This window comes from Rhinatrema bivittatum, chromosome 3 (assembly GCF_901001135.1).
Source record: "Rhinatrema bivittatum chromosome 3, aRhiBiv1.1, whole genome shotgun sequence".
In the NCBI taxonomy this organism is placed as follows: domain Eukaryota; kingdom Metazoa; phylum Chordata; class Amphibia; order Gymnophiona; family Rhinatrematidae; genus Rhinatrema; species Rhinatrema bivittatum.
The window spans coordinates 502,903,925-503,034,940 of NC_042617.1; the positions used below are offsets into that span (position 1 = coordinate 502,903,925).

At 44.0% G+C, this 131,016-nt stretch overlaps 1 protein-coding gene and 1 non-coding gene across 4 annotated transcripts; one reads left to right on the top strand and one right to left on the bottom strand.

Annotated features, from left to right (window-relative positions):
• Positions 1–12,673: 12,673 nt before the first annotated feature.
• On the top strand, positions 12,674–12,746 carry TRNAR-CCU. Its single transcript has one exon. It is a non-coding gene; the product is annotated as a tRNA-Arg (tRNA).
• Positions 12,747–65,858: 53,112 nt separating this feature from the next.
• On the bottom strand, positions 65,859–120,950 carry LOC115088152 (L-threonine 3-dehydrogenase, mitochondrial-like). 3 transcript variants are annotated; one of them, XM_029596147.1, is made up of 9 exons: positions 120,820–120,950; positions 89,399–89,601; positions 78,874–78,916; positions 75,794–75,864; positions 73,729–73,878; positions 73,415–73,587; positions 73,001–73,091; positions 68,482–68,751; positions 65,859–67,622 (listed from the first exon to the last, which is right to left on the bottom strand). In XM_029596147.1, exons 2-9 carry the CDS (start codon positions 89,580–89,582, stop codon positions 67,483–67,485), a joined length of 1,122 nt encoding a protein of 373 aa, XP_029452007.1. In that variant the 5' UTR covers positions 89,583–89,601; positions 120,820–120,950; the 3' UTR covers positions 65,859–67,482. The 3 variants fall into 3 exon arrangements, with proteins under 3 accessions (XP_029452007.1, XP_029452006.1, XP_029452005.1); XM_029596146.1 differs by lacking the exon at positions 120,820–120,950 and adding an exon at positions 92,967–93,062; XM_029596145.1 differs by lacking the exon at positions 120,820–120,950 and adding an exon at positions 91,091–91,113.
• Between the last annotated feature and the right edge of the window lie 10,066 nt (positions 120,951–131,016).

Sequence of the window (131,016 nt, forward strand, 5' to 3'; positions counted from 1 at the left end):
GTATACCTGTATAACATGGGAAAAAGAATAAAGGCACGAGAGAGATCCCTTACGGGCTTGAAAACACGTCATAAGAGCAGAATAGTTAACATTACTGATTTTCCCGGACAGGCCCCGCACCAAGTCATTCACCAGTGCCCGAACAGATCCATATAACAAAAAGTGCTGGGGAGTGAAAGCAAATAAAGTTATACATTTATCAAAAGTATAACAAGTCCCAGTGGTCATGTCCAGCAGCTCACCTAGGAGCCAATGAGGACTCAGATTAAAGGAATGGTTCACAGGGAGTAAAGATTTAGCCACCAATGACCCGTCACGCAGTGAGTATTGAGGGGATACACCCGGTGATAAACCCAGCATCTTACGTAGGATACCCCATACCGTCCTCACAGTTTGGGTCAAGAGAAATCGTCTAGGCAAGCGTAAAAAAGCTTCAGCTGAAAGGTGAAGTACCAGTCTAGGTTCTAACGGGAGACACACCATGCGTATCAGAACAGGGTCAGTATATTCAGCAGTATCAAACAACCAGTCCCCCAAAAAGCGCCAATTTGCAGCCAAGGAGTAAAAATAAAAATTTGGGAGCCCATATCCACCCTCGACCTTAGGTCCCATCAAGGTAGCCATGGACAGGCGCGCCCTTTTATCCTGCCACAGAAAACTACGTATCTCTCGATAGAGGCCACGACGGTCTTGTGCGCGTAGCAGGAAGGGCAGCATCAACAATTTATACAATAGCTGGGGCGCCAGTACCATCTTGAGAATGGCTATGCGACCTTGTAACGATAGGGGCAAAGCTTTCCAACTTCTCAATTTATTGATCATTTTCTGAATCGTAGTTGGAATATTGAGCACATACCACTGTCGAGGATCCGGGTGAATATTGATGCCCAGGTACTTGATCGTGGAAACGGCCCACTTAACTGGAAACCGGTCCCAAGAAGCTTTCAAGGAGCCGGACAAGTCCAGCGCCTCAGTCTTATCGAGATTCAGTTTAAAACCCGATAGCCCTTGATACTCTTGAAAAATAGCCAAGGCAGCTGGAAGAGCCGTTGTCGCCTTGGACAACAACAGCAAAATATCATCTGCAAATAACAGTGTAAGGTAGGACTGGGTCCCCACGGGGATGCCAGTAATTATAGGATCAGCCTTCAGTTTGCAGATGAGGGGTTCAACCGTTAAGATAAACAAAAGTGGGGATAGGGGACACCCTTGGCGGGTACCCCTATGCAAACCAAATTCCCCTGAAAGGTCCCCATTCACCAAGATCCTCGCTGTTGGGTTAGAATATAGAAGGTTAATATATTCAAAGATCCTACCCACAATCCCCACTTTAGTCAAAACTTGGCGCAGAAAAGGCCAGGCCACCCGATCAAACGCCTTCTCTGCATCGCATGTGACCAGGAGCGGTTCATCGATCAAGCCCTGAGAGCTAAGTTCCAGAGCAGTCATTACTTTATGTATATTCACCGTGGACCGTCTCCCCATCACAAAGCCCACCTGATCTGGAGAAATCAGAAAAGGCATTAGAGGTTTCAATCTATTAGCCAATATTTTAGCGTAAATTTTGATATCCAAATTGAGTAATGAAATGGGCCTATATGAAGACGGAAGTAGGGGGTCCCTTCCCGCCTTGGGCAAAACTACAATAGTGGCTGCCCTCATGGTGGGGGGCATTTCTTGCTGGTCAGCCATTTTTTCATATACGAGTTGCAGCACGGGGGCCACTTCCTCCTGCAGATGTTTATAAAACGTGGAATTCATGCCATCAGGGCCAGGTGCTTTTTGATTAGGGAGCAATTGAATCGCCTCCACGACCTCAGCTACTGCAATCGGTCGCTGAAGACCAAGAATTTGTGCTTCCGAGAGACATGGCATGCCAATCCGCTGTAAAAAGTCAGTTATGTCGCCTTCCTGAACCTGATCCGCCGAATAGAGTGTCTGATAATAGTCAGAAAAGACTGCCGCTATATCTGTGGATTTGGTTAACACGTCTCCCTGGGTATTACGAATATTTGCTATATGTTTGGAAGTTTCCTGCGCTTTCAACAGTCGTGCCAACAATTTGCCGGCCTTATTGCCATACCGGTAAAAGTTAAATTGTCTGTGCCGGAGCACATGGGCTGCTCTTGTATGTAGCAAGCCATTCAAAGCAACCTGAGTCTCCCGGAACTGGGAAGTCACCTTGGGGTCTGATGTATGATGAAGCCCACGCTTCAAGACCCGAAGTCTTTTTTCCAGGGATATGATCTCTCTGTCCCGCTGCTTTTTCTGGAAACTAACATAGCTAATGATCTCTCCCCTTAATACCATTTTAGCTGTCTCCCACAAAAGAATTGGTTGATCTATATGCTGCTGATTGAAGGAAAAAAAATCCTTCCATTTCCCTTTTAAAAAGGCAGGAAAACCAGGATCAGTGGCCAGCGAAGCTGGCAATCTCCACTGTGTTGGAGCGGCCCCACCACCAGGGGAAAAAACCCCAGATACAGGACAGTGGTCCGAGATCACCAGTGCTTCTATGGATGCTTTAGTAAATTTGGGAAAGAGGGATTCGGAGACAAGCAAGTAATCTATCCGGGACTTAGTAGGGTGGGCTTTTGCAATATGTGTAAAGTCCCGGTCTCCAGGGTTAAGTACTCGCCACAGATCCACCAGTGCTAAGTGACGGCACAGAAATCGGGGCCCTTTCCGCTCACTCGCTTGCTGTCCCCCCCTAGCAGGCATTCTGTCCAGGTCAGGGTCCATTACAAAATTGAAATCCCCTCCCAGAACCATTGGGCAGTCCCCCATTTTGCTAAGCAGGGACAAAAGTTGGGTGTAAAAGGTGTGATCGTAAGCATTTGGGGCATAAATGGAAGCCAATAAAACCTTAGTGCCCATGAGAAACCCCTTCACAATCACATAACGCCCCTGAGGGTCCACCACGGATTCCAACAGTTGGAAAGAAGTATTCTGATGAAACAATATTGCCACACCCCTACTTTTAGAGGAGCCGGACGCATAGTACAGTTGGGACACCCATTTTTTCTTTAGTTTAAGAATCTCAGTGGGAAGCATATGTGTCTCCTGTAGAAATACAATTTTGGCCTGTAATTTGGTTAACCTAGCAAAGACCTTTTCCCGCTTGACAGGAGTCCCCATGCCAGCCACGTTCCAAGTAATCATGTTTAACGCCATACATACAACACAGAGAGATATACTTGGCCGGCTGCTGCATGAGCACTAAGTAGTGCGCACCCAGAACCACGAGCCCAGGAGTCATACATCAGGAGCCAGCAAACCAGATATGCACTATGAGTTGATCGGCTAACCCACAGCCATCCAAAGAACAATGCTGAAATTTCCCCACATACCAGAGATTCTTCCCACCCCACAGCCCTACCTTCCCCCCCCCCCCCCAAAAAAGCTCCTTGGGAGTGCAACATATCTCCCCCATAGGCACCATTTCGACCTACGTATTCCCCTATACCCCATTACCAATGCTACTACCCCAAAGGGGGTTAGAGACCACGGGGAGGAAAAAAAATGTGTTCGGCCACCCCCCCGCCCCACAAATACAATAACACTTCAAGTATAGTGCGCCACCATCCCATAATCCCGATGATCTGGCATAATATCTGCAGAGCATCCTTATATAGGCCATAACTGAGAACAAAACAATGTAAAAAGAACACGAAGAAAACTTTAAAATAGAAATAGGTTAACCATAAGCGAACACTGTGCTATACAGCAGTCTGTAGTCCATAATGCCTCCCAAAGACCCGATGTTGACACGAAATCATCCCGCTCGGCCAGAGAAAAGCGATGTAGGGATCCCCTCCCGACTGCAGGAGTATTCACGGTGGCGGGGCAGATTCACTTCTTGGGAGGTCCCGCACAAAGGCTCGCGCTTCCATCGCCGAATCAAAGAATTTCATTTGGCCTTGGTGAGTAATCCGGAGTCGGGCTGGAAACATGAGGGCAAACCGCATGTCCCGGTTGACCAACTCAGAGCACACCTCATGGAAGGCTTTCCGCTGCAAAGAGACTCGGGGCGAAAAATCTTGAAACACAAGAATCTTTGTAGATTCATACCGGAATTCACGAGCTTTCCGATAGTGTTGCAGGACCAGATTCCGATGTGCAAAGTGTAGAAATCGAGCGATAATGACACGAGGTCTCGTCGCCATGTCCCCCTCGGCCCTCCGGCCCAGCCTATGCGCCCGCTCGAACAAGCCCCCGGAGGGAGAAGCCAAGGAGGGCACCACGCCGAGCAACCACGCCTCCAAAACCCGCGGGAGCTCAGCTTCAGGTAGGGACTCCGGGAACCCCACAAAACGAATGTTGTTCCGCCTCGATCGATTTTCTAGTTCATCAATTTTCTCTTCGTTGGCCTTGGCTTGCTTAGTTAGCTCATCTACTCGCTTTTCCAGAGCTCCCACGTCGTCCTCCACAAGGCTCATGCGGCCCTCAATGCGCTCCGTGCGAGAGTCAAACTCATTCAGTGAGGCACGAACGTCAGCTATTTGTTCAGATAGCTGATGGAGCCTGACATCCAGTGCCTGTACCACCGCCTGCGAGATCTTTTCTTCCAGCGATTCGCCCTCAGGGTGGAGATCTGATTCCTGAGCGGCGGCCATTTTGAGATCAGGGGCCTTCGACTTCTCCTTCTCTTTTCGGATGGATCGGGTCGCCATGCGATGCCCCGGAAAAGGTATTAGGAAAGCAAAGCTCCAGAAGAGTGCCTAGTAGTACTAGGACTGCCAGCAGGTTGAACAGTACGCTGGATGGGGAAGGATGTGGCGAGGGGGTAGCCGGAGCTCGGAGGGTAGCGTCCTACCGAGCCCACCACATCACGTGATCTCCATCCAATCCTTTTTTAAACACAGCTATACTAACTGCACTAACCACATCCTCTGGCACAAATTCCAGAGTTTAGTTGTCCGTTGAGTGAAAAAGAACTCTCTCCGATTAGTTTTAAATGTGCCACATGCTAACTACATGGAGTGTCCCCTAGTCTTTCTATTATCTGAAAGCGTAAATAACCGATTCACATCTACCCGTTCTAGACCTCTCATGATTTTAAACACTTCTATCATATCCCCCGTCAGCCGTCTCTTCTCCAAGCTGAAAAGTCCTAACCTCTTTAGTCTTTCCTCATAGGGGAGCTGTTCCATTCCCCTTCTCATTTTGGTAGCCCTTCTCTATACCTTCTCCTTCGCAATTATATCTTTTTTGAGATGCGGCAAACAGAATTGTATACAGTATTCAAGGTGTGGTCTCACCATGGAGCAATACAGAGGCATTATGACATTTTCCGTTTTATTCACCATTCCCTTTCTAATAATTCCCAACATTCTGTTTGCTTTTTTGACTGCCGCAGCACATTGAACTGACGATTTCAATGTGCTATCCACTATGACGCCTAGATCTCTTTCTTGGCTAGTAGCAGCTAATATGGAACCTAACATTGTGTAACTATGGCATGGGTTATTTTTCCCTATATGCATCACCTTGCACTTATCCACATTAAATTTCATCTGCCATTTTGATGCCCAATTTTCCAGTCTCACAAGGTCTTCCTGCAATTTATCACAATCTGCTTGTGATTTAACTATTCTGAACAATTTTGTATCATGTGCAAATTTGATTACCTCACTCGTCGTATTTCTTTCCAGATCATTTATAAATATATTGAAAAGTAAGGGTCCCAATACAGATCCCTGAGGCACTCCACTGCCCACCCCCTTCCACTGAGAAAATTGTCCATTTAATCCTACTCTCTGTTTCCTGTCTTTTAGCCAGTTTGTAATCCACGAAAGGACATCGCCACCTATCCCATGACTTTTTACTTTTCCTAGAAGCCTCTCATGAGGAACTTTGTCAAACACCTTCTGAAAATCCAAGTACACTACATCTACCCGTTCACTTTTATCCACATGTTTATTAACTCCTTCAAAAATGTGAAGCAGATTTGTGAGGCAAGACTTGCCTTGGGTAAAGCCATGCTGACTTTGTTCCATTAAACAATGTCTTTCTATATGTTCTGTGATGTTTATGTTTAGAACACTTTCCACTATTTTTCCTGGCACTGAAGTCAGGCTAACCAGTCTACAGTTTCCCGGATCGCCCCTGGAGCCCTTTTTAAATATTGGGGTTACATTAGCTATCCTCCAGTCTTCAGGTACAATGGATGATTTTAATGATAGGTTACAAATTTTTACTAATAGGTCTGAAATTTCATTTTTTAGTTCCTTCAGAACTCTGGGGTGTATACCATCCGGTCTAGGTTATTTACTACTCTTCAGTTGTCAATCAGGTCTACCACATCTTCTAGGGTCACTGTGATTTGGTTCAGTCCATGAAAACCTTCTCCAGTACGGGTACCTCCCCAACATCCTCTTTAGTAAACACCGAAGCAAAGAAATCATTTAATCTTTCCGCGATGGCCTTATCTTCTCTAAGTGCCCCTTTAAACCCTCGATCATCTTTCGGTCCAACGGACTCCCTCACAGGCTTTCTGCTTTGGGTATATTTTTAAAAGTTTTTACTGTGAGTTTTTGCCTCTACGGTCAGCTTCTTTTCAAATTCTCTCTTAGCCTGTCTTATCAATGTCTTACATTTAACTTGCCAATGTTTATGCATTATCCTATTTTCTTTTGTTGGATCCCTCTTCCAATTTTTGAATAAGATCTTTTGGCTAAAATAGCTTCTTTCACCTCCCCTTTTAACCATGCCGGTAATCGTTTTGCCTTCTTTCCACCTTTCTTAATGTGTGGAATACATCTGGACTGTGCTTCTAGGATGGTATTTTTTTTAACAATGACCATGCCTCTTGCACACTTTTTACTTTTGTAGCTGCTTCTTTCAGTTTTTTCCTAACAATTTTTCTCATTTTATTAAAGTTTCCCTTTTGAAAGTTTAGCACAAGAGCCGTGGATTTGCTTACTGTCCCCCTTCCAGTCATTAATTCAAATTTGATCATATTATGATCACTATTGCCAAGCGGCCCCACCACCATTACCTCTCTCACCAAATTCTGTGCTCCACTGAGAATTAGATCAAAAATTGCTCCCTCTCTCGTCGGTTCCTGAACCAATTGCTCCATAAAGCTATCATTTATTCCATCCAGGAACGTTATCTCTCTAGCGGGACCCGATGATACACTTACCCAGTCAATATTGGGGTAATTGAAGTCTCCCATTATTACCTCACTACCAATTTGGTTAGCTTCCCTAATTTCTCTTAGCATTTCATTGTCAGTCTCACCATCTTGACCAGGTGGACAGTAGTATCCTTCTATCACTATAGTCTTCCCTGACACACAAGAGATTTCTACCCATAAAGATTCAATTGTGCATTTAGTCTCATGCAGGATGTTTATCCTGTTGGACTCTATGCCATCCCGGACATAAAGCACCACACCGCCTCCCGGGTGCTCCTCTCTGTCATTGCGATATAATTTGTACCCCGGTATAGCACTGTCCCATTGGTTGTCCTCCTTCCACTATGTCTCTGAGATGCCAATTAAGTCTATGTCATCATTTACTGCTATACATTCTAATTCTCCCATCTTACTTCTTAGACTTCTGGCATTAACATACAAACATTTCAAAGTCTTTTTTTTTGTTTGTATTAACATTCTGCTTTTCAGTTGACAGGGATAAATTGGAATCTTTTAGTTCAGGTGAGTTTTTAATTATAGGCACTTGGACTACTTTTCTTATTATTAGAATCTCTCTGTTGGGATGCCCTAACTCTAATGCTTCATTAGTATCCTTTGAAGATACCTCCCTCTGAACCATGCATTGCTGAGTGACTGTCGGCTTTCCCTTTTGATTTAGTTTAAAAACTGCTCTGTCTCCTTTTTAAAGATTAGCACCAGCAGCCTGGTTCTACCCTGGTTAAGGTGGAGCCCATCCCTTCAGAAAAGACTCCACCTTCCCTAAAAGGTTCCCCAGTTCCTTTCAAACCTGAATCCTTCTTCCTTGCATCATCGTCTCATCCACACATTGAGACTCCAGAGCTCTGCCTGCCTCTGGGGTCCTGTGCGAGGACAGGGAGCATTACAGAGAATGCTACCCTGGAATTTCAGAATTTCAGCTTTCTACCTAAGAGCCTAAATTTGGCTTCCAGATCCTCCTCACACATTTTCCTATTTCTTTGGTGCCCATATATATATCACGACAGCCGGCTCCTCCCCAGCACTGTCTAAAATCCTATCTAGGTGACAGGTTGTCCTCATGCCCACCAGCCACTCAGCTGTCTACATTCCTAATAATCAAATCACCAACTATGACAGCTGACCTAACCCTTCCCTCCTGGGCAGTAGCCCTGGGAGACATATCCTCAGTGCGAAAAGACAATGCACCATCAGGTTGATGCGCTCCAATCATGAGACCTTCCTCTTCCAAGGCAGCACCAGGGCTGCCAGTCTGAAGTTGGGACTTGGATACTATGTCCCTGAAGGTCTCAGGGACATATACCTCTCTGTCTGCCTCAGCTCTTCCAGGTCTGCCACTCTAGCCTCTAGAGATCAGAGAGGCAGGAGCTCTTTGCACCAGATGCACACAGACAACTTCTCATCAATTGGTAAGAAATCATACATGTGACCAGGGCCGGTGCAAGGGTATTAGGCACCCTAGGCAAACTTTACAGTCTGGCGCCCCCTCCCCTTACACAATTTTAAATTATGCATTTATAACATATTTTACATGAAAAATGACATTCTGAGGTAAACGTAATATACAAGTTGTTGTGATAATTTCATGCACTGTTGTGATACCAACAAGAAAACTTTGCATCTTGGAATTCATATGGCATCATACCTATTGTGATATATTTCGACATGGTCCTCCCGTATCAACACAATACTATCTGCCAACACTGAAAGAATAACAACACCACACACACAGAAGCACCATTCCTTTCTCACATACACACACACACAGAAGCACCATTCCTTTCTCACATACACACACACACAGAAGTACCATTCCTTTCTCACATACACACACACACAGAAGTACCATTCCTTTCTCACATACACATACACACACACACACACACACACACACACACAGAAGCACCATTCCTTTCTCACATACACACACACACAGAAGCACCATTCCTTTCTCACATACACACACACACAGAAGCACCATTCCTTTCTCACATACACATACACACACACACACACACACACACACAGAAGCACCATTCCTTTCTCACATACACACCATATACACACACACAGAAGCACCATTCCTTTCTCACATACACACCACATACACACAAACAGAAAGAAGATTGGCGCATCCGGTCTAGCTGATCACGTGGCCGAAGAAAGGAAGATCGGCGCAGCCGGAGACCAGGCACCGAGACTTAGGGGGCGCCGCGGCAGGCAGCAGAATTTTGAAAGGGCAAAAAGTGCCCTTTCAAAATTCTGCCAGCCCCCGACTTGCCCTGCCTCCCCCCAGTGCCACCCTCCCGTCGCCCCCCCTGGTGGTCCAGCGGAGGTCCGGGAGCGATCTGCCGCTCCTGGGACCTCGGCTGCCACTAACCAAAATGGCGCCGGTGGCCTTCAGCCCCTACCATGTGACAGGGGCTACCGGTGCCATTGGTTAGTGGCAGCTGAGGCCCCGGGAGCGGCAGATTGCTCCCGGGCCCTCCGCTGGACCACCAGGGGGTGTCGGGAGGGTGGCACTTGGGGGGAGGCAGGGAAAGTCGGGGGCTGGCAGAATTATGAAAGGGCACTTTTTGCCCTTTCAAAATTCTGCTGCCTGCCGCGGCGCCCCCTAAGTCTCGGTGCCTGGTCTCCGGCTGCGCCGATCTTCCTTTCTTCGGCCACGTGATCAGCTAGACCGGATGCGCCAATCTTCTTTCTGTTTGTGTGTATGTGGTGTGTATGTGAGAAAGGAATGGTGCTTCTGTGTGTGTGTATATGGTGTGTATGTGAGAAAGGAATGGTTCTTCTGTGTGTGTGTGTGTGTGTGTGTTTGTATGTGAGAAAGGAATGGTGCTTCTGTGTGTGTGTGTGTGTGTGTGTGTGTATGTGTATGTGAGAAAGGAATGGTTCTTCTGTGTGTGTGTGTGTGTGTTTGTATGTGAGAAAGGAATGGTGCTTCTGTGTATGTGTATGTGATGTGTATGTGAGAAAGGAATGGTGCTTCTGTGTGTGTGTGTTTGTGTATATGTGGTATGTATGTGAGAAAGGAATGGTGCTTCTGTGTGTGTGTGTTTGTGTATATGTGGTATGTATGTGAGAAAGGAATGGTGCTTCTGTGTGTGTGTGTGTATATATGTGGTATGTATGTGAGAAAGGAATGGGGCTTCTGTGTGTGAGACAGGGCCCTATACCACCAGCTTCCAGGCTGGCCTCCAGCCTGTGGCATGGAGTCTTCCTATCCAGAGTCCTGTCGCCATGCAGGCCACCAAAGAAACAGAGACCCGACACTGCGTGTCCATGACCTATGGCAGTAGCTATTTAAGCGCACACCATCCTTACACAGCAGGGTGTTTTGACCGATGACTATGGGAATAAAAAATATGAAATCTTATCCTAGATGGGATCAAAAAAAAAAAAAAGGGGTACTATAATGGGGGAAACGAGGTACATATCCCTTCTAGTAGGAAGACACAGTTTTTAACAAACTTGGTCATGCAGCCTATTTGATCAAACTTTTTCTTTTAATATCTAGGTGTGTATTACAGGTATTAACAACCTTTATGTTGGGATTCTGCCAGTTTAAAAAAATGAAATGTGATAATCCATATACCTTCACTCTGAACCCCCACCAGTTCACCCAGACCTGCCATCAAAAAACTCCAGACAAAACACACCTCCAATTTCAGTTGTTCAAGTCAATTGGCAGCTGAAAAAGTATTCAGGTAAGCTCAGTAGTATGCACGTGTATACCACTTACAAAATAACATCTTGTGCACATAATTATGAACTCCACTCCAAAATGCTCTTCCCTCACCCCATTAAAATTTACACGCAATGCTGCAACTACACTTTTACTTGCAGGATATATAAAATATCATATATGCACGTAAATGCTACTTATATGCTGTTTCCCCATTGGCAATCCCTTGCCCAACTCTTTGAAAATTTGCCTGTATATGTATTTTTTCCAAGTACACAATCAAAGCATATTCAAAAGAAATGTAATAGTACAACCTCCAAAATATCCAGAGAAAAAAAGAAGAAAAAATACAAACTGATACCAGTGTCTTATAGACCACAATTACTAGAAAGACCAAGAAAAGAAAAATAAACTTATGAGGCAAACAAAAGGAATACATTGCATTGTTATCTAGATAAGGTGGTCAAACAAAAAATGCCCCTATATCCTAAATTACTGGCTATAAATCTTTAATCTCCACCCTAGAGCAGATATAGTTCAGGTAGTAGGGACACATGCAGAGATAACCAAAGCTTTATCTTAATGAAACACTTTTAAATGATAAGATTCAAGTGAAAATGCGTTTATCCCTTTGATATTTAATCGGGCATTTACAAGGAAATACTGTTCCTCAGCTGCAACTGCCACAGGATGCTGTATAAAAAAACTGATTTTGTTCATATTGGCATAGCTTTGAAAATATTGGAGCAGATACATATTTTCAAACATAAATAAGCTTCTTCTCCAACAACATTTTAAGCGTATGATTCCCTATCAACCTTGTGAGAAAAAGACACTGGTAATGAATCAGGAAAAGCATCAGTTTCAAAGAAAGTCTGTGAATCTGAGAAATATTGAGACTGTCCAAAACTTCATTTAACCTGCAGTTCCTCCAACTGACCAACTTGTGCTTTCTCTTCCCCGCTCTGTTAATTTTCTTCTGAGGCAGGTAGATCTTAGAAATTCCATTAGAGGCCCTTCCTCCAACTGTTAAGACTTCTAAAAGATATTTTTTTAAACAATCCATAGAAGAAAAGGTAGAAATCTTTTGAAAGTTCAATAATCCTGTATTAATTATTCTATAATCGATCCCAAGGTTCTCCACTTTGGTTTAAGAATAAAAATTCTTTAAAAAGTGAGCCATGGGGCCTCTCCAGCCTCAGGAACAGCAAGAGGAAGAGTTGCAGGCCTGACCAGATTAGAAGCAGAAAGGGTAAAAGCTGCAGGCTCATCCAGAGTTAGGAGCAGCAGTAAGAAGAGCTGTGAGACCTGCCCACATCCTCAGGAGAAGCTGGAGAAAAGCCATGGGATCTGTCTGTGGCCTCAGGAACAGCAGGAGGAAGAGCCGTGGGGCCTGTATGTGGCCAGGAATAGGAAGAAGAGCAGTGTTGCGGTCATCACAACCAGAAGAATGAGAAAGCTTCCCATCAGCCATTCGAGATGAAGGAGGAGTCTGCCTCTTCATGTGCCTCTAGAGCAGTGGTTCTCAACCCTGTCCTGGGGACCCCCCCAGCCAGTCCGGTTTTCAGGATATCCACAATGAATATGCATGAGAGAAAATTTGCATACACTGCCTCTATAACATGCAAATGTTCTCTCATGCATATTCATTGTGGATATCCTGAAAACCCGACTGGCTGGGGGGGTCCCCAGGACAGGGTTGAGAACCACTGCTCTAGAGGGAAGAAAAGTGAGTGAGAAAGAGTGTGTGTGTATATGAGAGAGCAAGAGAGCATTTGTGGATGGCCCGTGCCATTTTCAAAGAATAAGAATAAGACGCTGGTCATCTGGCCCCAGTGGCCTAATGGATAAGGCACTGGCCTCCTAAGCCAGGGATTGTGGGTTCAAGTCCCACCTGGGGTGGCCCTAAAAGACCATGTTTTGGATTACAACATTTCCACAGCTTTACCTGCTATCAGAAGAAACACTTTAGAGTCAGAAGGATAATCCTGATGCCTTTGTAGAACACACATAGCCATGGTAGTGATGTGGTGTATGAGAGAGAAGTCAAACCAGTGAAGAGTAGAAATAACTTAAGCAACAGCTGAGAATTCATTGGTGCAAACTGTAGCTTCCCACTGCTTTCCTGACCATGAGGAGCAAAGTAGGGAAGCAATTTTATGCAGTAGATGCATGGAAGTGGCTCCCAGGGTAGTTGGTTGAGAAAAATAGGTTAAATGATTTCCAAAAAGTATTGGACTGGGACAGAATGTCATTGGAGAAGGGAAGGTGGGAAAAATGGCAACAGGTGGGTGGCAATAAAGAACACCTAGAATCCTGCCATTTTTGCTACACTAGACTAACAAGGCTATACCCCCAGCGACGGTGGGAGAATTTCATAACCTAAAAAATTATAGGAAAGGGATTTTCACCTACTCTGTTTTTATAAACCACACTTTTAGTATTAGTATCCCTAAGTTTCTTAGGATATATTGATTTAGGTGAAGAATTGGCAGAGAGCCTTGATCTCTTTCTCTCCCATGAAATTCAATGCTTTTATGCTTCTCAGAGTTTGGAAGGTCTTTCGTCATTTTGCACTGTAGGAAGCCCTACCATATATTGCAAAGTGAAGAGCAGTTTGACTTGACAAGAGGAGTCTCTGGGCACTCTAATCTGTATGTTGAATCTTCATTCACACTGTCTTTATTCTCCTGGCTGACTCTGCAGCAAACTTCCAGCTTCTATAATAGTACACGTGAACAGCATTCTGACCCACAGTACTAGTATATTTCAACTTTTCACATCCTCTACTTCACCGTACCTTACCATGTTTCCCTGAGTCAAGCTCGTCCTTCATGTCTCAGTTAAGCTTATATCTGGTATCTTTGAATAGAGAAGCAGATAAACTACTTTGCTTTTCTGCCACACAGTCTCTAGCACTTTAGGAAATGCTTTTCAGAAACATGCACACTGTATTTCGTAAGTTTACTAAGCAGCGCATTACTGATAGACCTGGATAGAGTCAAAGTCCCCAGTGGTGCAGAAATAGAATCAGAACAACCAGCAAGTGGCACGGTGGTGCCCCGCACACATCCCCTGGGAGTTAAAGAGGGTATAGGTGCTTGTGTGACCCCAGTGGCCTAATAGACAAGGTACTGGTTTTCTAACCTTTGGGACTATGACTTTAGGTCCCACCTGGGTTGGGTTTTTCCTTGTAGGCAACCCTTGTTTTCAGCCACTCAATGACTTGCAGGTCATTGATTGTATCCAAGGAAACAATAATAGTGCAGGTCTACAAATATAAACCTAACACTAATATTTATTTATTTATTTATTTGCTTTTATATACCGACATTCGTTGGTGTACATCACATCGGTTCACATATCAACATTTGGAATAGTATGACGGGGGTCGTACTATTTTACATTTAACAAGAATTGTTTGGAACTAAGTATACAATGTAACAAAGGTTTAACACTAGAAATAGAGCCTTCTCCATTGCAGGACCAAAAGCATGGAACTCTTTACCAGATTATCTAAGCACAATCAAGGACACCAAATCTTTCAAAAAAGAACTTAAAACTTGGTTATTTAGACAATCCCTCCTAGACGGAGTTGGTTAATCTATTCTCTTTTACTCACTCTCACTACCCCTTCAAACCTTATTTATTTTTTTCCCTTCCCTCTCTATCCATTCCTCTCCTACCCTCCCTTATCTAAATTTGTGTCCTACATCTTCTTTTTCCTCCTCTGTTTCCCCAGAACCCTTCCATTCTCTACTTCATCTCTCCTATGAATATTCTCATTAACATTTCTCTAGTGCGATTATTTCCATTTATGCTATGTCCTTTTATGTCTAACTCTACATGCTCTCTCATCATATAGCCGATGTGTAGATTGGAATCTACTATCACCCTTTTCCCACTTTTGCTATTTGCCAAAATGTAATTTTTTGACAAAAATGTAACTTGTTACCTGTTAACTGTTTTTTAATATGCGTTTCTCGAATGTGTTTTGTGTATTAAGTTGTTTATACTGTAAACCGGAGTGAAGGCTGCCTGCTATACTTCGGTATAAAAAAGAATATAAATAAATAATGAGTTGAGCTGAGAGTGATTAACTTAGAAAAGATTTGGACTAGGGGGGAAAATTTCAGAGGAATACTTAATGTAATTCAGAAAAAAATACATTTTTTTTTAGAGTTCACATCTCTTTCCCTTTGCCACAACTTTGTATGATTCCAATCCCTTAAACCCCTTAGAGCCTTAAGGGTAGATTTTAAAAACATGTGTTTGCGCCTCCATCACCGTGAGCTACCCGGCGTGCGCACATCGACGCTCAATTTTATAACATGCGTGCGCCGGCTCGTGCATGTTATAAAATCTGTGTTGTCGCTCACTTGGGGGGGGGGGGGGGGAGGGTAGATTTGGCCAGTTTAAGTGTGGCAATGAGATTGGGCCTCCCCCAATTCCCTCCCAGTCTGCTCCAAATAAGGAGCGAACTGGGAGGGAACTTTCCTATCCCCCTATCTACCCTCCCTTCCTCTTCCCCGACCCCTTTTCTGGGCCTACCTTTTATAAAAACCAGAAACTCTCCTTTTGCTATGTTGTTTGACACCTAGGAATAAACTGTGTAAAACTAAAAGCAACATCTTCTGCTAGCAAGTCCAACTAAATGGGCTGATTTTAAAAGCCTTATGCTCATAAATCCAGATGATTTACGCACATAGGGGGGGGGTTACGCGCACCGGGCCTATTTTATAAAGGCCTGGCGATGCACATAAAGGCCCGGGACGCATCTAAGTCCCGGGACTTTACAAAAGGGGCGGTTTGGGGGCAGGGTGTGGGTGGGGCCAGAGGCCTCCGGCACAGCAGTCATTTGCTGCTGTGTCGGAGGATCACGTGCCAGCAGGCTGCCGGTGTGATCAATTTGCACGATCAACTTGCTGAAGCAGGCGCAAAAGGTAAGTTAAAAGATTTGGGGGGGATTAGGATAGGGCTAGGGGGCGGGAGAGTTAGGGGAAGGGGTGGGAAGGTTAGTTTAGGGAGAAGGGAACGGGGGAAGGCTGCAGGCATTGGTGCGTGTAAGTTGCACTAGTGTGCACCCCCTTGTGTGCGCTGACCCCCGATTTTATAACATGCTTGCGCGCGCATGTTATAAAATTGGGCGTACTTGTGTGTGTGCCGGGTAGTGTGCGCACATGTACGCCCGCGCGTATGAATGAAATCTACCCCAATATGAATCACTGTCTGGGACAACACATTACAAGGCAAGTCAATGGCACAAAACAAGTAAGAATTTAAAATGCTGTATATTTTATATTGGTCAAAATAAAACAATATTCATCACAGTTTTTGAGTAATTAAAAATGTAAAACAGAAAATGTATTACTCAAAGATGAAGAGTTTTAAACTTTTTGAGCAGAATTCCCCTAGACTCTACAATATAAATGGGCTCTGACCGACGGCCCGCAAATGCGCAGTAGAGAGCAGCTCTACCGCGCATGTGCGGGCAAGAGAGCACGTCGGTCAGAGCGGAGCAACATGGCGCTGGGAGGAAATGGAGCAGTGTGAGGGCTGCCTTGGAAGTGGCAGGGAGGAGCAGCGGCGGCGGTATCCAAGTTTCGGGCGGGCCAGTAACGAGCCTGGTGCTGAGGCACGCACAAGAGAGAGAGACCCCCTGAGACCTCCCATGGAGCAGCGGCAGTGGTATCCAAGCATCGGGCGGGCCAGCAACGAGCCCAGTGGTGACGCGCGAGAGATACTCCTGGAGATCTCCTGTCTGCGCCGTCCAGGGAAGGGGTTCTGGATGAGGTGAGAGAGGAAGGAAAGGGAAAATGAGAGGGGATGGAAGAAGGGGATGTGAGTGCGTAAGTGGTAAGGGTAAGATGTTCTGGAGAACATAAAAAGAGGCAGTGGAGGAGGGCTGAGGAAGAGGGGATGGAAGGAAGAGGATGTGAGTAAGTGGGAAGGGTAAAGTTGTGGAGAAGAGAAAAAGAGGGAGTGGAGGAGGGCTGAGGGAGAGGGGAAGGAAAGGAAAGGGAAGGTGAGAGGGGATGGAAGGAAAAGGGAAGAGGATGCGAGTATGTAAGTGGGAAGGGTAAGACGTTCTGGAGAAGAGAAAAAGAGGGAGTGGAGGAGGGCTCAGGGAGAGGGAAGGGGTTGTGGATGAGGGTGAGAGGGGAAGGAAAGAGAAGATGAGAGGGGGATGGAAGGAAAAGGGAAGAGGATATGAGTGAGTAAGTGGGAAGGGTAAGAAATTGTGGAAAACAGAGCGGTTCTAACGGTGCTCTAACCATGCGGCTCTAACCATTCCAGAACGATGGAATCTCACCCGTTTTAATGGGCTTAATGGCTTGTTACACAATAAGAGTGTCCTTTCCACCCTCTCTCATTAGTCCCCCTTTCACTCTGCCCTCAGGCCCAATTCCTCCGCTCTCCACTATCTCTCCCCTCCCTGTCCAAACTCAACCCCTTCAACTCTATCTCCATCCCACAGCCCTCCACTCCCATAGTTTGACTCCTCTCCCATACAGCCCCTCACACAGGCTCCCTCTGTCCCTCTCTATCACACTTATACACACACTTTCACACAAGCTCCCTCTCTCTCTCTCGCACAACATACCCCCTCACACAGGCTCCCTCTGACCTTCTCACACACTCACCCTCACACAGGCTCCCTCTCTCTCTCTCGCACAACATACCCCCTCAACCAGGCTCCCTCTGACCTTCTCACACACTCACCCTCACACAGGCTCCCTCTCTCTCTTGCACACATACCCATGCACCCTCAAACAGGTCCCCCTCTCTCTCTCTCACACACACACACACCTCTTCACAAAGGCTCACTCTCTCACACACAAACAGGCACCTTCACTCCCACACTTACATACCCCCTCACTTACATATATAGGCTCTTAATCTCTTACTCACATGCACAATCCCACACACAGGCTTCCTCTCTCTCTCTCACACACATAGGCTCACAGGCTCTCTCATTCTGCTGTAGGAGGGATGGGCTTAGCCTGAAGCTATCCTGGCCTCTCTCTATGGTGGTGAGTGAAATGGGCTCCCCTCATGAACCCAGGGCTTCTCTGATCTGACCATAAGCAGGATGGGCTTAGCTCGTGGCCCGTCAGGACTGTTCAGACTCTGGCCATGAGCGGGATAGGCTCCTCTCAGCCCGCTAGGTCTTTCCAATCTTTGGCCATGGGTAGGATGGACTCCTTTGTGGCCTGCTAGTCCTATCTGATCTTTGGTCATGAGCAGGATAGACTCCACTTATGGCCTGCCAGGCCTCTCCAATCCTCAGTCATGAGTGGTAAGGGCTTTGCTTGTAGCCCACTGGGCCTCTCTGATCCTTGACCGCTAGCTGGATGGGTTCTGCTTACTGCCTGCCAGGTCTCTCCAATCACTGGGCCTCTCCAGTCTTTGGTCAAGAGCAGGATGGGCTCCACTTATGGCTCACTGGACCTCTCTGATCTTTGGCTCCAAATTCTGCGCAAAATATTAAAATTCTGCGCAGGAGGGGAATTCTGAGCAGAATTTCCCCAGGAGTAATATCTAAAATGAACGTGCATGAGATAGACAACAAAACTGGTAAAGGGGATAAAACACTTCCCCTATGATGAGAAGCTGCAAAGGTTAGGGCTCTTTTGTGTGGAAGACTATTGATAGGGGGCATTATAGTAGTTTATAAAATCATGAGTGGGGTGGAATGGGTAAATAAGAGGTTGTTTACCTTTTCAAATAATACAAAAATAATGGGACACTCCATGAAACCAGCAACCAGCAGATTTAAAACAATCTTAGAAAGTACTTTTTCACTCAGAGCATTATCAAGCTGTGGAATCTGTTGCCAAAGTACATTGGGCAAGGTGACTAGTATATCAGGGTTTAAAAGAGATTAGGACAAATTCCTGGAGGAAAAGTCCATAACACATTATTAGCCAGGTAGACTAGGGAAAACCATTGTTATCCCTGAAAGTGAGTAGCAAGAAATAGATCGTTTTTTGGGATCTTTCAGGAATGGTTATTGTTGGAGACAGGATGCTGGGCTCAATGGACTTGGTCAGACCCAACACAGAATTCTTATGTACACTGGATATGGAGTGTACTGTATTTTAAACATTCTTTTTTTCAGTTATTCTTTGAACTTAAATAGTGCTATCTGCAAAGGAAACCTCATAAATCATTTTTTTCAAACACTGGAAAGAAGCAGGAAGAAGATCTCGTAGGAGGTACTAGGCAACTGATGAGAGAGAAACTGTGACAGGACTAAGAAAAAACACAGTTACCCTGAAATCCTTCCCGGTGTCTGGTGCTCAAGGCTTGTATGGTCTATTTTTACAATCGCTTTCAACTTACCACTGAGATTCAAGGCTAGGAGAGAAAGTTCAGTTTGTTGTGAGCTGAATAGTTCAGGCAATTCCTTGTAAGGTTTTTCAACCATGCTTTCAACATATAAAGGAGCAAATACTCTATTTTGCAATAGATCCACGGAGAAAGCTGTGTCTAAGCCAGGCAGAGTATATGCATTTTGTATTCATCCTGGTTGTTTTCAGCGAGTCAATAGATTTGGGGTAATCAATGATGTGGTTGATCAGACTTGCTCAGTTATTAAATAGTCATGTATGGAAATGTTTATAATATGGTTAAATGCTGGAATTGCTTTTACACACACACACACACATATATACACACCTTTCTCTCCTGCTCTCTATTCCCGGTCCCATCTGTGATACTTTCAGGATTAAGAAAAATAATAAATGCTAATAATTTAAGTTTCTTAGACTGGGACTCTCTCTCTCTTTCTCTGCCAAGCTAAAGCTCTTGCATATTTTAAAGTTTTATTCTTGAGAGCTGTTGGAGTAGTAGAAAGAAACATGGGGTGAAGCATATTTAGAAACATCCTGCTCTGCCATAGTCTACCAGTATAACACTTTAAAACAGAGTCAACCTCACTGCAGACCTTACAGCATCTCCCAGGCATGCTACAGTATTCCATGACTTTCTACATCCTGCTGGCTATTACTGCTTAACTCTACAATAGTTCAGCCTATGGAAATGCAGCATCTCCTGGCCAGTAGCTAGGATGCTGACAATGAGTTAGTGTTACAAAATGGAGAGAAATGAGAAACTAGGATCTGTACTGGGAAACTCTTGACTACTCAATTGCCAGTATATCTGAGGATCCAAGTTGTAGTCACAACATCATCAATCAGATCATTTCCAAAATACGGCCAGTTCTACCTCTGAACTCTAGGGCAGAGCTTTCCAAACTGTGTGTCGGGACACGTTAGTGTGTCGCCTGCAGTGTGCAGGTGTGTCGCGCAAGCCCGGTCAACTCTGATGCGAGTTTGAGCTTTTTTTTTTTCTAGAGATTCACTTTTTTTTTTTTGTTTATGGGTTGCTTATTATTGGGTGATTTTTGCTGTCAATCGCGTTTTTTTGGGGGGCTTGGTGGGTGGAACGAGCCCAGCCATCCTTGCATTGGCTGCTGCTGCCGATGAGGCCTGACCATGAGGAGTACTGACTGCAAGCAGCAGTGTCTGGTGATCATGGAAGGGAGTGAAGCACTTAACTGGCAACAATCAAAAAGACGAGGTACATGAGTGTGGGGGCCAGACATGTGCTGGGGGGAGAGAGATGAGTGAGTGGGGGGCAAACGTGCTGGGGGGACAGACATGTGCTTGAGGGGGAGAGATATGAGTGTGTGGGGGCCAGACATGTGCTGGGGGGAGGAGAGAGATGAGTGTGTGGGGGACAGACAATTTGTTTTATTGTTTCTCATAAATTATAACAATAACATGAATCTTGGAATATATATTTTTAATATAAATTTAAGGTTTTCATGAGATAGGTTGTGTTGTGAAACATTTTATTTATGTATATATTTAAGGAAACATACATAAATTGTCGAAATATGTTTCGTTCGTTTAACCTTTAACCTCTGGTTTACTAGTAGACTGAATTACCGTGTCGTGAAATTATGTTTGTCTAAAAAGTGTGTCACCAACATGAAAAGTTTGGAAAGCTCTGCTCTAGGGGATAGATATTCAAAAGCTATTTAGATGGATGATGGGAAAGTTACCCATTTAAATGGCTTAGCCGCATGTTTAAAAGGCTTATCTGGTTAAATTCTAGCTGGGTAAGTTGGGAGCATTTCTGGGGTAGGAGGAACAGACAGGATTGTTCATCAAAATGCATTAGGGCATTAATGCCATAACACATATGTTATTTTTTGCATTGTGTGATGTGTATGCAAATTCAGTCAAAGGGGAGGAGTTTATGAAATGAGGGATATCACTGGAAATAACTACACCTTTTCTCCTGGCATTAAGCTGTGCCTGAAATGGGTGTGGAAGAGAGAGAGGGAGAAAAAGAAGGGGGAGGGGGGGGGAGAGAGAGAGAGAGAGCCTCTAGGGTGGCACACATATTAGTCATCTATACCACTAGCTTGATAGCACCCAGGTAGAGCGTGCATCAAGCTAGGGTGAGTACATTGTAGAAATCTCATCTTTATGTATATTTCCTCATTCCAAATCACATCAAATATTCACTGATGTGTACTGTGCTGCTCGTACGTCTGACTGTGCATGTAAAACTGCCCCCTAAACCGCCACTAAAACTTCCCCTCGTGTTACTAGATGACCCTCCTATAGTGGTATAATTAGATGACTAATTTGTGTACCATCCCAGAGGCTCTCTCTCTCTCCCCCTCTCTCGCTATCTCTACTTCTACTCCACTCTCCCTCTCCCCTCTCTCATCTCCTTTCTCCCTGCCTGAAATAGGATTCACAATATTTATCACAAATCCCATTTCAGGCATATCACACAACTTAACATCAGGAAAAAAAGTGTAGTTATTTCCAGCATTAACATGTAACGCTATCCCACTAAAACATTAAACATCCCTCATTTTCATAAACCCCACCCAAATTCCTCCCCTTTTACTAAATTTTTATAATTTGCATATACATCATGTGATGCAGAAAATAATACATTATAGGGCGGATTTTCAGAGCCCTGCTCGCCTAAATCCGGGCGGATTTAGGCGAGCAGGGCCCTGCGCGCCGGTGCGCCTATGTTCAATAGGCCTACCGGCGCACGCAGACCCCGGGACTCGCATAAGTCCTGGGGTTTGGCGAGGGGGGCGTGTCGGCAGCATTTTGGGGGCGGGCCTGGGGGCGTGGTTACGGCCCGAGGCGGTCCGGGGGCGTGGCCACGCCCTCCGTACCTGCCCCCAGGTTGCGTTCCGGCGCGCTAGCGGCCCGCTGGCGCACGGGGATTTACGTCTCCCTCCGGGAGGCGTAAATCCCCCAACAAAGGTAAGGGGGGGTTTAGACAGGGCTGGGCGGGTGGGTTAGGTAGGGGAAGGTGAGGGGAGGGCAAAAGAAAGTTCCCTCCGAGGCTGCTCCGATTTCGGAGCGGCCTCGGAGGGAATGGGGGTAGGCTGCGCGGCTCGGCGCGCGCCGGCTGTACAGAATCGATAGCCTTGCGCGCGCCGATCCAGGATTTTAGCGGCTACGCGCGTATCTACTAAAATCCCGCGTACTTTTGCTGGCACCTGATGCGCCAGCAAAAGTACGCCAATTCCCGCGGTTTGAAAATCTACCCCTATGGCATTATCGCAGGCGTTAACTCCCTAACATATTTTGATGATTGACCTTGTTAACTAGCTGCTCAGCAGCTGAATATTAACGCATAGATGTATTCATCAACTTGAGTCACCCACATTTTCTCTGTCCTCTAAAGGCTGAAAAGTGTGAACAAATTTCAGGTTTTGAAGAATTGGAATCTTCATAAAAGGAAATAGTCATGAGAAATTCAGCTGAAAAAATAAAGATATTCAGACAGTTGTACTTATTTCTATTGTGCTACAAGATGTATGTAGCACTATCAGCTGGGTCTGAAAAAGATATTCGGGACTCACAGGTAAAAGAAGCCACTATAGACAATCCATTAACTCTCTTTGGAGCACTGATCTATGAGACATTTCTGTGACCTCAGTTGCCTCAGGAAACCTTACCAATGCTGCTATTGGAGTATTTTCAGCTACAGGAGATCAGCCTGAGCTCTGAGGTGTCACTCATTCTCAGCACTGGAAGTCCAGTATAATCAGGAAATTTTCCAGGCACCACTATCTTCCTCTCCTGCTTGCTCCAGCTGGTTCCAGCTCCAGGACTCACAGCAATCTGGCCCCCCACTTCTTGCTCCAGTTCCAGGACTCACTGTATTCCGGCCTTGTTCCACTCCAGCTTGTTCCAGCTCTTGGGTCCATCTCAGCATGTTACCAAGGCCTAGCTTCACTAAACCCTCCCCATATCATGAATATTCTTACAACAGGGAGCATAACAGCAAATTCATTGTTAAATATCAGAGTAATGCATAGATTTGCTTTGACCTGAACAATTGAAATTGTTTTTGTCTGATGACCTTGCTGGGATTAGATCTGATCTCTCCTGTTGGGTGACAATGTCAGTTCATTTGTAAATTATAAATGGGGTAATGTTGCCTGGTTTTTCTTTTTATTATTTTCTTTCTTTTTTTTTTTTTTTTTTTTAATGTTTTTCCTGTTATGAATCCTTCTTATTCAAAATTTGGAATTTATCACCATGTATTGCATTTTCTCTATGCTATTTTTCCTGAATTTGATTCATATATGGTAGGACAATACTGACATTTGTATTGAATGTTCTTTCCTTTTCAAAAATATTGAATGAATACATTAAATGTAAAATACTCTCTATAATCTTCCCTTAAACATGCCTACACACAACTATTTACCCACATACATAATCACCTTGTATCCATCTCTTGCAATCCTTAGCTCCTGCTGCAGGCAGGTACATCACCGTTCTGCAGGTACCAATACTTAAGCCAGAGAAATCTGAACAATTTTAAAACTTTTTTATTCTTGGGGAAAAAAATAGGACTACGTGCAGGAATCAACCCATTTCCTTTATGCAATAAGCAATACTCCAAAACTGTTGACACCCTTAATAACTAGTAAAAGTTTTCATATGGAAAAGATGCTTTAAAAGGACCACTGAGACTTGCATTCCAATTTCCCGTCTGGACCTAAGAACAATATCTTTAGATATTCAGATTAGAATATAAACATATTCCTTGGTCTTGGACCCTATGAATTATTTCAGATAGAATGCTAGAGAAATTGAATGTTCTCTACAACCCCCCCCCAAAAAAATCAGATTTTTGTTCATTCAGGACACGTGAAACTTTGGAAACAGCTCTATGAAGGAAAGGCAAAGGCAGCAGTATTCAACAAAATCACTTCTTCCACCTTCTAGCTTGTATATGAATGATTCCCTTTGTGAAGCCTCGCTTTGAAGTTAATTGTACAAGCTCAAGGACTGCAGTGGTGACATCTCCCGTTGGGATAACTGATGACTCTGCAGTCTTATCTGCTTTAAGCATGCCTTTCATTTAGCAAGGCACAGTAATGCTGGAAAAAGAAAAGCTAGTATTCTGCATAAAAAAAACCCCATGATTTTCTTTTATTAAGTACTTATAACATCTTCCAAGTCACTGAAGAAATTTAGAAGCCAAAAACCTGGATAAAGGATATGCAGCTAAAGTTAGCCAGATAAGTTATCAGGAATATTCAGCAGGCTAATCATTATGCTGTATGCTATAACCTGGAGTGTGAAGAGAGGAGATTGAACTGGGAAGAAGTACATTCTGCTCATCTGGAGAAAGGTATGAGATATGGGACTTTAAGTTAAAACCCCTTAATTGGATTCAAGAACCCTATCCCCTTAAATTTGAAAGAGAACTCTACAACTACCTCTAAACTTAGAAAGGATCTATAACACCGGAACAAATGTACTTAGGATATAAAGTCACATATTTATTGGAAGAAACCAGCAGTGTAAATGGACTGTATGGAAAAAGGAATGGTAAAAGACCATTTTTTATTAATTTTCAATTATTCATCGGTAAATTTATGTTGGAAACCATAATCATCTTGATTGATTATTACTGCTATATACAAAAAGATCATGATGTGTAAATATGAATTTAACAATGCTCAGGGCCTTGGAGATGGTCCTCTTTCTCTACCCACCCATCCCCACCCCACCCCGGGAATCTCGAATTTGAGGGTGGCCCATGGACTCCTCAGTAAGGATCTCAGCCCAGGGAGTTACACACATTTGATATTCTGCCTTTTACCAAGAAAGGCCTCAAGGCGGATTATAATAGTTTAAATCAGGCAATTGCATTTGAAACAAAAAACATAGGAAAGTGATGGCAGAAAACAAATACTATATGACATATCTAGTAATGCCCATACACACCACTAACTCAGCTTTACAATCCCACCATGCCCTCAAAGATCCCGTTTATCCCATGCTTTCCTAAATTCAGATACTATCCTTGTCTCTACCACCTCCAGGGGGGAGGCTGTTCCATGCATCAAAAATAGTTACTTAGATTACTTCTGAATATAACCCTTTTCACCCACATCTCATGATCCCTTACCCTAGAGCCTCCTTTCTGTTGAAAGAGGCTTGCCTCCTCTGCATGGAAACCTTGAAGGTATTTAAATGTATCTATCAAATCTTTGCTATGTCGCCTTTCATCTAGGGTATATATGTTTATTTATTTATTTAAAAACTTTTCTATACCGTCGCTAAGTTATATACCATCGCAACGGTTTACAAATAGGCACATAGACTAAGGTAAGTAAATGTAGGATATCTTACATTCTAACAGGTGCCAATAAAGTTTGGTTACAATTTCATAAATAAAATTATTATTTGAGTAATGTTGGTCAAGTCCAGGTATATTATTGAGTTACTATCGCTTTGAAATATTACTTCTTAAAAGTAGGATTGATTAAATTCATTCTCATCTGCATTACCCTGTACTTTCATTCTCTACCCTCCACACTCTTTAGTGAAGGCTTTTTTAAAGAGCCATGTTTTTAGATTTTTCTTAAAAGTTTTGAGATTATTCTGTAATCTGAGTTCGGGTGGCATCGTGTTCCATAGTATGGGCCCAGCCAATGATAAAGCCCTTTCTCTCACTTGGGTTAATTTTGCTGACTTTACTGAAGGGATTGTTAGTAGTGCTTTGTTTGCTGAGCGGAGGTTTCTTTGTGGAACGTGTACTCGTAAGGCTGTGTTTAGCCAGTCTGCTTCTTTATCATATATTAGTTTGTGTATGGTGCATAAGGCTTTGTATTTTATCCTGTATTCGATGGGTAACCAATGTAAGTCTGCTAGAGTTTCGGTTATATGGTCCCTCCTCTTTTTTTCCCGTTAGTATTCTGGCTGCAGTATTTTGAAGTATCTGGAGTGGTCTTATCGATGTGCTTGGGAGTCCTAGTAAGAGTGCGTTGCAGTAGTCAGTGCTAGAAAAGATAAGTGTTGCAATACTGTTCTGAAGTGGGCAGGTGTGAGTAATGGTTTTAATTTTCTGAGGACCATAAGTTTTGCGTAGCCTTCTCTTACTTTTATAGATATGTGTTGCTTCAGGTTGATTTCTGGGTCCATTATTACTCCCAGATTCCTTACTTTTTCGGCTAGCTCAATTTTTTGGTTATTTCTTAGGGTTATCGGTGTTTGAATGATTTTAGTATGTTTTCTCTCAAGGTGAAGGAATTCAGTTTTGTCAGTGTTGATAACCAGTTCCATCTGGTTTAGTAGTTGTTTAATTATGTCTAGGTACATGTTAGCTAGACTTAATGTTTTTTCAATTGTGTCATCTATTGGTAGAATTAATTGAATGTCGTCTGCTTAAATGTAATGTATTATCCCTAGGCCTGCCAGCAGATGACATAAGGGTAGCATATATATGTTAAAGAGGGTAGCAGACAGCGCTGAACCCTGAGGTACTCCTGTTTCAAGTTTAAATTTTTCTGATAATGTGTTTTTTATCTGGACTTGAAAGAACCTGTTGTTTAGGTAGGATCTGAACCAGTGTATTGTTTTGTCACATAATCCAATTTCTTCAAGTCTTTAGTAGTATTTTGTGGTTTACTGTATCAAAGGCTGCAGATAAGTCGAGCATTATAAGGATATAATGTTTACTGTTATCAAAACCTCTTAGTATGTTGTCTGTTAGTGAGAGAAGTAATGTCTCAGTGCTGTAGTGTTTTTGGAAGCCGTGTTGTGAAGGGTATAGTATGTTATTATTGTCTAGATGTTCAGCTAGCTGTTTCTGTACTGTTTTCTATATTAATTTAGCTAATAATGGAAGGTTTGAGACTGGGCGGTAGTTAATGAGGATTAATGGGTCACTGTTTTTCTTTTTGATGATTGGCTTAATGATTGCCCCTTTTAGTTTATCTGGCATTAATCCTTCAGTTAGGGATAGGTTTATGAAATTAGTTAGTGTTGGGGTTACTACATTGGTAATCTTTTTTATCTCAGTTTAGATCATTTAGTCTATCCCCATATACTTTAAAATGAAGACTACTGATCATTAGGGATATGCAGTGGTAAAAAAAAAAAAAGGGGTAGATTTTCAAAGGGTTACACACGTAATATATGCGCGTAACCCCCGAAAACCTACCCTTGCGTGCGCCGAGCCTATTTTGTATAGGCTCAGTGGCGCGCACAAGCCCTGGGACGCGCGTATGTCCCAGGGCTTTGAAAAAGGGGCGGTCCGGAGTCCTCCGGCACAGCGGCCGTGCTGGCGTGCACAAGATAAGCCTGCAAGCAGGTGTAAAAAAGAAAATAAGGTTGGGGGGGATTTAGGTAGGGCTGGGGGGTGGGGTGGGACGGAAAGAAAAGTTCCCTCCAAGGCCACTCCAATTTTGGAGCGGCCTTGGAGGGAACGGGGAAAGCCATCGGGGCTCCCCTCGGGTTCGGCGCGTGCAAGGTGCACAAGTGTGCACCCTCTTGCACGCGCCGACCCCGGATTTTATAACATGCGCGTGCATGTTATAAAATCGGGTATACATTTGTGCGTGCTGGGTAGCACACACAAATGTACCTCGCCCGCGTAAGATTTAAAATCTGGCCCAAATGTGTTTACTTTTTCGGTTTGTTTTTGGGAGGTTTTTTCCACATGAATTTGTTTGTTCAATGTTTGATTCATTTCTTTTGTTTAAAAAAAATAAATCAAACATAAAGAAAAAAGAACAAAAAAAAGGAAACAGTACCTCCTGACCTCACCACCCATCCTTCCCACCTGGAAAAATGCCAGGGCCAGGATAGCCCCCATCCCCACTTACCTGGTCTGGTGAGAACTGATTGCTGAGGCTTAGACCCAGGCCAAAATCTTGGCCTTGCATAGGCCGAGGCCACAGTAGGTCACCGCAAGCTTGGCCTAGGCTCTATGAAAGAACAAGTCTTGGAGGCCTGGTTCCAAGGCCTTGACAAAGGTGCGATATCGGAACCTAAGATGGATGCCAAGGCATCAGCCTCAGCCTTGGCTGGAGCCTGGGCCTGACACTAGGACATGGTCAGCCTAGGCAGGAACCCGAGCCAAGTCTGAAGGCTGGGTCTCAATGCCTGGGCCTTGGCCTAGGCCAGGGCCCAACCTGGAGGTCATGTTCCAATGCCAAGGCCTCGACCTGGATTCAGGCTGATGCTGGGGTCTGACCCGGAGGCTGAGTCTTGACACCTGGGCCTGAGCCTAGGCCAGGGCCCAGGCCCAATCCAGAGGCTTGACCTTGATGTCTGGTTCTCATGAACTGCTGTACATCAAAATGGTGCCATCTACTGGGGAGGATGCACCAGAGTTAATTAACTCCAGTGCAACTCCTGTGGATGGCGCCAGTTCAAGACAAAGAAGAAGAAAGAAGACACATCAAGAGGAGCTCTGAGGCCCATGATATGGGCCTTGGCCTGATCCTTGACCGAGGTCCAGGGGTCGGGACCCAGTCTCTGGATTGGGCCCCAGTATCAGGCCTGTGCTTGGACCCTCTCCTAGGCCTAGGCCCAGGTATTGAGACTCAGCCTCTGGGCTGGGCCACGGCATTGGGCCTGAGCCAAGGTCCAGTTATCAGGACCCAGCTTTGGGCCCTGGTCTTGGTTGAGGCCCAGGTGTTAGGCCCTGGCTTCCAGATCGGGTCCCAGCATTGGACCTGGGCCTGTGTTGAGGCATCAGGACCTGGCCTCTGGGCTGGGCCAAAGTGTCAGGCCTGAGTCTGGGCCCTGGCCTATGCCAAGGCCCAGGCATTGGGACCCAACTCTAGAGTGGGCTACAGTGTTGGACCCTGGCTTGGGTTGAGGCCCAGGCATCAGGACTTGGCCTCCAGCTTGGGTCCCAGCATCAGGGCTGGGCCTGTGTTGAGGCCAAAGGTCATGTACAATTCCATACCTTGGCCTCCAAACTCTCTTGGAATGAAGAGGTGCAGATAGCTATATTCTGGCAAGGTGTATTTGACCAAGAGTCAAGGATGAATTGGACGGCCATGACACCCCTGCCAAACTGCACAACTTTGTATCCCTTTGTGTGAAAACTGACTCAAGAGAGGTCCCAAGAATGGGAATCCCCCAAATATAGTGCCTGCTTGGCATCCAGTTTCCAAAGGCTTATGATGTCCACTGTCCGGCTCCTGTCACAGTCCACTTCTAAGGAGGAACACATGTAGTTAAGGCAATCCATGTTATCGGAAGAGGAGAAACACCAGCGAAGGTTGCACAACCTCTGTTTATACTGAGCAGGCAAGGACTAAAAATGTTCCCATGCCTAGGGTTGACATGAGAGGCAATCCTAGGCACTGCTCACCCTCCTCCCCCATGTAAATTGTATTGACTATTCAATTGGACTTTGGAAGTAAAGAACTCTTCTCAGAATCCTTTTTGGATTTCGGTGCCACTGGCAACTTCATGAAGCCCTGGTAAAAAAAATTTAATATACTTCTTGTACCTTTGAAAAACACTGTCTGCATTTCTTCAATCTACTGAGAACGATTGCCAGGAACCATTCATTACACTACAGAACCTATGATGTTATGAGTGGGACTCCTGCATGAAGAAAGTGTCAGAAGATTATTTTAGGCAGTTAGGTAGATTTCTGGAAGACATTGTATGTGAAAGACGTGGTTAGCTATGGATCAAAAAAGGCCCCAATAATTGATAAATGTGGATCAATATATGTACATAGCACATAGCTTAGCATAAGGAAGGCCTGAAACTATAGCATGCTGTCATTTGTTTTTCTTACTAGACTGCATAATTCTAATGAGCTAATAGATAAGCCAGTATACTCTGTTCTTTCTACATTTGTTATACTAAGAGATAAGACTGGTAAAGGCCTGTGTTTGAACCTTCTGGGAGTCAAGCACTGTCTGAGAATCTTTAATTGCCATAGTTTAATAAGATCCAGATGGCTAATGTAAAAGCTATGTGTGCAAATCAAAACATCTAATTTGCAGACATTGGATTAAAGCCAAAGAGAATGAGATATTAAAAGCTGCAAGTGATAACATTCTCTAGATGAGCCACGACCCGAGCCCGTAGCTTGTGCATGAAATCTACAGGCTTAGTCTTCCATTTCACAAAATACATTGACTCATAGATAGGAAGGCCTATGAGGGAAGTATTATTTATATAAATATTTTCTTAGTCCTATCGTTTGTTACTGCAGTAACTAATTGTCTTGATTAATCTATATAATGCTTACTGCAGCTGTGTGCTTATTGATAATATTTGCTTTTTGATATTGTTTTTGTTGTTTATACAATTTTCGACCAATTATTCATCATATTTAGTAAACTAAATTTTGCTTTTACCAGATTATGTCTAGTGTATTCTATGATTTAATATATAACCACTCAGCCTAACCTTTTACAGAAGGCATTTAAATTTTGTGCTTTGGAAAGCTGTCAACCCAGTTCTGCTTAGTGTACCCTAGTTACAGTGACATTGTCCTCTCATGGAATGGTGAAATTGAGATATCCTCTCCTAGAGTACTCATTGTGTTTATATCTGAATTGTTTGACCAGCTTCAATCCTCACCAAGTTGGATCTTCAGGGGGCATACAATATCATATGCATACAAGAAAGTTAAGAATGTAAAACCTCCTGTAAAAAATAAGGTGGCCTGTGCAATGCCCTGGCAGTCTTCTAGAATTTTGTCAATGACATATTCAGAGACTTGTTGTATATCTGAGTTATAGTATATCTAGATGACATTTTGATTTTCTCATTCGACCTTCAGTCACACCATTCTCATGTTAAGGTCATGTTCCTGCGGCTCAGAAGTCGCTCTATGTATGCTAAGTTGGAAAAGTGTGTTTTTGAACAGTCAGAACTTCCATTCCTGGGTTATGCTTTTTCTGCACAGGATCTTTGAATGGATCCTTCCAAGCTATCAGCAATTATGAATTGGCCCTAGTCAGTGGGCCTCAAGGCAATCCAGCACTTTCTAGGGTTCACTAATTATTACAGTCAGTTCTTCCACCATTACTCTACTCTTATTCCTCCTATCACCACCCTTCTAAAAGAAGGGATAATACCAAGGACTGATCACATGAAGCAATCCAAACCTTTGTCCCCCTAAAATCTGCCTTCCTTTCTGCACCAATGCTACAAAGAACTGGCACCACACAACCTTTTTTTTTTTTTTTTTTAATTCTATGCCTCCTCTGTCAGCATAGGTATCATTCCCTCACAGTGTGCCCATAGTGGCAAATTGTTACCCTGGCCTTCTATTCTAAATAGTTCTCAGCAGAAAGAAACTACAACATTGGCACTTGAGAGCTGTTCACCATTAAACTAGCTTTGGAAGAGTGGCATCACCTATTAGAGGACGCCTTACATCCATTCACCATTTTCATGGTCCATAACAATCTGGTATACCTCCAAACTACCAGAAGACTTAACCTGCAACAAGCTAGATGGTCCTGATTTTTGCCAAGTTTAACTTCTGCCTAACCTACCGGATGTCTGGAAAAAATCTTAAAGCTGACAGCCTATCCAGATCTTTTGACCCTGCTGATATCTCCACTGATCCTCAGTATCTCCTCGTCCTGGCCAAAATTATCACAATCACCCCTGTGGTACCAACTGGAACCCTCTAGGAAAGACTTTGTACCCAAACCTTATGGGCCCAGAGTTCTAAACTGGCTGGTCACCAGAGCATCCGCAAAACCATAGACCTCATCTTCTGCAAATATTGGTGGCCCAGTTTAGCCCAGGATGTACATGATTTTGTATCCTCCTGTACTAATTGTGTGTGTAATAAGATCTCTCCTCAATGACCACTGGGCCTACTCCATCCTTTACCAACCCCAGAAACCCTGGACTCATATCTATGGATTTCATTACTGTTCTACCCTCCTCCTCTGGACACACTTCTCTGAGTAATCATTGATTGATTCTCCAAGATGGCCCATTTTGTTCCTCTTGCAACCCAATCTATAGCCATAAGCCTCTCCAACCATTTCTTCCAACATATATTCTGGTTACATGGCTTCCAGAACATGTCGTCAGCGACCAAGGAGTACAATTCACATCAAGATTCTGGCATGTCCTCTATAAAAAATTGGCCATGACATTAGACTTCTCATCAGCTTACCATCTCCAATCTAATGGTCAAATGGAGAAGGTTAACCAGATCTTCGAGAACTTCCTTATAGCCTACATGTCAGTCAGGCAGGATAAGTGGATACAACTGCTCCTATGGGCCGGGTTTTGTTACAATAATCAAGTCAGTGAATCCTCTGAGTTCTCTCCATTTTATATCATGTACCACAGATATCCTAAAATACCTATAACTCCTCTAGTTGTCCACAGAGACTCGAGTGGCAGATCTTCTCTCTTCCAATATTCAAGAGATTTAGGAGAATACTCAGATTCTCTTCAGGAAAGCAGTAGACCATTATAAAAGGTGTGCTGACAGGAAGCATAGACTGGCCCCTCAATTTGTTCCTGGAGATAAGGTTTGGTTCAGCACTAGAAACATCTGACTTAAGGTACCCTCCTTCAAATTTTCTCCTAGATTTATCAGATATTATCAAATTGTAAGAAACTTAACCCAGTGACTTCCAAAGTCAAAATTCCCCCTTCCCTTTGTATTCCTAACTCCTTTTGTGTCTCCCTACTTAAACCACTAGTTTTCAGCAGATACTCGAAGAAAACCCTTTCTCCCACCTCGGTCTCATTTGCCCCTGATGCAGAGTTTGAGATCAATGAAATCATCAACACCAAGATAGTAAGAAACAAAACTTTATTACTTGGTCAATGGAAGGGCTATGGCCCTGAGGAAAGGTAGTGCAAACCAGTGGAAAATCTCAATGCCACATTGCTGATCAAGAGATTTCATTGCCTTTTTCCCCAGAAGCCTACCAGGCCTCATTGTGAACACTTCCACCGGCATCAAATGGAGAGAGGGACATGCTGAGGACATCCCTCCCCCCCATGAAATGAGGAGCGAGCATCCGCACACTGCCTGCCCACTGACTCCTCAGATCCACTGTGGCGAAACTGAAGGCAGAGGGAAGGCCTACCTGGCCTTGCTGTGAACACCTCCACTGGTACCAGCATCAGGGTGTGGCGAGAGGGACACACTGAGGATGCCCCTCCCCCCACAAAACGAGGAGATGAGGAGTGAGCTCAGCACCATAGAGACCAGTCCGCCCACCAGTCAGATCCACCGCGATGACTTCAAAGGCACTTGCACCATGAGGCGCATGCACGAAGGAGTGCAACAAAGGAGCCTGCCCCTTTGTGCGCCCTTCATGCACACCTGAAGTAAAGTACAAAACCATGCCTGGGAGAGAAAACATCTAATGCTACCTGACCCCAGCTCCTCCAACAGAAATAAAAGGCAATGGCTGGACCTAAGCAGGAAAAGTACTTCTGCCCTTCACCTTCTGGAAGCAAAGAGGCTAGAAGAAGATGCTGGCAACAACACTGGGCTCTCCCACTGCCCACCCACCACCAAGAGAGCAAGAGCTGAAGGAGAAAGGGGTAGGCTGACCTACACACTACCCCCAACATAGGAGAGATGCCAACGGGAGACTGAGGAAAGGGGGACTCCCTCCCCCCACAGGTGAGAGGAGGATGCCCATGCCAACTGGCCTGCACCCACCCATCATCTGCCCCCTTGCCTACATACTTGCACACCACTATACGTTTATTACTGTAACCTTTACTATTAACTGAAACCACTCTAACAATGGAGCACATAAACTTCATAGAACCCATACTAGGACAGGGCATCTACGGTGAACTAAAAAAGCAAAAGCAAAAGCAAACCAGATCAAAAAAAGGAATACAAAACAAATCTTCCACATGATGAGTATTAACAATCCAACAATGTCATCCTGCCTAATGTTTACACTCTTACTATTGAATATTCAGTCAATTGCAAAAAAGAATTCCACTGATAAATAATCTGTTAGAAGAAACAAATTCAACTATCTTCTGCATTTCTGAAACTTGGCTGAATAACAAAGATAATGTTCTCTTAAATCAAATTGATCATCCCAACTATGATGTCTTCCATTTCCCCAGAACTAAACGTAAGGATGGAGGCCTACTAATAATCTATAAAAAAAAGATCTCAAACCCACTCCTTACAAAGTACAGATTAATCAACCGTATGAAGTGGTAATATTAAAATCATAACCACTAAACATAGGATTAGTATATTGCCGCCTCTGGAACTCTTCCAAAAAATTGCTCACCCCTAATCGAATTATTCATGAAAGCATTTCCATCACCAGACTCTACTATAATACTAGGAATCTTTAACCTACATGTAGATAGAACTCTTAGAACTACAGCATGTGATACCTTTTTAGATACAATGGAAGCAATGGGATGGTCAAAGTTTGTATCCAACCCTACTCATAAAGCTGGGCATATCCTAGATCTAATATTTGTCAACGATAATAATTGTTTAATCAATACCTCCCACAATGCATTACCCTGGTCTGATCACCAACTAATAAAAGCAGAAATAACACTCCTCAACACTAAGCAAACAAATGCAAACAATAACCAAACCTTCACCTTCAGAAAGAAGATAAAACCAGACATTTTTTGAGGAATCATTGAAAAACAAGCTTGTTGAGTTCAATCAAACTAATGCTACATCCGCCTTTAACTCCTGGGATTTAATCATCAATGATATTGCTGATAACCTAAGCCCAATAGAGGCAAAAACATTGCAAAATGATTGGAATACCTCAAAACAAAAGAAACCTTGGTACAATGAAGAGCTGAAACAAACTAAACAGACACTGAGAAAATAAGAGAAACAATGGCGAAAATGCCCATCAGCAGTATCCTTAGAAAAATAGAGATCCATCCTATCTAAATACCATGAACAAATCAATAAAGCAAAAAAAGCCTACTATGCAAAACAAATTCATCGAGTAATATTTAATTCCAAATTAGTCTTCAAAACCATTAAAAATGTAATCAAGGACCCATCTTCCTCCAACTCAAGAATATACAACTTCTCAGAGAAGGACTGCAATGAATATGCCACCTTATTGTTAAAATAAATAGATTAAAACCTCAATTCCCCACTTACTCACTAACCTAAAAAACATGAAGAAAAACCAAGAAGTCCTACATGGATCACTTTCAACATAGCAACCAAGCTAGAAATAAATCAAATCATTTCCAAAATTAAAACTGCTATCCACCCACTAGACCCAATCCCAGCAAGTTCCCTGTAAATAGTACATAACATAATCACTCCAACAATCACAACCATAATCAACCACTCGCTCTCAGAAGGTCTGGTCCCAGGTATAGCAAAAGAAGCTGTGATCAAGCCAATCCTGAAAAATAAGACTGGCAGAATCGACGATTGGGACAAATATAGACCAATATCCAATTTAGCATTTATCGCAAAAGTTCTGGAAAAAGTAGTGTTATCACAATTGGAAAATCACTTAGAAGACAATGATATTCTATACCCAAACCAATTCGGATTCAGGAAAGATTGCTCAACATAAACACTACTCATATCTGTATTTGACCCTGTGCTACAGGGGTTTGACAATGATGATCCCTCTATCTTGGTACTGTTAGATTTAACAGCAGCATTCGACACGGTCGACCACACTCTACTATGCCAACAGATGAAAAAAATTGGAATAGACGGAAGTGTACTCAAATGGTTCTCCTCCTTTCTAGCTAATACAACTTTCCAAGTCAAACTGGGCAACCACCTATCTGACACATTCCCAATCGACACAGGTATCCCTCAAGGCGCTGCACTCCCAGCTACACTTTTCAACATCTGTATGCTTCGACTATGTAAATTACTAGCAGATATAGGTATCAGCTTCTTCCTTTATGCTAATGACATACAGTTCTACATTCCTATCACCAAATCAATTGAAAATATAGCAGCGAATGGAACAGCTCCCCTATGAGGAAAGACTAAAGATGTCAGGGCTGTTGAGCTTGGAGAAGAGATGGCTGAGGGGGGGATATGATAGAGGTCTTTAAAATCATGAGAGGTCTAGAATGGGTAAATGTGAATTGGTTATTTACTCTTTTGGATAATAGAAGGACTAGGGGGCACTCCATGAAGTTAGCATCTAGCACATTTAAAACTAATCGGAGAAAATTCTTTTTCACTGCACAATTAAACTCTGGAATTTGTTGTCAGGGGATGTGGTTAGTGCAGTTAGTGTAGCTGGGTTTAAAAAAGGTTTGGATAAGTTCTTGGAGAAGTCCATTACCTGTTATCAATCAAGTTGACTTAGAAAATAGCCACTGCTATTACTAGCATCAGTAGCATGGGATACACTTAGGGGCAGATTTTAAATACTTGCGCGAGCGTGTACTTTTGTTCGTGCCTGCGAACAAAAGTACGCTGGATTTGGCAGCCATGACCCTGAGTCAACGTATGTCACTCCCTTATCTCGCTATCAGTTTTGACGCTGCAAAGGCGTTCGATAGGGTGGAGTGGAGCTACTTATTTTATGTATTACAACGTATGGGCTTCGATGGGTTTTTCCTGCAAGCTACACAACTTCTTTATACGGATCCCCGGGCTTGTATAGTGGCCAACGGCTCTCAGTCGGAGGAGTTTGAAGTGGCACGGGGTACAAGACAGGGGTGCCCTCTCTCCCCCCTTCTATTCCTATTGCAATTGGAACCTCTGTTACATGCAATTGGTAGTGCACCGGAGATCCGCGGTATTTACATGGAATCCGGGTTTTTTAAATCCGTAGCGTTTGCGGACGACCTGCTAATATTTATCACCAAACCGGACTCATCCTTACCACCATTACTGCGATTAATTGGGACTTTTGGGACCTTTTCGGGCTTTCGACTAAACGAGACTAAGTCATACGCACTGGCTTATCCGCCTACCTTGCGGGCCAACTGGGTAGGACATTTCCCACTACAATGGGCGGGAGATAGTATTCGTTACCTGGGCGTTTATTTGCCCTCGGACCCTGAGTTAGTTTACCAAGTTAACGTTCCACGATTACTCCGACAAACCCAAAACACTCTCCATAATTGGAAGGCACTCCCTCTCTCGATGACGGGGCGGGTGGCCCTTTTTAAGATGACCCTGCTCCCTAAATGGCTCTACCTACTGCAGAACCTCCCGCTAATATTACAACGCCGAGACCTAGCTCGGGTAGAGGGGGAGCTGCGTAGATTTCTGTGGAGCGGGGGGGTCGGTCTAGATTACCCCTCCGATGGTTACAAAATTCTTGGAGAGGGGGTGGTCTGGGAGTCCCTAACTTCGCCAACTATAACCTTGCCTGCAATCTGAGGCTTCTTCGCAATTGGTTACAGGGTTCCTCGCACTATGCCCCACTTTCGATTGAGCGGACTCTTTTATACCCGTTGGCTCCCTCTTATGCCCTGCAGGGCAAAGCAGGCGATCTCCCTTCGTTCATACTACACTCCGCATTTACCCGGCCCTTACGGCAGTCCTGGAAACGTCTTGTTGGACTCCTGCATGCCCCCACTGTGTGTGCTTATTTGTTACCTATTCGGGGGAATGCTGAATTCCAACCGGGCACCCAATCCGCTATGTTCCGGGTCTGGGAGGCCAGGGGGGTGGAGTATTTAGGTCACTTGTGGACCGCAGAGGGGGTGTTAATGAAGTTCAGTGACTTTCAACAACTTTATGGTTTAGACTCCACGCACACATTTCCTTACTTGCAAGTCCACCATTATCTTAAGTCCTTGCCCCCGGAGGCTAAGGATCTCACAAGGTATCAGGCCCTGGATGCGGTGTTCCACTTTGGGGCTGCCAAGACCCCGTCTTTATCCCAGTATTATAGAACATTACAAAAACATACCCAGGTAGATGTCTGCTCCTCTCTCGTTGATCGTTGGAATAAAGATGGTGAGTTTCTCATCACAGGTTTCATTTTGCATGTATGTTTTGGGCGTATAGCCAGGATCTCTACCAACATGTACTACAGGGAGATGCAATACAAGTTTTTAACCCATGCGTTTATCTCCCCTCAAAGGGCGTACCAATTGTCAGTTGCCACCACGCCGTTTTGTGCCCGCTGCCCAGGACAGGTGGGCACCCTGTCCCACGTGTTTTGGACTTGTCCTGGCATATTTGGCTTTTGGCGCAAGGTAGCGGACTATTTAACAGATCTGCTCGATGTGGCGCTGCCCGTTTCCCCCTTGTGGTTTTTATTCGGGTGCATCTCTCCGCTCCGCGTTAGAGATCCTGGCTCTCGCCTGCTGTTTCAGAAGGCGAGTCTGGTGGGGAAGAAAACGATTCTTCTCGTTTGGAGGTCTCCGGATGTTCCCTCATTCTGGACTTGGAGAAATCAACTGCACAACATGATGACAATGGAAAGCATGGCGGCACGAGGCTCGCCTAGTCGCCGACGCCGGTTCGCTTCCATCTGGGGTTCATATCTTCAGACTTTGCCCCACCGTGTGAGGAGTTTTGTTTTGAATGACTGATAGCTTTTGAGCGACGGCCCACTGGCTCCTCCATGTGGTGCCTTCGTCTGGCTGCTTCTCTATGCGAATCTCCAGTATTATACATGTTTAAGAGGGGGGGGGGGGGTTTCTGTGGGAGGGGAATTATTGAAATATTGTTGGGTCAGTTGGCAGGGGGAGAGATATGAGTCCACTCTCTCTTGTATTGTTTATTTATCATTGAAATCAAAACCCAATAAAAATGTTTGAACATAAAAAGTACGCTGGATTTTATAAGATACGCGAGTAGCCGCGCGTACCTTATAAAATCCGGGGTCGGCGCGCGCAAGGGGGTGCACATTTGTGCAACCTGCGCACGCCGAGCCCAGCGCACGCTGCCTGTTCCCTCCGAGGCTGCTCTGATTTCGGAGCGGCCTCGGAGGGAACTTTCCTTCGCCCTCCCCCCACCTTCCCCTCCCTTCCCCTACCTAACCCACCCCCCCGGCCCTATCTAAACCCCCCCCTTACCTTTGTGCGCGTCGGCTGGCTGCCCCGCTCCGTGGTCCGGTCCCGGGGGCTGTTCTGGAGGCCGCGGCCACGCCCCAGGAACGCCCCGGGCCAAAACCACACCCATGTCGCCGCCCCCTAAATGCTGCGTCATCCCACCACGCCCACAACACGCCCCCTTCAAAAAACCCCGGGACCTACACGCGTCCCGGGGCTCTGCGCGCACCGGTGGCCTATGCAAAATAGGCGCGCCGGCGCGCAAGGCCCTGCTCGCGTAAATCTGGGCGGATTTACGCGAGCAGGGCTTTTAAAATCCGCCCCTTAGTTTTTGGGTACTTGCCAGGTTCTTATGGCCTGGATTGGCCACTATTGGAAACAGGATGCTGGGTTTGATGAACCCTTGGTCTGACCCAGTATGGCATGTTCTTATGTTCTTAACTCTTTATCTACTCTCTCATCTCCTCTCGCTTAGACATTTGCAACCTGTCCCTCACAGGTCTTCCAGTGAGCCATCTCTTTCCATTACAATCTATCCAAAATTCAGCTGTGCAATTTATCTTTCAATAGAGTTGCTACATCCATATAACCCCTCTTTTCAAGTTGTTTCTTTGGCTCCCTATCCATTCCTGCATACAATTCAAACTCCTCCTATTCATCTACAAGAACCTTCACTCTGAAGCTCCTCACTTCCTCTCCTCTCTTAGCTCTCTCTACACCCCTACTCATGCAATCCTCACGGCTATCTATGCCCGTCTCCTCTCTCTCCAGTTCCTGACTCCATGCTTTTCACCTTGCTGCACCATGTGCTTGGAATACGCTTCCTGAGTTGGTGCTTCATGCTCCTTCTCTTGCCTCATTTATATCCCATCTAAAAACTTTTTTGAAGCTGCTTTTAAATCTTAATCAGATTGTCCCACTTAGACTCATTAATCTTTAACTGATGTCTTAATAAATGACATTCACCAAGTCTCTTTTGCCCTCTATGTTTGTCTTGATTAGATTGTAAGCTCCACTGAGAAGGAACCATCTCATGGGTTTTTTTGTACAGCATTGCATATGTCAATTAGTGCAATAGAAGAGTTAGGTAGTAGTTGCAGAAGTATATGTCCAGGTAGACTTGGGGAAAGTCATTACTTACCTCTGGGCCTTTAGCAGCATGAGATCTATCTGTTATTTAGTATCCTGCAAGGTACTTGTGACCTGGATTGGCCACTGTTGGAAACAGAATACTGGGTTTGATGGACCCTGTTATAACCCAATATGGCATAGTCTTATAACTGGTTCACTGTGACAGTCCCTAGTATTTTAAATGTAAGGTTTCCCAAAATGGTCCCTTTCTATTAGGCCTCAGAGTCTCAACAGACCTAAGGGGGAGTTCAGAGTAGAAAAGGAGTGGTAGATGAGGTTTGACATTCCCCAGTGGGAGTTTAACAATGAGTTAAACTCCCACTGAGTTTAGGGTCCACTTGAGTTCAGGGTTCTTCAGGTCTCTCCATTCAAGGAGAGGTCATTCTTCCTGGGTTATCTCTCATAAGAGAGATACTGGTGGGGGTGGTCTCCCGAGGCAAGAGGACTGCCTTTCCTGCCTCCTGTCTTGGGAAAATGGCTGGGTCCCAATATCGGGGTGCCCAGGCATTCAGGACATGGAGGTTTTGTTTTGGGGTCCAAGAGATTATTTTTTTTTATTTATTTATTGGTTTTATATACCGACATTCATCCAAGATATCACATCGGTTCACATCATAACAAAAACGTACGCATGTAGGGTGTTTTACATAGAACAGGCAAGGGTAAAATGGACATCATGAACGGCAACTATAAATGGCAACTGGGGGAGCAGAAGAGTATATATATAACTATATACAGAAGAACTATGTACAGGGGAAGATTAGAGTTTCTTCAGATCCTGTGATATGCTAAGGATCCAAGGAAAATATTTTTAAGAAGTAGTTAAATTCATACTCCTTGTTCTGTCTGAGAGGGATGTCTTCAGAGGCTGGAGAAGATTATCCTTTGTGGGAGTCAGAGGGAGGACTATTTAACAAGGGAAGAATCATAAGAGTTGCTATCTGAGGAAAGCACCAGTCAGAGGTTCATCTGCTTTTTCCTAATGGATTGCAGGAGAGCTGCATCCAGAAATGCAGGTACCAGGGGAAATGCCCAAGAAGGATTTTCCCATGACAGAGTACCTACTGCCAGGGAAGGCACAGAATTGCTGTTGACTGTGTGTCTAATGGGATCTAGTTTTTCCTGTTTTGAATGTACACTAACTGAAGTGAACTATTTGTGATTTTTGTTTACTGCAATCACCAGTGAAGGATTTCTTTAGACAACAATTACCTTGTGGAATATGTTCCTTGTTACTGGATTGTTTGCAGAGTAGCACCAAGAAAACCCTAAGGACCCTGAAAGACTAACTCCTTTCCCCCTGTGCGGGAAGAAGGTTGGAGCATGGATGCTGTTTTGGTCAGAATACCAGAGGTGTTTAGGGCAGAGGCTACATAAGTTAAAGCTGCATATCTACTTTAATTGTTTCAAGATTATGATTATTTTACATTTCCTATGCTGTATATTAGATTTCATAGGAACTACTTGCTTTGTTTCCTACAATTCACATCTTTAAAGATACTCTGTCTTATTACTTCTAGTTTTGACCTCATGATCATGTTTTGTTTTGTTTTTTTTCTTTTTGCATGCCGAGTCATGCTTACTCTGGTTTAATAAAATAAGTCCTGCAGGGACTGTGAAAATGTTATTACGCTCCTTATTTTAAACTGTGACAAAATTCAGGGGGGGGGGGGGGGGGGGGTGCTATAGTTTTAAACATCACTGGGGTTTTTTTTCCTCATTATTATGACTGATAAGGGTTTTGAAATGCTGCTGAACCCTTGCATCTAAAGTAAATGTTGTCAAACAAATTTGACAAGTATTCTATTCCCTGCCACTATTCTTTCTCAGCTTTGACAAAAGATCCAATCCGTGTTTCTTAAAACCCACACTGCTACATTTCACCAATATTTCTCTTATCAGAAAAACGCCTACAATACTAGGCGACAATAGAGAAGAGACACTAATCTGGTTTATTTTATATGAAAGATTGATTAGGAATTATTTTATTCTTTTGAATGTAGAAATTTAAAGTAATAGGAGGGTGTAGCCTAAGGATTAGAGTTATAGTTAGGGTTCATCCCCAACAGGGTGAGTCATTGGTCCACATCCATAAAACCTTTTTGGCTCTCCTTACCTCCCAGGTGGCCTTTCCTTTTTATTGGGGGAGGTGTTGTCTCTTTTTCTCAAGGGGTTGGAAGAATTCCAGGAGGGGTTCCATACTCTGGAAGGCATTTCTGTCAGTTCTCAGGGGCAGGATAGCTTGCCTGGGAGACTGCTGATATCAACTAAGGATTTGATTTGTACAATGCACTCTCTACCTAGCTTGTTGCACCCTCTACCTAGCTTGTTTGAAGCTAGGTAGAGAGTGAATTGAACAAATCAACTCCACTTGTAACTTTTGACAGAAAATCTTCGGTGATGTATACTTTCCTGTTTGTGCCTCCTACTATGTATGTAACAACTACCTCCCCAAAAAAACTATCCCCCCAAACCTCATTGACTTAAAAGTGCCCCCTCTTGCAGTGGTATAAATAGTGACATTAATGTCTATGTAAATTCTCTCTCTCTCTCTTTTCCCTCTCTCTCAATCAGGCCCATTCAATAAAGTCCGCGGGAGAGCCGGCGCTCCAAGGCGAGCACCCACTCTCCGGACACGCACCCAGGCACTTCTCCTGGGTACGCAATTCTTTATTTAAATTAGAGCCTGCGCTAATAGGGAGGCACTAGAGACACTAGCACGTCCCTAGCGCCTCCTTATTGGCGGAAGCGATGGCAGTCAGCGGGTCTAACAGCCAACACTTAATTTTACTTGCATCGGTTCTTGAAGTTGAGCGCCCGTTTTCCAACCCGGGGCAGATTTTTTCTTTTTTTTTAAATTTTTGGTGTACAGAAAAGCTGTTTTTTCTGCTTAACGCCTGCCTTTGGCAAGCGTTACTTTCTGTATTACGGGTGACTAACTAATAGGCTCATCAACATGCATTTGCACGCGATGAGCGCTATTAGTTTCGGGGGGTGGGGGGGGGGGAGGTTGGCAGAGTGTTTTCCACGAGCTATTATTACCCCTTACAGTATAAGGGGTAATAATAGCGTGTGAAAAACGCGCGGCCAAACGGGGGCTAAACGGTGCGCTCGGCCAAGCACACCGTTCTGTATCAGCCTGAATGTGCCTTGTGAAAATTACCTATGCAGGAGCAGGAAAGTTAGTCTAACCATACCCCCCTTTTTTTATTGCGAGAACTATTTCTGCTATATTTATAGCATTTTGATAACACTAGGGGTTAGGCAGATAAGTGCCCATGCTCAGTCTTAACTGGCTATATTAACCAGATAAACTTATCGGGCTATTAGAAAGCCAGGTATATTCAGTGGCACAATGTTCTGACCAAGTTAGCCAGATAGCAGTTGCATATTGACATTTAGTTAGCACCTCATGAACCCACTTTTCTGAAAATCAAGGTTTACCTAACTTCCAATCCTGTTTGTGTTCATTTTATGTGGTCCTGCTCCAGGTCCTTCCACAGTGAATACCACACAGAAGTATTTATTAAGCAATTTTACTTTTTCCTCATCAGCTTCTGCATTTGCCTCAGAGTCTCACCATGCCACTTTTGCACTTCCTTCTATCATTACCATATCAATAAAATGTCCTGTCAGCCTGCTTTTACCACACTTGCTATTTTGGCTTCCATTTGCAACTTTGCATTCCTGATTACTTTCCCAGTTTCTTTTAGCTTTTCCAGCCTGCCTTTCTCTTTCTGCGATCTCTCCTGGTTTATGAATGCTACCCTTTTCTCCCTTATCTTTTCAGCTACTTCTTTACAAAAGCATAGTGACCTATTTTTCCTCTTTTATTTACTTTCTTAACAAAAAAGGGTAGTTTTCCATATCCCTTTTTAGTTTTTCCCACTGCTCTGCTACTGCCCCTAGCATTTCCCATCCGGCTCATGACTCTGAGATGCTCCTCCATTTTAACAAAGTTAGTTTTCCTGAACTCTAGGAACCTTGCTTTTGAATAAACTTTCACCTCCTGCACTCTATTACTGAACCACACCAACCTTTGAGGAAATCACTGTAGTGAAGTGTGAATGAGGATCTTCCAGCCTTTATATTTACAATTTAGTGTCAAAAACAGTTTAAGCTCTCATGAATTACTCTTCTATATAGCAAATGCATGGTGCTTGTGTGGCCTGCTGTAATCCAGGGCTGTTCAAACTAGTCATTGGGGGCCCCCCAGCCAGTCGGGTTTTCAGGATCTCTCTAATGAATATGCATGAGAAATATTTGCATACATAGGATATAGATTTGCATGCACTCTCTCTCATGTATATTCATTTGGGATAACCTGAAAATCTGACTGGAGGGGGGGGGGGGGGGGAGGGGTGAGCAAGGACCAGTTTGAACACCCCTGCCATAACGTAAGGAGAATTCAAGCAGGATAGATTTAGAAAAACATAATTACATGCATTGACAATGATGTCTTAAAATTATAACCTCACATTTAGCAAATCCTAATTTGCCTTTTCCACACGAGTAAAAGTTAAAGTTTTAACATTTCGCATTACTGTACTGTTCACAAGATTCAAACTTCTAATAATTCAGCTTTTTTGTATGCACCACAAATGAGCTTGGATGCATTTCAGGAAAGTTGACCAATTTGAATTGCGTGCATGGTCTCAGTCCAGTTCCAGGGACCATAGCAGAAACCTTCACTGTTGTCACAGCTCCTGTCAGATTCTGATGAAGTTGTGAATTCTGCTCCTCACCTTGTGACAAGGACGTTAGAAGGAGTGTAAACGTATTTGAAACTCAAATAGAATGCTTTCCATACTGGTATGCAAAAAAAAAAAAAAAAGTTATACACGGACTGCAGTCTAGTCTTAAACAGATGTGGTGGAAGTAAGTTTATAATTTCAGTGTGGGTGGCAAGTCTGTCTTCAAAGCTGCTCTTGCCTAGTCTGGCAGATTCTTTCAAACTGTCCCCATCATGCTCCATATCTGTTTTGGAAGACATTATCCCAAATACATGCCCAGCCTTATACTTTTTAGTAAAAGGCAGGTTAAAAGGGGAGCAAATCCTGCAAAACGATTTGAGGACCCAGAAAATGAAGCAGCCCCTTTTAAATTAGCTGATCTAATCCACCTCTCTCTAAAGAGGAGAATGGCCCTGGACACTATGTACAGATATTTAAAATCAATAGTTGTTGCGAGTCTAAACTGCAATGTCAGGTGGGTGTGCTCCTTCTGTAAACACATTGGTAATCATGAGAAAATGCTCACTTGACCTTCAGTAACAGGAGCAGAACAGACAACCAGATTGGTGCGTTCATGCCTTCCCCTGCAGGCAGCCCTGAATTTCTGGCCGGTTTTCAATGCAGAGGTGATGCTGAAGCCACCCAGTGTTTCTTCACTCCAGCCCCTTTCACAAGACCTTGAAGGCAGGATAGTAAAAAGCACATACTACTTCAATTCAGTAAAAACTCACAGCACATACTTACGGCTTCCGGAACCAAAAAAAAACAAACAAACAAGGAAGGAGTGTAGGTGTAATCTCCGTGTCCTTCTCAGTTACAATATGGGGGCTGGCTGCAGACCCTGGAGTTCTTCAGTGGGGAGAAGCGGTCATTTCCAGACCTACAGAGTTCGGACGCAGACACCAGCCGACGTCACTGTGTCCAGTAGCTCTTCCACTAATAAAAGTGTTTAGCGGGGTTACTTATGTAATGAAGTTGAACAACATACGGGCCGATACAGAAAACCTTGCGGGAGAGCCGGCGAGCGCCCGCTCTCCCGACGCACGCCCAGGTCACTCTCCTGGGCGCGCGATTCAGGAAGCCAAAGTATGCAAATTAGGGCCAGAGGTACAAAGGAGGCACTAGGGACACTAGCGCCCCTAGCGCCTCCTTTTTGACAGAAGCGGCGGCTGTCAGCAGGTTTGACAGCCGACGCTTAATTTTACCGGCGTCGGTTGTCAAACCCGCTGACAGCCACGTGTTTGGAAAATGGACGCTGGCAAAATTGAGCGTCCATCTTCCAACCTGCGAGCCACAGGCAGATTTTTTATTTTTTTTTAATTTTTGGGGCCTCCGACTTAATATCGCTATGATATTAAGTCGGAGGGTGTACAGAAAAGTAGTTTTTTTCTGCTTTTCTGTACACTTTCCCTGTGCAGGCTGAAATTAACTTCTGCCTTTGGGCAGGCGTTAATTTCTGAAAGTAAAATGTGCAGCTTCGCTGCACATTTTACTTTCTGTATCGCGCAGGACTAATAGGCCCATCAACATGCATTTGCATGTTGCGGGCGCTATTAGTTTCGGGGGGGTTGGCCACGTGTTTTCCACGCGCTATTACCCCTTACTGTATAAAGGGTAATAATAGCGCATCAAAAACGTGAGGCCAAATGGGGGCTAAAGGTGCGCTCGGCTGAGCGCACCATACTGAATCGGCCCGATTTTAAAGTTATCCAGGAGGACCAACCTTCATTTTCAGTTTTTATTTTATTTTGCCTGGGCATTTCAATGCGAAAAAAAAAAATAAATCAGTGGAAAAAAATTACCTTGGTATAACACACAAGATGGAGCTGAGGTAAAGATGTGGAACTGCGGTTTTGACAGGTTGTGCTTTGTCATTTTGACACTTAAGCTGTGGTATTATATTTATATAATTTTTACTATATTACTGTTTGTTTGTTTTCTAATAAAGGTTGGACCCCATCTTGATGTAATACAGGAAAGTGGGCAATCAAAATATTGGGAGAGTACAGAAAATATTTCACAGATAAGGAAAATGTTTTGCTGTTAGGAAGGGTGGTTGAAAACTAGAATGCTATATAGGGCAAGCAGTGCATAACAATCTCCAACGTAGCCATGCCAAAAAAAAACAACCCACGAGGCATTGCTACCAAGATCATCCAGTGACACATGTGAAACACTGCATCGGGGATGCAAGCTTCCGTTCAAGCAATCACGGATGAGGGCACTCAAAAAAAAAAAAAAAGCTCCCCCCTATCCCTTCTTCATAGGTAACTTTTTTCCTGCCCTTGTTTGGCTAACAGGTATCAGAACTATCACTGCTAACGTGACCGGCAGGAAAAACCTTCACAAAACAGAAACCAGTTTATCCACTGGATGACTAGACAAAAATTCAGAGAAAGTTCCTACAGAAATGGTTTCTTAATATAATTTTTTTTTTTTTTTTTTTTTAAATCTTTCAAAAGTGCCAGCATGGAAGCCTCTTTAATAAAACCTTGTTCAGCATTTATGCATACATTTGCGAAGGCAGGCTGTTACTTTCTCCTCCTTCGTGCCCATGGGAAGCACCTCCAGAGCATGAGAATAAAAGTGCACATGGTATTAAACAATATGGGGCAGATTTTAAAAGCCAGCTGGATTTACGCGCGCAGGGGTGGGTTATGCGCGCCGAGCCTATTTTGATAGGCCCGGCGACGCACGCAAGCCCCGGGCCACAGGCAGGCGTAAATAACAAAATAAAGGTGGGGAGGATTTAGGTAGGGCTGGGAGCTGAAGGAAAGTTCCCTTATACCAAAAAGTATAAGGCTGGGCATGTATTTGGGATAATGTCTTCCAAAACAGATATGGAGCATGATGGGGACAGTTTGAAAGAATCTGCCAGACTAGGCAAGAGCAGCTTTGAAGACAGACTTGCCACCCACACTGAAATTATAAACTTACTTCCACCACATCTATTTAAGACTAGACTGCAGTCCGTGTATAACTTTTTTTTTTTTTTTGCATACCAGTATGGAAAGCATTCTATTTGAGTTTCAAATACGTTTACACTCCTTCTAACGTCCTTGTCACAAGGTGAGGAGCAGAATTCACAACTTCATCAGAATCTGACAGGAGCTGTGACAACAGTAAAGGTTTCTGCTATGGTCCCTGGAACTGGACTGAGACCATGCACGCATTTGAAATTGGTCAACTTTCCTGAAATGCATCCAAGCTCATTTGTGGCGCATACAAAAAAAGCTGAATTATTAGAAGTTTGAATCTTGTGAACAGTACAGTAATGCGAAATGTTAAAACTTTAACTTTCACTCATGTGTGGGAAAGGCAAATTAGGATTTGCTAAATGTGAGGATATAATTTTAAGACATCATTGTCAACACATGTAATTATGTTTTTCTAAATCTATCCTGCTTGAATTCTCCTTACGTTATGGCAGGAGTGTTCAAACTGGTCCTTGCTCACCCCTCCCCCCCCCTCCAGTCAGATTTTCAGGTTATCCCAAATGAATATACATGAGAGAGAGTGCATGCAAATCTATATCCTATGTATGCAAATATTTCTCATGCATATTCATTAGAGAGATCCTGAAAACCCGACTGGCTGGGGTGGCCTCGGAGCGAACGGGGAAAGCCATCGGGGCTCCCCTAGGGCTCAGCATGCGCAAGGTGCACAAGTGTGCACCCCCTTGCACGCGCCGACCCCAGATTTTATAACATGAGCGCGGCTGCGCACGCATGTTATAAAATCGGGCGTAGATTTGTGCGCGCTGGGTTGCGCGCACAAATCTACACCCGCGCATAGCTATTACAATCCGGCCCCATGTGTACCAGTAGCATATGGTGACATTTATATCTGGGGATTCACTCTCACTCCCTCAGACCCCTTTCCACTTCCACTGTCCCCTCACCCCCCAAATCACCAACAATCTTGCTCCCTCCATTCCCAATGTGGTTTACAAAAAGAATATGAGTATAATAATAAGCATAAAATGTCTAGAAACATCAGCAGAAAATAATCTAGCACAATACCATCTTACCACAATACCAAAACTACACCCATCCTCTACTAAAAGAAACAAAAGAAAACTGAAGAAACAGCAGTTATGTACAAAATATGCTTTATACCACCATGATCAGCAATGAAATCTGGCTAGATGCAATATGGACCAGCACCAAATCTGGAAATTGCTACTGTCCTGTCTTAAACCTGTAACTTTATTACACTGTTATCACTAATAAGGAATTTACAATTTTTTTTTCTTGAAAACTCACCTCCCTCCCCATTCATCTCTCTCTCCCCCACCTCCAGGGCAAGTGCATGGAAACTAGGCACCCTAAGCAAACTTTACAGCCATGTGCCTGCCTTCCTCCCAGCCCACCTCACACACAATTTCAAAATGATGTATTTATAATAACTGATTTTATATGAAAAAGAACAAATTAGAGTCAAGCTATATCACTTGCAATATGTACATTATATTTACATGCACAGTTGTGATGCCAACCAGAAAACCCTGCATAAAAAAAGCAAAAAGAGACACTTGGAACCCATATGGTATTAGGCCTATTGTAATATGTGTAGCGTGTGGGCTTGGCTCTCAGAAAGCCACAAGTAAACTGAATTACAGTCACAATATAGTAAACTTCTCATACCAAAACAACACTATCCGCCAGGACTCAGTTACAATTATACTTATGAGAAGGCAACACTGCAAATATTATACTAGGTTCCTAAAACACCAATACACCTCTTATTAGGAAAACAGAATAAGCCAAACTGCTATACTACACAGAAACTACACACTAGCAGAATACCTTATCTCTGTCACACATGCAGAACATAGCCAGACCCTTGTCAAATACAGAATAGGAAGACCATAAAGTATAAATACAAAAACTGAACTGGAACTGCAAGCCAGACTCCATATGCAAAACAGAATCACCAACATTCCTCAAAAAACATCAAACAATAAAATCAAGAACTATAAAACTATCAATAATAGTAAAACCACACTAATAAAAGAATATTTCAAAACAGCTGACAAATAGAACAAAATTTAAAAAGTCAAATTTTTAGAAATTTTCTAAACACCAATAAAATATTTCAAAACAGTAGACATCAAATAACACCCAATAATTAAAACTAATAAGGATTTTAAAAATCCATCTCCATACTTGGGAACTTATGATACCTTAAGCTTTTCGTGGATTAGCAGGGGGAAGAAGGGGTTCTTGCACACAGACTTTCTCCTCTCTCACTCACATGCTCGATCTTGCTGCAACACACATGCTTAGATTCCCTCTGGAAACACAAGCAAGGGGCAGCAGCAGCCTCCTCCTTCAATCCCCGTGACCTCAGGACTCCTCTTTTATTTGGGCCATGAGGCCAATGCTGATCTGCCTCCTGGTCTTCCTCTTTCTGGCACATAGGCTAATGCCAGTGTTGCTGCCTCTGGCTCTTTCCAACTCCAAGGGCCATTGCTGCTGCTTTCTACCCTCAGTGTACAGGCCAACCCTGCCACTTCTGGCTACGCAACACCCTATAGGATGACCTTGCTGCTTCATGCTCTTTCAGGGTCCTAGAGCCATCGCTATTGCCTCCTGCTCTGGACGCATGGGCCAACTCTGCTGCTTTCTGCTCCTTCTGGTGCGGAAAAGCGATGATACCTCCTTCCTGCCAGCACAGGAGGGAAAGGAGGAGATGTCATTACTGCCCCATGGATGGTAGCACTCGATGTTGCCACCTAGTTCCATTGGCCATCCCAGTACAGTGGATAAAGGTGAACCGGTAGATATAGTATACTTGGATTTTCAGAAGGCATTTGACAAAGTTCCTCATGAGAGGCTTCTAGGAAAAGTAAAAGTCATGGGATAGGTGGTGATGTCCTTTCATGGATTGCAAACTGGCTAAAAGACAGGAAACAGAGAGTAGGATTAAATGGGCAATTTTCTCAGTGGAAGGGAGTGGACAGTGGAGTGCCTCAGGGATCTGTATTGGGACCCTTACTTTTCAATATATTTATAAATGATCTGGAAAGAAATACGACGAGTGAGATAATCAAATTTGCAGATGATACAAAATTGTTTAGAGTAGTTAAATCACAAGCAGATTGTGATAAATTGCAGGAAGACCTTGTGAGACTGGAAAATTGGGCATCCAAATGGCAGATGAAATTTAATGTGGATAAGTGCAAGGTGATGCATATAGGGAAAAATAACCCATGCTATAATTACACAATGTTGGGTTCCATATTAGGTGCTACAACCCAAGAAAGAGATCTAGGTGTCATAGTGGATAACACATTGAAATTGTCGGTACAGTGTGCTGCGGCAGTCAAAAAAGCAAACAGAATGTTGGGAATTATTAGAAAGGGAATGGTGAATAAAACGGAAAATGTCATAATGCCTCTGTATCGCTCCATGGTGAGACCGCACCTTGAATACTGTGTACAATTCTGGTCGCCGCATCTCAAAAAAGATATAATTGCGATGGAGAAGGTACAGAGAAGGGCTACCAAAATGATAAGGGGAATGGAACAACTCTCCTATGAGGAAAGACTAAAGAGGTTAGGACTTTTCAGCTTGGAGAAGAGACGACTGAGGGGGGATATGATAGAGGTGTTTAAAATCATGAGAGGTCTAGAACGGGTAGATGTGAATCGGTTATTTACTCTTTCGGATAGTAGAAAGACTAGGGGGCACTCCATGAAGTTAGCATGGGGCACATTTAAAACTAATCCGAGAAAGTTCTTTTTTACTCAACGCACAATTAGACTCTGGAATTTGTTGCCAGAGGATGTGGTTAGTGCAGTTAATATAGCTGTGTTTAAAAAAGGATTGGATAAGTTCTTGGAGGAGAAGTCCATTACCTGCTATTAAGTTCACTTAGAGAATAGCCACTGCCATTAGCAATGGTTACATGGAATAGACTTAGTTTTTGGGTACTTGCCAGGTTCTTATGGCCTGGATTGGCCACTGTTGGAAACAGGATGCTGGGCTTGATGGACCCTTGGTCTGACCCAGTATGGCATTTTCTTATGTTCTTATGTACTTACCTTCCCTCCCAATCCATCTTCTTCCCCAGCAGTCTCTCTCTCCCCACCCCATCCCACACACTCTCCACCCAACCCCTCCCCAACAATCTCCATCTCCCCCACCCCATCCCACCATCCCTAGCAGTATCCCTAACCCCCACCCCATCCCTAGCAGTCTCAATCTCCCCCACCCTCTCCCGTCCCTCCACCCCTTACCAGCACAATCCCACCCTATGTCTCTCCCCACCAGTCTCATTCTCCCCCAACTCATTTCCCCAGTCGCAGTCTCACTCTCCACTCATCCCCCCCCCCCCCAATGATTTTGCCTCCAACAGTCTCATTCTAATTCTCACCCTACCTACTCCCAGACCATGGTAGTTTAACGCACCCTTCTTCCCCCCAATCCAGCAGTCTCAGTTCCGCAAACTCTAGCTCTTGCTGTCAGCCCTCCTCCTCTCCTCTAATCTTCCCGCTGAAACCGCTACCTCAGCCGAAACTTTACGCGCCTGCTGCAGCCCTCATCTTCCCACTGCTGCCACCGACGCGGCCCTATTCACTCCATTCCTCCCGCCAACACGGCCCTGATCTCCCACCAGCGCGACCCTGATCTCTTCCCTCCTCCCGCCGGCCCTCATCATCATCTTGTAGCCACAAAGCCCTACCACCTGCTCCAGCCGTGGCCCTCCTCTTCTCACTCCTGCTGCTGCCACTGTGGCCCTCATTTTCCTGCTGCACTTTTCCCTCCTCCACAGTGGCTGCAAGAAGCCTCTAGCAAGTGATGCCGTAAGCCCCATTACTGGCTTGACTGACCCACCAGGGCATGCCTGACACTACAATAGGCCAATCCGCCCTGGACCCTGCCTGACTTGACAAAAAAAAATACAAAGAAAAATAAATTAAAGGAAATCGGTTAAGGCATCAATTCATCCCTTAAAAGCCCTGACCGCCCGCCATTGGCGTGTACTTTTACCTTCACACAGGTCAGTCAATAGTCAAAGCTCCCATTTTTGCAGGTAAAAAAAAATACATCTTTTTTACCCACAGAAATGGCTTGAATACTGCCCTCTTGAAGAAAATAAATCCTGTGTGATAGACTGGGTTGATGCCCATTGGTGAGGTGGGGACCAAAATACAGAATTAGTGAAATGCAAATAGAAATTGATTCATTCCATGAATTATGTTTCACTACATAAACACATAAGATGGACTATAGGAACAGTATGATATGATATTTTTTTTTATATGTTGAAATTTTTTTATTGTATTTAATGTTTATTGTGATGTTTTACTGAATTGTATATGTTATCTATTGTAAACCGATGTGATGTATCCTATGAACATCAGTATATAAAAACAAACAGTAAATGGCAGATAAAAACCAAAATGATGCATGCAGTCTGCCCAGCAAGGTGTTTACGATTGTAACTGCCACTCTGTTCAGCTTACCCTCTCACATTCTTGTTAGGGTTATAACTGATGTGCTCTTGCCACTAAGGATCCTCTCGGTTTAAGCCATGCCTTTCTGAACGCCTTCACCACCTCCTATGGGAGGACATTTCAAGCATCCACTATCCTTTCTGTAACAAAAGTATTTCATGCAATCATTCCCGAATATATCCCCCCCGAGCACTTCCTATCATGACACTTAAATCTACAGCTTCCTTTCCATCGGAAAAGGTTTGGGTTTTTTGTGCATTTTTAATACATTTTAGATATTTTAAAGTTTGTATCATATCCCCCCGGTCGCTCCTCTTCTCTACGGTATGTACTGTGTATTTAGGTGCCTTTTGGTGCACACCCTGCATCTTTATATTTTTGTGAGATACGGTCTCCAGAACTGAACACAATACTCTCCAAGTGAGGCATTACCAGGAAGGCATTATCACCTCCTTTTTCCAACTGATTTTGCCTCTCTCAATGCAACTTAGCACCCCCTTGGCCCTAGTCACTACTTTCAGATTACGAAACAGTACCACCCTGTCTTGGTCCGTGCACAGTTTTCTTAACCTTCATCAGGTACAACTTCTCTGGATTTCTGCAAATATGTGACACTTCACTTTTTTTGCATTGAATCTTAACAGCCAAGCATTGATTTTTTACTTTTGTCGATTGATTTAATAATTAATGCCAGGATTCATTTTAGAGAAATATAATGCATAAAATTGTTTTAAGGTATTAATTTTATTGTTCTATATTTTATTTTAATGTATTTTATGTTTTATGCCATATTTTATTGTATGTTAATCGAGATGTATTTGCTGCATTGTTAACCGACTGATATCTTTGAGGAAGGTCGGTATATAAAAAATGTATAAATAAATAAATTTGACCAATCCACAAGCTTTCTTAGATCACTTCCCCTTCTGTCCACTCTGTTATAGATCTTAAAAAAGGACACACTTTTTCTTTTAATCCCTCTGCAATATATAAAAATCAACAAATAAAATAAAAATAAATACATAAATAGATATCACTCAAAGATACTAAATAGAACCAGCCCCAAAATTATGCCCTGAGGCACCCCACTAATCACCTCTCTCTCTTCCGAGTGATTTCCATTTACCACTACACTCTGTCACCTATCAGTCAACCAATTTCTAATCCAGTCCACAGCCTTGGCACCCATTCTCAATGCTCATTTTATTCATGAGCCTCTTTTGTGGGACAGTATCAAAAGCTTTGCTGAAATCCGAGTAAACCATATCCAGTTCATGCCCTTGATCTAATTCTTTAGACACCCAGTCTTACGAATTTGATCTGATTCATTTGATGCAATCTTCTAGCAGAACCATGATGCCTTGGATCCTGCAACCACTGGATTGTAGGTAGTTCACTGTCCTTTCCTTCAGTAGTCTTTCCATTAAATTTTCCCACCACTTAAGTAAGGCTAACTGACATGTAGTTTCCAACATCCTCTGTTACCACTTTTGTAAAAAGGGACCACAAGTGTTTTTCTCCAATCTTGCATCACTCATTTCCAGGGATCTATTGAACAAGTCTTTCAGCAAAGTAACTAGAAACTCTTCACACTCACTTAACATCCTCATCTGGCCCACAGATTTAGCTCACTTTCAGTTTTGCTAGTTCAGCACAAATGTCTTTCTGTAAATGGTATGGTATTTACCCCACTCCTATATAAATCCCTGCCAACCAGCAGTAGCTCTTGTCTAAGGTCTTCTTCAGTAAATATCATTTCAGTTTTTATCTCATCTTCCTCCACACATTGCTTCTTGTTTCCTTTCAATCTTACAATTCCACCTCTGGCAAACCTAAAAAATTGTTGACATCTTGCTTTACCTCTTTACTTCCATTCTTGCTTTTGCCTCCTGATTTCTTTCCTTGCCTCTTTCAGCTTTACCAGATATTCTTCCCTGTGCTCTTTTCAAGATCCTTAGTACTTTTCACTTGCAGAGCTTTTTGCTTTAAAGTTTTTTCAGTTACCTCTTTGGAGAACCATATCCGTTTCCTTTTCTTCTTACTTTTCTTACCAAAGAGAAAGAAAAACATTTTTTTGTCATTATTAGCCTACAATTATTCTACTCCACCTATTTCCTCGCAGCCTGCCAGGTCCTCCACAAGGTATTTTCCCATTTTACCAAAGTCGATATTTTTGAAATCCAGGACTTCATGTGGCGTCTCTCCATCTTGGCCATATCATGCCATACTGTCCAATTCTCACTGGTGCTCAGCTGGGCATCTACTCTGACTTTAGAGACCCTGTCTCTGTTTATGAATGCCAGGTCCAGTATCACCCCTTCCATGCTTTTCATTTGTTTCAGCAGAGCTCCTTGAATCCACAATCCACATTCTCTCTGCCACAATCTCTCTGCCTCTCTCATCCACAATCTCTCTGCCTCTTACTGATTCTGCAGACAGGATACCCTCATCCACATCTGGCAGTATAAAGCCCATCAACCAACAACAGCGCTCTCCCCCCTTCCATTCCCAATTCTGGAGGTCTTCGGCCAGATCTCTGTTCAGTTCTTCCGTCTGCGTTGGACTAAAGATCACACCATTGTGCCACTGCATCTTTCTAAGACAAGTCACAGCATCTCCTTTCTCAATGCCCTCTGCATTGTAGATGTTTTCATACTATGTTTGACATACAGAGCTACTCCTCCCCCCTTTCCTGTCATCTCTACCCTTTCTAGACAGATTATAGCTCCCTATTGTCATATCCCATTCAGGAGACTCATTGAACTAGGTTTCCATAACAGCAACAGCATACAAGTCCACCTTCACCATTACAGCTTGCGGATCTGGAACTCCATTGCTTAGGATTATAAGCATTTGTGCTCATAGCTCTCCATCTATTTCGCTGTGGCGTGCTAATGTGCCTAGATTCATTCTCTAATCTTTTGCAGAAGAATAACCTCTTGAGATGATTTCTTATTTTTCTCACTGACTTCATGTGTTTGGCATAAGTGATATTCCATATCGATGATGGACTCTAAATGTAGCTGCTAGGTTTCACCCTTAACAACAAGGACTCCCTCCCCCTGCTCCAGAGGCTATGAACACTGCCTCCACAGCATCTCCAGTTGATCTGGGTTCTGGAAGATTTGATCCAGGAATCATTCAGGTGTTCCCTCTGCAAGGCTCTACACAGCACTGCCACTGAGGCACTGGAGTGGCTCACAGCACTAATGGGAAGATCCATTCCCCACCATTCACGTTCAGCAGTAAGAGATTGTATTCTACAAGCTTAGGGCTGGATTTACTAAGGCTTTTCTCCCATTCTGTGTCAATGGGAAAAATGCTTAGTAAATGAGGTCCTTAGCTGAAAATAGACCTCCCAAAAGTTATCCAATCCTTTTTTAAAGACAGCTACACTACTGGCTTTGACCACATCTTAACTGTATGTAGACCAAAAAAAAGAGTCAAACTTCTACAAATTTGTTTTATATCTGCTACCAAATAGTTTCATAAGTACATAAGAATTTGCCATACTGGGTCAGACCAAGGGCCCATCAAGCACAGCATTCAATTTCCAACAGTAGCCAATCCAGGTTACAAGTACATGGAAAGTACCCACACATTAAGTAGATTCCATGTGCTAATGCCAGTAATAGCAGTGGCTATTCCCTAAGTCATCTTGATTGACAGCAGTTAATGGACTTCTCCAAGAATTTATCCAAACCTTTTTAAAACCCAACTACATTAACTGCACTAACCACATCCTCTGGCAACAGATTCCAGAGCTTAAATATGCATTGAGTGAAAAACAATTTTCTCCAGTTGTGCTACTTGTTAACTTCATGGAGGGTCCCCTAGTCCTTCTATTAACCAAAAGAGTAAATAACCGATTCATGTTTACCCATTCTAGACCTCTCATGATTTTATAGACCTCTATCATATCCTCTCCTCAGCCATCTCTTCTCCAAGCTGAACCTCTTTAGTCTTTCCTCATGAGGGAGCCATTCTATTCCCTTTATCATTTTGCTCACCCTTTGCTGTACCTTCTCCAGTGCAACTATCTTTTTTGAGATGCAGCGACCAGAATTTTACACAGTACTCAAGATGTAGTCTCACCATGGAGTGATACAGAGGCATTATGACATTCACTGTTTATTCACCATTCCTTTTCCTAATAATTCCTAAAATTGCTTGCTTTTTTGACTGCGGCAGCACACTGAGCCTACGATTTCAATGTATTATCCACTGACACCTAGATCTTTTTCCTGGGTGGTAGATCCTAATATGGAACTACAGCATGAGTTATTTTTCCCTATATGCACCACCTTGCACTTATGCACATACATTTCATCTGCCATTTGGATGCCCAATCTTCCAGTCTTGCAAGGTTCTCCTGCAATTTATCACAATCCGCTTGTGATTTAACCATTCTGAATAATTTTGTAGCATCTGCAAATTTGATTACCTATTCCTTTCCAGATCATTTATAAATATATTGAAAAGTACTGGTCCAAGTACAGATCCCTGAGCCATTCCACTGTTTACCCTTTTGACCATTTAATCCTTCTCTCTGTGTCCTGTATTTTAACCAGTTTGTAATCCACAAAAGGACATCGCCTCCTATCCCCTGACTTTTTAGTTTTCTTAGAAGCCTCTCATGAGAGACTTTGTCAAATGCCTTCTGAAAATCCAAAATCCATGGAGTGTCCCCTACTGTTCTAGTATTATTTGAAAGATTAAATAACCATTTATTTTCTTGTTCCATAACTGTTCCTCATTTACTTGTTCCATTCAGCATTGCCACTTACTCTTTACACAGGCGAACTCAACCCAGTCAGGTTTTCAGGATATCCACAATGAGTATATGCATGAGATTTGCATGCACTTCCTCCACTGTATGCAGATCTCTCATGCATATTCTTTATGAATATCTTGAAAATCTGACTGGCTAGCCGTCTCCCAAGGATTGGGTTGAGAACCATTACTCTAACACTAGTGGTATTTATTTCCAATCTTTGAGGGCCACAAACAGGTCAGATTTTCAGTATATTCCTAATTAAAATGCATAAAATAGATTTGCAAACAATTGAGGCACTGTGCATGCAAATCTCTCATGCTTATTCATAAGAAAATTATTCCTTACCTGCTAATTTTTGTTCCTGTAGTACCACGGATCAGTCCAGACAGTGGGTTATGTCCCCCTTCCAGCAGAGTCAGAGGAAAACTTGAAGGGCGCTCTCCCAGACACAGGTGCGCCCTCTGCGTCCCTTCAGTATTAAGAATATCAAAGCCAGAGGAAAAACGGAGGATGGATCATGGAAAAATCAAACAAACAACTGTAAACATGTACAAAATGTACAAAAACTTGAGTTTAAGATCAAGAAGAACAACTTACAAACTGAACCATTAAACAGGTTCAAACAGTCTGAAATCTCCTCAATAATCGAGCTGGAGGCTAATCCCAAAAAACCCAACAAAATTTGAGGGTGGGCGTCTGGACTGATCCGTGGTACTACAGGAACGAAAATTAGCAGGTAAGGAATACTTTTCTTTTCCCTGTACGTACCCAGATCAGTCCAGACAGTGGGATGTAACAAAGCTTCCCTACGTAGGGTGGGCCCCGGATAGCCCTGCTCAAATGACTTGAGTGCCAAACTAGCCAAAAACCGGAGGTTGGAGATTCAAACGATAATGACGGGCAAAAGTATGCAATGACTTCCAGGTAGCCGCCCTGCAGATCTCCTGTGGAGAGACCGCTTGAGTTTCCGCCCAAGAGGTTGCTTGAGCCCAAAGGGAGTGAGCCTTAATGCCCTCCAGAGGTGGCTTCCCGGCACCAATATATGCTGCAGAGATGGCTGCCTTCAGCCAGCGAGCAACAGTAGTTTTGTAAACCGCATTCCCCTTCCTGGGACCGCTGCAGAGAACAAAGATGATCCGATAGTCGGAAGTCATTGGTAACTTTCAAGTAGCGAAGAAGAGCTCGCTTAATATCAAGCCGAAGTTCCTTGGAATCCTCATCAGGGAAGGATGGAAGCTCCACCGATTGGTTCAGATGAAAGGCTGAGCCACCTTCGGCAGAAAAGAGGGCACTGTACTCAAGGATACTCCCGAGTCAGAGAAGCGGAGGAAGGGTTCTCTGCACGACAGCGCTTGGATCTCCGAAATCCTGCGGGCAGAACACATAGACACCAAGAAGGTCATCTTAAGAGTTAAATCTTTGAGTGTAGCTCAACGCAATGGCTCGAAAGGCGGCCGGGACAGGATCCGAAGAACCAAATTTAAGCTCCAGGAGGGACATAAGCGACGAACCGGTAGATGTAGGTGCTTCACTCCCCTTAAAATGCGGACTATGTCCGGATGCGAGGAAAGAGGAGCCCCGTCCAGGCGACGGATGAGAGAACCAAGGGCGGCCACCTGAATCCTCAGGGAATTGTAAGCCAAACCCTTCAAGGCCTCGCTGCAGAAAGGAGAGGATCTGGACCTCAGAAGCGTGACGAGGCAATATCTGGATGGAATCACACCAGCCTTCGAAAACGTTCCACCCGGACATAGGAAATGGAAGTGGACATCTTCCTGGCCCTCAGGAGCATCGAGATAACCTGCTCCGGGTAGCCCCATCTCCGTAATCTGCACCTCTCAAAAGCCAGGCTGCAAGACAGAAGCGATCTGCCCAGTTGAAAAATAGAGGACCCTGACGCAGCAGATTCTGCAGATGTCCCAGGCGAAGAGGACCGTCCACAGCGAGGTTGACGAGGTCCGCGAACCATGGTCTTCGGGGCCACTCCGGTGCTACCAGGATTACTAGCCCCTGGTGAATTTCTATCCGAAGCACTTTGCCCTCCAGGGGCCATGGTGGAAACACATAGAGCAGGAGATGCATCGGCCATGGGAGGACTAGAGCATCCACGCCTTCTGCGCCATGTTCCCTTTTGCGACTGAAGAAGTGTGGAGCCTTTGCATTCCGCTGAATGACCATCAGGTCCAGATGGGGGGGCCCCCCCATCATCTGACGAGCAGTGACATTGCTTTGGAGAGTTCCCATTCCCTGAGATCTATGTGCTGGCAGCTTAAAAAGTCTGCCTGAACATTGTCGACTCCTGCTATGTGGGAGGCCGCCAGGCGGTAAAAAGGGAGCTCCGCCCAAGCCATTGACTTGTCCATCTCCTGAGAGACATGTAGGCTCTTTGTTCCCCCTTGATGATTGATGTACGCTACTATAGTGGCATTGTTGGAGAGGATCCTTACCACTCTGTGATGAACCAGAGGAAGGAAATGCTTCAACGCGAGACGAACCACTCTGGTCTCCAGACGATTGATTGGCCTGCACTGACTACCATTGCCCCTGAGCAGACTGCGATTGACACATTGCTCCCCAGCCGGAGAGACTGGCATCCCTGGTGATGATCACCCACTGAAGGATATCTAAGTCCACTCCCAGGAGCAAGTGGTCCAGACAGAGCCACCAGCTTAGGCTGTCCTTGGCAACCTCCGACAGGGGCAGGAGGGCTTGGAACTCTTGAGACACAGGCTTCCAGTGGGAGAGCAATGGTCTCTTTGCACTGGTCTCATATGTGCAAAAGCCCAAGGAACTAGATCTATAGTAGAAGCCATCGAGCCCAGGACCTGAAGATAATCCCAAGCTGTGGGGAGAGGGAGACAGCGGAATTGCTGTACCTGAGAGATAAGAGACTGAGCACGATCATGACGGAGGAAAACCTTGCCCACGCTGGTATTGAAGTGAGCTCCCAAAAAAAAAATTTGATCGACTGAGAGGGCGAAAGGCTGCTTTTGGCAAAGTTGATGACCCATCCCAGAGAGCGCAGGAGGTGCAAGACTCTGTCGACTGCCCGATGACAAAGATCCAGGGTCTTTGCTTGGATGAGCCAATCATCCAGGTAGGGATGGACCAGAATCCCTTCTCTTCCTAGGGCTGCCACTATCACCACCATAACTTTGGTGAAAGTGCAGGGAGCAGTCGCCAGACCGAACGGTAAGACCTGAAATTGAAAAATGTTGTACAAGTATCTTGAGCCGAAGGAAGCATTGATGCTGCTTCAGGCTAGGAATGTGAAGGTAAGCCTCCGTGAGATCCAAAGAGGCTAGGAATTCTCTGCAGTGAACCGCTGCTATCACAGATCGCAATGTTTCCATCCTGAAGTGTGGGATTTTGAGAACCTTGTTGACCATCTTGAGATCAGGATTGGCCGGAATGCACCCTCCTTTTTGGGGACTACGAAGTAGATGGAATAGTGGCCTAATCCTTGTTCTGAAGAAGGCACCGGGAAGATGGCCCCTAGGTCCAGGAGGTGGTCTAGTGTTTGTCGACCTATATATTGTTTTTACAGGGTTCCGCAGGGAGAAAAGAGAAATCTGTCTCTTAAGGGGCGAACAAAGTCTAAAAAGCGTAGCTGTGCTGTAGAATATCCAGGACCCATTTGTCCGAAGTAATTTTGACCCACTCCCCGAAGAAGAGGGAAAGGCGTCCCCCTATCCTGAGAGTTGAGGAGTGGATCGGCAAGGCTTCATTGGGCTGGCTTGCAAGGGGCCCCTTGGGAGAAGCCATCTCGGGCTGGTCTGCGCCCCGAAAGGACTGAGACCAGGACTGCGACCATGAGGAAGGAAGCTTCTGTGAAGGTGGCCTTCACTGACGAAAATGATACTGGCCCCGGAATCAGCCTCTGGTAGAGTTGAATGTCCTAAAGGTCAGAGGACGATCCTCTGGCAGCTTATGCACCTTATTCTTTCCCAGGGATTTAATGATTTGCTCTAGATCTTCCCCAAACAACAACTTGCCCTTGAAGGGAAGAGACCCCAAATGAGTCTTAGAAGAGGCATCTGCTGACCAGTTACGGAGCCAGAGAAGACGTCTAGCAGAAACTGTGGATATCATCAATCTGGACAAGACGCGGAGAAGATCATATAAAGCATCCGCTCCATAAGCTATTACCGCTTCTAGACGTTCTGCTTGCTGCGCTTCCTCCGGAGGCAGATCTTGAGTGCCAAGTAGCTGTTGGACCCAACGGAGACCAGCACGCTGCATCAGGGAGCCACAGACTGTGGCTCTGACCCCTAAGGCTGAAACTTCAAAAATCCTCTTCAGGTAAACCTCAAGTTTCTGATCCTGTAAGTCCCAAAGGGCAGCTCCACCCGTCACTGGAATAGTAGCTCTTTTAGTGACCACCGAGACTGACGCGTCAACTTTGAGAACCTTGAGAAGTTCCAAATACTCTTCCGGGAGAGGGTAGAGCTTGTCCACAGCTCTGCCAACCTAAGACTAGCCTCCGGCGAGTCCCATTCCCTGTACAATTGCAGTAACATGGGATGGAAAGGAAAAGTAAGACTTGTGCTGCAGATAAGTTTCTTAACACAGGAACTTACCCCACTGCTGCCTCTGGCTGGTACTAGACTGTGATGCCCTCTTGACACCACAGCTACAAAACAAAAATTAGGCCTCTGAAACCCATGAGACGTACACAGAACTGGAGAGGGAAGAAAGGCAGGTTGCCAGCTTGCAAAATGTTCTGGGGGTTTCTTTTGGACCTGTGTGCAGATATATTCTACCTCCACCTAGCTGGAGTCAGACTAAAAAAAAAAAGACAGAGGAAATAAATACTCTTCCTATAGCAAGGAGGACACTCTCTCTATTTTGGTATGTTTCCAAATGGAAGACAAGACAATTGGCATAGCCTGGACTATTCCCAGTGGAATGTCTAGGATATGTTGTTAGAAAACTTGTTATAATGCCTAATAAATGCATGATTTCCAACTAAAATTATGGAAAAATTACTCCCAAGTCATAACAAGATGCTTCTTGATAAACAGAGAACTAATTATTTGCATATTGTGGGTTTAACAGCTAGAGGAGAACACAATTTTACTGGGACTATCTGTGAAAGCTTTTCAGAATTACTGGCCAAAATTTTGAAGATGTTTCAATAGCCTCTGATGATTAACAAAGCTGGAGCAAATGACCAAAAACACTGCTTCTCTTGTGAAATTCTCCACATTTGAAACAGAAGACTCCTAGGGCTGAGCAGGAGCTGAAGAGCTATGAATTCCTGCTGAGACTTTGATAGTATCATGTTAGTCAGAGGCCAATAAGGGCTAATGTCTTTAGCATAGTATTTCTTTTGTGATTGATAAGATATGACAAGAAAAGTCAAGGAAGAAGTAATGCTTCCGTACCCAGCCATACTCTACCTATTTTTAAGGAACTGAAAAAATTATGACCAAGCAGTTCACTTCTTACTGGGTAGAGAGTTCATGAAATTGTTAGAGCCAATTTAGAAGCTTCATGAAAAGAAGTTTATGGCAGCAGATAGCTTTAGTCCCTTTGAATGAATAATGATTCTAGTAATGTATTACAAGAAACACAAGAAGATAAATCCTGTGAATGACTAGCCATGACACTTTATTGGATGTTTGATGGCTTCGATGTTATTGGATCTCTTCCTCATTATCACCTATTTTAAATATCCAGTATAGTGTAAAATGGTTTTAAATTAGCCTGAACATAATAAAAGGCGGTTTCTTACGTGCCCTAAGAGGGAATCTCACTTTCACACCGATTTGCACAAGTAAGTGGACGCGTGCAGATTTATCCTAGGCTTTTATAACTGTAAGAGAGTTGCTGCACAGTTTATAAATCCTGCATAGTTCTGCTCTGAGACTACACGCAGATGTTTCTAAAGTGTGATGATTTGAAATGCAATGAAATTACTTACTTTACCCATTTTACAAACTTACACAAAAGTTATTTGTTCGTGCATATATATGTCTGCATAAAAACTGATTTATATGCAGAGGTGGGTATATTTTAAAGTTTTACTGTTTTGAAAATGCTTGCGTGCATACCTGAAATCACCAGTTCACCCAGAGCCTCTAGCACTTCACCCTCAACTTCCCCCAGTTCACCCAGACCTCCCATCCAAAAACTGCAGAAACAGACACAGACAGATTACACTTGCACTAGTCAATTAGCAGGTGTAAAATTATGAATGTTTGATACTTATAAATCTCTTATAAAAAAGCAACTTCCGCACATACCTCTGTCCTGGAATGCCCCAGACCACTCCTTTTTGTGCCAGTAAATGTGCACATGTACGTGATTACACGCTACTTACACGCGCATTTGCTATTCTTATTTGAACATTTCCTAACCCACACATATCGCTTTAGTCCGAGAACTTGCCTTCAAATTGCAAAAGAAGCCTACCCACATTCTGCTGAATTATTCTATGCATTATATAATAAAAGTCTCTTCATTATGAAATCGGGAAAAAGCAATCACATTTCAATTTATATGTTTAAAAATTTTGCTATTTAAATTTTTTCAGTTCATTTAAATACTAACTTTTCATAGCTTTGCCTTTTAAATTGTCCAACAAAGTACAGTTTCAGGGAGGATCCTGAGTCTTAACTCCCACTGGGGCTTTGTACTGGAGACAGCATTAGCATGCTAGGCATAATAAGCGAGAAACCAGCTGGCAAAAGGGCAGTGGTGGAGAACTAAACTTTTACATGATAGCAAAATGAAATGGTGTTTCTTTTCAAAGTGTAAGAGGGAGAAAGGGCACCATGTGGGATGCTATATTGACAACACTAGAACTACCAAAACCAGACAATCGGCCGATGCAATACGATGCGAGGTAAAACGTATTGAGCGTCCATTTTCCTAATGTACGCACAAACACCTCTCCTGGGCACCCGATGCAGTATTATAATGAGCTGCCGCACTGAAAAAGTACGTGCTGTGGATCAACTGTGCACCCCTAGTGCTCTGCATTGGCCACCCAGGAGACGGCGATGCTCGGGTTAGGAAAACGGAAGCTCAAGACGAGCCCTGCAAAAGAAAAGCTGGTATGACAAAGAATGGCTGTGCAGTATTGTAAAATGTAAACATTTATACAGCAGAAAGCTAATGCACTTCATGCAGTACTGGAGCAATCTGGTCTTGGGTTTTACCAATCAGACAGGCAGCCGGCAGGAAGAAGCAGAAAATTGCCGCTCTGCTAATGGGACCTTGACTTGCGGTATGACTTACTGCCAGCTCTCGGGCTGGTGTTAAATTTGCCACGTTAACAAGGGTGCATTAGCTGAGTGGTGATTTTTCTGCATGAGGGGGTAATAGCTAATAGTGCCCATCACATGTAGATGAAGCTATTAGCTATGTGAGAGTTTGGACGTGCATTTTGAATGCACTAATCCTCATACTGTAGCGGGCGTTAGCCTAGCACATCCAAAACGCAAGTCCAATCGCTCCTTAAGCTGTGCGCTAGGCTGAGTACACTTTATTGCATTGGCCCCATTATAGTTAAATGTATAAGCAGACGTGAGACACCCTTACGTGAAAGATTTATTCCACAATTAGGAGGAGAAGCCATAACTCCTGCACTCTCAAACCATCAGATTTAACTCAAAGTAAGCAGAGAAATTGGGTTTTTTTTATTCAAGTATCTGATTTTCTTTTGAATCATCAACATTTTTAGTCCAATTTCTTAAATACAAGGAATACTACTTTCCAGTTAATCCGAAGGACAGTTTTGCCTTCTGAGGAAGAGACTGCTCTCTTCCAAACCTGCATCCGTACACGTACACACACGCGCGCACACACACACATCTAAAAATACAGGAAGGGCAATCACTTAGAGCTATACCACACAACAATCTTTCTAGCTCTCTCCCACCCACATTAACTCTTTAAAATTGAGCAGATGGTTTTAGGGTAGCCTTGCTTACGGTTTATCTCAGTTTTCTATTTACAATAGAAAATGCCTGTACAATGACAACACTATACATACATTTCAATCACTGTCTACCCTTACCCAATTTGAGAATAAGAGACCCAGATTGTAATGAGAGACAGGACAAATGCAAGAGAAAAAGCACGTGCACCTAAGGACCCAGGATTAAATTTGTAACTTTCACAAAAGAAAGATCATCAATTGCCTCTCAAACCTGTTAAAATTCCAAAATGTCTCCCAGAGTTCAGAAGTCCTACTTTTTACTTCAGTAATTGTAGTGGCAGTCTGGCACTTGACATGGTTTTGATGACTACAGCTATAGGTCATCTCATTTGTTTTATTGGCATGGCCTGCAGGTGTGGAGTCAGACACCAGCTTAGAAATCCATGCCAAAATGTAGGATCTGGAGGCCAGAACAGATTCTATATTTCAATAAGCAATCCAGTTCTGTCAGCTAACAGAATTTGTTGGGTGTTTCATACACTCATCTGCATGACAATATGCAGAGTGCTTTGAGCCTAAAACTACTATTCTAGGCATAAAATATCTCTGTAGGGTGAGAGAGAGTGCACATGATTATTTTCTATATGTAAGCTACAATGGAAAGGTTCCACACTTACTAATCCAGTTTTTCTGATGTCTAAGTCATACTTTGTGTACGAAGTTTATACATAGAATTTTGGTTTTATGCAAGAATCTTAAGATCTAGTGGGTCTTACTTTAGTAAGCCTTAAAATTAAATCTATACATACAATTTAAAAAAGTTAATAAAAATGCACACACTTCATTGCTAAAATTAAACACATCAAGTAAAGTAGAATAAAGTGGAACTGCCAAGTTTCAACATGCCTGTAGCATTCATGTCAGTTTGTACGTATATGTGTGTGTGTGTGTGCGCGCGCATATATATATTTTATACACACACTTTCAATTTCTCAAGCAAACTCGCCACACAGCAGGAATGATTTCATAGCCGCATCACCACCCCTACAGAACCGATATCCTTCAAGTCTCTTTCTATAAAATTGTTAAGATCAAAAAGTTCATGATTCTGAATGGAAAAAGATCTGCGTAAATCTGAACAATTCCATGTTTCAGTTGGATACTGCCATGAAGTCAGCAGTGTGCCAGCTCAAACACGAAATGCCACAGACTTGTAAACAGGGGTGGGGGGGCGGGGGGGGGGGGGGGGTAGAGAAATAAATATGACATTTATAGGAGAAAATTAAGTCATTTGCTGGTCCTGTTTTGGAAGGGTTGGAAGATCACACGGAGCCCGAGATCTTGGTAGCAGCCTTTGCCTCAGTAAGCATGAGCGAGCCTCGAGTCAGCGCTGAGGAAGCTGAGCATGGTTGTCACTAGCTCAGGCAAGTCATACTCCTGCTTCCAGCCCCAGTCGTTGCGCGCATTGCTGTCCTCGAAGTTCATTGGCCAGCTGTCAGCTAGGAAACACAAAAATCAGACTAAAGAGTCAGGCACCTGCTCTTGGCAAACTTAACAGGGGAGTGTTCTTGGATCTCTTCATGCTGGGCAACGGTTAAACTCTCTGGCACAGAAAAAGCTTTCAAATAAAATAAAAATGACAAGACATGGACCAGTTAAGAACAAAACAAACAGAAAAAAAAAAAGGAAAGGGACCACGAGATGCAACATTTCTGAAAGGCTGCAGTGCCCTGCAACTTACAGTGTAACCAGGTAGGATGGCAGAAGAAAAATGTCAAAATGTTCTGTCCAAATATTTGGGGATGTGATTTGTTTAATGTACTGCATCTGAAACAGCTTGGAGAATTATTAGAGATATATTATAAAGAACTTGATGGACAGATTGCTAGGTTCTACACAAAGCAAAAGTGATGGGGCAGATTTGTCAACTAGGGATGTGCATTGGGTGCCCAATCGTTTGTTCTTTCAGGTTCGTGTGGCCACGGGAAAATCTCGTTTTCACGTGGATCCGCTTTTTTTTTTTTTTTTTTTTTTTAGTAAAAATAGTTTTTCACGAAAATTCGGGGGGGAAAAGTGTTTATTTCTTGTTTTAACAGATATATAACGAATTAAGAAATATTGTACGATATTTCAATTCGTTATAAAAACGATTCACATCCTTATTGCCAATGTCACTGGGTATAGCGCCATAGCCAAAATAAAAAATTAGTAAGTGCTGTGAAAAGCCTTTATGCAATGCTGTCTCAGGATCCTTCCTCCCAAGCACCAAGAGAACATCTTAGAACCTAAAAACAGATTCTCATTACTTCTAAAGACAACAGAAAAATCTGAACAGAAAATCCCAAACCTAAGGCTTACCGATGGCCTGCTTGACCATATCCACATTGTAGGTGACCTGAAACTCAGGCACGTGTTTGCGAATTTCCTGGACGAGCTCTTCGGGGCTAAAGCTCATAGCATTAATGTTATAAGTCCGCATGCTAAGAGCATCTGCTGGGGTCTCCAAAATCTCCAGCGTGGCCCTCAAGCAGTCATCAATATACATCATAGGCAGACGTGTGTCTGGTTTCAGGTTACACTCAAACTTGCCAGTCTTGATTGCATCATGAAAAATCTGGACTGCGTAATCTGAAAAAAAAAATAAAGAGAAGAGGGTCATTGTTTAAGCCAATTCCATGGAAAAAGCTTGCAACGTTTTTAAAATTTAAGTCCATATTTCTTATTGGAGGCATATAAACAAAATATAATCAGGGTTTTTGTAACAGAGGATGAACTGTGGTTATGTGACAATTTACTCTTTTCTGACAAGCCACCATTACTATGCTGGCATCTCATCTTTCTAAGTTGAAGCCCTGAGGGTATTTTTTAGGTCAATATACAAAAGTGATCAATCTGAATGGCAAGGTTTTGTATATTCCGCCCCTTAATTGTCTAGATTTTAGCTGGATAAGTCCTTATCCAGCTGGATTTAAAAAAAGAGTTCCGGAGGCGTTCAGGGAGTAGTTAAAGTTATCTGGCTAACTTAGCCAGTTTTAAACTATAACTAGCTACATTAGTCAGAATACTTGCTACCTAGTCAGATATCTTTAAAAGATACAGATAAGTAGCACCGTTCCCTATGGCCCAATTCCCTCCTTCCCACTCAATATTTCATATGGGCCCATTGGGCTGTGCATCTCCTACCTTTCCCTAAATGTTCACTGCCTTCAAAATACGGGCCACATCAGGATGAGACTATAAGGAAACACCATTTACCGGGCCTCTGAAACAGGCAAGAGCCACAACCTGTACCTTCAAGGAATTAAGGGACAATCCTTTATTCAACCCATTCTGCAAAAAATCCAGAATGAGCAGGATCTTAACTGAATGAGAAAGAATGGCACCTCCTTGCACCAGGCCTCAAACCCTTTCCAAACCCGCACATAGGCTAAAGAAGTGGAAAACTTCTGAGCGCGGAATAAGGTAGCAATCACCACAGAAGAATATCCATGCTTCAACAAGTGAGCCCTCTCCAGGGCCAAACATTAAGACAGAAAGAGTTGGATGCTCTTGAAGAATCAGTCCCTGCTGCAACAGATCCATGTGCAGCGGAAGATTAAGGGGGGTCACTACCAGGAATCTTTGCAGATCTGCATACTACTGATGCCTGGGCCAGTCCAGTGCCACCAGGAGTACTAGCCCCCTGTGTCCTTCGATCTTGCGAATTATTCCACCCAGCAAGGGCCATGGAGGAAAGGTATAAAGCAATTCGTCTTCCGGCCATCTCTGTATGAGAGCATCTATGCCCAGGGAACACAAATCTTTCCTGAGACTGAAGAAGTGAGGAACTTTCTAACTGCGAGAAGTCGTCAGCAGGTCTAGGAACAGAAGGCCTCAGCGATCCACTCTCAGTTGAAACGCCTCTGCTGACAACACCCATTCTCCTGGGTCCAGACTCTCCCTGCTGAGAAAGTCTGCTCTTACGTTGTCTTTTCCTTCCAAAATCTGAAGCAATCCCCATAGGGAGATGCATGTCCACCATCTGCTGGAGACAGAGAATATTGGCAGGCTGGGGTCACAGGCATGCCACATCACATATATGGTGATGTGGCATGCCTGAGGAGGTCTGAACTGGGACCTATGTTAATTGACATATTCATAAATGATCTGGAAAAAGGATTGAGGTGACCAAATTTGCAGATGACACAACATTGTTTTGAGTCATTAAAACAGTAGCAAACTAAGATTAGAAGATAGGGCATTTAAATGGCAGATGCATTTAAATGGCAGATGCAATTTAATGTAAACATGTGCAAAGTAATAATAAAATAATGCCAACTACAGGTAAACGATGCTGGGTCCCATGCTAGCAGTTATCATCCAAGAAAAGGACCTCAGAGTCCTTGTGGACAATACCTTGAAATCTTCAACTTATTATGTAGGAGCAGTCAAAATTGCAAATAGAATGTTGGGCATTATTTGGAAAGGAATTCCAACAAAACTGAGATCATCATAATGCCTTTGTATAGCTCCATGGTACAACCAAAGCTTTTGAGTATTGTATGCAGTTCTGGTCCCCCCATCTCAATAAAAGACATAGCGGACATAGAAAAGGTACAGAGAAAGGTGGCAAAAATTATGAACGGGATGGAAAAGCTACTTTATGGAGAAAGGATAAACAGATTGGGGATCTTCAGCTTGGAGGAGAGATAACAATGGGCATGTCATAGATGTGAACCAGTTATTTATTCTTTCGGATAATAGAAAGACTAAGGGGCACTCCGTGAAGTTAGCATGTGGCACATTTAAAACTAATCGGAGAAAGTTCTTTTTACTCAACGCACAATTAAACTCTGGAATTTGTTGCCAGAGGATGTGATTAGTGAAGTTAATATAGCTGTGTTTAAAAAAGAATTGGATAAGTTCTTGGAGGAGAAGTCCATTACCTGCTATTAATTAAGTTGACTTAGAAAATAGCCACTGCTATTACTAGCAATGATAACATGGGATAGACTTAGTTTTTGGGTACTTGCCAGGTTCTTATGGCTTGGATTGGCCACTGTTGGAAACAGGATGCTGGGCTTGATGGACCCTTGGTCTGACCCAGTATGGCATGTTCTTAGAATTGCTTACTTGTAACAGGTGTTCTCCTAGAACAGCAGGATGTTAGTCCTCACACATGGGTGACATCATCGGATGGAGCCCGCCATGGAAAACCTATGTCAAGGTTTCTAGAGCTTTGACTAGGCACATTGAGCATGCCCAGCATGCCCTATACCACATGTCCACATGGGGTCCCTCTTCAGCCTTGTAACATATAATTATGAAAAATGTATAACAAAAAATAGGAGAAATCCAACTCCGTGGGATGGTGGGTGGGTTTCATAAGAACTAACATCCTGCTGTCCTAGAACACCAGTTACAGATAAGCAACCATGCTTTCTCCTAGGACAAGCAAGATGGTAGTCCTCACACATGGGTGAATCCCTAGCTACAGGCTACTCCTCAACACAAAAGGGGACTAACAAGCACCAACCAGGTGCCAATGGGCACAACAACTACAGTGTTGTTGGCAACAGAGAGGGAGAGAGCCTGACCCCAAACAATGGGCTCTAGGCAGGGAGAGTTGGGTTCTACACCTCAAAGAGATTCTGGCATTGATAGAGGATGGGCTCTCCTCGTCACGGGGTCAGTTTGAAGGCATCACAGCTTGCACCGGCACAGACCCAAGCCCGGCACCATGAATCAAAGGTGACCAGTGCTGATGCTTCTTGGCTTCCACTGGTGCTCGACCCAGTCTTTCCCCAGTGCCAAGGTTGATGATGATGAACCTGATGTCCTCGACCTGAAAGAGACCAACATGGGTCGGGCCCTGGTGCCCCTATCTGCTAGTGGCATCGATGGGACCGACGGCCCTGCCAATGTCGAGGGCTCGGTATCCATTGGTGTCGCTCCAAGGTCCTTCGGTACTGATATCGACGGCTTGGACTTCCTCGACCCAAAGAGCTTCTCCATCTTTTCAAGTCGAGTGCAACGCCCTTTTGGGGGTCATCTGGTCACACTAGCGACAACACCGGACATTATGTGATGCCCCCAGGCAGAGGATACACACATCGTGTATCGAGCACTGGGGGCATGAATGAAAACTGGATGAAGCCATGTCGATACGAATAGAGTGGGAAAAAAAATCAACAGGCGAGGAAGGTGGGTGACAGATGCCAGCAAGCACCAAGGCACCACCACCATAGGGGAAACAGAGGCAAAAATAAACTTACCGAACCATCAAAAAACCTGACTGAGAGGCTAGAGGGAACCAGAGAGGGACTCACATCGAAGAAAAATGCTAAAAAAATGAAAATAATCGGTGGAAACGTTTTCTAAGACAATTTCCAGAAGAAAAGCCACAAGCTCACTTCACTGCGAGGCAACAGCTCCATGGAAAAAAGAGAGACTGAAGAAGGACCCCATGTGGATGCATGGTATAGGGCATGCTGGGCATGCTCAGTGTGCCTAGTCAAAGTTCTAGAAACTTTGACATCAGTTTTCCGTGCCGGGCTCCATCCGATGATGTCACCCACGTGTGAGGGCTACCATCCTGCTTGTGCTAGGAGAAAAGACCATAAACAGTTATTAGCCAGGTAGGCTTGGGAAAGCCGCTTATCCCCGGGACTGAGATACAAGAAATAGATCAACTATTGGGGCTCTTTCAGGATGCTAGGCTCGATGGACTTTGGTTTGACCTAGCATGGCACTTAAGTTCTTATTTTTCCTTTCTTCATAATCCTGTTCATCCAGTCAACATTCTAGACCAAGTCTTAGGTTGCTGGTGGTCCAATGACGACAAATCTTTGATTTTTCACACAACACATATGTTCAGAACACAACATGATAGTCTTACCAGTTGTCCCTCCACCAGGCTGAGAATCAGATGAAATTATACCAGGGTACCTCAGACATCGAAAATCTAGCCCATGCCTATAGTGGTAATACTGCATAGAAAAGGATAAAGAGAAAACACGTGGCTTAGGAGCAGTTATGAGGGACAAATCAGATTATAGGAACGCCAACAAGATGCATATGTGAATACACAAGGAAGCCCCGTTTGATGCTAGAGTTCATAGTACAACAGAAAGATGTTTGACCCACCGAGTCTGCCTGGTTGCCCCTGCTTACTTTGCTCTGGCTAAGGATATCTCCCAGCTGAATAAATGTTGACAGGATAGGGAAATGCAATGATGATGTTGGACCCTCTTTAGTAAAGAAAACAAGACAACGGAAACAACTTTGTCAGTCCCTGACAAATAGATCCTACCTCTCCCATGAGCTCAGCATGGACTTTAGAGACTCCATAGATTGTCCTTGGTCTCTGTACACAAAGATCAGGAGTTGGATCCCGTGGAGAAGTTGGTCCAAAGGCTCCAATTGTGCTGGGAACAAAGAGCCGTAGGCCATGCTCAGCAGCAATGTCCAGGATATTGTGCAGACCTGCAGAAGAGGCAAAATTTGTTTTAGTCTGAAAAACACAAAAAAGAAGTCACATTCAGATTTAACAGACCCCACTTAAAAGTACAGTGGAGAGGAGTGCTAGTGCACTTTAAATCTTTTTATTGCAATACTGATTCTCACCAGTGATATTAACAGCTCTGGCCAAACGAACATTCGCCTCTCCAACTGCGCTCAGCAAAGCACTGTAATGGATCAGCCATGTAATTCGATTGTTCACCACAATCTCACGCAGATTCTTGAAGTCCAAGATGTCAGAGTAAATGAAAGGGCCTGAGGTAGAAAAATAACCCACATCCTGTGAATCTGCATGCATTTCCTCTTTGCACGCACTAATATTTCTCAGCTTGGACCTGAAGCCTCACCTCACAGGCCTTGTTTCCAGGATATCCACAATGAAGACGTATAAGATACATCAGCATGCACTGGATCTCAAGCCAAGGGCAAGTATAGCTAATACATATTCATTATGGATATCCTGAGAAAAGTTAAAATCAGACCTGTTAAATGAGATACCAGGACCAAGTCATGAATTCAAAACAGAAAATGTTTAGCAAATACTTTTAAAGCATTTTGTGCTCTCACTTCATACAAAGGCCATAAACCATAGCAATTAAGAAGCCGATATGCAGAATTCATTTAGACAGATAACTGAAAAGTTAAATTCAAAATTCTAGTCACATAATGAGAATTCAGCCGCATAAAATTTGGGGAAGGTCTGGAGGTGGGCCAGAGATAACTGCATAAGTTATGTGGCTAACTCCGATATTTGGAGTTAGCTGCTTAACCAATGTGACTAGCTCTGGTCATGCCATAGGGCTGTCCTAAAGTTAGCAGGATATACTTATCCAGCTAACTGTAAGATATCTGGGTATATTCAGTGGAGCGGCGGCACCACTGAATATATCTGTTAAGTTAGCCAGATAGCTATAACCAGCTAACTTAATTAGCTGCTCTGCAGCTGAATATCTGCCCCTAAAAGTGCAAAACTGAATGGAACCTTTGGCACCTGCAAGTTCTGATTTTAGCTCCATCACTTATTTGGTACAATTTAGAGCTGTCAGGGTTTCACCTGGCATGCAGCCTCTCTGTGCCCTGGTCCTGCCTACTAAAACTCTGTCTACAGAGGCCTTGCTAAGCTCCTCCTCGCTGCTCTTGCCACACCCGTCTCAACCCTACGTAAGAACCATCTTGACTTTTCATGGAGTCACCCTTGGCATTCTTGTCTTGTACCTTGCCTTGATGCCTTCAGGTCTGCCCTTGTCCTGATCCTTGCCTTGTGGCCTTGTCTAGGCCATTCCATGTTCCTTGCCCTGGGGCCTCCAGGCCTGCTCTAGTCTTATATCCTGTCTTGCAGCCTTCTGGCCCCTCTGTACCCAGGGTCCTTCAGGCCTATAACCTAGTGGTCTACAGGCCTCCAAGCTTTGCTGCCTTCAGGCTTTTATGTTCTCTGTTGTCTTGCCTAGTCCTATCTGCCATGTCCAGTCCTATCTTTGTTTGGTCCTGTCATGCCCTGCCCAGTCTTGCCATTGCCTGCCTTGCCCTATAGCATTATCCTGCCCTTGCCCAGTATCCCTGTCTCTATCTCTGCTTGTATCCTATCCCACTTCCTGCTCCAGCCTGTCCAGCCTTGCTCCAGCCTGACCGGACTCTCCATGATGTACTGATGCCTCAGCAAAGACCTACTGTTCCCCAGAAACCAAGGACTCAACCTGTGGGGGAAGGGGCTGGATAGACAGAAGACTGGCTTTTGTCTGGCCTAGTGTCCTGCCTTGCAGTCTTGCCAAACCTCTGGGGTGATGTACCCAAATCCCAGTAACCGCGACAGGAGCTAGTCCCTATCAGTTTACTTTTAAAGGGCATTAAACTAGGCCTAGAGTTACCAACTGATTCTGTGTCACCTGAACCAGTCCTAGTATCACACCACTGTATCTATACATGTGTAGCCCTGCTGACCTTCATAACATCAGCACTAGAAAATCAGGAGAAGCAATGGGGCAAACCAAGGATGCACTCAGCCCAGCCATATGAGAGACAGCTGGTAACTCTACATTATACAGGCCAGCTACTAAAGGTAATTGCATCTTACACTTCTATAGTGGTGCTGGAGTGTTAGAACTGCAAGCCACATTGTCTATGAGCAGAAGTTATGCCACAAAAACAAAGAAAAGGTTTTTCAGGATCTTACCACTGTGGAAGACATTATTGGGGGGCTTTCTGATATCAGATAGGATAACATTGTTCTTTCCAAACCGTTTTCTGCAAGCAAGACCATAGAAAAAAAGTTAGCCTATGCTTTCTAGAACCAATCTTTAATAGCTTCTTTCTACTGATGGTTTTCAGTTGAAGCTAGACTAGTAAGGGCTACGTATGGGGTTGGTGTCTAAGCTCCGATGCCAACATTGATTTATTTAATAATTTATATAACACATTCCTAGACTTTCAAAAATTGCCCAATATACGGTTCGCAACATTTAACATGCACTAGAACAATACAATAAATGAAAAATACAATTAAAAAAGCATAAATCCACAGTCTACCCAAACCCTGGACACCCAACACAAACACAAGAAAAAAAAATCAAGAGATCAAAACCCCAGGACCACAAAGACCTAGTAAATGCCAGAACTGCAAGAAATCTGAGGAATCTAACAAGCTATTATAACATAGCCTTCAGAGAAACTAGATTAAAATGGAGGAAATAGAAAGTCAAAACGGAACTTTCTAAAGACTATATACTAGTGTTGCCCAACCTTTTCAAGCCCAAGGCACACCTACATTAACAAAATGTTGTGAAGTACACCAACCTCCATGGGGCAGCCAATGGAAAGGACATCAACAGGAAAAGGACTCGTAGGGTCAAAAGAAGAGCTAGGCAGCACTGAAAGCCCCACCAGCTTCTCTTCCAAATTTTAACACAAAGGGAATGTAACAACAGACCAACTCCATCTATATACGAGTGCAGGGGAAGGGAGAAGTCAGTGTGGTGTGGGCATTGGCTGGGTTAGTTACCTTGGCTATCATATGTGGCTGTCAGAGCTCTCCTCTACTGCTACTGCACCTAACACTTGGACACATCCAGTGCTCAGTGCACAATTTCTCCATCTCACTAAACTTACGGATAAGACAGAGGATGGAAGAACAAGGAGATGCCATGTGCTGCACGAAGCTGGGCCTGGCTATCCATGCCCCCTACATGCTGCCCGTTAGTTACCACACTCCAGGGCTCATGCTGTAGCTATGAAGGAGGGGCATTCATGATTACACATGTTCTCACAAAAGGAGTCCCTACACGTTTAAGAGCTACTACTGCTGTCTCTTGTTGCTGTGAGGTACTGATAGCACAGCCCAGGTGCTGCTCTGGATCTGAGCATCAGGCAGCCATGACTTTTCTGTCGCACACCTGAGCAGGTCTGAAGGCACACTGGTTAGGACACTGCCATATAGTATAGGTCAAAGCTGATCTGATATGCAATGGAACTGCATTCCATTAAAAAAAATAAAAAAAGGGTGTAGCAACTGATGGCTCTAGCCCTGATTTTATATTTATACAGAAACAGAAATGTGAGGGCAGGAAAGGACCATATGGCCTATCTAGTCTGCCCATCCATAGACCTGCTCAGCTCTCTGCAGTCCCAGGCTTTCATGAATTCAGGCACTGTCCTTGGCTGTCCTGCAAGGAGCACCTGTTACTATCCTAAGAAAAAAAAAATGTGCTGAGCAGATTAGATTTGACCATTTTGGTCATTATCTGCCATCATTTACTATACTACTATTGTCTCCACCACGTCTGTTGGAAGGATGCATCCACTACTCTCTCTGATATACTTCCTTAGATTACTCCTCAGTCTATACCCTTTCACACTCATCCTATGATCCTCTGTTCCAAGGTCTACCTTTTCTTGAAAGAGATCCACCTTTCGTGCATGGATTCCTTGGAGGTATTTAAGTGTCTTCATCACATATCCCTATCTCGTTTTTCCCTAGGTTATATAAGTTTAGATCTTTAAATCTGTCCCAATGCAAGATCACTGACCATTTTGGTAGCAACCTTCTGAACTGATTCCATCCAGTTTAAATCCTTTGGAAGGTGAGGTCTCCAGGATTGTACATAGTACTCCTAATGAGAACTCACCAAGGACTTATACAGAGACAATATCACCTCATTTTTTTTTCCTGCTAACCATTCCTCTCCCTATCAGCTTTCTGACTTTTGCCATTGCCTTTCCCAAATGTTTGGACCCCTTGAGATCATCAGATAACACCTCTGATTGATGGAATCTACAAATGCACCAAGTGGATTGAAGAGAATGACTGGGTTGATGCCAGCCTAGTCTCTCTCAAGTAAACTGGACTTTTACCTCTCATAACGTGAAAAACCATCACTTTAAATCTGGCATAGTCTGCTACAGGAAGACAATGAAAACTGCTAAGCAAAGGAGCAGCTTTATTCCTCCTTTAACACTTCAAAATAACTCTACCTGTCATATTTTGAATAACTTGCAATCATACAGGTTTTACTGGGATACCCACATGACGGCTATTGCAATAGGCCAAGTGTGCAATAACTGTTTCTTGCACAACAGTCTTAAAACCCTTAAAGGTCGAAGAAAAAGGACCACACACTTGTCTAAGCTTCAAATATACACAGCAAGAAATAGAAGAAATTTGGGATTCCAATTCAAACATGTCAAACTGTACCCCAAGATTTCTAAGAGACTGTGCACAAGAGAGGAGAGCAGTTTATGCACAAAGCCAAAAGGAGCCAATTCTGCCCCTGTAATTCTCACACCTTCAATTTTTTGCTCATTTAAATTCTTTTAGGCCTTTAAGCAAATCACCCCCCAATACTTTTTATTAAAATGAACAAAAGTACTAACTGTACAGTTATACAGTTGCTACTCAGATGGGTGCGCATGGTTTTAATCCAGTGGATCTCCAACTTAATATCCATGAGTGAGCCTGCAAAACTTGGGGAAAAAAAATCCAGGAAAAGTGACCTGAATTTTTACTAAAACATAAATAACTATTCTAGCTATGGCAGCATCTGAAAATCTGAGGAGCTTTAAAATGTTATAATATGGACTATGAAGTAGAAAAATGATGTCAGGGATGACCTGCATGTGCTGTGAGTTTCAACTCCAATAATCCACCTAAGTATTTCCCCCCCTCCCACCTCCCCTCCACCAAAACACAAGAAAGGTGGAACAAGTATTACTAAGCTTCAGCATTTAATGAAATTTGTTAGTTTATAATAATTGTCTTACCTTAAGAGCTTTGCGAGGCCCACTCCAAGTTGTCCTAATCCTCCTAAAAATAGAGAGGATTATAATAAAATGTTTTTAACTCCAAAGAGTTGTTTACAGGAATAAAGAGCGATGCTGCCTATGAACAGCAGCTATGACGTGTACGTAATATATATCTGAGCAAACACGATTAAACCAGTAACCAGCTAGTATGTCACAAGATTAAGGGTGGGCAAACCTGCTTGCACGAGGATCATATTGCAGCCCATGCTGAGGTGGATGTGTGTGTGTGTGTGTGTGTGTGTGTGTGTATGGGGGGGGGGGGGGGGCGATGTCTCAGAGTCAGGAGGATCTCCGTCAAGGTCTCAAGAGTCCAAGGCGTAGAGAGGGATTCCCCCCTCAAAGTCTGAGCAGCAGGCCCGACAGCCCCCAGTCAGTCACTTTCAGCCAGAAGCCAAATGCTCTTTCCGCCGTGGGCTGAGAATGAACTCACAGTTGCTGGCTGGATGTGACCTACTGGTGGTGTTTGCCCAGTTCTGCACTCGCTGCAGACACAAAGCTGGGACATACAAGAGCTTTAGCAGCCTTAATTTTAATATTTGGGGGGGGGGGGGGGGAAATTCCCTTCATCATAGCTGAAAAGGAGGAATTTCTCCAAGATGTTTCCTGGTTTCCACTTCTCTTATGCTAGAATTGCTAAGGACCTGAAGCTCCTATGAAGCTGTGATATACCATCTGATTACTTGCCTTTCACTAGCACCAACACAAAACTGCAAATAGCTGCAGCAGTCTATCTAAATTAAAGGTAATTTTACAAGATATCAAACAGTGGCCTAAAACAGCAACAAAAGCAGAGCACCTTTTAATTGAAAGGGGTTGGGACATTGGTTTTTATGTATACGTGAAGCTCCCCCATGTGTTACAAACAAACTACACCTAAAAACGAAGTTAGAGTGTTTGAGAACTATATAACAAATGGTTTAATTTGCACGCAATACACAATAACACAGTCTAAGTATTCAGGTTCCATCCATATGGTTTAGCAGTCATTTTTTCAAATTTTTAAAAAAATGTTTGCAATAAAATGTCCTTGTATTAATTGAGAGAAAGACCACTTATCTTTTCAAATATTGCGACAAGGGTTCATGAAAGGAGCCCTGTCTCTCTCAATTAATACAAGGACATTTTATATGCAAGCACGTACAAAATGTTGAAAAATTACGTTTTAGGGGCCTGTGATTAAAAGATGGAGCCCTAAGTCCGTTAAGTGGCAGTGTGTTATTCAGAACACTGGATAATCGCTATTAAGAGAACACCAGTGAGCTTGTTTCCTTAGGATGGTCTCAAACATTCCTTGAGGCTTCTTCTCATTCTGGGGTTATTGTGGAGCTCACTGTGATTATGCACCATTTATTAGGGCTTTGGTTATCCCTATGGTTTGGGCATCGTCTGACACAGGAGAAGCTGCTGCATCAGGGGATGTTGGAAGGAAGGCCTACTACACATGTGAGGATGTCAAGCCACCTGAGCTTTGTTGACAGCAGGGAATGTGACAGATGATCCTCAAAAAGGTGAGAGAGTGTCAATCGGGTCATTGACTAATGGGGTAGGTATTACAGTAAACTGCTGCCAAGGAAGCCGCTCTTGTGGCGTGCCCATGTGAGGATTTTAAGACACCTAGGGGTCAATACTCAGCGCCATTTAGCCAGATAACTCATTAGTTATCAGTCAAAGCCCAGAATTTAGCTGATTTCCCCCATTTGGCCAGCTAAAGTTTATCTGGCTCTCTCATTATCGGTCTAAAATTTAGCCAGATTACATAGGGGGGGATATAAGAAGGGATGGAGATAAGTTAACCAGCTAACTTATCCGACTTACTCTAGTAATGCTGTAGAGTACTAGTAGTCCTAAAAATAGCCCGATAAATTTATCCAGCTATCTTTAAGACAGGCAGCTGTATTCAATAGTGGAGCTGCACTGAATATCCCTCCAAAAGGTTATCCGGCTAACCTTGCAATCTGGTCAGTATCTGAATATTATCCCGCTCGTGTTCAGTTAAAGCAGGAGGACTCTTCCGCTGTCAGTTACAGAAGCCCAGGACTTCTCAAAGGACTCATTTCACAAGCAGCAGCGGCAACTACCATGCCCACCATTTGGTTTTTCTGTGCCTTTGAATCCTAAATTATTTGCCTAACACCACACTCTTACACTTGTGCATGCCAGTTTGCATTGCAACATGTGAAGAGAGTTTCTCTTTATCCTTCACCCTAAATGTGGACTGCTCATTGCATGGCAAACACCTCCAGAATAATCCAGTTTTGTCTGCATTTGAGATTTGTTCAGCACTTAAATTATTGTCAGACGTTAGCCAAGCACAACCTTCCACATACTTCTCTCCAGACAGCTTTCCACCAGGAGCTCCAAAAAAAATCAAATACCATGGTGATTCTTAAAGTTATAAAAATAATCAGTAGACTACAGTCACATTCACTTTCAATCTTCATTTCTATGTGAAAAAACGTGCCTGTTTCCATTAACATAGGAAACCTCTTCACTGAAGCACTGGTGCAGTCACTCAAACAGCAAATTGTCCAAATAAGAATTTACAAGCCCATACAATGTTCTGCATTTTCCTATTACAGAGACACTTTCAGCACAGAACTTTAAAACCTTGTCTTCTGTGCCTTTAAATCATAATTAACACAGTAGCAAAGTAAATGACAGCAGAGGAATACCAAACGGCCCAGTCTGCCCCGGCAATGTGCTTAAGCCTGTAACTGCCACTCCCTGCAATTTACCCCATACCTTCTGCTTAGGGTTCTACTGCGGCTCTGTACTGGTCACCCCGTGCCATTCCTGGAAGCACAATGCAATAGTTTTCAGCTGAAGCACAGCTCTGTGCATATTACCCCAGTATTTTGTTTCCATCTTCTTGGCAGCAAGGTATCTTCTGTTTATCCAATGCTTCATTTTCATTCGCAACCTCCTTCAAGAGGACGTTCCATGCATCCACTACCCTTTCTGTGAAAAACTATTTTTTTTATGTTGCTCCCAAGTCTGTCTCTTTGCAGCTTCAGATTGTGTATCTAGTTTTATAGCTTCCTTTCCATTGCAAAAGATTTAATTGTTCATTCATATCTTTCAGGAAATGAAATGTCTGTATCATATCTGCACCCTCCCTATCCCTCCCCCCCCCCCCCCCTTTAGCTCTCCTCAAGAGCAGCGCTTCTCAACTGGTGTGTCGCCAAACACCGGCAAGTGTGTTGCGTCTCCCAGTGTCCCACTGCCCTCTTGTACTTTCCTTCTCCCTTTTTCCAGCCCCCGCAGGCCAATTGGAAGCCTCCTTTCTTCCTACCCCCACTGCCCAATGGGAAGCCTTCTTCATTCTGCCTGCCCCTGCGCAGGCCAATCGGAAGCCTCCTCCCTTCTACCTGCCAGTGGGAGTAAGAAGAAGTGAGGAAGCCTTTGATTGGCCGGTGAGGCAGGCATCGCATAGCCCGGGGTTGGGGCAGGAGGAATGGCAGTGTCAAACCCCGACGAAGCAAGGCCGCCATGCGGCAAAGAGGAAACCCGACCCCGACCGAGGCCACCATGGGAGCCCATCCCCGCCCATCCCCCTGGCGGCAAAAAAAGAAGGCCCGCCGGAGTAAAGCCGCAGCGGAACTGGAGCCCATCCCTGCAGTGAAAGAAGACGTTTTTGGTGAGAGTGTGTGTGTGGGTGCCTGGGTGAGAGCTGGTGTCTGTGGGTGTGAATGGGTGCCAGGATGAGAGCTGGTGTGAATGGGTGCGAGAGCATGTGTGTGTGATTGAGAGCTTGTATATAAGAGAGCAAGAGTGTGATTGAGAGAGAGACTGGTCGTGGGGTGTGTGTGTGCGCATGTGTGTGAGAGAGACTGAGACTGGTCGTGTGTGCGTGCGACTTGTTGTGGGCGCTAAGGAAGAAGCCTGAGGATAGAGCTTCAGCAGCCCTTGCTGCTTCTGGTGAGTGCTATTGGCCTGGAAGAGAAAGGAGTAGGAGAGTAAAGATGTGCATTCGTTTATCACGAATTAGGCAACTTCAACGAAATTGCCTAATTCGTAGTGGTTTGGGGGACCTGAACCATGAAACAGATTTTCCCTGAGCTTCAGGGAAAATTTGTTTTTCGGGTTGGGGTGGGGGGGGCACATTTATTTAAAAAAAGAAACCAAACCCCCAATCCTTCAATTTTACTTTCTTACAACTCCCCCACCATCCCGATCCCTCCCCAAGACTTACTAAAAGCCCTGGTGGTCCAGCGGAGATCCAGAGCGATCTCCTGCACTCGGGCCGTCGGCTGCCATTATTCAAAATGGCGCCGATAGCCTTTGCCCTTACTATGTCACAGGGGCTACCAGTGCCATTGGTCGGCCCCTGTCACATGGTAGGAGCACAAGATGGCGCCGGCCGTCCTTTGCTCCTACCATGTGACAGGGGCCGACCAATGGCACCGGTAGCCCCTGTGACATCGTAAGGGCAAAGGGCCATTGGTGCCGTTTTGATTCGTAGCAGGTCCGACAGCCCGATGGCACAGAGGGAGAGATCGCTCGCGGGATCCCGCTGGACCGCTAGGGCTTTTAGTAAGTCTTGGGGAGGGATCGGGATGGTGGGGGGGTTGTAAGAAAGTAAAATTGAAGGGTTGGGGTGTTTTTTTTCCGCTCTGGTTTTTTTTTTTTTTTTTAATTCGTTTTTCTGGTTTCGGGTTCCAGCTTCGTTTTTGCAGAAAAACAACCTGTGTGAAAATGAGTTTTCCCATGAAGCGTCCGAACTGAAACCCAACCCGAGCCAGAAAAACGAAGCTCATCTCTATAGGAGTTGCAGGAGAGGGTAAGTAAAGGTGGCTTTTTAAATGTATTTCTCTTGATTGACTGCCATTTTAATTATTGGGTATTATGCAATGTCTGCTGTTTTTGAAATATTTTATTGATATTTGGACATGTTTTAATAATTTGTATGAGTTTTTAATTGTTGGATATTATTCTGTTCAGCAGCTGTTTTGTAACATTTTTAGTATAGCTTAAAAATAATTTCTGTGTGGGGCTCTATAGCAGCTTGGCTTATTCTGTTTTCCCAATAGGAAATGTATTAGTGTTTAGGACCTGGTTTAATAGTTGTATTTCTTAGATAGGGTTGTTACTGTTTCAGTGTGTTCCATAATACAGGTGTAACTTTGTGCGGGTTAGTTTGTGTGCATTATTGCAAATTCTGAGAGTCTGTTAGGTGCTATATTTCTCTAGGTTCGCACTGTATGCAGTGGCTTTTTTGGTTTTCCATTCCAGTTTCTGTCTCCATATTTATAATCAGTGGTCTTTCTGTACTTGGTGAAGGCCAGTTCTGGGTGTGTGACCGAGATGTGGTATTTTACTAGCATGTCGGCAATTGTATCAATCTTATTTGTTGTGTTTTCTCAATAGAATATGCATTAGTGGTAAATTACTGTCTTTTCATAAGGAAGGCTATTGTGCCTGGTAGTAAAAGGAGTTTGTTTTGCTTTTACTGAGATGTCATCAGAACCAGAATATCTTTTTTTGTATGGCGAGTTGTACAGGGTAATGCCCTAGATCTGCTCTGCACTCATTGCTGGGGGTTGAAGGGATTCCTGTGGATGCAGAGTGCATGTTTACATTTAGCCCCGTGATGGTCACATGTTCAGTGTGTCACGCATGTGAGAACCGTCTGTCAAGTGTGTCCTGGCCAAAAAAAGGTTGAGAACCACTGCTCTAGGGTATACATGTTCAGGTCCTGAAGTCACATCTCATATGGCTCTTGGTGCAGTCCCTGCATCATTTGGGTTGCCTGTCCCTTTTCAGACAGAGACTTCAGAACTGAACACAGTACTCCAGGTGAGGCCTCACCAATGACCTGTACAGGGGTATTATTGCCTTTTTTTTTTTAATATTTTACAGGTTATGCCTCTGAGTACAGCCTAGCATCCCTTTGGATCTAGCCACTGCCTTGTCACACAGTTTTGCCACCATCATATCATAAGACACTATCACCCCACAGTCTCTACCCTGACCAATGCACATCAGCAACTCCCCCTCCCATAATGTACAGCTCCTTTGGATTTTTGCATCTCAAATGTATGACCCTGCACGTTTATGCAATGATTTTTAGCTGCCAAGCCTTTAACTATTCCTCTAAGTTACTTCTCATCCATCTGCTCCCTCAGGTGTGTCCACTCTATTGCATATCTTTGTGTTTTCACAAAAAGAAAAAATTATCATCTAACCTTTCTACAATATCGTTACATACTGATAAAAAGCAGCTCCAGGACCAATCCCCGAGGCAACCCACTCTTCCCCGAGTGAATTCCATTTACTACCACTCTCTACTGTCTATAATACAGCCAATTTCTAATCCGGTCCACCAGCTTGGAACGCACCCACGAGCTGCTCAGTTTATTCATGAAATGCAAACAAAGCAGGAGTAGACTGGAGTCAAAGAGAAATTTTATTGAACAATCAGTAGAATGCAATGCCCGACTCAGGCCGAGTTTCACCCATAAACAAGGGCTGCTTCAGGGGCTATAATAGTCCAAGCTGCATATAAAATGAGTGACAAGTCAAATCGCAGATCATTTTATATGCAGCTTGGACTATTATAGCCCCTGAAGCAGCTCTTGTTGATGGGCGAAACTCGGCCGGAGCCAGGCATTGCATTCCACTGATTGTTCAATAAAATTTCTCTGACACAGATCTACTCCTGCTTTGTTTGCATTTCTGAAATATTGGATCGGCTTCTGTGTTGTTTTTTTGGGACCATCCAGTTTATTCATGAGCCTCTTATGTGGGACAGTATCAGAAGCATTGCTGAAATCCAAGTAAACTATATCGAGCACATGCCCTTAATCTAATTCTTTAGTCAACTGATCAAAAAAAAAAACAAAAAAAAAAACCCCAATAACCCACGGTCAGATTAATTTAACACTATCTACCTCTGGTAAAACCATCTTGCCTAGAATCTGCAACCCACTAGATTCACTACTCTTTATTCAGCAGGCTCTCCATTAATTTTCCCACCACGGAGGTAAGAATTACTGGTCTGCAATTTACAACTTCCTCTCCAGCTACTACTTTTGTGAAGAAGGTCCACAGCCAATTTAAACCAATCCCATGAAAGCAATGATCTATTTAACAAGTCCTCCAATGGACTTGCCGTAGTCTCTCCGAGCACCTTTAGTAGCGCTGGATGGACCTCATCCAGCCCCATGGCTCTGCACACCTTTAGTTTTGCAAGTTCCATACAAACACCCTCTTCTAGGAATGGTGTGCCATCTACCCCACTCCCATCCATATTTATTTATTTTATTTAAAATCTTTTATATACCGTCGTTAAGTTATTTACCATCACAACGGTTTACAGGAAGGCACATATAGTAACAAAGTATATAAGCCAAGTAAACATTTAATAAAAGGGCCCAAAAAAAAAAAATGATTCGGTAACAAAAGTGTATTCAAATATACAATTATATGAAGAGTTAGTTTGACTTGTCCTTTTTGAAACCTGTGTCAAATTCTAACTTATAGAGTTATCAGCGCGAAGTTGGTATATCCTTGCGAACCATTAGCGGTCCTTCTCCAAGGAATATTGGACAGCAGTACGAATGTTCAGCATTTCTGCTCTCTCACTGTCCCTCTCCACACATTGGTTCCCGTCACCTTTTAACCTTACAATTTCACCTTTGGCCTGCCTCCTCTCTCTCTGACATGCCTGAAAACGTCACCTCCTTTTGCAATCTTCTCTTCTGCTTTAGATAACCAGATTTCTTTCTTGATCTTTTTTGTTAGCATTGCCAAATATCCTTCCCTGTGTTTGTTTATTTGAAATCCTTTGTACTTTGAATGCTAATCCTTTGTGTGTTTTTTTAAATGATAATCTTTTGGCCTTTAGTTTCTCAGCCACCTCTTTGGAGAACCATATCAGTTTCCTTTTCTTTTTGCTTTTATTTACCTTCCTTACACAAAACTGTATTGCCCTTATATTACAGCTCCTTTTAGTTCAGCCCACTGTTCTTCCACTTCAGCTATACCCTTCCCATCCTGCCAGCTTAGTCAAATTACTTTGCCATTTTAACAAAGACAGCATTTTTTAAATCCCTGCCTTGGCCATTATATCAAACCAATGTAGATCACAGGTGCTTAAATGGCCACCCACTTGGACATTAGAGAGATTGTTATTGTTTGTAAGTTCCAGGTCCTTCCGTAGGTCCCATCAGTGTCTGTGCAGAGCATCCACAGCTCTCTCCTTCTAACCAGTTCTGCAGGTGAGGTACTCCAGTCCACATCTGGGAGGTTAAAGTCTCCCTCCAACACCCCTCCCCTTCATTGTCTGACCGAGCCCTGTCCTTGCCACAGTTTAACAAGGATTTTGTGGTTGAGGCTTTGAAACCCCTCCTCTTTGTGCTGAACAGAGAGCTTGCTGCAACTGATTTTCCAACACTTTTCTCTGAAGTTGCATGCTCTTAGATCACAACAACAACCTTTCCCCTTACATTAATTTCAGTGCCCAAAGATCTTTTGGCCCCTTTTTCTGCCAGTATTGCCACTGCCTGAATCATTCAAGAGCTGCCAGCTGGTCATGTCCTTGTCTGCAGACGGCTGGACTTTTAAGCAGTGAAGGACGAAAACTGTGGTACTTGGCTTGGATATCTATATGGTGCCACTTTTTGGATAACAAAATGTTTTTACCAATAACAGAACACAGAATTTTTTTGGCCATACAATGGGATGTTTTCAGTTAAAATGCATTCTACTGTGTTTTACTATCCAAACCAATCCAAGCAGAATGCAAATAAGCAGCTACTTTGCCACTGGTGAGGCTATTAATGGGCATCGCAGTAGTAATGCAAAATCAGCAGAAACCTATATACAAAGCAGGGTTTCACTTGATTATACTGGGGTAGATTTTTAAAAGGTGCGTGCGGGCATACATTTGCGCATGCTACCCGGCACTAGGGATGTGAATCGGGCTTCGGACGATTGAAAAAATGATATTGATCGTGGGGCTTCCCTTATCGTTTTGGGGGAGGGTGGGAAAAACGGCACGCAAAAATAACCCCTAAACCCACCCTGACCCTTTAAAAGTAACCCCTTAGCTTCCCCCACCCTCCCGACCCCCCCAAAACCTTTTTAAAGGTACCTGGTGGTCCAGTGGGGGTCCCGGGAGCGATCTCCCGCTCTTGAGCCGTCCTCCGCCCTTACCTTGTGACAGGGTATCCGTGCCATTGGCCGGATCCTGTCACATGGTAGGAGCACTGGGTGGCCGGCGCCATCTTGTGCTCCTACCATGTGACAGGGGCTGACCAATGGTACCGGTAGCCCCTGTGACATAGTAAGGGCAAGGCTATCGGCGCCATTTTGGTTCCTGGCACCCGACAGCACGAGTGCAGGAGATCGCTCCCGGACCCCCGCTGGACCCCCAGGGACTTTTGGCCAGCTTGGGGGGCCTCCTGACCCCCACAAGACTTGCCAAAAGTCCAGCGGGGGTCCGGGAGCGACCTCCTGCACTCGGGCCGTATTGCCAGTATTCAAAATGGCGCCAGCGCTACCTTTGCCCTCACTATGTGACATATGAGGGCAAAGGCTAGCGCCGGCGCCAGGAGCACTGGATGGCCGGCACAAGATGGTGCCGGCCATCCAGTGCTCCTACCATGTGACAGGATCCGGCCAATGGCACAGATACCCTGTCACAAGGTAAGGGCAAAGGACGGCCCGGTAGCCGGCCCGGAGCGGGAGATCGCTCCCGGGACCCCCACTGGACCACCAGGTACCTGTAAAAAGGTTTTTTTTGGGGGGGGGGGGAAGCTAAGGGGTTACTTTTAAAGAGTCGCGCGCAAGTTATAAAATCAAGGGTTGGCGCGCGCAAGGGGGTGCACAATTATGCACCCCGAGCCGCACTGCCTTCCCCCATTCCCTCCCCCTAACCTGACCTTCCCACTCCTTCCCCTAACCTTTCCTGCCCCTAGCCCTACTCTAACCCCCCAAAAATTTTTATTTTACCTTTTGCGCCTGCCTCCGGGCAGGCTGCCGGCACGCGATCCCTCGACACAGTGGCAATGGCCGCTGTGTTGCAGGCCTATGGCCCCGCCCATGCCCCGCCACCGGACCACCCGTTTAGTAAAGCCCCAAGACTTACACGCGTCCTGGGGCTTTACACACGTCGCTGGGCCTTTTTAAAATAGGCCCGGCATGCGAAACCAGATTTACGCACGTAACCTTTTTAAAATCCGGCCCGCTGTGATTATGGTGGGCTCCTCAAACACAAAGCTGGCGAGGGCATGGCAAAGCTGAGGCTCGCAGTTTAAGTGAGCTTTTATTGTTTATGATTTTTTGCATAACAAATGTATATTTTCTGATAATAATATCTTCTTTCAAGCTTCGTTGTGTGAATGCTGGCGCACAATACCCAGCAGATACATTAAAAGAAGGTGGTGCTGATTTTTTTAAAATGTATCTTTTATTTCTGATTTTTCTCCCCCCACCCCACAGACACTAAAAACAGCAGAGAAATAAAAGTGATAAGTGGTACCTGTAATTAGCACTCGGGGATGATCCGTCTCAGAAAAGGATATGGAATGGAAACTTGCATCCGAGGCTACCTGACGTGGCGAAACACCAAGACATCGGACAGGTATGACAGAGGGCCTGCATCCACAGCCAGGACTCTGCAGTACCTGCTTGGCAACTTTTGTCAGTGTCTTGAGGACTGGCATTTCTTTGTTTCCAGAGCAACTGTTCAAAAGATGGAAAAAAAACAAAACAACTTGGAGAGAACTTTTCTGAGGAACAAAGGCAAAGACATTATCCGTTTAAAAATAAATAAATAAAAATCAGATTAATCCTGGAGCTATTCAGAAGCCTTCTGTAAACAGCCCTGTATAACTCTGGAATTTGCTGAATTACGATGAATACGGAAGCTCTCCTTATATCTGAACTTCTTTTAATAGCAGCAAGTTCAGGGATGTAGAAGAGCAGTCAATTAGTCCATTTCACCTCAAAGATCCAGGTTCAAAATCGGACTAAGGTTTGTAGCAAAATAAACAGCCTAGTCCCTTGGTTTGTAGGCACTACAGTCTCTTGATAGAACACGGACACAATGAGCAATCTCTTCTTAAAGGGCAGAGTTATATACGAAGCCTGAACATTTCCTGCCTGTACTATAATCATTTCCTCATCTTTTTTAAAAAAATAATAAAATAAAAACACACCATAAAATCTATGATTAAAAGAGGAAAAAAAGTGTAAATTGATCCTTTTAGGTCAGCTTCCCCTTAAAAGCTTGGGCTCAGGTAAGTCTGGTGGGTCAGTGTCAGTGCTATGTGCAAAGTCCCCAGTTTGATCCTCAAGTCGGGTCTTCCGCGCCCCAGGTCGGAAGAGGATTCACAATCCACAGGGTACGGCGGAAGTTGTAGTCTTCACTCAAGCATGACGACTCTTGATGGCCGGATTCAAGGCCCATGATTGTAGGGTTCCAGAAAGAGCCCTGGTGCATGGCCTCCAGCCAAAAGAGGGGAGAAAAATAGGGGGAAATTCCCCATGCAGTTAGTTGTGAATGAAGGCTTAGGGAACAAGGTTCCAAATGACCTGGAGAAAAAAATTCAGATTCCCCCCCCCCTCCAAAAAAATAAAAAGTTTATTCTGTTTAGAAAAAAGTATTTTAATCTGTTAGGCTGAGCCACTTGGAACAGTATGACTCAAGTTTAGAGACAGATTCCTTCATAACCTCTTGTTCTCATGTTGCCTGCGTGGCAAGAGAAGAGATTAAAAATTCCCCCTGCTGGAAGATACAGTAGTAACTATACGGTGCCCAGAAAATCCAGCTATAAGCAGATGCTTTATGGCTGAAGGGCTACAAAATAAACCCATAATTTGGGTGTATCTTTACTTGGATGAAATAAAGTTATGAGTGTGAAGGTAAAGGACTTTCTGCAATTCCTGGTTTCTCCCTTAATTCGGTGCACTTTAGTGCAATGATGAAAGCAGGTTCTTAGTAAGGGACATAGAAGCCAGCACCCCCCAGTATTAAGCAATCTCACTTATTGTATTCAGAGAGGGCTTGATTTGTGTTGAGTTTAGCACCCCCAATCATTTTGCAAAGCTGGCTCCTATGGTAAGGGACCAACGCTAGCAAAACCTCTCACAACACACTGTATAAATTACCAAATTTCTTTTAAATGAAAAAGGATTACCAACCACAGGAGAGATGCAAATCCACATCTACCTTAACATTTTCCAAAATCCTCCAGGGGTCAGATATCTTTATTTTACAGCAGCAGCACCAGCTAATTTACTTAGTTCGTTAACTTGGTTATAATCTCTTCCATTCTGAATTTTATTTCATTGTCCAGTGGATACTTAGGTTCATAAGGGAAATGGATAAACAGTAGAATGAGGTAAAAAAAAAAAAGTGTGAGGGGGAGGTTACTATGCATATCCTAATTAAAATCACATACAGGCACCACAATGGCAAATGGAAAACTGAAAAGTGGCAAAGAGTTTTAAAAAACGGGATATGGTACAAAATATGTATTGAGCCTTTTCTTTTAAATCTGCTTACAAAAAAAAAAAGAAAGAAAGAAAAGGAGACCTGGGAAGAAGACCGAGACAGCAAGCAGAAAAAAAAATCTCAGCAGCCAAGACGATGTTTTCAAGAGGCCGGTTGGCTGGCTTCAGGTTTCCCTCGTCCCCTGCCGCCGAGCAGCAGAGGCCGCCGCCGTCTGAGCCCCCCAGAGGAAGGCAAAGCCCGCCACCCCTCCAGCAGCAGTCAGAGCCAGCAGCGCGCCCACTGACTCAGCAGCTTTCCAGAGCCAGAAATGCCTCGCAAAGCCACAGGAAAGGTGGATACTTGCCGTGCTGGCATCGGTGCCCTTCCGCAACCCAAGGATCGGCAAGAAAGAAAAGACCCAATACATAATTCAGACCTTGATTTGGGCGACTGCTTGATTACGTTTTGCATTCCTTAATCAAACTGTTCTGCAGCTATATAAAATTAGTTCGGCTGCCGTGCTTCCTAGTCATTTTACTCCTTTGAACAAAGCCAGCGTTAACTCTCGAAACTGCTTTAGAAATGCATTGATAGAATGTACAGAGAAAATGTAAAGGAAAGTAATAAAGTTTGCTCTCGTGACTTTTGGTATACAGAGACGTCTCGGTTATTATGGCACCCCTATGTTGACAAATGTAAACACTTCACGCTTAACTCTTTAAGGAATTCATTCTCTGCACACCAACAGTAAAATAATGCAATCTGATTCTGTTTAAAGAGAAATCACCGAAAAAACGTCTACCAGCATACACAAAACAACGAAATATGGACCTGGCCTGAAAAAACTAGCATGGGGAATGGATTATTTTAAAGTACAGACAACAAAACATTTCTTCTGTAGAAGGTGTAGAATAATCATGCAATGATTAGTTGCATAACAAATGCAAACACACACACACAAAATATCGTAATATTAAGACTGAGATAATATCGGCCGTAATGATTTCAACAGAACGAAGGGGAACAATTTCATAGAAACTTTCAAATAAAATACCAAAGGAATATTCAAAAAGAATATTTTCACTTAACAGCTCAAGTCATACAAAACATAAGAGAAAAATGACCGTAAAATAAAAGTTCACAAAAAAACAGAGGTACGCGTGCATCCGTTTTAACCTAGGACTAGAGAGAACAATGAGAGATCCACGATGTGCAAGAGTGAAAGAGTTAATTTTGGGTGTAAAAAAGTAAAGGTTCGGTAGACAGACACCCACGCTGGCATCATTTTGCCAGTACAAGCATGCAGACTTTTCACTTCGTTTCCCTACGATCCATCCTTTTGTTCCTTTCGTTGCCACCCCCGCCCCCAACCAAAAAAAGATCACCACCACACAATCTAATGCGTTCTCCCTTAATTGCACGACTATAATTATTTGCCAAGCGTTTCCTCTGTTTTCAAAATATCGCTGCTTTTTTTTTTTTTCTTCTTCCCTATCCGTCTCTGGCTTTGAGGGCTTTACTTCTGTGGAGTGGAAGGATTTCCCCAGGCCGAACGCATCCCGCGGTTTCAAGGGAAGGGCCGCCTCACTAACCCCATCAGAGTTTAACTTACAGGGAGGGGAGGTGGGGGGAAACGAGTGGCAGACCACAAGCGCTGTCCTCTTCGGGTTAAAGCTTGCTTGCGCAGCTGCCGATGTCGCAGCAGAGGGGAAAGCATGCTGCGGAGTGGGTATTTATAGGGCACTGCCTTCCAGCTACACCAATCACAGCTCCTCACTCGGTGGGAGTTGGCTCCCATGTCACCTTTGGGGGCGGTGGCCGGGGAGCGCCTCAGTCCGCCGCCTCGCACTAGCTCGTTATTTGCTCAAGCCGCCCTCCTTCTTTACTCGGGCGGAGGTTCACCGAGAAAGCCGTGACAGCCTGCGAGTTAAGCACAGGGGCAAGACGTGCATCCTGTGGCCAGGAGGCACTGTGTGAAACATGAAATTGGTACCTCCCCACCCGAACCTGGCGGCAGCTCTAGCTCAGGCTTTCCTCCTCCAGCGGTATATTTACCTCACCCCCCCCCCACCCCAACCCACACTCTGTTCCTCACTAGTATCCCCTCCCCCTGCATTCTTTCTTCTCCCCACCCACTCCCCCTTTCCTGCCCCCACAGCATCCTTTTTTTTTTTTCTCATCTCCTTCTCCCTGAAGGCTGATCCTTCACCTACCACCACCGCCGCCAAAACTTCTTTCCTCTCCTACTGCGCTCTTTCAGGCCAATACAGAACGTAGCCCCCCGTCTGGACGTGCATTTTCGACGAGGAAAACGCGTGTCCAACCCCCCAAAAACTAATATATATCTACAGTACCTGAATGTAAATCCACTTTGAAGTGCTGAAAAAAGTGCGTAAAGTGGAATATAAATCTAAATAAAAATAATAGCGCCCGCAACATGCAAATGCATGTTGATGAACCTATTAGTTATTCCTGTGCCATACAGAAAGTAAAATGTGCAGCCAAGACGCACATTTTACTCTCAGAAATTAACGCCTGCCCAAAGGCAGAAGTTAATTTCGGCCGGCACCAGGAAAGTGTACAGAAAAGCAGAAAAAACTGCTTTTCTGTACACCCTCCGACTTAATATCATAGCGATATTAAATTGGAGGCCCCAAAAATAAAATAAAAAATTGTAAAAAAAAAAATTCAGCCCGAGGCTCGCGGGTTGGAAGACGGACGCTCAATTTTGCCGGCGTCCATTTTCCAAACCCGTGGCTGTCAGCGGGTTCGACAACCGACGCCGGTAAAATTAAGTGTCGGCTGTCAAACCCGCTGACAGCCACCGCTTCTGCCAATAAGGAGGCGCTAGGGACGCACTAGTGTCCCTAGCGCCTCCTTATTACCACGGACCCTCATTTGAATACAAAATCGCGCGCCCAGAAGAGTGGCCTAAGCGTGAGTCGGGAGAGCGGGCGCTCGCCTTGGAGTGCCGGCTCTCCCGAGCATTTCACTGTATCAGCCCGTATGCTTGTAGACATTATATGGAAGGGTACGGAAGGGAGGGGGCACCCTTGAGCACTGTGCCCTGTGCAGCCACACAGACTGAACACCCCAAAAGCTGGTCCTGCCTGTCATTCATCCAGTCAGGAAACACGTTCCTGCAAATACCCTAGAAGAGCCACTCCAAGTCCTCAGTTTCTCTTCTAATCTAAGTTTTCTTGGGAACTCCTCCTCTGCCAATTTCAGTGGCCATGTCCACAAAACCCTTCAAAGACACGAGTGAAAATAAATAGTGCTCAAACTACAAGAGATCGCAGAAAGAGGAAGACAGGTGACTTCTGGAAAAGCACTCAGGAATGCAAAGATGCAAAGAGAAGAAAAATAGTAAACAAGGTAAAAAGAGGAGGGGACACTTTTTTTGTTGTTTTTGTTAAGATATCTTAGTGACAAGAGGAAGTGCAAAAGTGGAATTGTGAAACTCGGATGTCGGGGAGGAATATGAAGAGACTAATGAGTTAAAAAAAGGGGAATTGCTTAATCAATATTTCTGTTCTCTGTTCATTGAAGAAGGGTGAGGAGTGGGACCACATGAAACAAAATCAAAAGGGGTTGGAGGCAGGCTATGCTTTGGGGGCGGGAAACAGGGGTGAGTGTCCTAGGACCCACAGGACCATGGGCAGCCCCATCCCCAACATAATCATTTCCTGTCAGCCATCCTTGCAGCTGATTTACCCTCGGCCTGAAAGGAAGCAAGGTAAACCTCAAATGATTTTCAGAAAAGTGTGTTCGTGAGGAGCCAGCTAAATTTAAAAGTAGATAAAGCAATGGGGCTGGATGGGATACATCCAAGGGGATTGAGGGAACTTAAGAGATGTCCTGGCAGCTCCACTGGCTGAGCTTTTCGATGCTTCTTCAGCGTCAGAAGAAGTGCTGGAGGCCTAGAGAAAAAGCAGATGCGAGTCCTCTTCACAAAATGAAAAGAGGAGGCTGGGAACTATAGGCCAATTAGTTTGACTTCTGTGGTGAGCAAATTAGTAACATACATGTAACATAGCAACGACAGTATAAAAAAAAAGACCAAATGGTCCATCCAGTCTGCCCAGCAAGCTTATTATGGTAATAACTGCTGCTCTGTGCAGGATACCTCCATGTTCCTGTTAAGGGTAGTAAATGCCGCTCCATGCAAGTTGCACCCAAGGCTTATGTTAAGGGTGGTAATATTAACAATCAAAACCAAGCAACTATCACACCCATAACAAAATTACTTCTTGCAGCATTTTTACAGGGTGCGCAGCCTTTCTGATAATTCAGACAATGCTATTGCTTGAATGTGTTTTGCTTTTGGACTTGGCCATAGAAACAGTCCTGCGCTTGTCAGCTGAATCCAAATCCCCTCCCCCCTCCTCCTCCCAAACTCAAAGCGGAGAGCGATGCTGCAGTTGCATCAAAATCATGTAAGCGAATTGGTTAAGGGTGGTAATCCCCATGCCTTCTGTTAGGGGTAGTGGCAGCCGCTCCATGCTGGTTACCCCCATGCAACCTTTTTTATTTAAGCAACTTTAAAATATTATTAAAAGAAAACATTATGCATTGAAAAGAAAAGGAAGAGAGAATTACAACATAAACAACAAAATCAGGAAATACCAGTTACTCTTAAACTTCCAAAGTCCACAAGAGGAAATCCCTTCACACAATTTTAAGGAAAAAAAAAATCCCGAAGGAAAATTAAGGAAATAGCAGTAGTTATAAATGTAGATTTCAATTATTAGAGAACATTCAGTCAACCATAAGAGGGTTTGGTGAAGAAACAATTAAACCTTTGGGTTGCTGTGCTAGTTTGTCATACAAGAATTGAGACAATTGAGATGGCAAATAGAAAACAAACAAAATACCCTTGAGTTTACTAAACATTTACAGGGAAATTTTCGTAGGGAAAATGCACCAATTTGTAAAACTCTGGGTCTTATTAATAAGAACTACTGTTGTTTCTTCTGGATTTATCTGGAAACATCTGGGTATATCTTGACCTTTAACTGCAGAAAGGTATCAAGCCGAAGTTTAAAATAAAAGTCTTAATACCCAGTCTTGGTCTGGTTCCAGTACAAAAGAGGCCACCATAGTGGCAGCTTCTGCCAAAAGACTATCCGATGTTTCCAGTAACTCCGAGACATCCATATTAGATGGTGCTAATGGTTCCATTTCTTGCAAACCCATTTGTATTTGATTGCCCTTTTTGAAGAAGGACAAATGAAAAGATTTAGATTTAGGAGGTATCGATTGCTCTGTAACTTTAAGTGCATCCATAAGATAGCTCTTAAACATTTAGGGGTAGATCTTTAAAAAATACGCGATCGCGTACTTTTGTTCGCGCACCAGGCGCGAACAAAAGTACGCTGGATTTTATAAGATACGCGCGTAGCTGCGCGTATCTTATAAAATCCGGGGTCGGCGAGTGCAAGGGGGTGCACATTTGTGCAACCTGCGCGCGCTGCCTGTTCCTTCCGAGGCCGCTCCGATTTCTGAGCGGCCTTGGAGGGAACTTTCCTTCGCCCTCCCCCCACCTTCCCCTCCCTAACCCACCCTCCCCGGCCCTATCTAACCCCCCCCCTAACTTTGCGCGCGCCGGCCGGCAGCCCCGCTCCGTCCTCCGGTCCTGGGGGCTGGTCCAGAGGCCTCGACCACGCCCCCAGGCCCGCCCCCAAAATGCTGCGTCGTTTCGGGAACGCCCCGGACACGCCCCCTCCCGCCCCTTTTCGAAAGCCCCGGGACTTGCGCGCGTCCCGGGGCTTTACGCGCGCCGGCAGCCTATGCAAAATAGGCACGCCGGCCTTTTAAAATCCGCCCCATATCTTTTGCAGATAGGTGTGGTAATGTGTGAAAACTGATAAAAGCAAAGATGTTTTCACGAGAGATATTTCCAAATTTTCCACTTTCTTAATTAAAGAAAACCAATCTTTATAAAGTAGTCCCCGAGTCAATCTTATTATTTGAACTTCCAGTTTAATTTCCTCAGACTTCTGAGCCAAAGATTCAGTAACAACTTCCAAATCTGATGTTTTTTTTTCCCCATTTCCATTTAATTTTCTGTATTAATGGACTCAATGGCGAAGAAAAAGAAACCCCAAGATTTTCTATTGCTTCCCAAATAGTTTCTAAGGTTAAATGTTTTGGTCTTACAAAAAAAAAAAAAAACGGTCGAGAGGTGAACTGTTGGAGCTCAGCAGCTGAGGTAAAAATGCCATCAGATTTGTGCTGAAAGAGTCCCAGCGTCAATGATTCCATAGTTTTCTCCAGCTTCTATTACTCCATCTCCCCCAAAGGACACTGACCCTGTCATCCCTGTCAGCATATCCGGGTCCCTGGAGGCTGCCGGGTTGGCTGGAGGAGTTCTCAGTATCAAGGATAGAGAGATGGAAAGGTCCGGAGGTGAAAACAGCGCATCTCCTGCCTCATCCTCCAAGGCTGCACTCTCACAAATTCTCCTTGGACAACGTGGGCATCCATCGGGTCAGCAACGGGAGCATCTGCTGAGGCAGTAGGGCAAAGCCTCTCTTTAGCCCTCCACTTGCACCCTATGGGGTGGATTTGCAAAGGGTTACGCGCGTATATTACATGCGTAACCCCGAAAACCCACTCCTGTGCGCGCCGACCCTATTTTGCATAGGCTCAGCGACGCGCGCAAGCCCCAGGACGCGCGTATGTCCCGGGGCTTGAAAAAAGGGGCGGGGCATGGCCAGAGGCTTCTGAAGGCCTGCTAGGCTGGAGAATCGCGCGTCGGCACTTGGCTGGCAGGCGCAACTTAAATAATAAAGGTAGGGGGAGTTTAGGTAGGGCTGTGGGACAAAAGGAAAGTTCCCTCCGAGGCCGCTCCGGTGCGGCCTCGGAGGGAATGAGGAAAGCCATTGGGGCTCCCCTAGGGCTCGGCGCGTGCAAGGTGCATAAGTGTGCACCCCCTTGCGCACGCCGACCCCGGATTTTATAACATGTGCGCGGCTGCGCCATCTTTATTTCACCAGACACTATCACCCCAAAGTCCCTCTCCCAGTCCATACACATTAAATCGTTCACCCCTCTTCACACCCAGTTCTTTTGGATTACTGCATCCCAGATGCATGACTCTGTACTTCTTGGCATTGAATCCCAGCTGCCTAGTCTTCGACCACTCTTCAAGCTTTCCTAAATCACTTTTCATTCTCTCTACTCCTTCAAGCGTGTCCACTCTGTTGCAGAGATTAGTATGATCCACAAATAGACAAATTACCTTCTATCCCTTCTGCTATGTCACTCACAAAGATATTGAGCAGAACTGGTCCCAATACCGATCCCCGTGGCACTCCACTTAACACAGTTCTCGCTTCAGGGTAGGTACCATTTACCATTGCGTGCTGTCAGTCAACCAGTTTGTAGTCCACTCCACCACTTTGAAGCAGAATCCCAAGCTTTTCATTTTATTCCCGAGCCTCCTATGCAGGACCATATCAAAAGCTTTGCTGAGATCCAAGTAAATCATATCACGCGATCTTTCTTAATCCAGTTCTTTAGTTACCCAATAAAAAAAAAATCAGATTTGAAGAAAAAAAGCACTGAAAAAAAATATGCACACACACACATCTATCTATTGATATATTACACATAGAGTATCCCGGATTCCTGGCCTGGTGTCAAATTCTTTTGCTAACCAATCAGCTCTTTTGTCGAGACACCAGGGAGCCATGCTTGAAGCCAGTTTGTTTCTCTTCAAATTGCTGAAGGGAGCAAGCACGCAGGCACGTACACACAGAAACAAGAATCTTGTACCCAGACTCCCCACAGCAGACAGAAATGTACAAAGACACAGATAAACCCCACCCAGATACATACACTTCATACCCAAACAGATCCTGAGAGAGACAAAAGACAGGCCACACACCACAAATTGTAAGATATGGATCAGTTTTCAGAAAACTGGGAGTTGCCAGTCAAAATTGGTAGGAGCTGGGAAAAATTCCAGCCCAACATTTATTTTTTTTTAAACCATTTTTTTCCACTATCTTCCTTTTTATGTTTTTCTTAATTTGCTCAAATGTTTGTTTTGCCAGGTTTTGTTTATTTAGCTTTTTCCCCCATTAGTCTCCCTCCCTAGCTGCCCTTCCTTATGATATCTCCCCCCCCCCCCCCCCCCCCCCCCTCTCTGCCCATTTCCCTCCCCCTACTCTCACTGCATCTTTTTCTCCAGGCAGAAAGCAGGCGAGATAGCGGCAGCAGGAACACTGCCAGATCTGGGCTCAGAGGATGACAGCTCTTCCTGGGTTGTGGAATTGCCACTGCAGCTCCTCCCATGTTCTGGCCCTCCACAGTGGAAGTGGCTTTTCTCCCCGAGACTACTGAAAGACATGCATCGATAAGCCATGGTATGATTACAGTGACGTCACTATGCTTGCAGAGCCTCCGCTGTACCAAGACTGGAAAATGCAGTCATTTTCTTCTTCCTTGATCAGCCAATCAGTCCACATCCCCTCTACTTCAGGATCGTTCACATCCCCCTCCTTTGCGCAACCTTGACCTAGTTTACTCTTTTAAATCAAAACATTTGCAGAATACCAATTTACCCAAAAATCTCCCCTCCCCCCCACCCCCCAAGCTTCAAGTCACAAAATGTTCCCAGCAAAGTAATACTTATAAATCCTCTTCAATTACTAGGGGGGTGCTTTTGTTTATAAACGACATAGGAAATGTGAAACGACATTGGCTATGTTATTTCATAACATTTTGTCACAAAATTGTGGGTTTTTTATTTTTTGCTTTAGTGCATATTACTGAAACTTGAACAGTGCACATTAAAGGGAAATAGTGCACACTAAAACAAAAAAAAATGGAAAAACCTCTCACAAATCAAAAAATAAAATCAAACCCACAAAAAACAGGAACTGAATGAAATGAATCATACCCAAAAAGATAAAATTATCAATGCACATCTCTATCAATCAATCTCCAGCGAAATCACCTTGCTCTGATTACACAGTATTTTATGTTTTTTCTCTTGTGGCACAGTATATATAACCTGTGCTCCAATAGTTCATTAGATCTACAGTGTGGGGTAGATTTTATAAAAGTACGCCCATGCGTACATTTGTTCGTGCACCAGGCGCAAACAAAAGTACGACAGATTTCAATAGATACGCGCGTAGCCGCACATATCTGTTAAAATCCGGGGTCAGTGCGCGCAAGGCTGCACAAAAGCGGCAGCCTGCGCACGCCGAGCCGCGCAGCCTGCCTCCGTTCCCTCCACCCTCCCTTCCCCTACCTAACCCACCCCCATCTAAACCCTCCCTACCTTTGTTGCACAAGTTACGCCTACCTGAGGCAGGCGTAACTTGCGCGCGCCGGGCCGGCCGCTGGCGCACCATGGTCCAGTCCGGGGACTGGTCCGGAGGGTCGCGGCCACGCCCCCGGAATACCCCCGATGATGCGCTGACCGCGACACGCCCCCTCCAGGAAAGCTCCAGGACTTGCGCACGCCGGCAGCCTATGCAAGATAGGCTCGGCGCGCGCGGGGGGGTTACGCGCGTAACCCTTTGAAGATCTACCCCAGTGGTTGTTCTGAACTTCCTGAGTGGGTATAACATGTTTTACATTTCCTTATTCAGAGTGTTTCTTCCTTTCTATTCGTCCCAAGACATTCTGGGATAGTTTGTTCCTCAGGAGAGATTTCTGCAGTTTGAAAAAGGCTCTCGGCTAAGCTAGCAGCATCTTCTGCTTTCTCTGTCACAAACCCTGAGGAAAAGCGTTGTTTCTTACCTGTTTCCTTACAAGTTCAACTAAAGCATCCAGAGAAACTCATTACAGGTGTTACAATGCCAAAGAATCTGTGCAGTTACTCTTGACTCCAGTGAGTGCCACGTTTATTCAGTGTTCTAATAAATGTTTTCAGTTGAGAAAGTAGTCTATCTGGTTATCCGGCTGTCTAGCAGCACAAGGGAAAAATGAGGTGTTGCAAGGACAACACACACCTTCTGCTCTCAATCCCTTTTGATGAGTCATTCTGTAATTAGTTTGCCAGTGACCCTTTCAGCCATTGTCCTTTTCTAAAAATAGCTTGTGAATACCTATTCAGATCAATATCACATTTCTCACATCGTTTTTAAAATTTCTATCAAGTTTCAAACTGCATGCATCAAATCAAACTTGAACAAAGGAAAAAAACGAACAAGGACTATAAATACAAAAGAGAAAAATTACAATATTTCAAATAAAACAAACAAGCACCTCAGCAAGCCAAATAGTCCACCATAAAAGAAGATCCAACTACAAATCATCACAGAGGGATAGGCATTACAAGAAAATAAAAGGAAATTAACATAAGCCAGCCTACCAACATAACTGTGTGTGATACAGACACACCAAGGCCCTATCCAGTTCCCACACTCCCAACACCCTCTAATCTTTTAGCATCAAGGCAAAGCGGAGAGAGGATGTCTAAGAGATGTAAGATGCCCACTGCCACCTGATGAAACATTTACAGGGTTACTGGAGAATGAAATATGCCTCAAGAGATAAAAACTCTTGGAGCATTTCCAAAACCTTTTTCCTTCACTCCTGTGGTTTGGTTTTTTTTAATCTGGAAAAAGCAAGTTTGCTCATGGTAAACAGTGTTTTCTGTACATAGCAGGATGGATTAGCCATGCTGCGTGGATGATGTCATCAGGAAGGCACTAGGCGGAGTTGTTTCTCAAAGCTTAAGGCTTTTTGCCCTATTGGGCATGCATGGTAGTTCCAGTGCAAACAAGCCTTCTAGAAGTCTCCTCAGTTTATAACAAACCAAAAAGTTACCCAGAATGTGCAGAGATGCTGTCCAGGGAGGAAGGGTGGGAATGCATACCTAATGAGAAAAATTAGCAAGTACTGCATCTGCTGTATGCAAAATCTATCTCATGCATATTCATTGTGGATATCCTGAAACCCCCTGTTTGTGGAACTCGAGGACTGGAGTTCGCCATCAGTGGCTTAGGCAGCAGTGCGGTGTGAATATGTGGGTGGATGACCACGGAGCTGCTTTGCAGATGTCATAAATGGGCACATTTTCCAGATGCGCTAGGGAAGCTGCTGTCACTCCGACTAGGTGTGCTTTCACAGGGTGTAACAAAGTAAGGGATTTTGTTGCATAACAATGTGGTATGAGGGATGTAATCCAGCTGGAGAGAATTCTTTTTGCAGCTGGCATTCCCAATCTGTTTGGGTCATAAGACACAAAAAGTTGAGGATTGTCTATGTTTTTGTGTTTGCCGTTTGTAATAGGCCAAGGCCCTCTTGCAGTCCAGCGAATGCAATTTCTTTTCTTGCTCATGTTTATGCGGTTTTGGAAAAAATATGGGGAGAGTAACTGACTGATTTATATGAAAAGCAGAGACCACCTTTGTAAGGAACTGGGGAACCTTTTGGGGAAGGGGGGACTCTTTTCTGAAGGGATGGGTGTAGCCCATGGGTGGACCCAGGCTGCTGGCGCCAACCTTTAAAAAGGAGATAGAGCAGCTTTTAAATTAAATCAAAGGGGAAAGCCGACAGTCGCTCAGCAGCGCATGGTTCAGCGGGAGGTATCTTCAAAGGATTCCTTCGAAACATTAAAGTTAGAGCATCCTAAAAAAGAGGTACCAATAATAAGAAAGGTAGTCCAAGTGCCTATAATTAAAAACTCACCTGAGCTAAAAGATTCCAATTTATCCCCGTCAACTGAAAAGCAGAATGTTAATACAAACAAAACACACACTTTGAAATGTTTGTATGCTAATGCCAGAAGTCTAAGAAGTGAAATGGGAGAATTAGAGTGTATAGCAGTGAATTATGACATAGACTTAATTGGCATCTCAGAGACATGGTGGAAAGAGTATAACGAATGGGATAGTGCTATACCAGGGTACAAATTATATCGCAATGACAGAGAGGAGCATCTTGGTGGCAGGGTGGGGCTTTATGTCTAGGAGGGCACAGAGGATAAAGATCATGCAAGAGACTAAATGCACAATCAAATTTTTATGGGTAGAAATCCCTTGGGTTTTGGGAAGAGAATACTGATAGGAGTATATTACTGTCCACCTGACCAAAATGGTGAGATGGACAGTGAAATTCTAATAGAAATTAGGGAAGCTAACCAAATTGGTAGTGCAGTAATAATGGGAGATTTCAATTACCCCAATATTGACTGAGTAAGTGAAATATCAGGACATGCTAGACAGATAAAATTCCTGGATGGAATAAATGACAATTTTATGAAGGAATTGGTTCAGGAGCAGACGAGAGGGAACAATTTTAGATCTAATTGTCAGTAGAGCACAGGATTTGGTGAGAGAGGTAATGGTGGTTGAGTCTCTTGGGAATAGTGATCATAATATAATCAAATTTTAATTAATGACAGGAAGAGGGACAGCAAGTAAATCCATGGTTCTAGTACTAAACTTTCAAAAGGGAAACTTTGATAAAATGAGAAATATAGTAAAAAAATGAAAGGGGCAGTTACAAAGGTTAAGAGTGTGCAACAGGCATGGACTTTTTTTTTTTTTTTTTTTAACATTTACAAGCGCAGGTCAAATGTATTCCACACATTAAGAAAGAATGAAGGAAGGTCAAATGACTGCAAAAAAGTGAAGTGAAGTGAAAGAAGCTATTTTAGCCAAAAGTTCTTCATTCAAAAATTGGAAGAAGGATCCATCAGAAGAAAATAGGATAAAGCATAAGCATTGGCAAGTTAAATGTAAGATATTGATAAGCAGGCAAAGAAAGCATTTGAAAGGAAGTTGGCTGAAGAGGCAAAACCTCATAATAAAAACTTTAAAAAATATATCCAAGCCTGTGAGGGAGTTGGGTGGACCATTAGATGATCGAGGCATTAAAGGGACACTTAGAGAAGATAAGGCATCATGGAAAGACTAAACAAATTATTTGCTTCAGTGTTTACTGAAGAGGATGTTGGGGAGATACTCATTCCGGAGGCGATTTTCAAGGGTGACTACTCAGATGAACTGAACCAAATCACGGAGAACCTAGAAGATGTGGTAGGCAAACTGAAGAATAGTAAATCACCTGGACCAGATGGCATACATCCCAGGGTTCTGAAAGAAACAAAAAATGAAATTTCAGACCTATTTCAATTAATTTGTAACCTATCATTAAAATCATCGTTTGTACCGGAAGACTAGAAGGTGGCCAATCTAACCCTGATATTTAAAAAGGGCTCTGGGGTGATCTGGGAAACTATAGACCAGTGAGCCTGACTTCAGTGCTGGGAAAAATCATGGAAACTGTTATAAAACATTTAGATAGACATGGTTTAATGAAACACAGCCAGCATGTATTGATCTAAGGGAAGTCTTCCCTCAAAAATCTCCTACATTTTTTTGAAGGGGTGAATAAACATGTGGACAAAGATGTGGTGTATTTGGATTTTCAAAAGGCGTTCGACAAAGTCTCTCATGAGAGGCTTCTAAGAAAACTAAATAGTCATGGGATATGAAGCGATGTCCTTTTGCAGATTGAAAACTGGTTAAAAGAGAGGAAACAGAGAGTAGGATTAAATGGTCTGCTTTCACAGTAGAAAAAGGTAAACAATGGAGTGTCTCAGGGATCTGTACTTGACCCAGTGTTTTTTTAATATATTAAAAAAGGTCTGGAAAGGGGTATGATGAGTGAGGTGATCAAATCTGCAGATGAAACAAAATTATACAGAGTAGTTAAATCTCAAACAGATTGTGATAAATTGCAGGAGGACCTTGTAAGACTGGAAAATTGGGCTTCCAAATGGCAGATGAAATTTAATGTGGACAAGTGCAAGGTGATGCAGCTTGGGACAAATAACCCTTGCTGTAGTTACACAATGTTAGCTTCTATCTTAGGAGTTACCACCCAGGAAAGAGATCTAGGCATCATAGTGGATAATACATTGAAACTGTCGGCTCAGTGTGCTATGGCAGTCAAAAAAGGAAACAGAATACTAGGAATTATTAGGATGGTGTTACGATTTGTAGATAGTGGATCCCAAATTAACTCCCAGTTTTACCTAGCCACAGTCGTTCCTGGGTTCTGCAGCAAGGCCAGTCGCCCAGTACTGCGTCACAGCAGTACAGCGCAGGCGAGATCCTGTTCCAATTCCGGTCAAAAGGCAGGCAGCAGACAGACAGATCCAGTAGGCACTCTGGGTCAGAAGGCAGGCGGCAGGCAGACAGGTCCAGTAGCAGTCCGGGTCAGAAGGCAGGCAGCAGGCAGACAGGTCCAGTAGCACTCCGGGTCAGAAGGCAGGCAGCAAGCAGGCAGGTCCAGTAGCACTCCGGGTCAGAAGGCAGGAAGTAGCAAACACGACTGAGCACCAGCACAGCAAGCCTGTAGCTGAGGCAATGCTGTGCTGGGCTAAGCTCTTTAAATAGTAGTTTTTCGCGCGCAAACGCGTTGATCTCCGGGAGGGCGTCTGTCGTCGGCTGGTGGGCGGAGCTTGCGCGCGAGTCACATCGGCCCGCGCTGCCGCCGGCAGTCTCTGCTGGTTGACGGTGAAGACCCTCCCTGCCCGAGGACGCCGCGAGGTGACAGATGGGAATGGAAAATAAAACAGAGGATGTCATAATGCCTCTGTATTGCTCCATGGTGCGACCACACCTTGAATACTGTGTGCAATTCTGTTCGCCACATCTCAAAAAAGATATAGTAGCATTGGAGAAAGTACAGAGAAGGGTGGCCAAAATGATAAGAGCTTGGAACAGCTGCCCATGAGGAAAGGCTAAAGAAATTAGAGCTGCTCAGTTTGGAGAAGAGATAACTGAAGAGGACATGATAGAAGTCTACAAAATCATGAAAGGTTAAATGTAAATCAGTTATTTACACTCTCAAATAATAGAAGGACTAGGGAGAACTCCATGAAGTTAGAAAGTAGCTCATTTAAAACAAATTGAAGAAAATTCTTTTTCACTCAGCACATAGTTAAGCTCTGGAATTCATTGCTAGGGGATGTGGTTACAGCAGTTAGTGTAAATGGGTTTAAAAAAGGTTTGGATAGTCCCTAGAAGAAAAATCTATAAACTGCTATACCCAAACATCTATTTAATATTTGGGTACTTGCCAGGTACTTGTGACTTGGATTGGCCACTGTTGGAAACACCACACTAAAATTCACCCGGTGTATAATTTTTATAAATATTTTTTACATATAGGTGACCCTCTATATACCAGCTTAGCACTGTTAATGATAACAATTCTGTATAACAAACAATTTTTTCTTTCTAAAAAAAATTTTCAGAGAGCAGGAGATGGTTTCATATATTTTATAACACCATCCAGGTGTCAATGTTTTTTCCTTTAATCATTAACACACCTTCCGCCTCCAATTATTTATTTTAAATTTTTATATTAAATGCTAAGCTGGGTTACAGAGCGTAAACCCTTTATTTTTAATCACTGTTTCTTTTCCATTGTTAAAAGACTTTTTACTGTGTCTAGCACTTTTTTTGAATTTTTATAAGCCGTCCCGGGACCAACTGCAAATTACTTAGCTTTTTAGCGAATGTCTTCTTTACTCCCGACTCGCGCAAGTTTCTGTCTTCCTCAGGGTATGTTCATTCCTTGATAAGTAATTTTCTTTGTAGAACTGATGTTCAATTTCTCCGGTGCTCAGTCGAGCCTCCGTTTCTCTCTACCATTCCCGGCGGCGTCTGTATTATTTCCGGTTTCCTGTTTGCTTTATAATCCCACCTCTTGGATACTGAGTCGACCTTTCAGCTGTTTCTAAATCAGAGAAAACCAATCCAATTGGAAACAGGCTACTGGGCTTGATGAACCGTTGTTTGACCCAGTATAGCATATCTTATGTTCTAAGAACTCTGAGTAGGTTTTGCAAGACCACTTTGTTATGGAAAAATTGCAGGTAAAGTGGGAAGTGCACAAGGGCTTGCAGTTTGCTTACTCTTCTTGCTGATGCAATTGCCACTATAAAAGACTAATTCCAAGTTAGAAACTTTAGTGTGGCATTATCCAGGGGTTTAAAGGGCGGTTCCATCAGTCCCTGCAATACTATGGTAACATCTCAAAGCATGGGAGGCTTTTGTAAAGAGGACTATAAGTGCAGAATTCACTTCATGAATTGAGAGGATGGAAAGATATGGAATTTCCCTCCTCTAGGACGTGATAAGCAGATATAGTGCTCAGGTGTACTCAAATGTAAGGTCCTGTGAGTTCTTTACTGGAAAGTTAGTGGAGGTAATTTAACAGTAGCTGAGATTTGCATGTGAATAGGTTTAATGAACATTCTTCACACCAACTGGTGTATTGTTTCCATCTGAAGGAATACTTTCGTTGAGTGGATGGTTTCCTTGCCGAGACTATGATGTCAATGTCTTCAACTTCGGATGATAGGTGGAAGTGTGCTAGGGTCGAGCACTCAATTTCCATGCTGTGAGATTGAGAGAAGGTTGCAAGGGATGGAGGAGTAATCTCCCTCCTGAGGGAGCAGGGAGGAATCCATTCCCAGACTTTGAGGGGACTCTTTTGAAAGTTGAATGAGATATATTGTCTGGGCCATGATGGGGCTATTAATATCATCCTGGCCCCATCTTGCTTCTGCATTGCTCTTGCTATTAGCAGGTCTGGAGAGAAAACATAGAAAAGCCTTGGGACCAAGAAATTTGGAAAGCATCCAGTGCTTCCCTGTACCGGCTTGGGTACAGAGAGCAAAAGCATGTTGTCTTCCTGTTCTGTTCGGTTGTGAATAGATCTATCCCAGTCCGGCCCCAGCAGTGAAACTGATTGTTTGTGAAGGTTTGAGAAAAAGCCCATTCATGAGGTTGGAAACCTCTGCTGAGTCTGTCCACTTCTGTGTTTGTGATTCCTGGAAGGTAGACAGCCTGGAGGGTGGCATTCTGGATTTTTGCCCAGTTCCAAATAGCTAAAGTCTCTTTGCAGAGGGTGCAAGACCCTGTTCTCCCTTGTTTGTTGAGCTAATACATTGCATCTTGGTTGTTGGTATGAATCATTATGTGCAGAGTATGGAGTATGTGCTGGAAAACTCTAAGGGCATGACATACCACTCTCACCTCTAGGAGATTTATTTGGCAATGTGATTCCTGGAGCGTCTATCATCCTTGCATTTTGAATTGTAAGAGATGCACACCCCAGTCCCGGGTGGAGGTGTCCATGGTCAGAATAATATAATGCAGTTGAAGGGGGAAGTCTTGCTTCCAATATGCTTGGGAGCAACCACCATTTGATATTGGTTTTCATTAAATTGGTTACGATTATTCTTGTTGACAAAGGCTGGAGGAACTGAATCCATTGCATTCTCAAGCCCCATTGGATTCGCCACGTGTAGACAGGTCAAGGGAACTATGTAAAATTGCCACTGCCGGGTGGCCCAGGAAGGTGAGAAAAAGGCGGGCAGGTGCTGAGGTTCAGAACTGGAGAAACCATGCCAGGTTCTGGAGTTTCTGGGCAGAAAGGCCATAGATAAGGTTGGGTCTATCTGGGCTCCTATGAACTGTATTGTTTGAGTTGGATGTAGTTTCAACATCTCGTAAATGATTACAAACCCCAAATCTTCTAGAAGTGAATGGTTAACACTATGTCTGAATGTAAAGTGTCTCTTGAGGGAGCTGTGATCAACCAATCATCTTAGTAAGGAAAAATCCGAATTCCTAACCTGCGTAAGTGTGCTACCACCACAACTAGACATTTCGTGAATACTCTTGGGGCTGATGAAAGGCAAAAAGGGAGTACCTTGTATTGACAATGCTTGTCCCCACTGTGAAACAGAGGTATCACCAAGAAGAGTGCATAGAGATATGTGCATAAGCATTCTTGAGGTCTAAGGAGCACATCCAGTCCTGTGGTTGGATAAACAGCAGAATAGTGCCTAGGGAGGTCATCTTGAATTTTTCTCAATAAAGGTGTTTGTTGAGATTCCTGAGATCCAGGATAAGTCGGAAGACCCCTGATTTCTTGGGAATGAGGAAGTATTTGGAATAACAGCCTGACTGTAATTGGCATGAGCTAGTTCTTGTATGGCGTTTTGCTTAAGGAGGGATTGTACCTCCTGTTGTAAAAGATCTTGTTGGGATTGACCTTTTAGAGAGGCGGAGAGGTGGGGGGTTTGAGGTTTGCTCTTGAATTTGAGGTGGTAACTCCATTATCAATAGAACCCACTGGTCTGATGTTATCTGAGGCCAAGATGTTGCATACAGCTGCATTCTGCCCCCAATTGGTGATGTCTGCTGTGTTGGAAGTGTTCTTAAGAACATAAGAACATGCCATACTGGGTCAGACCAAGGGTCCATCAAGCCCAGCATCCTGTCTCCAACAGTGGCCAACCCAGGCCATAAGAACCTGGCAAGTACCCAAAAACTAAGTCTATTCCATGTTACCGTTGCTAGTAATAGCAGTGGCTATTTTCTAAGTCAATTAATAGCAGGTAATGGACTTCTCCTCCAAGAACTTATCCAATCCCTTTTTAAACACAGCTATACTAACTCCACTAACCACATTCTCTGGCAACAAATTCCAGAGTTTAATTGTGCGTTGAGTAAAAAAGAACTTTCTCCGATTAGTTTTAAATGTGCCACATGCTAACTTCATGGAGTGCCCCCTAGTCTTTCTATTATCCAAGAGAGTAAATAACCGATTCACATCTACCTGTTCTAGACCTCTCATGATTTTAAACACCTCTATCATATCCCCCCCTCAGCCATCTCTTCTCCAAGCTGAAAAGTCCTAACCTCTTTAGTCTTTCCTCATAGAAGAGCTGTTCCATTCCCCTTATCAATTTGGTAGCCCTTCTCTGTACCTTCTCCATCGCAATTATATCTTTTTTGAGATGTGGCGACCAGAATTGTACACAGTATTCAAGGTGCGGTCTCACCATGGAGCGATACAGAGGCATTATGACATTTTCTGTTTTATTCACCATTCCCTTTCTAATAATTCCCAGCATTCTGTTTGCTTTTTTGACTGCCGCAGCACACTGAACAGACGATTTCAATGTGTTATCCACTATGACGCCTAGATCTCTTTCTTGGGTTGTAGCACCCAATATGGAACCCAACATTGTGTAACTATAGCATGGGTTATTTTTCAATCTGCTTGTGATTTAACTACTCTGAACAATTTTGTATCAACTGCAAATCTGATTATCTCACTCGTCGTATTTCTTTCTAGATCATTTATAAATATACTGAAAAGTAAGGGTCCCAAAACAGTTCCCTGAGGCACTCCACTGCCCACTCCCTTCCACTGAGAAAATTGTCCATTTAATCCTACTCTGTTTCCTGTCTTTTAGCCAGTTTGCAATCCACGAAAGGACATCGCCATCTATCCATGACTTTTTACTTTTCCTAGAAGCCTCTCATGAGGAACATTGTCAAACGCCTTCTGAAAATCCAAATATACTACATCTACTGGTTCACATTTATCCACATGTTTATTGACTCCTTCAAACCTTGTTGCAGCTTTGAAGTTGCTGCAGTGGTTGTTTCTGCTGACATCTATCACTTTGCTTTCTTTGTTGAGTAGATGATTGCTGAGGTATTAGTGACTAGTAGGGAGGCTGACAATAGCCTTGATAAGGCCAATAAGACCTCCATTGATAGAAGGATTTTCTAAATTGCAGATAGAAGCGGCATTAACTGGAAGACTGATCTCCCCCCCACCAAAAATGATTGTACCACTAGGTTTTGATCCTTTATCTGGGTGACGGTTTCTTAAAGCTTGTCACCAAAAAGATGTCACTTGAGCACAGAAGATCAACAAATTTTTTGTGGACATCCTCAAGTATTCCACTAGCTCAGAGTCACGTCATTCCGTATGCTATAATGGAGGCTTCTAATGTTTTTGTTGCCATATCAAAGCTCTCATAAATGACTCTTAAAAAGTGGCACAATCTCTCCTCCATGTCAAGAAGGGATTGTGGGACAATTGTCTCACCCTCTTCAGATCAAACAAAGGGTTTTAGCTGTCACAGGCATTCATATAGATACTGTACTATACAGAATTGATATTGCTGGATCTGGGTCAACAGCATTGAGCCCTAGAATTCTTTCTTGCTAAAATCATCCAGCAGCTTGAGGTTCTTTCCTGGGGGTGAATTTGAGTGGAGTCTGTTTTTTTTCACCCTGGCATGGCTGACTCCACCATCACAGAGTTATACAGAAGGTGCACCACCCTGTAACCTGGTGATTTTTGCAGGCAAAATTTCAAGTCTAGCTTCCTTGTCACTTTAGTACCTGAAGAGGGTGTTTCCCAGAATTTCATCAGAGATTTTTATAATACTGGGTGGGACAGGAAAGCTGTGATTTCGCTCGGAAGTTCCAGGAGCAACAGCAAACTAATCACTTCTGTGCGAGGATTTGGTTCCTTCCGAAGCAAACCCACTTTTTCAACAAAACATAAATACGTCAGGTCCTCTGGAGGAGAGGAGTGATCAGGCATTTCCTATGGTGGGTTGGAAGGACTACCCATAGAGTTAGAATAGGATTCCCCAGGGGAAGTCAGCATTGGACTCCCTGATCTCGGGGATGCTGGTGGTTCATAGTCCCAAGAGGGTGGTGATGGAAGAGGAAAATCTTCTTTAGGAGCCTTGGGTCAGTTGTTGGTAACAGGCCCCCCCCCCCCCCAATTCTGATGACATGGACTCCAGGGTTGAATAAGATATACTGGAGGGAAGGTAGGAGGTGTAGACCGTGGAAGTAATGATGTGAAGAAGTTGTGGACAGTGGCTGTAATTTGCTCCACTGCCTGTTGAGAATGTTGACTATGAGAGTAGAGAGTAGGGTTCTCTTGTTCTAAGCCCTACTGCTTTTCAAGTGCCATAAACGGAAGTGAGAGGCAAGAGAGAGAAATGTGCTCAGGAGTAGGGAATCTAAGATCTTGCTGCCATAAAGTGGAAGGGAGCAAGGGAACCTGAGTGCCTGGCAGAAGTTGAAGTGGTGCCGTAACAGGATGGTATATGGTCTTTGGAACTCTTGGTGGTGGAATTGCTGCCACCAGTATATCTAATGAAGTTTCCACAAGTGGGGTAGACTAGTCTTGTCATACCTTTTGTAAAGCCTCTGGAGATGTAGTGGTGAAAAATTCTCACAGGAGGAGCTTGATGTGGGAGGAGATTGGGTTTGATACTGAACTTCTTGTGGTAAAAGAATAGTCCCCATCCCCATGATGTCTTTTTCTCTTTAGAGGAGGGGCATCTGTGGTAGAAGAAGTGTGCTTGCCTGTCTTCTTATGGTGGGTGACTGGTGATTTTGCCGTGGTTAGTGCCCCATGAGTCAAAGGCAGTGGTTTTGATGTCCGATATCCCGTCTCCAGCACTTGATGCATCCGATGTGAAGCATTTTCGGCACCATGTCTGTTGCCTTCAGCGTTGTCTGTGCCACCCCCTGTGCACTGTATGTGACATCTTTGGCACCACATGTGCCATCTTCTGTGCCGGATGCACCATGCTTGGTTCTGAACGTATTATTGTCTGCTCTGTGTGCGTGGTCTTTGGCACTCGATGCAATGCATTAGGAGTACAGGGGCTGCCAGCATTTGTGCTTGGCTGCAACGCATACAGGCTGGCACTCCTGTGCAGGAGGGTGCCATAGTTGTCCTAGAGAGGATTGGGCCAAGCAAACGACTTCTCCTACCTCTTCAAGAGACAAAGATGAGGAGGCTGATAGTTGACCTGAGGTCTCTTCAGCTCAGAGCAGAGTTATTTTCTCCACATGCTGCCGACTGCACTTTGGGGGACATTCTCCCGTAGTTGTGTCAATTGGCCTGGTCGTGATCTGGGCCCAATAATAAATAACAATATATGTGGCCATCCGTGATGGATATATTTTATGGCCACAATTACAATATGTAAAGCCTGCAATCTTTCTCTGTGCCATAGTAGTACTGAAATGTGCTTTGTTGGGGTCACCGAAGCGAGAAAAAAGATGACTAGAAAACCGAGGAGGAATCAAGAGACAGATTCCACATCCGTGCGACGTGGAATTCTGGAATGCTCATTTGCATGAACTACTGCACTTGTCCAGTAGGGCAAAAAGTCTTAAGGTCTTAAGCTTTGAGAGACAGCTCTGCCTAGTGCTGCTCTGATCACATCACCAGGCAGCATGGCTAATTCAGTTTGCTTATGGATAGAAAATATCCAAATCTTACCTCTCAAGAACAGTCTTGCAATTAAGAAAATATAGGCGTAAAATAGAGTCCTTACAGTGATCAGAATGAAAGGACATCAATGTCGATGCCTTCCTGGTTACATCTTCTTCCACTCCTTATAACAAAGTAATCAGATCCAAGCTGCCCATAGACAGCCCATTATCCATCCAACAGCTCTTCTTTCAACTGCAAGACTCCTTTCCCTCCAAACAAATAATATACTTTACTAATAGAAGGAACTGCATTATCTGGCATCTTGAGAATTTTAATTAAATATTTCTTAAACATACAGCACATATTTTAGAAAAATTAAACATCAAATTCAAGTCTTATGTAGTTTTCCAAATTCTCAAGTTTTTTTTTAAATTTTTTTAAGTAACCAGTCTGTCTTGAACCAGCAACCAGCATAGACGGAACCGCTCCGACTTCTTTTCAAAGCAAAGGGCCCTTTCTTTTACGTCAAACACATGCTACAAATTAACCTAAATTTATTTATTTTTTTTTAATCACACACTGCAAATTAACCTAGCTTACTCTTTTAAATCAAACATACAGAACATCAATTTACCCCACAGTCTCTCCTTTTCCCCAAGGGGTCCATCATTGCATCACCTACCCTGTATCCTCTAGTCATCCAAAATATGAAAAAAGACAAGATGAATAAAACATTCTAAAACAAGATCACCCAAAGTCTCTTTATGCCTCAAAATAAATGTCATTAATTACAGAAGGGTGTCAGCAAGCTAGTAAGTTCTTGTGACCACAAATGACAACCGGTCTCCTCTATCATTCCCTCTTGAATAGTCTTGGTTTTATAAATTGTATAAATTAACTTAAAAATACACTCAAGTTCCAATTCCAACATTAGCCAATGTTTTGTTGCCACCACTTCATCAAGGGACTAATCTATAAAGTCACTTATCTGAACAATGGTGATTTCTCCTGGACTGGCATGTCTCACAGCCCTATCCATGTTTATTATGTGTATAAGTTGTTACTCGCTAAGTACTTTGGATTGTGCAGGATAAAAATAGCAAAAATTAAACAAATAAATAAATCCATCAATAGATGCAGGCAGCATTCATGCTTATTGTCTGGAAGAAACAACTCTAGCTGACACCTGCATTCCTGAAGCTGGTCCTCTGGCCAATTCCAAGTCTCATCTTTTATCCTCCTGTGCGAGAAAGGCCTAATGCACACATATTCTATTAATGGGTGTTGTCTTTTTCAGCATGACCTGGACCCCATGAGACACCTGCTTAGGGAGGTCAGAGCAGGAGACAGAAGTGAAGGGACAAGGGTGCCCTCGTAGCTCTCTTCCTCCTGATCTAAGACAGGAACATTGCCACCGGACCTTCAAAAAGAGACTCAAAACTTGGCTGTTCGGCCAAGCCTTTCATCTACGCACGGGTTCTTCTTAGTATGTTTTTACCTTCATACCAACAGCATAGCGCTTTGGTCAGCACCCCAGCCTTGCAGATGAGTCTCCTATTGTGTTCGTATCCCTCACCCTAAGTTATTTCGTTATGCCCTCAGATCTTCTGCCAGCTATTATCTGGCATCATGAAAGACCTCACTATTTAAATGTTGTTTTGATACCTGTTCCATTGCTCCAAGTTATTTATTCCTTGTTAAATGTAAAAGCACTCGTATATGCTAGTTATTGTTATATTGTAAACCGAAGTGATATGTAATTTCTTACATGAATATCGGTATATAAAAGTGTTAAATAAATAAATAAATAGTAGCTTACAGAGGACTTCCAGGTGTAGACCTGAGTCAATACAGTCTTCCCCCACCTGAAATTTTGATAATTAAAGTCAACAATCACAATCAGTTTCCTCATCCCCTCCCTAAAACGATCCTGTAAAAAGACAGGTCACTAACATTAAAAATCAGCACCAACCAGACTGGAAGAGCCAAGGGGGAAGTGCTGCACCTGCTGATTCGTACACAAATCCGCGATGTGCTGCCAGTTTCTTAGCATCAAGGGGCTCTCACCAGTTCTGTTTCATTTGGTGAGGCACTTCTTGTCACAAAATGATTTAACCCTCCACGACCTCTCTCCATATAACAGGGAGAGAAGAGGAAGATGGTGGGGGGACGACTGAATACTTACAAGAGTTGCTGTGCCACTGTTTTTATCTCATTAGTTCCTCAGGGACTCCAGAGGAACTTTTCAGAATGAATGTTGCTCAAGATGTTGCAAATGACTAGGCTGATTCATTACCCAATAAAGCTGCTGTCATGTAAGCGGAAGAAAGCATTGATATTTCATTTCTTGTCCTGACAAGCAAATGATTTACATCAGCTCAAGGAGATGACAGAAGACAGTGAATTCTATTTCACAATGAACCCATAATTTATGGGGGGAAAAAAAAAACATAAAAGCTTCCTTAAGGTCCAGCTTACGTTTATATTAAATTCACACATTGTGAACCCTTTGGGGATAGGAAAATACCTACAGTACCTGAATGCTTTCCGCTTTGAAGTGTCAAAAGAGTGGGATATAAATAAATAAACAAATAAACCAAATAAAAAAATTCAGATCCAATTAACTGAGCCGGAAACAATGTCCACAGCATCTATTTTCCTCTCTAACAACAGCTTGTTAGAGACAAAGTCCCCAACGGCAACCTGTATAAAAAATGCTTAACAAGAGTTTGGTTTAGAACTGCACCTGTGCCTTAAAAATTATAAATTGAAATATCATAGCTTTCCCTCGTCCTCCAAGGTGCCTTAGTACAACAAACATAACAGGTTTGCCACAGCAGGAGGCAGCATTTGCACATTTTGTGCATTCCCCGTAAACTCCTGCGTTCATCTCACCCGGACCCTGAATAATGAAGTAGGATTAAACTAGTAACTCTATGAACCACAGTTTATGAGATATTTTTAACTAATATCTTGCAGAAATTCTCTCAGTGATCCTCAGCCTGCAGTGCTTAATCACATGAAGTGCAGTAATAATTCATGGAGGTTTAAAAGGAACGTGGCGGTCGCGTGTGGTCTTTCGAAACTCGGTTTGCTGCTGAGGGGACAGACAATGCTGCCAGATGGGCGGTTTTCACTTTTTATGAGCAGTTGCGGGTAAATTTTGGCTTTTTTTGGTTGTGGGATTTGGGGCTAATATTTTTTTGCGCGTGCGGTTTTTTTTTTTTGGGGCGTCTCGCCGAAGGGGTGCAAAGTGGGTGAGGAATTGGCATTGCGCATCCTTCCCCTGGCTCAGTTAAACCCTGCAGCACAGAACATGGCGGAGGTTGGCTCTTGGTGAGACTGAAACGCCGGCCAGGGTTAGGGGGTGAGTGGCCCTTCAGTAAACCGCACCTGGAGCGCCGTGAGCGACAATACCGGGAAGCAAAAGAGACGAGTCAGTTAAGGTTGCAGCTTGCCCTTAATCGCAACGAATATTTTTTCATTATTTCCCACCCCGGTACACATACACAGGGAAAAGATGGGAGTTTCACAGTCCTTACCCTCTGAATGTCTCCAGAGGGGGAAATGATGTATCTGTTCTATGTAAATGACTTTCAGGTGTTAGAGCAGGAAGGTGGCCTATCCCCTTTTGAAGCATCCTGAGAGTGTATGCATTTCATAAAAATCGATGTTAATGTAAATGAATCAGTTTTACTATAGAAGGCTGTGATTTTGGAAACAACATTTATGTTGCAAGTCGGTCCATACTGCTTCTGCTGTCCCTTTAAAAATGTACCTCCATCACCAAGGTTCCTGGTTTCCCATGATGTGGTAGCAAGGACTGCAAACTAGCCCTTGCCACAGTATTGCACTGTCCCCTATAGTATTGTGGGAGACTATTTAAATTTCTGAAATGTCTGTTTAAAAAAAGTTTAGGCAATACACAATGAGTCAAAATACCAACTACATACAAGGGTCATTCAGATGATAGTATTAAACTAAAAAAAAAAAAAAAGTTCATAGAAAATAAATTGTATCCAGCTGTATCCAAATTAGCAATCAGGAAAAGCATTCCTAACCAGCCTCCTTAAACTTTAATCATCTTTCTCTAACTTTTTTTTTTGGTAAAGCAATCCATAAAATAGGGGCACAGATCCTTGATTTAACCAGTTTAAGTTATGAGCTCATCAAGAGACTATCTCCTGTAAACCTTTAACAATGCTTCAGGGGATAGTTTGACCTCCAGTCAAGTAACCGAGAGCGGACAACAATGAACATGACAACCTCGATCTTTAGGCTTTTCTAACATTTTAAAACTTTTTTTTTAAATATACATTGTATTTTTGTCTATTTATCTGCATGCAGTGCAAGAATTTGAATACAGACTTGCATAATAAAAAAATTTTTTTGCAACTTTTGAGTTTTTAGCTAGATTTTGTGATTGGTTAGGCCAGTGATGGCTAACCTATGACACGCGTGTCAGAGGTGACACGCCGAGATGTTTTTGCTGACACGTGCAGCGTTTCATGGACTATCGGGAACTTTTTTTTTTTTTTATCGGCTATGCCGAGCCTTTTTTTTTTCTGGCTGCGCCAACCCTTTAAAATTAGGTTTTTAGTATCCCCCCCCCCTCCCCAATGCCCCCGGGCGCAGGGAGGCTCATTCGGCGCAGCGATAGGCAGGGCCATGGTGACGTGAACCGAAGAAACAGGTCGCATTTAAACACGCTGATGCTCCTCCTCCTTCCTGCCTGTGCGGCCCCGGAAGTAAACGTTGCCAGAGCCGCATGGGCAGGAAGGAGGTGAAGCATCAGCGCGTGCAGAAGAGGAGCAGCACTTGTGCTTACAGGCCGCCGCAAATTCCAAGTCGCAGCAGCCCGAGAAGAGTAAGAGGCCCAGTAGCAGGGCCCATCATGCAGCGACCCGCGAAGATCAGGGCCGCTGCAGGGCCCATCCTGCGGCAACCCGCGAAGAGGAGGCCCAGAGGTGAGAGAGAGGCTGAGGGTCTGTAGAGTGTGTGTGCGTGTATGAGATGAGTTGAGAGATTGTGTGCATGTATGAGATGAGTTGAGAGATTGTTTGAGAGTGAGGACTTGAATGTTTGCAGAGACAGCATGTGCTTGAGCAAGACAGCATGTGGGAGTGAGAGAGAGCCTGTGTGTGTCAGACAGCATGTGCCAGTGAGAGACTGTGTGTATGAATGATTGTATGAGAGAGAGCATGTGAGAGTGAGAGCCTGTGCTTGAGCATGTGTGAGTGAGAGAGAGCCTGGGTGTGTAAGTCAGACAGCATGTGCCAGTGAGAGATTGTGTGTATGAATGATTGTATGAGAGAGCATGTGCCAGTGAGAGCCTGTGTGTGTTTGTGTGTGTGTGAGAGAGAAATGCATGTGAGAATGAGAACCTGACTCTGTGTTTCAGGGAAGAAGATGGAGAGAAAAGAAACAGAAAAAAAGACAATATAAAAGGAACTGGCAAAAAAAATAAGAAAGGGAAGGTGGAAAAAAAAAAAAGCCTGTGACCAACCAATTAGTAGAAAACTAAGATCAGACAGCAAAGGCAAAAAAAAAAAAAGATTACTTTTTAGTGATTGGCACATGTAATCTTTGGGAATGTGCAAGAATAGCACTTTCTCTACGGATCTCACAATGTAGGAGATCAGCATGGAGAAAGTGGAAGCCCACGGGGCCTGCACAGAGGAGGCAGCAGGATGGGCTTCAGTGTTAGTAGCAGCAATCAGCACCTCCCCAAATATCCACATGGCAGCAGTGACAGTGACAGCAGAGGAATGAGAGAGGTTCCGAGGTTGTTGGCAAAAGAGAGGGGGGTCTGCCTTTAGTGTGTGCATGTGTATGAATGGGACTCTGCCTGGGGGTGTATGTGTGTGAATGCATAGGTGCCTGCCTGGGGGGGGGTCTGTGTGTGTGAGAATGAATGTATGCATGCCTGGGGGATGGGGAGGGAGTGGTGTGAAAATGAATGGGAGCCAATAGAAGAAACCGACTGACAGATGAAGTTTTGTAACACTTGCTTGGGCTTGAAGTGTACGAAATACCAACCTTCAATTGAAGATTTAGCCAATGAAATTCAGCAACAAAAAAGTCACTAAGCAGGTAAGGTAAAGAATTATTTGTTTTTGCGTTATTAATAAATACAATACATATATTAAAATTATAACTGTTATTAATTAGAGCTAAAAATATCACAATTATGGATTTTTCTAGAAGGGACACACCACCCGAGTTTTGCTAGGGTTTTTATGAATTTTGACACACTGAGCTCAAAAGGTTGGCCATCACTGGGTTAGGCTCTAAAAATGTTTGGCATCTGGCAACACTGGTGACAGAAAAGGTCGCGTTAAGCGTGCTTTAGTTTTTGCCTGCTATCCGAATGTTAAAAACAAACCAAAGCGCGCTTGCCAAGAAACTGATGAATTTTCAACCAGATCCCAACAGAGGACCTGCAGATGGAAGAACTAGAGCAGCTCTGCCCTGATTAATGGCAGTCGCACCCATAAATCCTCGTCGCGCTTCCCGACAGCGGTCAGGGCAAACTTCTAGTTATTGCTACATGGCTGAGGAGGGAGGCGAGGACAGCCAGCAATAGCCTTCCAGTCCCAGCCACCTCTAACCGGCAGCTCTGTACACACCTTCCTCCCCCTACAGCAGAAACCGGCTCCAACCTCCTGCAGTAAGTGGGAAGATCCAGTCTTTCACCCCCGAGATTGAATCGGGGTATTAGGGCTGCCGGAGCTCCTTTCTCTGACTCGGAAAGGAGGTGCCTAATCAAGAACAGCCCCGCGAAGTTGAAAGGGGTTTATATCCCATTGTAAAAAAAAAAAAAAAAAAGTAAAAAATGCAGCCCAAAAGTGGCTCCCCCCCCCCATCTTCCAACAATACCAAAGTAGGTTTCTTCCCGCTCCTAAACTGAGAAAAAATTGGGAGTGGGGAGGGTTGAGGCGCCGCCAAAAATGCGAGACACTCTTCTCCCTGTAGTCGGGGGGATCCAAAATTAGCTTTCTTTAGACAACAGGACAACACTAGCCCAAGTGGGCACAAAATAGGTCATTCTACCACCACTGGATTCGAGATCTTTCCTGCCGGATCCCAGAACCGAGGCCGGGTGTGCACGGTATAATCATCTATATGAAGCAAATACCATCTGTAATCTAATCAAAACGGAAATTTCTAACTCCTCTCATATTTCCTCTCCCCTAAAAATTTAATACGCATCTACCTTACGTACGCAAATGTGATAATTTGCGATATGATTTTTTCAGATATTTGAAGAAATTCATACCAGTTATATTTAAACATAAGATTTATCACCACAAACTTCACTGTCTCATACAATCACAATCTTGTAGGAAACCACCGCTTAGAATGTCTGTTTATATAGGCATCTAAGAAAACAAATGTAAATAAACTAAAACACTTACCAGTAACGCACACACGTGAAGAACCGACAACTAAACTCTGTAGCTAGAATTTATCTAAATGGAACTGGACCCCCTGCTCCCACGTGCAGGCGAAAACCACTAGCTGCATTGCATCAGTAGATAGCTCATTACAATACCCAACCCGACCGCTGGAGGTCACAATGGCCTGAGCCAAGAGCTCGTTTCTGATAGGCCAGCACGCGGAGGTGCGTCCAGGCGTCTTTGACGTCATAACGCACAGTCATCCAAAGACGCGTGACATGCTGTTCTAGAATCGAAGTGCGGCTAAGGGGGCAGGGGGTAGGCGTGGTGAGGGTCGGAGGGAGGAAACATTTGAAGGTTTTTCGGGAAGCTGTCGGGGGCGGATTTATTTATCTGTAAATTTACCTGCAGTGGGAGCGATGGTGGGGTTTGTGAATAAATGGGGTGACTACAAAAAGGGCGTTGTTGCGTGTCCCCAGGCTCAGGAGCAAAACGATGTGCAGGAAAGAAGAGAAAACAGGTTGCGAGAATAATAGCGTTCTGACCATGCTAAGTGTTTCCCTACCCGGCTGCTTTAAGTGCCTTTACAGCTGATCAGAAATTCACCGCTGCTTAATGCACAGATCCAGTCCAGCACTTCACCGCAACTAGAGTCGCCAGTACTAGCTGTTAAGCAGTTGGTCCTGGGGGTATTCCTTTTCGGCGCAGAATTAGAAGAAAGCCGGCAGGCCGCGAGCGGCTGACGACAACTAGGTTCCCGGTGGGCTACGAGCGGAACCTATCCTGCTCCGGGCTGAAGACAACGGAGGCAGCGCACGGGAAGGGGTCTATGTGATTTGGAGTCTGTGCCTGAGTCAGGGTGTGTGTGAAAGGGATTCTGTGAAGGTCGTGTTTGTATGTGAAAGAGGGAGCTGTGAAGGGGGTGTGTGTGAAACATAGAAATGACGGCAGAAGAAGACCAAACGGCCCATCCAGTCTGCCCAGCAAGCCATACACTTTTTTTTCCCTCTTACTTGTTACGCTTGGCTCTTAATACCTTTTAGTTTTATTTCCCTTCCACTCCACCATTAATGTAGAGAGCAGTGTTGGAACTGCATCTAATTGAATATGTAGCTTAGTTAGGGGTAGTAACCGCCTCAATAAGCAAGCTACACCCATGCTTTTGTTTACTCGACTATGTAATTTAGTCCTTGTTGGTGGTTGTCTATATATCTAGATACTCTTTTCTACATTGGCCCTGCCGTTGAAGCAGAGAGCTATGCTGGCTATGCTTTGAAAGTGAAGTATCAGACCTTCTCCCCTGCCGTTGAAGCAGAGAGCTATGCTAGATATGCATTGAAAGTAAAGTATCGGGCTTATTTGGTTTGGGGGTAGTAACCGCCGTAACAAGCAAGCTACACCCCGCTTTTTTGTGAATGCAAATCCTTTTTTTTTTCCACATTTCCTCTTACCGTTGAAGCTTAGAGCAATGTTGGAGTCGCATTAACCGTGTGTATGTATATTGAATAAGGGTATTATCTCCAGGTAGTAGCCTTCTTCCCGCGAGCCACCCCCTCTTCATTCACGTCCTCTAGACTTGATGGATCCACAGTGTTTATCCCACGCCCCTTTGAAGTCCTTCACAGTTCTGGTCTTCACCACTTCCTCCAGAAGGGCATTCCAGGCATGCACCACCCTCTCCGTGAATAAATACTTCCTGACATTGGTTCTGAGTCTTCCTCCCTGGAGCTTCAGCTCGTGACCCCTGGTTCTGCTGATTTTTTTTTGACAGAAAAGGTTTGTCGTTGTCTTTGGATCGTTAAAACTTTTCAAGTATCTGAAAGTTTGAATCATATCACCCCTGCTCCTCCTTTCTTCCAGGGTGAACATATTTAGATACTTCAATCTCTCCTCATAAGTCATTTGATGAAGACCCTCCACCTTTCTGGTCGCCCTTCTCTGTACCGCTTCCATCTTGTCTCTGTCTCTTTGTAGATAGGGTCTCCAGAACGGAACACGGTACTCCAGGTGAGGCCTCACCAAGGACCTATACAAGGGGATGATCACTTCCCTTTTCTTACTCGCTATTCCTCTCTCTATGCAGCCCAGCATTCTTCTGGCTTTTGCTATCGCCTTGTCACATTGTTTCTCCGACTTCAGATTATTAAACACTATCACCCCAAGGTCTCTCTCCTGCTCCGTGCACATCAGCCTAACCCCCCCCCCCCCCCCCCCCCCATCGAATACAGTTCATTTGGATTTCCACTCCCCATATGCATGACTTTGCACTTCTTGGCATTGAATCTCAGCTGCCATATCTTCGACCACTCTTCCAACTTCCTTAAATCATGTCTCCTTCTCTCCACTCCTTCCGGCGTGACTACTCTGTTGCAGATCTTAGTGTCGTCCGCAAATAGACAAACCTTACCTTCTATCCCGTCCGCATTGTCGCTCACAAAGATATTGAACAGGACCGGTCCCAACACCGATCCTTGCGGTACACCGCTTAAAACCGCTCTCTCTTCAGAGAGAGTTCCATTTACCATCACACATTGTCTTGAGTGTGGGTGAGAGAGAGCCTATGTACACAGGGGTGGGTGTGTGTGGGTGCAAGAGATAAAGGGAGTCATTGTCAGGATGTAAGAAACAGCTTTTGTGAGGGTGTGTGTGTATAGGAGAGAGAAGGAATCTGTGTGAAGGTATGTGTGAGAGAAAGACAGGGAGCCTGTGTGTGTGTGTGTGTGTGGGGGGGGGGGTGTATATGTGCAAGAGAGTGGGAATCTGTTTGAATGAGTATGTGTGAGAGCGGAACAGAGGGAACCTGTTTAAGCGTGTGTGCAAGAGAGAGGGAGCCTGTGTGAGGGTGTGTGTGTGTGTGAAAGAGGGAGGGAGACTGTATGATGGTGTGTGTAAAAGTGGGGCATACAGAATCTGTGTGAAGGGCTGTATGAGAGAGCGGTCTAACTTTGTGAGTGGAGGGCTGCAGGATGGGGTTGAGCCTGGAGGGGAAGGAGAGAGATAGTGGAGAAGTTAGAGCCTGAGAGGATAGAATGAAAGGGGGTCTTGTCAGGGGAATAGGGAGAGATCCTTACTGAGAACATGTGTAATCATGTACGTTTCTTCCTAGCTGGTACAAAATCAGTCCTGGTGTGCAGTAACTAATGTGCTGTATTCAGGGCATGGATAGCCAGGCTCCACTTTGTGCAGAACCTCCTCATCTTACCCCTTTGAGTCCTTCCAGCCTCTTTCATAGACCAGCTTGAGGTAGCTGGGGAGGGTGTACACTGAGCCCTAACTATGACTGATTCTGAGTGATGGGAGCAGTTGCAGTAGTGTAGGAGTTCTGGCAGCCTTCTGTGGCGGCAGGCAAGGTAACTGACTGACTTAACTGCTTGCATGAAACTGACTTCCCCCTTCTCTTTCACTTGTATTGAGAAAACTGGCCCATTGTGATGAATTTGTGTGTATATTCATCCCATCTCACTTGTAATTTTAAAAGCTGGAAGCAAGAGTGCTGGGGCTTGCAGGATTTTCCCAATTCTTCTTTTGGCCATGAGTCCTCTCTATGTCTGCATTGCCTGTCCCATGGAGGATGGGGTGCCATACAGCATTTTGTTAATGTAGAAGTGCCTTGGGCTTGAAAAGGTTGGGATACACTCCTTTAGGGATATGTGCATAGGTGATGACCACACAGCTTAATTCAGAAAATAAGATGTGAATATATCATTTTATTGATGATGGCAGACAGACTGCTTCAAGCATCACAGCTTTTCTATTTTTCAGTTATTAACATTTGATATTCTGTTTTTTTTTTCCCCACACATAGTCTCGAAGCAGACTGCAATCTAATTCAATTATATCAACAATACCATTGAATTAGTTAAACATTTGATGTCTGATGCATAGTTTGCATCTTTACAGATGACATAGTAATAGAAATCCGCATCCTTCTTTGAATTTAAAGCATTCAGTTCTCTTATGCCACTGACGTCAAGGATAGGAAAGTGAGAGAGAAAACAGCAGGAAGGTAAGGTGTGGGGAAAAAAGGTAGTGGTCTTTGACACAGTGAACCCAGTACAAGATGTGCTGTGACCCCCCCAAAAAAGGTTGAGAGCTACTGATCTGAAATAGAAGAAAAACAAAATGCTAAGAACACACATCTAATGCCCATATTGAAATTTTGGAGTTTACAAATTCCTTTGAAAATTTGGGGCCTGAAGGGATTGCTGCTATAGGAGAACCCATGGACTATGTATCTGAAAAGCAGTAAAGTATATGTGGTTATTTCAAAATGAAATTCTTGTGTGTACTTAGCCTGCCCTGCCTCTATTTGCTGTAGCGAAAACTGTGCATGCCATGAAGCAGTGGACTTTTTTTTAACTGCTGAAAAAAGGGCAGATTCAGCATAACTACTTAGTGACTAGGAGTATCCATGGGAAAAAAAAATTCAGTTCAATTTGGATATTAGCTTTTTTTTTTTTTTTCTGATGCATTCTGTTCAGATCAGAAGCTCATTTGTTTCATTTTTTTTTCCATTTAGAGAGAGGGTGGTGGATGCATGGAACAGCCTTCAAGTGGAGGTGATAGGAGGACAGTATCTGAATTCAAGAAAGTATGGGATAAGCACAAGGGGATTGTAGGTAAGGGCTGACTAGATAAGCAGAATGGCCTTTTTCTGCTCACAGCTTTCTATGTTTTTGAGTGAATTAGTTGGATTACCGAGCTAGTGACAAACTAAAGAGTAGCAAATCACCTAGTATGCATCCCAGGGATCTGAAGGAAGTAAAAAATGAAATTTCAGATCTGTTAAAATTTGTAACCTATCATTAAAATCATACATTGTACCTGAAGACTGGAGGGTAGCCAATGTAACCCCAACATTTAAAAAGGGCTCAAGGGGGCAGTCCAGGAAACTTCAGACCAGTTAGCCTGACTTCAGTGCCGGGCAAAATAGTGGAAAGTGTTCTAAAGCTCAAAAACTTAGAACATATACAAAGACATGGTTTAATGGAACACAGTCAGCCTGGATTTACCCAAGAGAAGTCATGCCTCGCAAATCTTCATTTTTTTGAAGGGATTAATAAACATGTGAACTGGTAGATGTAGTGTATTTGGATTTTCAAAAGGTGTTTGACAAAGTCCCTCATGAGAGGCTTCTAAGAAAACTAAAAAGTCATGGGATAGGAGGTGATGTCCTTTTGTGGATTACAAACTGGTTAAAAGACAGGAAACAGAGAGTAGGATTAAATGGTCAATTTTCTCAGTGGAAAAGGGTAATCAGTGGAGTGCCTCAGGAATCTATACTTGGACCAGTGCTTTTCAATATATTTATAAATGTTTTGGAAAGGAAGTAATCAAATTTGCAGATGATACAACAGTATTCAGAGTAGTTATATCACAAGTAGATTGTGATAAATTGCAGGAAGGACTTTGCAAGACTGGAAGATTGGGCATCCACATGGCAGATGAAATTTAATGTGGACAAGTGCAAGGTGTTACATATAGGGAAAAATAACCCATGCTGTAGTTACATGACGTTAGGTTCCACATTGGGAGTTATCACCCAGGAAAAAGATCTAGGCATCATAGTGGATAATACATTGAAATAGCTCAGTGTGCTGCGGCAATCAAAAAGGCAAACAGAATGTTAGGAATTATTAGGAAGGGAATGGCGAATAAAATGGAAAATGTCATAATGCCTCTATATCGCTCCATTGTGAGACCGCCCCTTGAGTACTGTGCATAGTTCTGGTCACTGCATCTCAAAAAAGATATAGTTGCACTGGAGAAGGGACAGAGAAGGGAAACCAAAATGATAAAGGTGATGGAACAGCTTCTCTAGGAAAGGCTAAAGAGGTTAGGGCTGTTCAGTTTGGAGAAAAGACAGCTAAGGGGTATATGACAGAGGTCTTTAAAATCATGAGAGGTCTAGAACTGGTAAATGTGAATCTGTTATTTACTCTTTCAGATAATAGAAGGTCTAGGGGGCACTCCATGAAGTTAGCAAGTAGCACATTAAAACTAATTGGAGAAAATTCTTTCACTCATTGCACAATTAAGCTCTGGAATTTGTTGCCAGAGGATGTAGTTAGTGCAGTTAGTGTAGCTGGGTTTAAAAAAGGTTTGGATAAGTTCTTGGAGAAGTCCATTAACTGCTATTTATAAAGTTGACTTAGAGAATAGCCATTTTGAAATTGGCATCAGTAGCATAGAATCTACTTAGTGTTTGGGTATTTGCCAGGTACTTGTAGCATGGATTGGCCACTGTTGGAAACAGGATGCTGTGCTTGATGGACCCTTGGTCTGACCCAGTATGGCGATTTCTTATGTTCTTATTGTAACTCTCAATTGACTTTGACCAAATCAATTATATGATACTGAGTCGTACCTCAGAAAGAGAGATTATATCTCAAACACACTCATTTGGCATCTCTCAGACTAAATATACTGTGACTTGCAAATTAGATCAATACGGTTGCATTCTGCAAGACTGGGGTTTAACCAGTAAATTAAACTTATCTGGGGGGGCTGGAGCCCCACAACAAAAAGAACTGAATCTGTGACCATCGAAGGAAGAAGAGTCAGGGTCAGCAGCATAAATCCATAGTTTTCACTGTGCTGTAGTGTGAGTTGGTAATAGAAAAGCAAAAGCAGAAAGTGGAGGACAAACCAGAGACACTGAGGAATAGTCTAATAGTTTTGATGCATTATTTTTTCTAGCAACTGCAGCCACCTGCACGTGGCTAGCAAGCGTTACAGTGCACACAGTAGATAATGAGGAAAAAATCACTCTGTTAGTGTTGCGGTAAAGCTGGAAGCACTCTTGGTAAGTGCACTTTCTCTCTTTGTTTCTAGACTAGTTTTGTCTGAAAGTGCACTTACCAGCATGTCTTGTATGCACCGATTTACCAGTAGCACGAGGGCAGGCCAACTGAACAGTTGTGAGTTGAGATTAAGCAGAAACCAAGCCACTTTTGCCCTACAAGAAAGGGCCTTCAGAGAGGACAGGGAAAAACTCTAGTGCTTCTGACATAAAGAGCAAAGAGAAACTGCTGACTCCAAAGAAAAAGTTGGATTGATAGACAGCCCTACACCCACCAGTTAGCGGAGGTCTAAGAGGAGACTGCCGCAGAGCTGCAAACATACTTGGCTGGCACTGGTTGAGCTAAAGAAAGATACATGAGGTACAGAGTCAGCTGTGCCAGCATCAGAGGCATAGATTACTGGCTTGTGGCCCACTGAAAGAAGGTACACGTGCAGCCAGATCAAGCACGAACTGGGCCATTGAGCAACTAATTAACCAGGCAGGAAAGTGGAAGATTAGAGCAGGAGCTCCCTTTTTTTTTTAAGAGAAGGGCACATACGACTTCAAGTCACCGAGAGGGCCAGAGTGGGGTCTGCCCCTCCACCTTGAAATCCTGTGTTCACTGAATGGAGAGGGCATGTCTGCCCCTTTCCATGACTTCAAATGCTAGGAAAAGGAAAGGTAGGAGATAGGAGGCAGGGTTCCCAGTGGCAGGGCAGATAAGTGCAATATTTCTAGATTTCCTAGAAGTTGGCAGCACTGCCATACACCTGGGAACCCTGTCCCCTGCTTTTCAGAAGTAAGTGAATGGCCCTCTCCTTCCCCCTCCCTACTCTTCCCTCTCTCATCTCCCTTCCTTCTCCTCACACCCCCTTCCTTCTCCTCTTACCACCTTTCTCTTTCACATCCCCATCATCTCTTTTCTGTCACTCCCCTTCCCTTATTTTCCTTTCCATTTACCCCTTCCCTTCCTTCATCTCCCTTCTCTCACGTCCCTCCCTTGCTTCTCACGCTCTCTTCAATCTCTTCTCACTTCATCTTGCTTGCTTTCCCTTCCCTACCCTCATACATCCCATCTTTTGCCATCTCTCTCCCCTCCTACCCCCTTGGCGCCCCCTCACCCACTTTGGACTTCAGCTGACAAGGCCTGGCCTACCTGTCAGCAGCAAAACTCAGTGGCACAGGTTGGACAGCTTCTCTTCTGCTGGTGAGACCTGGGAAACCCTGCTAGCCTTTCTGCTGCCTCCGACAATGTGTGCAGGGGAAAACAAATTATTCTGTGAGCCAGATCCTGCTGCAGGAAGGCCAAGGCTAGCAGGCCAGAAAAATAAACTCTGTGGGCCAGGTCCAACCTGCCAGGTTATAGTTTGGTGACCTCTGGATTAGAGAATCAATCGATGTCAAGTAAATCAAAAAGAGGGGATGGGAAAGGAAGAGTGAGAAGGAAGATGGTCAGAGACTGTAGAGAAAGGGAAGGGGACACAATGGAGAAACAGTAAAGAAAAGGGACATAGAATGAAGAAGAAAAGGAAGGGACAGAATGGAAAGAAAAGGGAAAAGTCAGAATGTGCTAGGATTGTTGCCTCAGAAGTCAACTTCTAAAATCACAACAACCCACTTTGGGCCTGGACTGCTACCACCTTGTACTCCTCAAGCAACTGGTCAGATACTAGGGAGGTTATTGTACATCTGCATACTTTCCTCATCTTCCTTGGTGGAATTCAAAGCACCTCCGAACCAACTTGGTCTTCCAGCAGCTGGTCAGGAGGTGTGTGCCATTGTATTATCTTAGGACAATCGATTTTTCTTTCTGTCCTATGACTCCTCCACATCTACTCTTCCTTGCTGCTAATTCTCCCCAGTCTTATTCCCTGTGGCTGCTGCCCCTTTCCCTACATTCTTCACTTCACCAGCCATTCCATTTTCTGTACTGTTCACTGCTCTTGACCTTAGTTTCCTTCTTCTCAACCAGTCATCTCCACTCTCCCTGAAAGCATCTCATCTTCATCATGGTCATCACACCTCCAGCTCTCTTCTCTGTATTTTCCTGCTTCTCCTCCATCTCATAGCTGGGTATGTCAATCCCAGTTTTGGTCCTCCAAGACAACTTTCACCCCATGTGTGCACATTAAACCAGGACCCCTCCAATCTTATCCTGATTTCCTTCTTCCTCCCTCATCTCATGTTCCTGCGGCATGCCTGCTCTAATTCTAACTAGCTTACCTATATTCATGACCTCTTTATCTCTTATACGCTTCATCTTCTTACCTTACCTTGATCTTCCCTTGAGGATTTTACTTCAGTTGCTGCTCTCCGTCTGGAGTGGAGGACTAGTCTAGTGGTCAGAGCATCAGACTGAGACCCAAGGAAGCCATGGTTCAAATCTCACTGCCAATCCTTGTGAGTATGGGTAAGTCACGTCACCCTCTGTTGCCTCATGTACAAACTTATAGGGTCATTTATCATTTCACTAGGTGGAGAGTGCGTTGTACAAATCAACTCCTCTTGTACCTTTAATTGATTCAAACAGCAAAAAATCTTCAGTGATGTCATCTTTGCTGTTCGTACCTCCAACTGTGTATGTAAAACCACACCCCAACCCCCACACTGAGTTAAGTGCCCCCTCTTACAGTTGTATAAATAGTAAGGTGACATATTGGTCTTTCAGCGATATTGGTTTTACAGCGATAAAAACCTTTTTGTTGTAACCCCCCCCCCCCCCCCCATGGTGGATTAATCAGCGCACGATTAATCCTTGCGGAAATTACCTATGTAATGCAGGAGCAGGGAAATTAGCCTAACCATACAGCTTTTTATCAGGGGTGCTATTTCTGCTATAAATATAGGGGTAGATTTTCAAAGGGGTACGCACGTACCCCCCCCCCCCCCGAAAACCTACCCCAACCCCCCCCCCTGCGCGCGCCAATCCTATTTTGCATAGGCTCGGCGGCGCGCGCAAGCCCCGGGACACACATAAGTCCCGGGGCTTGCATGGAGAGGCATGTTGGGGGGCGTGGCGGTCGTGATGTGGCGTTTTGGGGGCATGGTGCGGGTGGCGCGGTTTCGGGGGTGGCGCCGTGGGCGTGGTTTTGGCCCGGGGGCGTTCAGGGGGCGTGGCCGCGCCCTCCAGCACAGCCCCTGGGTCGGGTGATGGCGCGCCAGCAGTCTGCTGGCGCTCACAGATTTACATCTGCCTCAGGCAGGCGTAAATCCGGCGATAAAAGTAGGGGGGGGGTTTAGATAGGGCCGGGGGGGGGGTGGGTTAGGTAGGGGAAGGGAGGGGAAGGTGAGGGGAGGGCGAAAGAAAGTTCCCTCAGAGGCCGCTCCGATTTCGGAGCGGGAATGGAGGCAGGCTGCACGGCTCGGCGCGCACAGGCTGCCCAAAATTGGCAGCCTTGCGCGCGCCGATCCCGGATTTTAATGGATACGCG

Coding starts and splice junctions, on each gene's coding strand:
- LOC115088152 (XM_029596145.1), bottom strand. Junction 75,865..78,873: donor GGCCTCGCAAAGCTCTTAAG/GTAAGACAATTA, acceptor TCTTGCTTGCAG/AAAACGGTTTGGAAAGAACA. Junction 73,588..73,728: donor CAGAGCTGTTAATATCACTG/GTGAGAATCAGT, acceptor CCTCTTCTGCAG/GTCTGCACAATATCCTGGAC.